Source organism: Microcebus murinus, chromosome 8 (genome assembly GCF_040939455.1).
Source record: "Microcebus murinus isolate Inina chromosome 8, M.murinus_Inina_mat1.0, whole genome shotgun sequence".
NCBI lineage: Eukaryota > Metazoa > Chordata > Mammalia > Primates > Cheirogaleidae > Microcebus > Microcebus murinus.
In genome coordinates, this window is record NC_134111.1 from 89,555,692 (window position 1) to 89,663,761 (window position 108,070).

At 50.2% G+C, this 108,070-nt stretch overlaps 9 protein-coding genes across 24 annotated transcripts; 4 read left to right on the forward strand and 5 right to left on the reverse strand.

Annotated features, from left to right (window-relative positions):
* The first annotated feature begins 1,508 nt into the window (after positions 1-1,508).
* On the forward strand, positions 1,509-4,460 carry ZFAND2B (zinc finger AN1-type containing 2B). 2 transcript variants are annotated; one of them, XM_012740209.2, is made up of 10 exons: positions 1,509-1,595; positions 1,720-1,792; positions 2,044-2,138; positions 2,384-2,515; positions 2,651-2,802; positions 3,045-3,137; positions 3,216-3,276; positions 3,363-3,430; positions 3,780-3,852; positions 4,087-4,460. In XM_012740209.2, the coding sequence occupies exons 2-10, from the start codon at positions 1,738-1,740 to the stop codon at positions 4,129-4,131; spliced, it is 774 nt and encodes a 257-aa protein (XP_012595663.1). In that variant the 5' UTR covers positions 1,509-1,595; positions 1,720-1,737; the 3' UTR covers positions 4,132-4,460. The 2 variants fall into 2 exon arrangements, with proteins under 2 accessions (XP_012595663.1, XP_012595661.1); XM_012740207.3 differs by having other exon boundaries at positions 4,190-4,460.
* A 129-nt stretch (positions 4,461-4,589) lies between these two features.
* Positions 4,590-12,213, reverse strand: ABCB6 (ATP binding cassette subfamily B member 6 (LAN blood group)). The gene is made up of 19 exons (XM_012740192.2): positions 11,358-12,213; positions 10,844-10,981; positions 10,409-10,589; positions 9,929-10,030; positions 9,560-9,743; positions 8,679-8,800; positions 8,060-8,169; positions 7,793-7,858; positions 7,499-7,624; positions 7,264-7,340; positions 7,112-7,175; positions 6,916-7,001; positions 6,665-6,722; positions 6,344-6,448; positions 5,750-5,924; positions 5,488-5,600; positions 5,161-5,255; positions 5,012-5,080; positions 4,590-4,868 (listed from the first exon to the last, which is right to left on the reverse strand). The coding sequence occupies exons 1-19, from the start codon at positions 11,898-11,900 to the stop codon at positions 4,757-4,759; spliced, it is 2,526 nt and encodes an 841-aa protein (XP_012595646.1). The 5' UTR covers positions 11,901-12,213; the 3' UTR covers positions 4,590-4,756.
* A 353-nt stretch (positions 12,214-12,566) lies between these two features.
* Positions 12,567-21,994, reverse strand: ATG9A (autophagy related 9A). Of its 8 annotated transcripts, none has more exons than XM_012740184.2 (16): positions 21,877-21,994; positions 20,798-20,854; positions 20,262-20,393; positions 20,097-20,140; positions 19,497-19,561; positions 18,332-18,493; positions 17,990-18,131; positions 17,011-17,759; positions 16,774-16,927; positions 16,489-16,668; positions 15,875-16,123; positions 15,516-15,694; positions 15,291-15,408; positions 14,345-14,567; positions 14,016-14,161; positions 12,567-13,624 (listed from the first exon to the last, which is right to left on the reverse strand). In XM_012740184.2, the coding sequence occupies exons 3-16, from the start codon at positions 20,362-20,364 to the stop codon at positions 13,619-13,621; spliced, it is 2,520 nt and encodes an 839-aa protein (XP_012595638.2). In that variant the 5' UTR covers positions 20,365-20,393; positions 20,798-20,854; positions 21,877-21,994; the 3' UTR covers positions 12,567-13,618. The 8 variants fall into 8 exon arrangements, with proteins under 8 accessions (XP_012595638.2, XP_012595641.2, XP_012595639.2 ...); XM_012740187.3 differs by having other exon boundaries at positions 20,798-20,851; positions 21,877-21,988; XM_012740185.3 differs by having other exon boundaries at positions 20,798-20,851; positions 21,788-21,982.
* A 106-nt stretch (positions 21,995-22,100) lies between these two features.
* On the forward strand, positions 22,101-29,437 carry ANKZF1 (ankyrin repeat and zinc finger peptidyl tRNA hydrolase 1). 2 transcript variants are annotated; one of them, XM_012740193.3, is made up of 14 exons: positions 22,101-22,209; positions 22,572-22,737; positions 23,927-24,039; positions 24,268-24,370; positions 24,459-24,652; positions 25,056-25,168; positions 25,262-25,409; positions 26,402-26,630; positions 26,822-26,974; positions 27,606-28,092; positions 28,254-28,365; positions 28,496-28,663; positions 28,799-28,896; positions 29,106-29,437. In XM_012740193.3, exons 2-14 carry the CDS (start codon positions 22,602-22,604, stop codon positions 29,227-29,229), a joined length of 2,178 nt encoding a protein of 725 aa, XP_012595647.2. In that variant the 5' UTR covers positions 22,101-22,209; positions 22,572-22,601; the 3' UTR covers positions 29,230-29,437. The 2 variants fall into 2 exon arrangements, with proteins under 2 accessions (XP_012595647.2, XP_075862078.1); XM_076005963.1 differs by having other exon boundaries at positions 22,104-22,737.
* GLB1L (galactosidase beta 1 like) lies at positions 29,386-41,110 on the reverse strand. 2 transcript variants are annotated; one of them, XM_012740196.3, is made up of 17 exons: positions 40,909-41,110; positions 39,189-39,314; positions 38,860-39,026; positions 38,459-38,609; positions 38,228-38,288; positions 32,625-32,719; positions 32,353-32,527; positions 32,209-32,267; positions 31,984-32,105; positions 31,839-31,879; positions 31,536-31,654; positions 31,155-31,229; positions 30,945-31,034; positions 30,697-30,810; positions 30,263-30,394; positions 29,949-30,164; positions 29,386-29,823 (listed from the first exon to the last, which is right to left on the reverse strand). In XM_012740196.3, exons 2-17 carry the CDS (start codon positions 39,255-39,257, stop codon positions 29,554-29,556), a joined length of 1,956 nt encoding a protein of 651 aa, XP_012595650.1. In that variant the 5' UTR covers positions 39,258-39,314; positions 40,909-41,110; the 3' UTR covers positions 29,386-29,553. The 2 variants fall into 2 exon arrangements, with proteins under 2 accessions (XP_012595650.1, XP_075862079.1); XM_076005964.1 differs by lacking the exon at positions 40,909-41,110 and having other exon boundaries at positions 39,189-39,422.
* A 31-nt stretch (positions 41,111-41,141) lies between these two features.
* Positions 41,142-44,553, forward strand: STK16 (serine/threonine kinase 16). Of its 4 annotated transcripts, none has more exons than XM_012740204.3 (8): positions 41,142-41,202; positions 41,573-41,762; positions 42,324-42,543; positions 42,780-42,913; positions 43,086-43,206; positions 43,331-43,426; positions 43,850-43,971; positions 44,084-44,553. In XM_012740204.3, exons 2-8 carry the CDS (start codon positions 41,677-41,679, stop codon positions 44,220-44,222), a joined length of 918 nt encoding a protein of 305 aa, XP_012595658.1. In that variant the 5' UTR covers positions 41,142-41,202; positions 41,573-41,676; the 3' UTR covers positions 44,223-44,553. The 4 variants fall into 4 exon arrangements, with proteins under 4 accessions (XP_012595658.1, XP_012595660.1, XP_020143780.1 ...); XM_076005965.1 differs by lacking the exon at positions 41,142-41,202 and adding an exon at positions 41,340-41,356; XM_012740206.3 differs by lacking the exon at positions 43,331-43,426.
* A 1,415-nt stretch (positions 44,554-45,968) lies between these two features.
* LOC105857673 (tubulin alpha-4A chain) lies at positions 45,969-49,831 on the reverse strand. The gene is made up of 4 exons (XM_012740203.3): positions 49,684-49,831; positions 47,693-47,915; positions 47,232-47,380; positions 45,969-47,013 (listed from the first exon to the last, which is right to left on the reverse strand). Exons 1-4 carry the CDS (start codon positions 49,684-49,686, stop codon positions 46,042-46,044), a joined length of 1,347 nt encoding a protein of 448 aa, XP_012595657.1. The 5' UTR covers positions 49,687-49,831; the 3' UTR covers positions 45,969-46,041.
* A 17,409-nt stretch (positions 49,832-67,240) lies between these two features.
* DNAJB2 (DnaJ heat shock protein family (Hsp40) member B2) lies at positions 67,241-74,763 on the forward strand. 3 transcript variants are annotated; one of them, XM_012740174.2, is made up of 10 exons: positions 67,241-67,392; positions 67,657-67,755; positions 68,433-68,542; positions 69,563-69,616; positions 69,751-69,873; positions 70,672-70,764; positions 70,984-71,086; positions 71,272-71,342; positions 72,493-72,696; positions 73,842-74,763. In XM_012740174.2, exons 2-10 carry the CDS (start codon positions 67,691-67,693, stop codon positions 73,850-73,852), a joined length of 834 nt encoding a protein of 277 aa, XP_012595628.1. In that variant the 5' UTR covers positions 67,241-67,392; positions 67,657-67,690; the 3' UTR covers positions 73,853-74,763. The 3 variants fall into 3 exon arrangements, with proteins under 3 accessions (XP_012595628.1, XP_075862082.1, XP_012595626.1); XM_076005967.1 differs by having other exon boundaries at positions 74,598-74,763; XM_012740172.2 differs by having other exon boundaries at positions 72,493-74,763.
* A 1,580-nt stretch (positions 74,764-76,343) lies between these two features.
* On the reverse strand, positions 76,344-95,501 carry PTPRN (protein tyrosine phosphatase receptor type N). Its single transcript, XM_012740167.2, has 23 exons — positions 95,319-95,501; positions 93,875-93,925; positions 93,531-93,644; positions 90,606-90,702; positions 89,468-89,729; positions 89,027-89,381; positions 88,490-88,621; positions 87,846-87,880; positions 86,894-87,168; positions 86,617-86,703; positions 86,059-86,138; positions 85,795-85,859; positions 84,905-85,123; positions 84,263-84,463; positions 84,016-84,163; positions 83,782-83,855; positions 83,488-83,565; positions 83,264-83,383; positions 81,092-81,258; positions 78,170-78,223; positions 77,471-77,535; positions 77,179-77,252; positions 76,344-76,970 (listed from the first exon to the last, which is right to left on the reverse strand). The coding sequence occupies exons 1-23, from the start codon at positions 95,431-95,433 to the stop codon at positions 76,899-76,901; spliced, it is 2,940 nt and encodes a 979-aa protein (XP_012595621.2). The 5' UTR covers positions 95,434-95,501; the 3' UTR covers positions 76,344-76,898.
* Positions 95,502-108,070: the final 12,569 nt, after the last annotated feature.

Below are 108,070 nucleotides of genomic sequence, written 5' to 3' on the forward strand. Positions count from 1 at the left end.
GTATCATGAGCACTGATTCTCTTGGCCTCAATTCCAAATTCCCAGGAAACAATCTGATTGGCCAAATGTAGTAGATGCTCCTGATGCTCTGTGGCCATATCTGCTGGGCCCATCTTTGACTTTGGCTACTGCTGTAGTGGACAGCTCCTGTGAGCCCTGATGGCATCTATCTCAAAGCCAAGCCTTGGAATTTCTGTCTTAGGGCTTTTCCTAAAGCCACTGTAGTTCAATCAACTCACACACAAGTGTGACAGGCACATGGGAGGACATAGTGCAGGGCTTGACAGATGACTCAAGTCAAGGCAATTTGATACAGTCAGAGTTGAGATTAGAGCTCTGCTTGAGGAACCAGGAAAGACAATTTTAATTTCCTCTGGCCTTAGTATTGTGAGGATGGAATGGCAGACACCGGGAAACAAAGCCAAAAGTTGGAGATAAAGGAGAAAATTGAGAGAGAGGGAAAGACCGACTCTTCATTTCCAATTGCAGCCTGGCTTCTCTCTCCATTTGAGGATAAAGGAAATAAGGAGGAAATAAGCTCAACTCTGAGCTTATTTCATCAACTCTGAGTTTATTTCTCCTGTTTACTTGTTCCATGCCCAGAATTACAGGACGATGAGAGTGCAACCAACTCCACTCATGAGGGGCCAAAGGCATGTGAAAAGCAAAACGTGATGAAGCTGGAAGGTCTCAACCTGGAGCTCCTTAAAGTAAAAAGGAAGACATCAATCTAATGCCTTCCATGCTTCATTCAAGAAATACTTCATAAGCACTGGGAATATTTTAGATTAATGCTTTTCAAAGTATGCAACATGGGCATTCTGTGTCAGAAATTCTTCAGTTGCTTCCTACTGAATTAGAAGCTCCAGGGCCCAGGAATCTGCATTTTAAACTAGCTCTGCAGGTGATTCCGATTCACATTCAAATCTGAGAAACACTGCTCTAGGCACTCTTAGGTGCTGGGCTCTAACACAGAACAAAGTAGACGTGGTCCCTAACGTCCCAGCATATTCCCAGCTTATTACAATGAGGTGATACAGTGCTAAAACAATCAGGGAGCTCACATAGCAGCAGGTGCGCCTAGCTCACTCCGAGGAGGGCATCAAAGCTGAAATCTGGAGGAAGCATCTGCAGCAGTGGAGAGAAATCTATATGGCGGAGAAATATAGGAGTTGCCAGCTCGCGGAGAGTAAGTGCAGCGGTGGCCATGAAAGAAACGGCCAGGGGAAGGGTGTAGAGTGAGAAGGACGGAACTGTGACAGACCCCAAACCACTCCAGCCCTCCATCCCCAAGATATCCGTCCTCGCTTTCACTGACCCTCTTGCTCATCCCCGAGGCCTCAGAGAGACCCTTGGTAGAGCTATGTCCGCGCCCAGAATCGCGGAGCCGCGCAAGGCCACCCACTCGCCTCGGGACAGCCATTCAGCTCCCCGCCGCCCCGAGCGGGGAAGGGCGGGGCTCGGCTCCGCCGGGACGGCCCCTCCAGCTGCCCGGCGACTGCGCGGGACGCGCCCGCCCTGCGTGATGACGTCAGCGCGCCCGCGCGCGCCGAGGGAGGAGTGGGAGCCGTGGCCCGGCTGGCGCTGCGGCTCCGGTAACCCGGGCTGGGCGGGGGAGAGGAAGGGGCGGGGCGGGGAGCCCCTCAGAGTGCCGGGTCGCGGTCCGGACCCAGAGCGGGAGCCCTGGAGACGCTCAGCACTCGCTTCTTCTCCCCGCAGGCCCCGCCCGGTCTGGCGATGGAGTTTCCGGACCTCGGGGCTCACTGTTCGGAGCCGAGCTGTCAGCGCTTGGGTGAGGGGCGGAGCACGCGGGGGGCGGGGCCGAGCGGAAAGGGACTTGGAACCGCAGGTGGGGCGAGGAGGGGGCTCCGGGGCTGGAAATGCCACAGAAGGGCGGGGCTCGAAGTTGGGGGCGGTGGCTGAGGGGCGTGGCTAAGGAGATACTGGACTAGGGCAGGGACACAGTGTGTTGCAGACAGGGCTGTTTTCCTTCCCCTGAGTGAAAGGTCCCGGTGGACCTGCAATTTGACCAACTCCCTGCAGATTTTCTGCCGCTCAAGTGCGATGCCTGCTCTGGCATCTTCTGCGCAGACCATGTGGCCTACGCCCAGCATCACTGTGGATCTGCTTACCAAAAGGTGAGTGGGCGGTCCTGAGAGTAAAAGCGGGTCCTGAGAGTAGAAGCAGGCGGAAGGAGGATGCATGCAGAATCCCCAAAATCTGGCTGCCTCACATTTCCTGTCCGTTATTGTCTTTCTGAGGCTCAGTCAGTACCGGGGAACATTGTTTTCTTGGATGTTTGTGGGGTATCCAAGTTCTTTCAGGACCAGAGATTTGTTGGACTGGGAGTGAGCTACAGACTAACCTCACCTCTTGACTGTAGGATATCCAGGTACCTGTATGCCCCCTCTGTAATGTGCCTGTGCCTGTGGCCAGAGGGGAGCCCCCTGACCGCGCTGTGGGGGAGCACATTGACAGAGACTGCCGCTCGGATCCAGCTCAGCAAAAACGTAAGGTAAGCATTGTAGGGGTCAGCCGTGAACCAGCTGGGGCTACGGATGCCAGGAAATCTAAACAGCTAATTCCTATGATGGGGCTGGAAAAGGCAGTCAGAGTCTTGGTAGAAACAAATCTTCCCACTTCATCTCAGATCTTCACCAATAAGTGTGAGCGCTCTGGCTGCCGACAGCGGGAAATGATGAAACTGACCTGTGAACGCTGTGGCCGAAACTTCTGCATCAAGCACCGTCACCCACTGGACCATGATTGCTCCGGGGAGGGACACCCAACCAGCCGGGCAGGGTAACTGCACCGAGTCCTCTACTTGCCTTTGGGATCATCCTATCCTTTGGGAACTGACTCAGCCCCTATAATTACAAGTTGGGAAGCTTCAACTCTATCCCTGCTGGCTAGGAGAGTCTTTTGGCATCCTTTTCAAGTGCATGTTTTTCCAGACTGTTTGGAGGAACTCTGTCCCCTCCCTCACCCCGACTTCCAGGGTAGTTTGTTGTTGGAGGCATGCCAAGAGTGTCTCTCCCCTACAGACTTGCTGCCATCTCCAGAGCACAAGGTCTGGTTTCTACAAGCACCATGCCCAGCCCAAGTCGGACCTCGCCTTCCTGCACCTCTCCCAGCAGGTAGGCCTGCCTGTTTGTCCTCTCCTCCCTTTTGTCCCTTCAGCTCTCTGACCTCAACCTCTTAAATGTCTGCCATAGAGCCACAACCCAATCTCCACCCCGGACAGCCCCTCCAGTGATTGCTTTGCAGAATGGCCTGGTGAGTTGGGCAGAGGTTGAATGGACAGAAGCAAACACAAGAGAGAGTAAAGTCCAAGGAAACTGTTCTTCTTTTTCCCTTTGCAGAGTGAGGATGAGGCTCTGCAACGAGCTCTGGAAATGTCCCTGGCAGAGACCAAACCCCAGGTTCCAAGGTACCTACTCTCTGGTGAAAGAGAGAGGGTAGGCTGTGGGCAAGGGCTCAGTTTGGAGGGAGGTGGGACTACTCTGACCCAATGCAAAATAATCATTGGCAACTTGGGCTCAAAAATTAAGATGAACTATATGACACTTGACAAGTTCTTTAACCCATAGGGCCTTCATTTCCTCTGTAAAATGGGGACAATAGTAATACCCATCTTGCAGGGTTGGTATGAAGATTGAGATAATGCCCAGCATCGTGATGCCTAATACACACTGACCAGATGGTCACATTTTAGATATTACTCTCATCCGACTTAAGCTGTTCCCCTCTTCCTCCCATCCAATCCCCCCCACCCCCAGTTCTCAGGAGGAAGAGGACCTAGCTTTAGCACAAGCTCTGTCAGCCAGTGAGGCAGAATACCAACGGCAGCAGGTATGAGGATGGCGTAAAGATGGGGTTCTGTGCTGAGAGGCAGTAAGAAGTTGGGGGTGGGGATTCTGGGGCTGGAGTTTCTTATAAGTGGTGGAGAGCTTTGGAATGGTGGGTATCCTTTTGTTTTCAGTGTGACTCCAGCCCATGCTGAGCTGAGCTCTGAAATGAGGGCCAATCCCTCATTTCCTTGACGTTGTACCCTGTCTTCCCCTCCTTCCCCTCTCCTTGCTCCAGGCCCAGAGCCGCAGCTTGAAGCCGTCCAACTGCAGCCTGTGCTAGGGCCCTGGGCTGGGGAGGGAGGCTCAGCTGAGGAGGACTGTGGCCCTCACACCTCTAGGGTACACAGGGAGAGAAGGCCCGGAGCAGCAGAGACAAGCAGGAGTAATATACGGAGGTGGCCTCCAGGGAGCTGTGGAAGGTCCTGCTAGCGTTCCAGCTGCATGGGAAAGAGCGGCTAGCACCCGTCCCTGGTAGGGCCCTCGGTGGATATGGCCAGGCCCCACCCTCAAACCCCTTCATCATGTCATCCCCCTAATGCTGGGGCTGCCCCCGCATGTAGGGGGCAGGGAGGGGCCTAGAAAAAAATAAAGGATCTTAGCAGTCAATAAGACATGTAAGTGGTGTGTTTCTTTCTCTTCTCCAACCCAAAACAGAAAAGCCTTGTCAAGAATGCTCACCTGACTTAAGGATACAGGCCCACTGCGATACCCTACGCCACAAAGCCACAGTGATCCTCATCCAGGCCATGCTTTTATTTCCTCAAAATGGGCTTTTCTGAAAGGTCCCTTTCCCTCACTATACCTAACACCAAACCCCAAGACCAAGGTGAAATAAGCCAGGGAAAAGGGATATATCTTATTTCCCTCTGAATTAGCCTTTGAGAAGGATGTGGCCACAACTTTTGTCACCGTGCCATTTTCTGGGGCTTAGTGTCTTCAGAGACTCCTTCCTGTCCCCGTTGCTGCAGCTGCCACATGTCAGCATACACCCCTCCTCGGGACAACAGAGCCTCGTGCCTGGGGCAAGGAGGAAAGTATAAGCTCCAACCATCACTTTTACTCCAAGGGTCCTTGCCTCCAGCCCACAGAGAGCATAGAGGGGAGGGGAAGGAGAGATCTCTCCAGAAGCCCTGGCCCCACTCATCCCGCCTGTCTCTTACTGTCCTCTCTCCACAATGCAGCCGTCCTTGATGACGAGGATCTGGTCAGCGTGGACCACAGTTGAGAGCCTGAAAGGTGAGATCGGTTATGTACTACCCCACCAAAGTGAGCCCATGCTGCCAGCTGCCCCGGGCCTGTAGTCCTGTACCTGTGTGCAACTATGATGGTGGTGCGGTTGGCGCAGACTTTGGCCAGAGAAGCCTGGATGGCCCTCTCATTAGATGTATCCAGCGCTGATGTTGCCTACAGAGAGGGTCTGGGTAAAACTGCTTCTGCCACTCAAAACCCCCAACCGAAGGAGGATGCAGGCTACTAGCTGAGGCCTCAGGAATACACAAGAATTGGGCTTAAGAACTGTCAAGCTGTTCTGCGAAACATGGATTTGTGGTATCTGTCCTGGGGGGAAATAGTGCCCAGCAGGAATGGCTTGGGCACGCACAGGAGGAAGGAGGGGAGAACATTGCCCTGGACTCACTTCATCCAGCAGAATAATGTCCGGAGCCTTGAGAATGGTGCGGGCGATGGCGACACGCTGTTTCTCCCCGCCACTCAGCTTCAGTCCCCGCTCGCCCACCTGCGTCTCGTACCCTGTGGGTATTGCCCACCGCCCTCAAGTCACACACCAGAGACATGGTTTCTGTGACCAGATAGATGGACAAGGAAGGGATGGAACAGGGGTCAGAGGGATTAACAGGACGATACTGGACAGGGGAGGGGACTCTGCAGAGGAACCTCACCTTCAGGGAAAGCCATAATGGTGTCATGGATGCCTGCAGCTTGAGCAGCAGCCTCGACCTCATGGTTCCCAGCTGTGACACGGCCGTAGCGAATATTGTTGGCGATGGTGTCATTGAAGAGGACGGTGTCCTGGGGCACGACTCCGATATGAGACCGGAGAGAGATCTGGGTCACCTGGGGTGGAAAGACCACACACCTTGCCCTGTAAAATATGCCCCCCAGGCCTGGGAGGATGGGCTGGCAGGAAGCCCATGGGATAAGAGACCCTGGGTAAGAATCCCACCATCACCACCCCAAATCCTAATGTGTGGGCAAACGACTCAACCTCTCTGTTTCTCCATCTATAGAAAAGATATATGTGCTTTCTCTACCTGCTTCACCAGATTGCTGCAGAAGATCTTTGTACTTTGTACAGCACCATACAAATCATTCACACGACTGCTTTATTTGTGTGACTATAGGTTATATGGTACTAGAAAGGCCCCAGCTTTTTGCAGGGTTGACATGTTCTTCTACTCTCTCTGGACACCCAGCCCTTACCGTTCTTCTACATACAGACCCCTAAATAACAATCTTCTCCCAAGCAACCTTACCTGTGAAATGTCCTGCCCATCTATTCGGATACAGCCCGAGTTGATGTCATAGAAGCGAAATAGCAGGCGTAAAATTGTGCTCTTCCCTGCCCCAGATGGGCCCACCTGTTGCATGAAACAGAAAGGGATGTTCTCAGGCCCACTGGCTTTTAAGGCTCCCTTTCCAAGAGGCCACCAATGTCCACGGAAACTGCAACATTCAGTCCTGTTGCCCATGATGACAAGGCTCTCTGACTCCACAGCCCTGGATCAAGAGCCACCATGGGCACTGAATGAGGGAAGCTTGAGGAACCTGAGCCAAGTGGCTAGGTCTCTTCTCACCAGGGCCAGCGTCTGACCAGGCATCACAGTGAAGGACACATCCTGCAGGGTCTCCCGTCTGCAAGGAAGCATGGCATAGTCAGCAGGCCCCTTACATCACCAGAGCTGCTATGGGGCCCTGCCCCTCCCCTGCCCAAGCTCTTGTCCTAGGCTTGGTGGGCTAAGGAGCAGGGACTCAGCAGATGAGGGGCAGAAGGGCAGTATGCAAACAGATCACAGGAGAGGAAAGAAGGCAAAGGGGGAAGGCTCACCCATCGGTGTAACTGAAGTGCACATTTTCAAACTCAATCTGGCCCTTCTGAAAGTGAAGGGGCCCTGCTCCAGGAAGGTCCTTCACCTAGAAGAGTGCCACCCATGTGTGTTGCCATTATTGGCCTAGCATTCTCCAGGCACAAGAAATACCCACAGCTCCCTGCCCCTAGACCCCACTCCTCTCTCTTCACTCACTTCTGTCTCCTCTTTCAGCAGGTCAAACATGTTCTCCATGTCAATGAAGTTGGTCTGGATCATCCTGTAAGAAGGGTGCTGGTTGGGGCTCCTCTGAGTAGCCATGAAATAGCAATGCACCCCCAACAGGTGAGAGCCAGGGGTCAGGTTACCTGTAGTAGGTGCCAAACCAGTTGAGGGGCATGTACAGCTGGATGATGTAGGTGCCAAAGAGCACAAAGTCTCCGACCTGTGGAAATCCAGGGAAGATGACCACATCATAGGGAGCCTGTAGGCTACTCTTCCTGTCACCCTGCCCACTTCCCACCCAAGAGCCTGATGGCTCAAACATAGGCCACAGGCCCCTCTTCCCTGTCCCCCACTCTCTTGTTCATGATCCTGCCTCACCTGTAGCTTCTGCTCAGTGACAAAGTATGCACAAAGCAGGGAGCCAGAGAGGAGCCCGAGTCCAATCACTAAGTTCTGAGTCTGATTTAGTACAACCAGTGAAGCGCTTGACTTCCACTCCAAACCCTGAGGGCAGTAACACAGGAGAGAGGAATGTCCCATACATACTGACCACCACCACACCCACACCTTGGCAGGCACCTTCAACCTCACCACCCGAATTCTGCTCCTGGCCCTGGCAACTCCCCCCAGCCAGCTCAGTGCTCTCAGGAGCCCTCAAACTAGCATCCTCACCTGATATTTGATGATAGCCTCTCGATAGCGTTCCACTTCATAACCCTCAGCATTGTAATACTTCACCTGATGAATTCAAAACCACTGTTGGGTATGGGCACCACACGTGGCACTCAGATCACTCCCTCCAGATCCCCAATCCCTCCTTCCTGATTTCAAACACCACACACATATATCACATGCCCCAGCTTCTCCTTAGCCCCAGGGGTCCCAGCCACACTCCTCTACATCTCCATGCCTCATACCACCACCACCAGGGCCTGTTACCGTCTCGAAGTTTAGCAGAGAGTCCACGGCTCGTGCCCGGGTAGCGTTCTCCTGTGTGTTCATAGCCCGGCGAAACTTGGCTCTCCACTCAGTGACCACAATGGTCAGGACTGGAGAGTGACAGGAGGAGGGTAAGGGAGAAGAGGACATCATCCCAACAGCAGAAACCAAATGTGAAATGTCCACTACCTGCCAGGCATACAGTGAACCTACACTAGAGCCCAGGGACCCAGATTCCAAGGGAGAGAGCCTTGAGCTTGCTAAGGGAAGGAGCTGCATCCATGACATCTTTGCAGCCTGCACAAAGCCTCATGGGCAGAAAATGCTTTTGGTGAACACATGAGGACAAGCTACATCTTGTCACATAAATGAGGTTCCTCCTTGACCTGCATCCACAGTGGGGACCTAATGTGACAAAGATGCCCTTCCCCAGCCCTCCACCTAGGTTAAAATTCAACTTGACAGAGGAAGAGACCCACCATCACATCAGGAGCAGTAGGAGCCCATTCAAGTGCACCGACCTATAGCTTTCCAAAAGTGGGTCACCTGATTAGGAGCAGAGTTCTTGCCCAAGGGATGACAGTTCAGGGAGCTGGCATCACCCAGTGATGTTACTCACAGAGGTAAAGACTCATGCACAGGAACACAATGAGGCCAAACCAGGCATTGAAGAACATGCTGAAGTAGATGATGCCAATGATGATGTCGGCCAAAGTGGGGATGATGTTGAACACCAGGTAGCTACGGAGTTAAGCGACAGAAAGGTTCAGGGGCTCAGACCCAGCAACCTTGGCTCTAGGACAGGGGTCCTCAACTTTTTAAACGGGGGGCCAGTTCACTGTCCCTCAGAACGTTGGAGGGCCATTGGAGAGTGTGGTATACATTCCACACATGTGCACTATGGGCCCAGGACAAGTCAGCTGCTAAATGTCCTTGGTGGGCCACATGTGGCCCATGGGCCATAGTTTGAGGACGCCTGCTCTACAAGTTTCAGTGTAGTGTTTTGTTTTCAACAACAGACTAGAACCAATCTAAACTAATTCTACCCTTAAGAGGGGGATAACTAAATCAACCGTAGCATGCCCAACTACAGAGTTCTCTGTATTGATTATAAGGAATGAGGAGATCTTCATGCATGGGTGAAAATATATCTCCATATTGTTTTGTTAATAAAGCAATACTGAGAATGATGCCCATGTCATTATACCATCTGTTTTAGGAAAAACCTCAATACCACACATATAGTATACATGCAAACATACAAAAAAGTAGAACTCAACATACTAAACAGAGTGGGAAGGTCTGGAGAAGTGAGTGAAGTTCAAAAGAGATTTGCTCTCTGTGTTATTTGGTTCATTGTGAGGGCATGTGTACGATAATCCCATAATTAGAAAAACACCAGTGTTGGAGGGGCAGCTCCTCAGGATCGGTCTATTCTCCTCCTGCCATCCCTGACTCTCCAGCCCCACCCTCCCAAGGGCCTTTCCCATGGGGTGGCACCTTAGCAGCCCTGTGACACTGGATGTGCCCCGGTCCACGATCCGAAGCACCTCCCCTGTGCGGCGCCCCAGGTGCCAGCGCAGTGAGAGCTCGTGCAGGTGGGAGAAGAGGCGCAGCTCCACCCGCCGCGACGTGAACTGCTGCACCCGGATCCACAGGAATGTTCGCAGGTTGCTCACGAAGCCTGGGGGAAGCCAGGGGAGGCCTCAGTAGGGCTTGAGGGCTGAGGGACATCAGCCCAGCACCAAGCTGTGAACTACCTGAGAGCACAAAGGGGCCTGGGAGAGGAATGCTCCAAGAGGCCTGATGGTAGGGGATGCCTGTGGGAGGGGCCGACACCAAGCAGGGTCAGTGCAGAGTCTCTCATACCTGTGCTGCCAGTGCCACCTCCCTGGAGGAACTTGAGAAAGACATAGATGGTAACAGTCCAGGCCAGGGAGCTCCAAGGTGCCTTCTGGGTCAGTAAGTTCACTGTAGAGAAAATGAGTCAGAGCCGACTTACAGCACCCAGGACTGTCTTCAGGCAAAACTGCCCCAGACTCTTTCTGATCACCCAGTTCCCAACTCTGTCCCACCTCCTCAGGTAAGGACCACCCCAGACACCATGCCAGCGGTCCCCAATGGACTGATTTCATGAAAGACAATTATTCCACAGCTGGGGGGGGGAGGGGATAGGGAGCAGCTATAAATGCAGATGAAGCTTGCTCACCCACCGCTCACCTCCTGCTGTGCGGCCCAGTTCCTAACAAGCCAGACTGTTACCAATCTGCAGCCCAAGGGTTGGGGACCACAGCACCAGCCCATTGAAGGACCTGCATATACTGAGCTGGCACTCCTTCTTCCCCTCACCAATGTCCCTGTAGAAGATGGGCACCAACACGTTGAGTGCCCGTTCCGACCCCATGAGCCCCAGGCAGATCAGCACAACCAGCTGCAGAGCTGGATTTCCCCGAGGCCACAGGTAGCCACTCAGTAGGCGGAGCTTCCTGCCAAGGTCTCGCCAGGTAGACCCTTGGTCTGTTGAGTGAACCTAGGATGGTGAAACACACAGGGGAGGGGAGCTCAGAAATCAAAAAGCACACTAGCCAGAAACCCTCTAGGGAAAAGTATTGGGTTACAGTTCCAAGGTATCTTAGACCCATACAAAAGTGATCCCTGATGGTGTCAGAAAAGTTAATATGTCACAAACTAAGATTTGGAAAAGTAGTAATTCATCATAGGGGGAAGGAATGATGACAGGGAATGAAACTAAGATAGACCCAGGATTCAGAAAGTGAGGTATACCGGGCTCCTTTCTGCATCTCGGTCCTCTTCATAAACCTGCAAGGTGTAGGACTGGGGACGAAGCCCAGGGGCCCACAGACCCAGGACAAATAGCCCTCCAGAGACGACATATCGCAGCACCCACAGGCTAAACTGAACCTAGAATGAAACATATATAGGGATACAATAAGCAGCAATGGGGGACCAAGAGAGTATCACCAAGGGCCAAAATCCATTGTATTACTACTAATAACAGGGCTGGGGACTGGTGTAGGGAACACACCCAGCTCCTCAGGAGGAGGAGCCTTTGAGCACTTAAAGCCTTAAAAAAAACACCACACACACAAAAAAAAACCCACAGTGACTCAGCACAGACACACCCCACCAGCTGGCTATCAGCTCCCAGCCTGCATTGACTTCTCCCTTTCTTTTTCTTAGAGGTATCCCAAAGCATGGAGCCAGTATAACCAGACGTGCAGTACTTCTTCCCATCCCTGCCATCAAATGCTTCCCCTCTCCCCACAAGGTCCCTCACCTGCTGGCCCAAGTCTGCCCTTGCCCACCACCACTGCGGGCTGTTCCAAGACACCAGAGCCAAGTTCTCGGCTGCAAACGCCACAGTCCAGAGGAGCAGGAGACCCGGGCTGTGCCTCAACTTGATCCAGATGCCCATTGCCAGTCTCTGCCGTGCCTGGCTCCGTTCCACCACGAGCAGCCACAGACCACAGGCGCTGGCCAGACTCTCCAGTATGGAGGCCAGCAGTAGGTAGCTTGGCAGCCGGGCCCCCTGGGCAGTGCCCATCCGGCCAGCCAGCCCGGCTAGGGGCAGCAACACCTGAAGTGCGGCCAAAAGCAGCTGCAGCACGTAGGGAGCCACACGAGGGCCGGCCCCCAAAGGCAGCGGATCGGCGAGCTGCTCCCGACGCTTGCAGAGAAGAGCCAGCACCAAGGCCAGAGCCCCTACGGCCATCAGCGCAGAGGGCACCAGCGTGAAGAAGAAGCAGGGACTCAGGCCATGCTGCGTCCAGGCCGGACCCACCGGCCCTTCGGCCTCGCAGTAGTTGCCCACAGTCACCATGGCAATGCGTGGACGCCGGCCGAGGCTGCGGGCACTGTGGGACCGGAGAATCGGACGGGCAGCTCGGGGAGGGGTGCGGGTGCCGGGCTGTCTAGGGTCATGGAGCCGCTGGGCGCTAACCCGCGGGGGTCGCGGGTGGGACGCACGTGGACCCGGCCTCACCGCCCACTCGCCTCGCGCACGCGCACCGCCACGCACTCACGCAGAGCACGTACGCCGTCTCCGCCCGTCCCTCCCGGATAGCAGCTGGGGACCCTCTTGCCAACTCCAGGCCCACAGGAATGCACGGCGCGGATCAGCGCCTCTCTCTCCGGCTGCAGCCCCGCCCACTAGACCGCCCCCACCCCCTAACCAGGGTGTCCATTGGTCAGATGTCTCCGAAGGGGCGGGGCAATGGTGCACGCGAAGAGGGCAAATTAGAGGGGCAGAGCCGGCTTGGTCACGTGGCCAGGGCGGGAAATCTGACAGCGCGTTGGGCTGGAGACCTTGACCTCCACCGAACGGTGTGTCGGAAATGGCCCTTCCGTCAGCCAGCTAACACGTTATAGCCGAGCGACAAAAATAGACCTATTTTCTTCCAGATCCCTACCCAGTCGTCCCCAGGCACCTGGGGAATCACTCCTCTTGTTCCCAGGATCCTAGCCGCGCGAGTCAAGAAGCCGCGACCTGGTCAAAGTCCCTTCTTTATTGAGGGTTATCAAGCTGTACACAGTCCCCACCCAGCTCCGCTGTGAGTTGGGGCAGCGTAGTTCACTCTCCCAAAGCGGACTGGAGTCGGGTGACGGGTGGGGCAGAGTAGGAGCCGAGTCCCAGCATGCATTGCGGCAGCACAAAGCCTAGGGCACGCCCATGGCCCTTCCATAGCCCTCCAGGGAACAGCGAGATGCTAGGTACGGGCTACAGCGCTCTTGCTGGGATGCAGACAGCAGAGGTCACTCCAGCCCTGTCCGTCCCATGTGCAGGTGTTGAGGGGTACAGTAAGCAGCAATGGGGGCCCAGGAAAGCCTGTCTTCCTGGGGCCCATCCTAAAAGTTGAAGAGGGCAGCAAAGACTTTCCATTCTGCTCTTGCAGGATGACCTTCTTTCTTAGTGTCAAAAGAGGGAGCTGGGAGCGAAGGCCTCCACCCCAACGTAAAGCAAAAGCCAAACGGAAGGGGGGAGCAAGGAAACAGAATGGGAGCAAGCAGCACACACATGCCAGTGATGTGCAGGAAGAGGTGAGCTGGCTGCAGAACTGGGCGAGAACTGGGGGTGAGGTAAGGGCCACAGCCTGAGCTGCTCGTTGTCTATTTAGGGTGGGGGGTAGACTGCAGGAGTTGAGGGTCTAGGCCCAATCTCCCCATTCCACAGTTGGCACAGGTTCTCCCTGCTTGGCAGCTTCTGCAGTGGGCAGCCCTCTGGAGACTTGCAGGGATGGGTGCAAAGGTGGCAGTACTGGGGCTGGGCTGGGGACCAGTTTCTAGCACCACACTCTGAGCCAAGGGGGTCCTGGGGATGAGGCTAAAATCCTGTGTGCCCCTGGTTCCTAGGCCCCAAATTCCTCTCCTGGGGCTGTGGCAAGCCCACTGTTGGCACCTCCGTTGGCCAGGCACGGACACACAAACGCCACACACGTGGAGCCAGGCAACACTCAGAGGAGCCCTCCTATGGCAGGCATATGGGATGGCAGGGCAGCAGTGGCCTCCATCCTGGGGCATAGGGACCCTCCTCAGCCTTGTCTATACCTGTGGAGGAAAAATGGTTGGTAATGGAGATAGTCTTCAGCTATCTGCTTGCCCACAGAAGCCTGGAAATAAAGGGAAAGGAAATCTTGATTCTTGGGGAGAGGTAAGTGAAGGAAAAATCAAGCCGTGGACTTCAGAGCAGTTGAGGGAAGAAAGGCAGTTGAAGGGAAGAAAGTCAGTTGAAGAAAGAAAGAAAATTTTGGCTTTTTTTTCCATCATAAACTGTCTCTGCAGGTGGAGTGTATTTTGGAGGGGAGGGTGCAGTATCTCTGTGCTACGGGCAGTGTCGGGGAGAGGGCATACCTTCCTTCACATGAAAAGCTGTTACCTCAGTCTGGAAGTTTCTATTTCCAGCAGTTATTCTTATCCAGAAGAGCCCCGGAGCCCTTACCTTGTGCACCTGAGGGGGAAGCTCGTCCTCTGAGCCCTCCTCGGGCACGGGCTCAGGGTGCCTTGATGCTGACTGCCCATCTTCAGCCCACCCTCCAAGAGGCAGCCGAGAGAAGTGAGAGGGAGCCCGGGGCACTGTGCCAGGATCTAGAGAGACAAGTAAGAATACTCTTAGAAGGAACACAAATAGCCATGAGGAAAAGAGTTGGGGGATGCTCAGGTGTTAGTCTTTGGGCCCGGTTCCTCTGACCTCTTTCCTCCCCTACAGAGGCCCCAGAAGAACCGCCCTTCCCTGCAGGCTCTATTTCCTCCTGTGCCCCCACTGGATACCTGTAATACCCCCATAGCGCCTCTGGAAGCCCCCGTGCAGGGCGGTGGTCTCAGGAGCTCCAGGTCGGGGTGCTGCACAGGGATAGCTGGCAGAGCGGGGTATAGGTTGGGGGGCCCGGGCACCCTCTGCCCCCTCTTCAGGGGCACTCTCCCCACTCTCATCACTCTCCCGGCGGTGCCACACATGCCGCTCAGGCTCAGCCTGGGCCTGCTGCTTGTGGAGCTGGAGAAGTAGGAGGAGTTGTTAGTGAGGGACAGAAAGATATCTGTCTGAAACAGCTGCCCTCCACCATGATATCAGCCAGTTCCCACTTATACCCCCTCACCTAGAATCCTTGACCCAGAGCACCTGTCGTGTTAAAATGTGCGTAACATATATCTCATGCTTTATAGGTTACATTCTCAGCCGATCCCTGGAAATAGCCTGTGCTTCATAGGTTGTAATGGCTCTCATTTTACCTATTCATTTGATTTAAGAACAAACTGATTGAGCGTGTAAGTGCCAGGCACTCTTTTAGGTGCTGGGGATACAGCAGTAAACAAAACAGACAAAAATGCCAGCTCTTGTGGGGCTTATATGCTGGTAGGGGTGTTTATTAAACAAATACATTTTTAAAAAGAACAATGTCAGATGGTGCTAAATGCTATGGGGAAAAATGGAACACAAAGAATCGGGAGGAGGGGCAATGGAAGCTTTTACTGAGAGTGGTCAGAGAAAGTCTCAGGGAAAAGGTAATTACAGAGACCCAAAAAAGGAAGGAGCCATCTGCATATCTCAGGGAAGTGGATTCTAGGCAGAGGAAACTACACATGTGTGAAAGCCTGGGATACGCTTGGCTAAAAAGGATATTAAGAAGACATATATGAAAATGGAGATGGCAGAGAAGTGACTGGAACCCTGGACTTGGTTCTCTGCATCTGACCTATTTGTTAGCTGCCTACTCACCTGATGCATATAGAGAGCGTGCAGGCTCATCTCGGTGGATGCGTATTCCGACAGCACCAGGCTCTGCAGCTGTCCTTCCCACACACTGCTCCCGGAGCTGGCTGTCCTGGCATCCACCCTGTCCCTCCCAGCACAGACAGACAGTAGGTGTCAACATTTCTGAGACCCATACAAGTTGCTGGAGGCTACTGTCATGCCCTCCCATCTTGGCCCACCTTTACTCACCCAGAGCCTGTCATGGTGCTGGGAGCCCGGCCTGGGGGTGCCTGCCCAGGCTGCAGAGGGGAGAAGGAGCGCAGGGCAGAGGCAACTTCAGCCCTGTGCCTGGAGCCCTGCAGGTCTCTGGGCAGTGGGGGGCCCCGGCAGGATGAGCCCGCTACCACATTTGCAATAAGGCTCAGTGGCTATGAAAGAAAGGGGTGGGTAAAATTATCAGGGCAGGAGACTGGCCTCCAGGTCCCTTAGTATTCTCAATCTTAGGACCCAATGGCACATACTGAAAAGACAGAAGGAAAACCTTCCACCCCATGCCCATCCTCAACTCCCAGCTCCTGCCCATCATGTCCCAGTCCCCGGGAACACACCTCAGACTCAGACTGTAAGGACTGGATGGATGTAAAGAGGGCATTTTCAGGGAGCAAACCCCCTTGGGCAACGCCAGCAGCTGCTCCATCCCGCTGAACCTGTTCCTTGAGGAAGCCTAGGAAGGCTGTGCTCTCACGAGGTGGCTGCCAGCCAGGGTTGGTGATGGCAAAGTGCATGAGTGACAACTCTGTCTTCCCATCCTCAGCTTGCTGGTACACTGAGGCCTCTGTCTGCCCACCGGATAGCCACTGCAAAAGGGAGACCACAGTAAACAGGACTGTCCTCTTACAGGAACCTTTCCTATACCTTTCATGTTATAGGGGAGGCCTTGCCCCTAGAGGACAGAGACTTGTTGTATCTTGTCCAGGGGCCCCAGTGCCTACTCCAGGAGTGGCCACATGCTGGCCAGTTGCCTTTCTCAAGGAAGCTTAGCCAAGTGTACAAATTAAAGCTGAAATCCAGCTCAGGCTCCCAAGCAGTGTATCTCTGGTACAAGACTGTGACTTGTTTTGTGACTTGTTGGCTAAGAAGGGATGCCTTTTTGCAGTTTACCCAAAGACACTGTATGTGCCAGCATTATCCCTGGCCACTTGCCCTGCCCCTCTGCCAGTACCTGGGGATGACCATGCTGGCGAACATCCATTTGAGCAAAGGAGCAGGTATCTCCAACTCCAACAACCTCCACAGTAAAATTGCGGAAGAAGTCTATAATCTCCAGGGCCCGTGGGCGCAGGCAGAAGATGAGGATAAGTGGTGTGACAATGGGGCTCAGCAACTCCTCCAAGATGAATACCTAAAAGGGAGGGGACCAAGGTCACAAAAGAGCAGGAGGGAGACCAGCCCTCACCACCGAGCTACCAGCCAGTCTCTAGCAGGCCCTAACTCCAACTCCACTCACTGCCTTGTACTGGAAGAGCTGGGCAAACTCGTCCCGGGTCTGCGAGCGGTGGGCATTACCCTGCCAGTGGTCAGGCATGTAGTGGATATGAGCGAGGATCACGCGGAGCAGCTGCTCAGGGCAGAACACCATATGCTGGTCTGGGATAAAGGACCTAGTGGGATCAGGATCATGGTGAGATGGAAGCTTTTCCCAGGAATGCTAGTCTGCTTGCTCCCATCTGCTGCCTTGGCCTACCTGCACACGGTCACAGTGACCCCCAGGAGTGTGACGGTGGTGAGGACATGTTCCACAGCCAACACATCTTCGTCGTAGATGGTGAGGGCAATAAGCACAGCCAGGATGGAGCCAGCGAAGAAGGCTCCATTCTTGGCCAGCAGTGTCAACAGAGGTGATAAGAAACAATTCATGTACTTGGAGGCAGGCTTGTAGCCACGGTTGAGACGAGACTGCAGCTCATGCTCTAGCTCATTGAAGTGGCGGAGGTAGCAGCGGCCATAGAGTGACCAGCAGCGTGCTCCCAGGGCTCCTGGCTCCCGTTTCAGCACCTCGGCATAGCTGAAGAAGGCGTAGAGGATTTGCCAGATGAGGATGAGGGGGCATAACAGGAAGTTAGCGATGCCAATCCACAGGATGCGGTTGCTGAGGCGCTGGGCCAGCTCTAGCCGTTGCCCTCCACGTTTGTACTCAGCCTTGAGGCTCCATTCATTGAGAAACAGAGAGCCAGGTCCCCAGAAGAGGATCAGCTCGAAGTTGTACTTGAGGCCACGGGTGAAGAAGACGGCCTCCCCAAGGCCAGGCAGGCGGAAGCGCAGAGGCAGAAGGGATTTGTTAACCAGGGCTACCATGTAGTTCTGGAAACGGAGGATGCGGTGGTAGATGTCCAGCTCTGTCAGCTCACGTTTGTGGATGCAGATCTGGTGCTCTTTCTGGGTCTGCACAATCCGGGCCTGCACTTCCTGCCATGTACAATATGGAAGAGCAGACTGCAGGGTGGGGAAGGAAGAGACAAGGTATGGAAAGTGGGGTTATTGCCTTGACACCTTGCCCTGCATGAGATGTGAGGCTCAGGGGTTGTGTGCTTAGCTGAGTGGAACCTTTAAGCAGATGCTCCTTGACTTGCCAAGGACGTAAGGACACCTGATGTCCAAGAATACACCTGTCCCTCCTATAGTATCTTAGACTGTGGGCTAACCACCCAACTTCCCGGTCTTACCATGGGGATGCGCAGAGCATGCAGGTAGAAGGAGTGGATCTCCCAGTAGCAGCAAATATTATAGATGAACTTGATAAGCCGGTGGATCCAAAAGACACCAGCAATGACTAGGATGGTGATAAGGGAACCATTTTCCTGAATCCTGGTGGGGGAAAAAGAAGGGGAGGAGGTGGTAACCCTTGATGAAGGAGTCTTGGCAGACATTCTACTGTCCAGAAGGATTCCACTAGGCTGAGCCTGAGTCTGTGTTCTTGGGTATGAGTTGCTGCCTCATACACTATTCCATTCCACACCCGCTAGCAGAACTACATGCTCTGGTGTCCTCTGACCTGCAGCCCTTACCTGGCACTACAGACTGGGGCAGGCAGAAAGGCGTCTGGCAGAGTGACCTTGACAGGTTCAGTGGGGTGAAGACTGTGGTTCACCATCTTGTTGGCAAATAGGATGTCGTAGTCCACACAGCTGACCAGGAAGGTAGTGAAGGCAACCACAAAGAGGAACTGCCTGGGGAGTTGGGAAGAGGGGTACAGTCTGAGAATCAGAGAGGTGCCAGTGAAATAAAATAGGAAAAGAAAAGAGTCTGGAAGTAGCAGAACAAGACTGGGAAAATGGAAGGGGCTGGAGAACTCCCAATGTGCTCTCCCTACTGCCAGCCCCACAGAACCTTCTCAGGCCCAAATCAGCTCCTATTTTTTTCTTAGCCTTAGTGCCACCAAATTAGCCTGCTTTCCTCACCCCATGGTAATCTCTGCCACCACTGGACTCTTTCAAAGGTTTTATGATTGTGGTCTCTGGTCTTCAGTCCCTGATTTCCTTTTGAGATGGTAGTTAGAAGCCCTTTGGGGACTTAAATTCTTTTTTTTTTTTTTTTTTTTTGAGACAGTCTCATTCTGTCACCCTGGCTAGAGTGTAGTGGCATCATCATAGCTCCCTGCAATCTCAAAACTCCTGGTCTCAAGTGATCCTCCTTCCTCGGCCTCTTGAGTAGCTAGGACTGCAGATGCGTACTGCTGCACCTAGCTAATTTTTCTATTTTTAGTAGACACAGGGTCTTACTCTTGCTCAGGCTGGTCTCGAACTCCTGAGCTCAAGTGATTCCTCTGCCTCAGCCTCCCAGAGTGCTAGGATTATAGGTGTGAGCCACCATGCCCAGCACTGAACTCTTTTCTTACTGAAGGAGGACTTCCCAACACTTTCCCACTTGGCAATGCCATTATGGCTCCTCTCTAGAAGCTCTAGAGCTAGAGGCTCTCTGTCCAGCAGCAGGTCTAACGTGCAACCAAGGCAGAACAGAGGATTTTCTCAAGAAAGTGGCCGGCATCTGAGACCTCCTGACTGAACCATGCATATTCCATTAGAGCTCTGATGAAATGATCAAGGCCTGAGTTGTCTTCATGGAAGAGATAGGACTTGAAAAGCTTTTCTTGTAGGGCCAGGGAAGAGTGTGAGGAAAGGAAATACTGAAATGTGTTCCTTCACTACATCATCAGTCCCTTCTTATACTTACATGAGCTCAAAGATCTCCCCAATGAGCATACATGTGAAGCCATTCTTCTGGTGTAGATTATAAACGTGTTATTGTTAAGAAAAAGTGGTCAGTAAAGACAGAAGTTAAGAGCACAGACTTTGGTGTCATATACCTGAGCTTAAGACCTGACACTGACTTTCTAGCTGTGTGACTTTTGCCAAGTTACTTAACATCTCTAAACCTTGTCCACAGTGGTAAGTTAAGAATAATATCACCTGTCTCATAAGATTATTAAGTCTGAGACAATCCATGTAAAGTATTTAATACACAGCTGACAAAGAATGAGTCAAAACATATTAATTATTATGATTATTAACATCCCATCAAAAAGGAGGATCACCCTTAGAAAGATTCCTCATAAATTAACACCACAAAGTACACATAGGTACACAACTCTCGGTAAATGTGAGGTATCATTATTTTTAACAATCATTATTTCACCAGCCTCTCTCACCCTCAGGATGAGCTCCATTCCCCTTTCTGGGGATTAGAGTCAAACCTACCCCAACTTCCATCGGGGACCTTGCTTAGAGAGGGGCTAAAGGTCCCAGAGCTCCAACACAGAGACACAAAGGATATTCGAGAGAAGAAGAGGTCAAGGTTTTCAATGTGGTGCCAAGGTGCTGTGGGCACAGGAACAGAGATGTCAGAGCGCTAAAGGGACATAAGCCCCTTGTTCCCTCAGTGTTCCTCCACCAGCTCTCCCTCATGCCCCAGCTCTGGCTGTCACATCCAAAAACTCACACTTGCTCCCCTCAGCGACGTGCACCAACAGGTCCTCCTCCCCGGGGGGTGAATCACTGTAGGAGGCCTCTAGGCGCTGATATTCAGTGTCAAACTGCGCCATCACCACCGCCCCCTGTCCACTTTGTCCACCTGCCAGTGATGAGGAAGAAGAAGCCCTGGTTCAGACCCAGCTGCTGCCTACCTGCTGCCCTGCCTCCTAGGCCAGAAGGAGTGAGAAAGAATCCTTGGGCTTCATCTCCACTACCAGTCCCCTCAGCTTGAAGGCAGAGGAGAAGTAACTTACAGAGTGCAGTAAGCTCAGGGTTTGGGAGGCCTTAACTCTGGTCAGTCATTCCCAGAGCCTTTACTGGGTCTCTGCTGATGACTTCCTAGCCTGAAGCCAGAATCTGCCCCTAAGTGGGGGCTGTTTCATCTTCTATTCAATGGAGAGGAGGGTCCCTCCCCCACCCCTCCTGGGAACTGTGATCTCTCAAGATACTAGCAGTTTAGAAGCACTTTGTAAACAAAGGTTTGAGATAAGTACATGGCCCTACCAGCTCCATGGACAGTGTCTGCTCCACTCCAGCCCTCGATGCCCTGGTCTGCAGCTGCTGGAGGAGAAGGTGTCAGATCCCAGAGAGTGCGGAGTGGGGACAGAAAGGAACCCACCCTCCCACGCCCCACTATGAGGCCAAGTGTGGGGCAGTGAGAAGAGGCACCCTCCCAGCCTAGGACTATGAGCACTTTCTCTGGCTGTGCTATCCAGGGCCACTCATCCACCTCTAGCATCCCAAGAAGTAACTTACTGGCCCAGTGGAGACTAAGTCAGTACTGACTTGAGGCTAGGCAGGTCCTCTAGACTTTTTCTATTGCCCCACCTCAGCCTCAGAAAGTAGGCATGTTTCTCCAGGTCCACAAAACCTCCAAAGAGAGTCTTTTCCGAATAGAACCTTTTTGGTAACCCCCTTCCCCTGCTTTCCTAGCACCAAAAGACCCAGCAGGCAAGCATAGCTCTTGGATAGCAAATCTTAACTGGAACAGTGTAGATCCCAGATCCTGGGTGAATTTGTGGGTCACTGTAGGTCCCAGGAGCCAGGCATGGTCGAGGTGGTACTCACCCTGTCAGTGTAGACCTTGGGGGCCGTGGATTTCGGCCCAGCCTGGCCCCAGTGGGATTCCCTTGGTTAGTGAGAGCCCTGCCTCTCAGGGGAGTCACCACTCACTGGATCAGTGTGGACCCTGGGCCCATGGAGCCCTGGCCGGCCGGGCCTGGGCTCAGGGGCTCCTGCGGATGTTGGAGGGCTCCAGCCAGTCCTACAGCTGACACCCTGGGTGGGCTGGGTTGCCTCCTCACACCCAGCCGCCGCGACCCGAGCCCAGCGCGCCCCAGGGTCGCCCGGCCCCAGGCCAAGGGCTGGGCTCCCAACAGCGGACAACCGCGCGCGCCCCCGTCGCCCGCGCGCGCCCCTGCCCGCGCGTGCCCGATATAAAAACATTCTGGCTGCGCGCCCCCGCCCTACCCGCGGTGCCCCTTCCCCCGTTACCCGCCGCGATCTCGCTTAGAGCTCCGCAGGCACCCCTGACCAAGCCCGACCCGGGCCTGGGGATTCCAATGGCCAGTCTCCTGTTTCACCTCAGGAACGGCGACCCGGGCGATTCCAGGGGCTCGGTCGGCTCGCCTTGGCTTGGCTCGGCCGGGCCCGGAGCGCTAGGCCCGTCGTCTGCCATTCACTGTCACCCGCAGCCAGCCTGGCCAATGAACGTGGGGGGTGGAGACACAACGGCCAATTCTCGGCCTTGGGGGCGGGACTAAAGGCTAGAGGCGGGTCTTGGAGGTCAGAGGACCAATAGTGTGCTCTATGTGGGGCGGGGCTCAGGTGCAGGCGCCGCCGGTTGTCCTCTTCGCTGCTCCGTAGTGACGGGGATTGTTGTGGTGTTGCAGAAATCCGGCCTTGGAACTGTGAACGTGCGTGCCGCTCGGCTCCCGGGACATTTGGTGCAGCTTCTGAGGGCGGGGGCGAGTTGACGCGGTTCAGTCTTTGCTTGTCGCTCGGGTAACGAAGAGCGGTCTGTTAGGCAACCTCAGTGATTTAAATTTTGTTGGCCTACATTTGGGAGTTGGATGTGCCCCATTCATTCTTTTATAGGCCGAGACTGGGGGTTTCAGAAAGCGGACTGGGGTCATGTATTTACTCCACAGCTGACTCCTGACCTCAGGTTGAGGGCCGAGGTGCCTTGCGGCATGGGGGAGACCAAATTAGGCGGGCGAGAGACGCGGTAGTAGGATCTCTCTTTGGGGTGCTGTTTGTTACCTCCTTTCTGCTCCAGGAGCTGCTTCTAAGTAATTTCTGATCAGCCATGTCGCCAGCTCCGGCTCCTGCGTCGGTCTCCCTGTTTGACCTCAGTGCAGATGCTCCAGTCCTTCAGGGCCTTAGCCTGGTGAGCCACGCGCCCCGGGAGGCTGTGGCCTCAGCTCTGCGTACTTCCCATCCAGGTATCCGGGAAGGTTTGGGTTGGACCATGAGGAACGTGACAAGACTCTTAGGAGCTAATTGCTCCACCACAGAACACATTCTTAATGGTATTCCCCAGATTAGGAGCCCACGTTGACTAATCTTTCTGCTGGATAAAATTTGTCTTAAATTCACTTAATCTCTGGGTAGTTTCCAGCAAAGCCCCTCAATCGTCTCCAAACAGGTCTTTTGCTTCCTCACATTAACACCATTGCCTTCAAAAACACTTCAGTAACAAATTTGTGATAGCATAAAAAAAAATAAAGAAAAAAGGATAGAAAATTATTTATTTAAAAAATTTTTAAAAAACACTTCAGAATTCCTAGATATAGTCTAAATTTAACTGGATTCCAATCAAATTGTTCCTCTTTGTTGAATATAAAACAATTTATTATTGGTTTTGTATAACTTCAGTTTGTGGCTACATGTTTTCTTGCACCTCTCTTTAGAAAAAAATGTGCACTGTAATGGGAAATGTAAACTTAAAAAAAAAAACGCATCTGGGAAGTTTTTCTAGAGTTAAATACACACACACACACACACACACATAAATATTTTGAGACAAAGTCTCACTCTGTTGCCCAGGCTAGAGTGTGATGGCCTCCGCCTACCTCATAGCAACCTCAAACTCCTGGGCTCAAGCGATCCTCCTGCCTCAGCCTCCTGAGTAGCTGTGACTATAGGCATGTGCCACCATGCCCAGCTAATTTTTTCTATATTTTAGTCGGCCAATTAATTTCTATTTTTTTTTAGTAGAGACGGGTTCTGGCTCTTGCTCCAGCTGGTTTTGAACTCCTGACCTTAAGTGATCTGCCCGAGTTGGCCTCCTAGAGTGCTAAGATTACAGGCATGACCCATCCTAGAGTTAAATATTTTAAACCTATCAGAAATTACTTTCCAAAGGATTCCTTTAAACAATCTCTTTGGCTAATTTAAATATAATATTCATATTCCTTTTACACACATCTTTTCAGAAGCATATTTATTGCAAAACGTGATTGCAGTACTATTTATTTCATGATTATTAGATTGTAAATTTCTCAAAGGCAAGGTCATGCCATCTCTTTCCTTTGTATTTTCCTCTGCTTTATATATCCGACCCTGAATATAATTCCAAGCACTGTGGATTTGGGCTCCCTTTCTGTCTCCAATTACTCTTCCATTATTTAGGTTCAGAGGAGAGGGAGAGCCCAGAAAGAAAACTACTCCAGGGTCCTATGGATATTTCAGAGAAGTTAAGCTGTTCAACCTGTGACCAGACCTTCCAAAACCGCCAGGAACAGGTAAAAAGCCAGAGTGCAGAGCTAGACATTAGTAGCAAAAGTGTAATGATGGGTAGGGAGAGGTAGACATTTCATTTGTCTCAAATTAATAAAGGTCTATGCTTTGACTGAGGCAGTTAGTGTTACCCGGTCATACTTCCTGGAATTCTATTACTTGTCTTGGTTAGTATACAAGGCCAGGGTGGGGCATATTTCTACTTTCTGCCTCCCTCTTTGTCTTTATACCAGAGGGAACATTATAAGCTTGACTGGCATCGGTTTAACCTAAAGCAACGTCTCAAGGACAAGCCTCTCTTGTCTGCCTTGGACTTTGAAAAGCAGAGCTCCACAGGTGAGAGGACATGAGGGTAGAAGGCCTTAGTTTAGTAGTTTAAGATCAAGGATGGAGTACTAGCTTGTGTATCTCATGTTGTCTTCAGGAGATCTTTCCAGCATCTCAGGATCAGAAGACTCAGACTCAGCCAGTGAGGAGGACTTAAAGACACTGGATGAGGAGAGGCCAGAATTTGAGAAGCTTTACCCACCGCAAGGCTCCTACCCTCATCGGGTTCTTTTCCAAAATGCCCACGGCCAGTTTCTTTATGCCTACCGCTGTGTCCTAGGCCCTCACCAGGCAAGTGACAGTACAGATTGTGTGGTCAACCCCAGCCTTTTGTACATTCAGCAAAGATTTCCCCTTAGCCCAGTCCATTTCTCACTATTTTCATTCCTTCCTGTTGAGTGTGGGTGTCACTCTTGACAACACCGTCTTGGATTGAAACTGACCTGAATCTTGGGAAGGTCAAGTGTAAAAGCATTAAGTTTAGAAATAGACCACTCTCTGTTTGAATTGTGGTTCTATGACTTCATCTTGACTACCTCTCCAAGCCTCAAATTTCTTTGCCAAATGGAAACAAGCCTCAGGGTGGTTGTATTAAATGTGTTAATATATATGCAGTACTTAGCACTGGCACTTGGTTTCTTGTTCTCAATGAATGCAACAGATAGAATGTTTTTGCTGCTTCTCTGTCATGCAGGTTCCACCAGTAGAGGCAGAACTGCTGCTACAGAACCTGCAAAGTGGAGGTCCCAGATACTGTGTAGTGCTCATGGCTGCAGCTGGGCACTTTGCTGGTGCAGTATTTCAAGGGTAAGAGGGTGCTGTATGGGGTAAGGATGGAGTGGATCCTATTAGCCTGGGAGCACCAGCTGGTCTCCAGTACTGAGTCTATGCTGTCTATAGAAGAGAAGTGGTGACACACAAAACCTTTCACCGCTACACCGTGCGTGCCAAGCGGGGCACAGCCCAAGGACTTCGGGATGCCCGAGGTAGGGCACCACGCTCTGCTGGAGCCAACCTGAGACGCTATAATGAAGTCACATTATATAAGGTGAGGTAGGCCTCCCAGATCTGGTAGTCCTCTAATCTGCACTTTTTTGCCTCTCAATTCAACTCATTAAATTTTGCAGTAGGGGCTGGGCGTGGTAGCTCACACTCTGGGAGGCCAAGGTGGGCGGATTGCTTAAGGTCAGGAGTTCAAAACCAGCCTGAGCAATACCCCATCTCTACTATAAAAAAATAGAAAGAAATTAATTGGCCAACTAATATATATATAGAAAAAATTAGCCGGGCATGGTGGCACATGCCTGTAGTCCCAGCTACTTGGGAGGCTGAGGCAGGAGAATTGCTTGAGCCCAGGAGTTTGAGGTTGCTGTGAGCTAGGCTGATGCCACGGCACTCACTCTCTAGCCTGGGCAACAAAGCGAGACTCTGTCTCAAAAAAAAAAATTTTTTTTTTGCAGTAGGGAGATTTTTTTTTTTTTTTTTTTTTTTTTTTTTTTTTTTTTGAGACAGAGTCTCGCTTTTGTTGCCTAGGCTAGAGTGAGTGCCGTGGCGTCAGCCTAGCTCACAGCAACCTCAAACTCCTGGGCTCAAGCGATCCTCCTGCCTCAGCCTCCCGAGTAGCTGGGACTACAGGCATTCGCCACCATGCTCGGCTGATTTATATATATATATATATTAGTTGGCCAATTAATTTCTTTCTATTTTTATGGTAGAGACGGGGTCTCACTCAGGCTGGTTTTGAACTCCTGACCTTGAGCAATCCGTCCGCCTAGGCCTCCCAGAGTGCTAGGATTACAGGCGTGAGCCACCGCGCCCGGCCAGTAGGGAGATTTTTGACTCCTGTATCCTTCCAATTTTCATTATTTCTGGGTAGACACAGGTAGAATAGGGATCCCAGGAGCCTTAGTCCTCTTTCTTTCTCCCTTTGTTTTATCTTCTACCTCCCACTTCCTACACATGATCTGTGGGCCACTTTTTGGTTGGAGATTTAAAAATAGTAAGTGAAGATATGCAGGGCTGAGTTGATCTCTTCTGTAGGATGTTCGTGATCTGCTGGCAGGGCCAGGCTGGGCTAAGGCGCTGGAGGAGACTGGGACAATACTGCTACGTGCTCCCCACTCTAGCCGGTCCTTGTTCTTTGGAGGCCATGGGGCACCCCTGCAAAGGGGGGATCCCCGACTTTGGGATATCCCCCTCGCCACCCGAAGACCCACCTTCCAAGAGCTACAGCGTGTGTTTCAAAAGTTGACAACCTTGTATATACATGGTGAGCCTTGGATCCAGATCCCCAGATTCCCTGGACCTTCCTATGCTCTCCAGCTTAAGCCTCAGTTCTCAGTTGTATACCCAGAGGGTTTTTTAGCCCTTGGACTGCTGCCCAATTACATCTTCATTGACAGAAATCTGAGCTGGCTTCTCCTCAGCTAAGTTTGAGAAAGGTCTTTTGTTTTATGGCAGGAGAAGACCCTCGGGAAGCAGTCAGATTACACTCACCTCAGACCCACTGGAAGACAGTGAGAGAGGAGAGGAAGACTACTGAGGAAGAAAGAAGAAAGGTCTCCAGTGATAAAAATGAGGCACTTGGGCAGAATGAGGAATCTCACAAACAGGGTTGAGTACTATCTAGCAATTGTCAAATCTATCTGGGTTTCTGTCCTAGAAATGCAGTGGCAAATTCCCTACTCTCATAACTGACCCATTTCCCTATTTATAGATGGGTCCCTATACAACACACACACCCAGTGTCTGTTTATAAAATGGGCTATGTTATAGCAATTACTGAGACATGTTTAATGATCTTTCCAGATCTCCTATTATCTCTTTAGTTCATGGATGTTCTCTCAGTACTTAGAAAAGTCCTAGCACAGAGTAGATCCATGTGTTGCATAGATCTCACATAGTTTATCTGTCTTTTATTGGATGCTGTGGTTTTGGGCTAAGGGCCACTTCCATGCTTTCCTCTATTGTGCATCATCCTAAGGCTGCTCACAGGGCGAGTCCTGGGACTTTTGTCTCTGCATATCTCCTTCAGGGCCTATCCTTGTCTATGCTGAGAGCCTGGAGTGGACTTAGCTCTTGATATGCTATTTTATCTGGATTACAAAATAAAAACGCTTAATTTCATTTCAGGATGATCTGGATTATCTCTTTATAGACAATTCTTATGTATCTGAGACAGCCCACATGCTTCCACCCTCTGCTAATTCCTTCGATGGATTTAACATGTCAGATACTCTCCTAGGTTCAGGGTCGGATGGAGAGGATGGCTTACAAGTAGAGTTGGAGCTAGTGGAGTTGACACTGGGGACCCTGGATCTTCGTGAGTTTGAGGTATTGCCCAAGCGAAAGAGGAAAAGAAGGAATAAGAAGGAGAGAAGCCGAGACCAAGAGGCTGGGGCACATATGACTCTTCTCCAGCAATCTCAAGAAGATGAGCCTTTCTCACAGTCAGCCCAGGCAGTTGCAGCCCCCTTGGGCCCTTCGCTGGATGAGTCTGAGGCCCCTGGTCAGCTAGAGCCCTGGGATGTGCTTCTAGCTGCTTGCCGAGCTGGAGATGTTGGAATGCTGAAGCTCCAGCTAGCTGCCAGCCCTGTAGACTCTGGAGTTATGTCTCTGCTCAGTGCCCCCTTGGGCTCTGGTGGCTTTACTCTCCTGCATGCAGCAGCCGCAGCTGGAAGAGGCTCAGTGGTTCGTCTGCTGCTGGAGGCAGGTGCTGACCCCACTGTGCAGTAAGTGAGGGTCCCCATCCTAAGACATTTTGGGTATAGACAGGATAATCTGGAGGCTCAAGTTGGCATTGGCTACTTAACAGTATTCCCTTGATCTGGTTGAGTGACGTTGGGAAAGGCAGGAGGCAAGTTGAACCCATTTTTTGGGTCTTTACACCTAGGGACTCCCGAGCCCGGCCACCTTATACTGTTGCAGCTGACAAATCAACACGTAACGAGTTCCGAAGATTCATGGAGAAGAATCCAGATGCCTATGATTATAACAAGGCTCAGGTCAGCTGGAAAAGGAAGAAGCAGAGTGGGAAGGCATTGTAGATCCTGGCTAGATCCTTCCTACCTCCTTGCAGTTTTACCAAGGATAGTTTGTGTGGGTCTTACTTAACACCTTCCTGAAATCCTCTAGGTGCCAGGGCCACTGACACCAGAAATGGAGGCCCGGCAGGCTATACGGAAAAGGGAGCAGAAGGCGGCTCGGCGGCGACGGGTGGAACAGCAGCGGGAGCAGCAGGAGCAGGAAAAACGGGAGCAAGAAGAACAACAGCGATTTGCCGCCCTCAGCGACAGAGAGAAGGTGAGGCTGGAGGTTCTCTTCCACAGCGAGGCTTCCTTAGAGGTCTGATCCCTTCCCCAGTATGCAGCTGTCACTTCCTGGGTATCCTGTTCACCACTGGGGCTTTGTCCTTAATGCAACTTCCTTTTCCCTCAGAGAGCTCTGGCTGCAGAGCGCCGACTCGCTGCCCAGTTGGGAGCCCCTTCCCCTCCAATCCCTGATGCTGCAGTCCTCAATGCTCAGTGTGGGCCAGGGTGAGTGACTGGGTGATCTATAATGTTGTAGGGAACATTTTGGGCAAATAGAATGAAGGCCTACACAGTATTCAGAAAGGTTGTTGAGATCTGAGATGTTCTGGGAACCTTTGGAGCAAAAACAGAAATGGCAGGAGGAGGCATGGGAAGGGCTTGGGTTGGAAAGTTTCTGGGGTACCTGTCCAGCCATTTTTCTTCCTCTTGTTCAGACGCTGCTGGAGTTGTGGGGCATCCCTCCAAGGCCTCATTCCCTTTCACTACCTCGACTTCCCGTTCTGCTCCACACGTTGCCTCCAGGATCATCGCCGTCAGGCAGGGAGGCCCTCTTCCTGATCTCTTACAGCTTCAGCTGGGGCCAACTCTAGGCCCTAAGAGGGCACATTCACACCAGCCCTAGTATTCTTCTTCCCCAAGAAACCAGAGAGTATTTGGAAGATTAGGGTGAATGACACTCAGGAACCAGGGCAAAGACAGGGCCACAGAGGTGTGTGGAGCTGGTACTGTCTTTGGAGCTTTAATCACAATAAAGCTTGGCAAGGAATCTGCACTTGTACTTACATTCAGAGGCATTCTGGCCTTTGGTTCCTTATGGTCACCGTGGCCAGCACCAAGGGATCCTGCCCACTCCATGTCCCAGATCTAAGGGCTGCCTTTCTTTCAGTGCCCACTTAACCGCATTGGTTCAGGGACACTTACTGTATCAGTTAAGAGGGAATAGATATATGTCTTATGCAAGGTGCTATTGAGGATAGGCTTATCTAAAAATTGGATTTGGAGCTGAGGAGGCACATTTTCTAGCTCCAGCACTGTGATTTTGTTGAGTGTTCCCCTAGGAAACAGCAGGGGTCTTGGCACGTAGAGGGTCTGCTGTGGCCCCCGTTTTGTCCAGTACCGGCCCAAGTTAAACCCATTGATCCAGACTTGGCCCTGAGGGGTGAGGGAGGGAGAGTGGGAAAAGAAAGAATCAGCTCTTTAGGGGGTAAAATCATCCCCTTTTGGGTTTCTAATTAGAGGATACTTTCTGCTTCCCCTTCCCACTGCCATTAGCATACCTTGGTCCATCCAGGTAGATAGAGAAATGTGTCCCCAATTGACCCTAAAATTGGAAACGTTGTAGAGTAGAAGGTGGGGCCAGAAGGAGCTTGAGGTTGTGTACTTTTTGGCAACTGGAGAGGAAACCACCACTTTACAAGGTTATCAATTTTCAGAGGGAACATCATCCACTTGATAAGCATTGTTTGCCCCAGAATGGGTGGCTCTAACAGGCCCTATAGGGAAGGCAAATGAAAAGTCACCATTCACTAAGCTCTAAGGCCAGACTATCCCTAATTAAGTCCTGGGATATAACTAAGCAAAGCTAGCTCACCTTGAAGTCACTGCTGTTAGACCCAAAACTGAGCCTCCCCATGTTCTCCACCAAAATATCCAGTCTGGCCCCCAGATTTCCCATCAAAAATACTTTATGTCTTATATTTCGTTCCAAAACACCCTGGAACACCTGTGGATAAGAGATAGGATATATGAAAGGAAGGGCACAGCATCTAGCTCTGAGTGGCCAAAGCATAGGTTAAAACCACATTAGGACACTTATTTGGAGAGCAAAGAGAATGTAGCCATCTGTCAGTTACCCATCCCTTCTGGAACTCTGTCCTTAAACTCTTCCTCATCCCAGCTATCCCTAGAACCTCTGCAAATGTGAGCAGGAAGATGGGAAAGGGGTATTAATATGGGGAACTTAAGGCTAAAGGGTGGTAGGGAAGGGAGGAAATTGGGGCCCACAGCCTGGAATTAGGTTCTCACCCCATCTACCATCACATAGGCACGGTCATGGAGTCCATTATTTGGCACCCAGAGTGGTGTTGGCTCAAAAACGGTATGGGTCAGATGGGTCCGATACAACATAAAGCCACGGTCCTGGGTGTGGAAGAATCAGTACTTGAGATAAACTGAGAGATATGCAAGGATACTGTCGGGAAGCTGGAGGGAACTTTTGGCTCCAGCTGTTGAGGGAGGTTGCCATTCCCACCAGACGTAGGTTTATGCCTTACCTGCTTGACAGCCTCAAAGGTCAGTGGCAAGACTGAGTGGATGGGCCCTCGGGGGCACAGCAGGTCTAGGAAAGCCAGCAAGTCCCCATCCTATTAGAATAAGGGGGAAGAATCAGAATAAGAGGAAGGTTTCTGGATAGAGGACAAGAGAGGATAGGCTATTTAGAAAATAAAAGGTTAATATCTGAGAAAAGATGGCGAGGAACTTACCAGACGCAGAGTCAAAGGTCCAAGCCTCATCTTGCGGCTAGGGGGAGGTAACGGTCCCAAGGGGACTTCCTGGAACTGAGCCCAAATTCTCTCAGGAGCCATAGGAGAACCACAGAAACAACACCTCTTCCAAGACCCTAGAGCAGGTTCTTAACCTGGGCCCCAGGGAAGGCTTCAGGGGTCATGAAGACCCTGTAATTTTGCACACACATGTAAATCCCACATAGTCCCCTGAGTGAGTGGGAAATGCTTCCATGGGATGCTCAGAGGGCTCTGTGGCCCAGACAACCACCACCAATTTATGGGATACCTTTATAACTTGGGGTCCCCCTTCCCCCAAATTAATAAAAGCCTTTGGAGCTTAACAAAGTGATAGAGCACCTTGCTGATGATATTTCGAAGCGCAAAAAGCTTAGGTGTGGGGTCCCCTGCTTCAGATATAGGTGCATCGTAGTCATAGCTGGTAGTAATTGGAAGGAAGCGTCCCTTCTCATCAGCACCTGAGGTTGAGCCAGTTTAATTAATTCAACATATCTTTTGGATGATAGGCACTAAGCAAAGAGCTTCATGCAGAGGGGGCAGTGGTAGCCACATTCACCTTCTAGACATTTTAATTCATCCAGCCCTTAGATTCTAATTCTTTGTATCCTCCCTGCTTCTGCCCCAGGGACCATCTAGACTCACCATTCCAGTATCCAAAGTTGGTACCACCATGAAACATGTACCTGAAGTGGGAGAGGGTGGGGGGGAAGGTAAAAGCTAACTCATTGAATCTTAACGTTCATCCCCAACTCCCAGTTACAGATTTGGCCCCAGTGTCTTCAGTTACATGTTCACACTGGCTCCCAACTTGAGCATGTTCTCTAGTCCTTTGGTTACAGCTGGAACGGACCGGGTAGAATGATTCTGGCCCCAATAATCCAGCCAGCCTGTATAGTACTCAGAGTTCACCTAGAGTGTGAGGTGAAAGGAGCCGTGAATGAGATGGGGACTGAGCTGGACCCATTCCCATCCCTGACTCTTGCTTTGATTCCCCTCCCCTCTGGCCCCTCACCAATGGTCCACGGGGTTGATAATGCCGAAGCAGGGTAAAGATTTTGGTCATGTTGTCAGCTGCAGAAAGGATGCAAAGGAAAAAGATAAATATAGAAGAGATGTGCCTTCCCCAGACTCCACTCCTAACCCTTGCTTTGGAGACCTGGGCCAAAATCTACAGTGGTATAGAGTCCCTGGAGAGAGCCACATCTGAGTCCTTCAGGCCCATCTGTGGTGAAGAGCAAGATCTTATCTCCTAGTAGTGCACGGAAGAGCCCAGCCAGGTGCTTCATGTAGGTGAAGTCACAGGACCTGTAGCTACCATATTCATTCTCCACCTGCCAGGGGGAAGGAAAAGCGGAGCCCAATTATGAGGTAGAGGTCAAGGACCCCTTGTACCTCCTTCCCCTTGCCCATTCAACTTCCCCCTTGTACCTGAATGCTAATGATATTGCCCCCATTGTGGTAGAGCCATGGATATATCTTGGGCAGCAAGACCTTGAACCAGGCGTCCACTGCAGTAAGGAAGTCTAAAGGAAATAGCAGTGCTCTGCACATTAGGGGTTGCCACCACCAGCACAGCCCCCACCCCTAGCATCCTTGCTAGTGACTTAAGTGCTGCCCATACTCTAGGCTGCAGTTACTCACAACTAAATCTGGGAAATAGTGACTCTTGTCAGAAGAAACTCTCAACCCTAAGCACTTATATATATGCATGTCAATGAAATTTGAACACAGGAAACTTTAGTGTTTTCTTAAAAATAAATGTGGGAAAAACGTTAAACACACAGCGGAGAGCTATTATTATATAATCAACTCATATCTGAGATTGCTATAGCAGGGGAATTCACAGAAATGTAGACTGTCTGACCTGTACCCTGATGTAACTGACAGTGCAGGTAATTTAAGTCATCAACCAAAAGATCATCACAAAGTTTGCACATCCCTATCTGAAATCTGAAATGCTCCAAAATCTGAAACTTTTTTTTTTTTTTTTTTTTGAGACAGAGTCTCGCTTGTTGACCAGGCTAGAGTGAGTACCATGGCGTCAGCCTAGCTCACAGCAACCTCAAACTCCTGGCCTCAAGCAATCCTTCTGCCTCAGCCTCCCGAGTAGCTGGGACTACAGGCATGCGCCACCATGCCCGGCTAATTTTATATATATATTAGTTGGCCAATTAATTTCTTTCTATTTATAGTAGAGACGGGGTCTTGCTCTTACTCAGGCTGGTTTCGAAACTCCTGACCTCGAGCAATCTGCCTGCCTCAGCCTCCCAGAGTGCTAGGATTACAGGCGTGAGCCACCGCGCCCGGCTCAAAATCTGAAACTTTTGAGTATTGATATGATGCCACAAGTGCACAATTCCACATTTGACTATTTGCTTTCTGATAGCTTAATGTACATACTTTGTTTTATGCATGAGGTTATTAAAATATTATATAAAATTACCTTCAGGCTGTGTGTATAAGGTGTATATGAAACATAAATGTATTTTGTGTTTAGACTTGGGTCCCATCCCCAAGATATCTCATTAGGTATATGCAAATATTCCAAAACCTGAAATTGGGTACATTTCTGGTCCCAAGCATTTTCAGATAAGGGATACCCAACCTGTATTATATATCATGACTTAAATTCTCAGCTCCTTGTGATTTTTGTGATTCACCCTCGGGGTTATCATGCATGTTACTACCTCTGCCTGACACTTTCTCTCCCTCTCCTTTACCCAGCCGACTCCAATTCATGCTTCAATTCTTTTGTCTTACTTCTTCATGAAAACTTCTGATAGCCCAGATTAGGATAGATTCCCCCCATTAGACAGTTTTACATTGTCTCATACTTCTCTTTTAAATACTTAACAAATTATAATTGAGCATTTATTTCTGTAATTTTTTCAAGTTGATTTCCCCCACTAGTGAGCAGGAGTCTTGTCTGTCAGGTTAATTTGTTGCATCGCTATAGTTAAGGGCACAGCCTAGCAGACAAAAGACTTTTAAAGGTGGATTCAATGAAAGATATTTGGGGGGGGGGGGTTAATTCTTAAAATATTTGATTCCTTTACATTTTATGTTCTGTATAAAGAAGGGCCTTTGCTTTACTGCCTGTTCTAATCCAAGCATACACTAAATCACATTCATTCATTCAACAAATATTTATGGGTGCTGACCATTCACCAAATACTGTTCTAGGTCGTAGGGATGTTAGAAGTGAATAAAGCAGACCAAAAAGTCTGCCCTTGTGTAATTTCCTTTCTAGTGAGGGAGGCAGATAATAAATTAAGTAAATCAGGTGAAATACATAGTGTATTAGTGCCAAGGAGAAAAAACAAAGCAGAAAAGGAAGACAGACATACAATGGTGGGGAAGGGAAGCTTAAAATTTAGAGAGAGTGGCCAAGTCCTCACTGAGGTGATTTCTTCAGGAAGACTGAGGAAGCACCACATGCAAAGGCCTCAAAGCCCAAGGCCTGGTGGGTTTGAAAAACAGCAATGAGGCCAGTGTGGCTGGAGTTGAGTAAACAAGGGGGAGAAAAGTGGATGCCAGGGAAGTGACTGGGATCAATTATGTAGGACCTAGTGGACCATTTTAAGGAATTCATGGTTCACATTCTGAATGAAATGAGCACCTATTAGGTTTAAGCAGGGAAATGACATGATCTGAGATGTATATTTAAACTTAAGCTTTAAGAAGATCACAAGTGAGAATAGACTATATGGAGGAGAGGGCAAACAAGGGAAACCAGTTAGGAAGCTGTTAAAATAAGCCAGCTGAGAGAGATCATTTGGACCAGGGTAGTAGAAGTGAGCGTGATACAAAGTAGTTAAATTCAATGTTTGTGAGGGTAAAGCTGACAGGATTTTCTGATGGATCGAATGTGGGGTGTGAGAGAGTCAGGCGTGAAGGTTATACCATAGTACTTAGCCTGCCCAGTTGGAAAACAGAGTTGTCATTAAGTGAGATGGGAAGACTGAAGGAACAGCTGATTTGGGAGGCAATGCCAGGAGCCTAGTTGTATCATTATACCTTTTATTTGTCCAAATGGAGAAGTAAGCAGCTGGATATATGTGTTTGGAAGTCAAGGGAAATATCCTGGCTAGAGATACATATTTCAGGGTCATTGGCTATTAGATGGAATTTAAATTCCACCATGTGAATGGATGAGACCACCTAGGGAATGAAAATACACAGAAGTGTCCAAGGACTGAGCCCTGATACACTCTAGCATTTAGTGGAAAGGAAAATAGAGAACCAGAAAGAGACTGAGAAAGAGTGGTCAGAAAGATTGAGAGCAGGGGCAGGGACCAGATAAGTAAGGTATCATGGAAGCCAAAAGGAGAGTATATTTCAAAGGGCAGTGTGACTAGCTGTGTCAAATGCTGCTGATTGGCCAACAGGATGAGGCCTGGGAGATCACCATGGATTTAGCAGTGTAGAGGTCATTGGTGGTCTTAAGCAAGTGAGACTCTGTCTCAAAAAAAAAAAACAAAAAAAAAAACCCAGAGACTGCATGTTGGTGTTCCATAAATACTTCATCATTTTATTATTATTATTATTATTATTATTATTTTGAGACAGAGTCTCACTCTCTTGCCCGGGCTATAGTGCCGTGGTGTCAGCCTAGCTCACAGCAACCTCAAACTCCTGGGCTCATGCAATCCTCCTGCCTCAGCCTCCCGACTAGCTGGGACTACAGGTATGCACCACCATGCCCAGCTAATTTTTTCTATATATTTTTAGTTGGCCAATTAATTTAGTTTTATTTTTAGTAGAGACGGGGTCTCGCTTTTGCTCAGGCTGGTTTTGAATTCCTGACCTTGAGCAGTACTCCTGCTTCGGCTTCCCAGAGTGCTAGGATTACAGGTGTGAGCCACCGCACCAGGCCCATTTTATTATTTTTAATTAAAAAAATTTTTTTAGAGATAGGGTCTCGCTCTGTCACCCAGGCTGCAGTAGAGTAGAGCAATCTTAACTCAGTGCAGCCTTGAACTCCCAGGGTCAAATGATCCTCCTCTCTCAGCCTCTTGGTGGCTGGGACTACAGGTATGTGCCATCATACCCAGCTAAATTTTTCTTATTTTTTTGTAGAGATGGGGTCTCGATATTTTGCTTAGGCTGGTCTCAAACTCCTGGCCTCAAGCAATCCTCCCACCTCAGCCTCCCAAAGTGCTGGGATTACAGGCATGAGCCATTATGCCCAGCTCATGTTATCATTTTTAATGTATTTCATAGTCACATGAGTCTGGGAAATACTAATGGGCATAAAGCTCTCCAGCACCTGGAGAATCCCTAGATATAAGGCATTTTGTCAGAATGATCTTTAAAAAGGTATAAATCAGATAAAATTATTCCCTTGCTCTAATGACTTCCTATTTGCACCTGAAATGAAACCCCAACTCATTGAAATATTAGGCATCCTCAGAGCTTAATCTTAAATCCTCTTTTCTTTCTCTACACTCTTTCCCCAGATGATGTCTCAGTATTCATGGATTTAAATGCCATCTTTAGACTTGATGACTTCCAAATTTATATCTCTAGCTCAGACTGCTCCACACTCACACATCCTGTTGCTTACTTAATATCCTCACTTGAGTGTGACATGATAGAAATGTAACAAGGAGAACAAAATTGCTTTTTCCCCCAAAAGTGTTCATATGCCACCCCTGGTCTTAACTGGCCAGAAACTTGATTCCTTTCTTTCCTGACTGTACCCACACCACCCCAATGCCTCCACTTCTAATCAAAATCTATTAACAAGTCCTGGTGATTTTTTTTTTTTTTTTTTTTTTGAGATAGGGTCTCCTTCTCTTGCCCAGGCTAGAATGCAGTGGCACAATCATAGTTCACTGTGACCTCAAACTCCTGGGTTTAAGCGATCCTCCTGCCTCAGCCTCCCAAGGGGCTAGGGTTATAGATATGTGCCACCTGCCTGGTTAATTTTTAAATTTTTTGTAGAGACAGCATCTCAAGTTGTTGCCCAGGCTGGTCTCAAACTCCTAGACTCAAGCGATCCTCCCACCTTAGCCTCTCAAGGTGCTGGGATTACAGGCATGAGCCACTGCGCCAAGCCAAGTCCTGGTGATTATTATCTCCAGACCATATCTGAATTCTGCCCTCTTCTTTCTGTTTCCACCAGCATCACCTTAGTCCAGGCATCATCATCTCTGTCCTCAGCTATAGTAATAGTCTCCCAATTAGTTTCTCTACTTCCACCCTTTTTCCCCTCAATCCATTCTCCACATCCAGGCTAATGTAATATTAAAACAGATCAGATTATATCATATCTCTGATAAAATTTTTTCAGTGCCTTTCTACTGAGAATAAAATGCAAATGAAATGCAAATAAAATGCAAGTCTCTTCCAATAGCCTACCACACCAACTGTCTCTACCTCATCTCCAATTTCATGTCACATTACTTTCTCCCTTACCCACTATGCTCCAGCCATGCTGTTCCACTTTCAGTTCCTCAGTTATGCTATGTTCTTTCCCATCTCTGAGAGCCTTAGAATATACTGTTCCTTCCACCAGGAACCTTCTTGCCTCACTCTTTACATGACCAGCGCTTTCCCTTCCCAAGAAGTCAACTCAAATGTCACCTTCTTAGAAAAGCCTTTTTTTTTTTTTTAACTCTCCTAAATTCAACCTTGAAGAAAAGCCTTTCTGACCACTCTACCCCAAAGAGGCCCTTTCTGTTATTCACTATCTCAACTCCTTGTTTATTTTCTTTAACAGTATAATATTTTTACAGCTTGCAATAATCTTATTTATAGGGTTTTTTGTTTTTTAAAAAACTGGTCTCTCCAGAGGATTCAAGCAACAACAACAAAAAAAACTGGTCTCTTCCACTCTAAGTTTCATTGCAGGTTTGTCTAGTGCCCCAGTTTCAGTTTCTAGCATCCTGCTGTGCACAAAGTAAACACTCATAAAATATTTGAATAATGATCTCCAATTTGGGAATGGTCTCTTCTGTTTTTGGCACCCAAATGGCCCATTTTGTTGTTTGCTTTTTTTCTGGGTTAAATCTTTTATCTCAACTCACCTGGATCTGAGGTTCTTAGACGAATTTTAGGTTTTCGAAGCAACCAGGATGGGAGACCCCCCTGAGACAAACATAAAGACAACAAAGAAGTATGTAGGTTTTGTTGCTTTGGTGTTAGCCACTTAAGAAGGGAGGCAGTTGAGTATAGTGCTGGAAATGGCCCTAGAATATGGGCAGATGTGAGTAGTCTAGGAACTGTACACAGCTTTTGTTCTGTCCTAGCTAACTCACCATCTCCCACTCTGCACAGATGTAAGGTCCGGGTCTCAGTATGACCAACAGTTTCACTCTAGCTGCCTCTTGCAGAAAAGCAGTGAGGTCCCGGCTGCCATTAAAGTTATAGACCCCAGGCTGTTGTTCATGGTAGTTCCAGGGCACATAACTGAGAAAGGAAGAGGTTAACAGTGCCCAAGGTAGGGAGATGCCAGGAAGGCCTAAGGGTCAGGCCTTGCATGGAATCTCCAGGACACATTTGGGAGGTCATGACCAACCCTTTCCCACCTTGGCCTAGGAACCCTGGAGCTCAAAGCCCTCTTCAAACCGAGCCAATCTTCCTGTCCCGACTCCCTTCCTAAGGGGGAAGTAGGAAGAATAAATTCCACCCTTCCATGGCTCTCGTGAGCACTTCTTACAACTGAACGGCGTTGAGGCCGCTCAATCGCATCTTCAAAAGCCGGTCTGCCCAGAGCACCCGCGGTACCCGGAAGTAGTGCAGGCTGCCAGACACGTAGCGGAAAGGAACGCCGTCCAGGAGGAACCTGTCATTATCCGGATCCACTACGAACGACCGAGTGTCTGCCTGCAAAGGGAAAGCAGCAAAATCTGCAGTGAGGCTCAGCGTCTGCCCAAAGCAGAGGAGATGGAACTAGCCTTCCCGGTTGTTTTGTTGTTGACTGTTGTAGGGTGGGATCTGATCCCACCCTACCTCTCTCAGGCTGCCGGTTCCACCCTTTTATCTTACCTGGGGCAGCAGCAGTGTCAGGAGCGACAGCAGCAAGGAGGGAAAGCAGGGCAGCTTCTCCGGAGCCATGGCGCTTACTGGGCTCCTCTAGTCTGAGACGCCGTCTGACCATCACGTGTTGGATTCCTGGGAGGGAACCTCAGCGAGCAAGGGGGCGGAGACCACCTCAAGTTGCCAGGCGGTTAGCCTGGACTTTGTCTCCAGCCTGCAGCCACCCGCTACTTCATTAGTTTGTAAAATCCTCTACATCTTGCTACTCAAAGTGCAATTCAGGAACCAGCTTCATCAGTGTTACCTGGGAGCTTGTTAGAAATGCAGAATCTCAGATCCTACCTCAGACGTATAGAATCAGAATTTGTATTTTAACAAGATACCCAGGCTATCCTAAGCACATACAAGATTGAGAAGCACTGCTATACTAGACTGAGCTCCCTGAGGGCACGGAGTACCTTGTCCATCTTGAGCACAGGGCCTGGCACATAGCAAATTAAATCTAGGTGAATGAATGTCAGAACCAAGGGGCAAAAACAGGTTCAGAACTAAGGGAAACCATGGGAAAATCTTGATGGTGATTGGGGGTGTGGAAAGGAGAACCAGGTTACAAGACAGAACTTTTTCCTAGAGAGCCCTGTTTCAGCAAAAGAGCCCATCCTGACGATTCTATCTTTTTTGGAAGCGCACCCTTCTACTTATCCCTGCCTGCCGAGACAAGAGATGTCAAGGACAACTGCTTGGTGCCAAGGCTACGGAATTTGTGAACTTTCATTTCTCCTGCCTTCACAGTCTGAAGCTTGCGATATAAAGATTAGGGTAATAATAATTATTACTGTTTATTGACACTTACTGAAGGCTATGTGTCAGATATTGTGCTAAGCACTTTATATCTCATTTAATCTTCAAACAACTCCATGAAGTAGACAATTATCATTCCCATTTTACAGATAAGTAAACTGAAGGAGAGAAACATTAAGTAGCCTGTCCAAGGTAACAGAACTACTTTAGTAGAGCTGGGATTTGAACTAGTCAGTCTGGCCTCATGGTTAATGCATTTAACCTCAGATGCTATGATACCTATTTTACAGCTATGAAAAGTGACGGACAGCCAGGTGAGGTGGCTCACGCCTATAATCCTAGCACTGGGAGGCCGAGGCAGGCGGATCGCTCAAAGTCAGGAGTTCGAAACCAGCCTGAGCTAGACCCCATCTCTACCAAAAATAGAAAGAAATTAATTGACCAACTTAAAAAAAAAAAAAAAAATATATATATATATATATGCCGGGCATGGTGGTGCGTGCCTGTAGTCCCAGCTACTCGGGAGGCTGAGACAGGAGGATCGATTTAGCCCAGGAGATTGAGGTTGCTGTGAGCTAGACTGATGCCACAGCACTCATTCTAGCCTGGGCAACAAAGTGAGACTCTGTGTCAAAAAAAGAAAAAAAAAAAAGTGAGGATGAGAGAGGTTAAGTAACTTGCCCAAGTCACACAGCTGCTAGGCTCTTAAGACCAAATTTAGAAACTAGCAGTCTGGTTCAAGAGCCTGAGCTCTTAATCACTGAGACTAGGGGTAGGGGGATACAGGCCAGAGCCCAGAAGATTGTTAGGGATCAGAGCTCCAGGAGTCCAGGCCTCCAGCACCCGCCCCTCCCTGGAACCCCCTCGGGGATGAACTGTAGTCGGCTGCTTTCTGGTCCCAGCGCGCCGGAGGTACGAGGCCTCCTACCTCCGACTTTGGGAGATGGAGGTCCTGGGGGCCTCGGGCCGGCGCCGGCTTTGCTCCCCTTTGGCACAGGTGCCTGCGTCTTGACCCCTACTGAAGGCCAACTAGGGAACCCTCACCCGGGTCCTGGGACCCGTCCTCCCCCAGGCCTAGCCCGCCCCCGGCCTCTCAGCTCCGCGCCCCTGCATCGTCAGGGTGCGCAGCGGTTGCTAGGATACCACGGGCCGTTACGACGGCGCGGACTGATGACGCCAGCACTGCTTCCGGTCTCTGGCGCTTCTCTCCCGCCTGAGCCAGGTCAGTGGGCGGAGGGGGGTGGTCCAGGCTGGGCGACCCGGGGCTCTGCGCGCCGAGGCCAAGGGTAGCCTCTGCAAGGGGTGGGCGGCACCTCCTCTGAAACCATGCCCTGCCTTTGTGGCCCGATGGGCGTGGGCGCGGGGGCTGCCCAAAGGTGAGCTGGAGTTGGAGGAAGTGGCCTGGTAGTCACTGCGTGTCCAGAGGCTTTCTGGCACCTGACCCAGCCTTGTTGGAATTGGCATCGCCAGGGCCAGTTTTCTCTAGACGGGAATATAGGTTTCAAGACCTGGGCCTGAGCTGTCCGCCTTGGTACTTCAGGGATCATGTGCATCGTGCCAGACTTGCGACCCCGCCATTGTTTTCCTTCCAGCATGCTCTGCTGGGCCTCCAGCGTATCACCTGGAAGAGCCCACTCACCCTGGACAAACCCATTGGCAGCCTCAGACCACCTTTGAGGAGGATGACTGAGACATTATGGGCCACGCGCTGTGTGTCTGCTCTCGGGGAACTGTCATCATTGACAATAAGCGCTACCTCTTTATCCAGAAACTGGGGGAGGGGTGAGTGTTGAGAAATCGCTTAGCCAGTCCCCAGGGTTATGGTCACTAAGGGACAGAGCTGTCTGCACGTGTTTCAGGTAGAAAGATTTTATCCCTGTTCTCTAACTCACCTGACAGACAGCTGCATGGTAGTCAAGAAGGTGGATTCCAGGCCTCCTAGATCCACCTTATGGGACCTTGATAAGCTACTGTTTTTTCATCTGCCTAATGGAGATGATTGTCATCCCCCAGTAATGGAGTTGTGAGAATTAAATGAGATAATGTATATAAAATGTCTCACCCAGTGCCTGGTTTATAAGCACTTAATAAATGTTGGCTATTATTCATTTAATCATCTGTCATATGCAGAGCACTGTTTTATGACCATAGGACCTCAAGAATTTGTATGTCCCTACTCTTGAGGAGCTCAAAGTGTAATAATCTTCAGACTTCTATTAGAGCCACATCTCAGGAGGGTTTCTACTAAATGGGAGTGACAGCACCTCCCTCCTAGGGAATTCCTCTGGGTCCAAGCTGTGTGGGTGATGACCATGGTCCTTCACTGACCCCTTTGGCCCACAGTGGGTTCAGCTATGTGGACCTAGTGGAGGGGTTACATGATGGACACTTCTACGCCCTGAAGCGAATCCTGTGTCATGAGCAGCAGGACCGTGAGGAGGCCCAGCGAGAAGCAGACATGCATCGCCTCTTCCATCACCCCAACATCCTTCGCCTTGTGGCTTACTGTCTGAGGGAGCGGGGTGCTAAACATGAGGCCTGGCTGCTGCTACCTTTCTTCAAGGTCAGAAAGACCCCTGGTTATGGAGGGGGTTGCAACAGAGCCACCTACCAAGGGCTGTGTGAGCAATCAAGCATGTTAGGAAGCAGAGGCCATGTCCTGGGTTTGGCCACATCAGATTTGGGGTTCGAGGTGTGTGTGGTGAAAGGGTTGATAGGCTTCCACAAGGGAAGGGTTCAGGCTCAGGGAGCAGAGGCTCCAAAAACATGGCTACAACTGTGGGGAAACTTTTGTTGCAGAGAGGTACGCTATGGAACGAGATAGAAAGGCTGAAGGACAAAGGCAACTTCTTGACCGAGGACCAAATCCTTCAGCTGCTGTTGGGTATCTGCAGAGGCCTTGAGGCCATTCATGCCAAGGGTTATGCCCACAGGTCAGTGGGATAGGCCTGTGTATTTGCTAGGGTGGAGAGGAAGAGCCTAACCAAGAAAAATGGGAGATCTCTGCTCTCCTCCCAGGAAACAGCCCTGCATGATTCTTTTGCTTCCTGGGATTTCAGCCTTCCTGTCCTGGGTTGCTCATGGGTCATTTCCACTTCTCTACAGGGACCTGAAGCCCACCAATATCTTGCTTGGAGATGAGGGGCAGCCAGTTTTAATGGACTTGGGTTCTATGAATCAAGCCTGCATCCATGTGGAGGGCTCCCGCCAGGCCCTGACCCTACAGGTAAGAGAATCTCTGGGTTCCTTTGCCCACCTGTTCACCCCAAATCCCTTCTGGTGCATGCCCCAATTTGGTCACATGACTGTGGCTTGTGCTCCACTTTTGAGCTCTGGGGCCACTGTTCCAGGACTGGGCGGCCCAGCGGTGCACCATCTCCTACCGAGCCCCAGAGCTCTTCTCTGTGCAGAGTCACTGTGTCATCGATGAGCGGACTGATGTCTGGGTGAGGAGCATGTGGGTGGGAATCTGGGTGGAGAGGGTGTGTGGCTCTTTACCTACTGTGGAGTAGAGAAATAGGTCTTTGGTTTCTGTTTCATGGGGCCCCAGGAACCATGATATGTCCCCAACTTCCTTGACTTCCTTCCTGGGAACTGTCACTGATACCATACTCAGTTGTACAGGAAGTGGTATAATCCCTTCCCCCGAACAGGGTGGGTACAGCTCAGTGTCAGTGCTGAAGGCAGTGGTTAAGCAAGGGCTACAGAGGCCTCCAGCTTACTGGCAGTTTCTCTGGGTCCTGATGGTGCCGTGTGACTGAGGTTGGCATATTCTTTTTAGCTTATGTAGTCTCCTTTCACCACAGCAATAAGGGGAACAATGTCACCTCCATTGGTCCCCTTCCAGGGATTAACCAAGTTATGCTCAGTCCCTAGGCTGCGTGCTATATGCCATGATGTTTGGGGAAGGCCCTTATGACATGGTGTTCCAGAAGGGTGACAGTGTGGCTCTTGCTGTACAGAACCAACTCAGCATCCCGCAAAGCCCCAGGTAAGCAGTACAAGGGACACTGAGCATTTCAGACCCCCCCTGGATTAGCTGAGTTGGTACCTTGGCAGGGGGCATAGTGTCCTCCAGTCACCCTGCCCTCCTCCCTCTGCAGGCATTCTTCAGCAGTACGGCAGCTGCTGGCATCGATGATGACTGTGGACCCCCAGCAGCGCCCTCACATTCCTGCCCTCCTCAGCCAATTGGAGGCACTGCAGCCTCCAGTTCCTGGCCAGCACACTACCCAAATCTGAACAAACCAGTGGCCGCATTGAGAAGGTGGCCTCTTGTGCCTTGGAAAGAGGTACCCAGCCCTCGTTGGAAGGTCCATCCATTCTATCCAGGACTGCTGTCTAACAGATGGGGGCACTAGGTGGGGACCTCTTTGCCTTCTGACCCCCAAGAGCAACACGTGGGTAAGGGGCCTGACTGAGTAGGGGAGGGGTGGGGGTTGGGAAAAGGGAAACTGACAGAATATGGTCCATGGCTCTGAGCAGGACTGCTGAGCTCATATCATGTTCTGCCTCCAAATCCAGGAGCAGGAGAATGTGTAAACAAGAATAAAGTGAAAGCAGGTTGGTGTGATCTTAGTCTCAATGTTTCTGGAATGAGAGAAAAGGTGCAAAGGTCCCAAAGTCCGGCTACCATTTCCAAGGGGACACCTGGTATAGAGATGGCAGTGGTGTGACTTCGTCATTCCATGTAAGGAGGCTGGTTCCTTACCTTAGATCTGGCTGGGTGGCAGTGGGCAAGTGTTCTAGCTTGACTTAGTCAAAAACTTAAAGCTGCTCTGGCTTGAGCTGGCTTCTCTGTGCCAAGGACTGGAACCAGGGCCCCCTAAAAGCACACTCAAATAGTTCTTTCCTTCCTTCACTCCCAGGGGTGGGTAGCTTAGTCAAAGCAACCCAGCCGGTTTGCTAGGCTAGGGCTTCTGGGTGGAGACACCTGAAGAGGCTTTGGAATAGCTACATTAACAGGTCTCCCATCCTTAGCCTGGGGGCAAGGGGAGTGGAGGTGGCGGCCATTTTGGCCCCAGTCTCCCTGATGGTTCTAGCTCATACATGGTTAATGATTAATGAGGCAGTGTGGTGTGCTGACTCCAGCTGCCACTTCCTGCCTGCTCTGCTGAATAAACGGGTCCTGCTGTGGCTGGGCTTGAAACCTGTTCCCCAAGGAAGGGCACTGTGTCCCTGAATCACCAGGGAGGGTAGGCAAGGGCAGGGTTGGCGTCTCCTACTCTTGAGATTGAAGCTTCCTCCCCCCAACCATTCCCACCTCACAAGCTGACATCAGCATGGGTCCTGGGGTGCCTATTAGCAAAGCTGAAATTTTCCCCAGGGCCCTGGCAGGAGGCTCCCACCAGCTAGCACAGAGGCAGAGGCCAGAAAGAAAGCACAAACAGAAGGAGATGACCTGACTTTTAATGGCACAGCCCCAGCCCCAGCAAAGCAGCAAGACAGACAGGAAGCTATGCAAAGCTGCTGGGAGGTGCAGTGGCACAAACAACATAGGAGATTGCCCTTGTTCCCTCCCATCCCCCAAGCTTATGACGTGGCTTTATGCCCAGGAACTCTGGGCCAGCCCAGCCTCATTTCCAAATCCTCATAACGCACAAAGGAGCCTGGGCCAAGCCTTGCTTCCAGAGTTGGTGAATGCAGAGGCAATAGGAGGAATAGGGTAGTAGTCCAGCTTTCAAATACAGAAGCTACTGGACTTAAACTCCTGCTTGGAAAAGACGTGAAGACTCATATCCTTCAATAGTTGCTGGCTGGACAGATAGGTCCAGGATTTGGTCTTCATTTCCTCCCTATCCCGGGTGCCCCTGTGACCTTACATCAAGGTCCTGGGGTCATGCTTCCTGGGCCTGGCAAGGGCCCCTTGGCAAGTCTCCTCTTTAGCCAGGGAAGGGAAAAAAGTCATGAGCAGCAAACAGTGAGGGCAGCAGCAGCAGCACAAAGGGGAAGGCAGCAGAAGCTCAAGCACTCACAGAAGTGACAAGAAACCGTGCAAGGAGACTGTTTATTTCGAAAGGCTTTTGCAATAAACATAGTAGAGAGTCTCCAGGCAGCTGTTTTATTCTTCTCCCTCATCCTCATCCTCATAGGAGTCGATGCCCACTTCCTCGTAATCCTTCTCCAGGGCAGCCATATCCTCCCGGGCCTCGGAGAACTCCCCCTCCTCCATGCCCTCACCCACGTACCAGTGCACAAACGCCCTCTTGGCATACATCAGGTCGAACTTGTGGTCCAGGCGGGCCCAGGCCTCAGCGATGGCAGTGGTGTTGCTCAGCATGCACACGGCACGCTGCACCTTGGCCAGGTCACCCCCAGGCACCACAGTAGGCGGCTGGTAGTTGATACCAACCTTGAAGCCTGTGGGGCACCAGTCCACAAACTGAATGCTGCGCTTGGTCTTGATGGCGGCGATGGCGGCGTTGACATCCTTGGGCACCACATCTCCACGGTACAGCAGGCAGCAGGCCATGTACTTGCCATGCCGAGGGTCACACTTCACCATCTGGTTGGCAGGCTCAAAGCAGGCATTGGTGATCTCTGCCACCGACAGCTGCTCATGGTACGCCTTCTCTGCAGAGATGACGGGCGCATAGGTGGCCAGGGGGAAGTGGATGCGAGGGTAGGGCACCAGGTTGGTCTGGAACTCTGTCAGGTCCACGTTGAGGGCCCCATCGAAGCGCAGGGATGCTGTGATGGAGGACACGATCTGGCTGATGAGGCGGTTGAGGTTGGTGTAGGTTGGACGCTCGATGTCCAGGTTGCGGCGGCAGATGTCATAGATGGCCTCGTTGTCCACCATGAAGGCACAGTCTGAGTGCTCCAGAGTGGTGTGGGTGGTCAGGATGGAGTTGTAGGGCTCAACCACGGCTGTGGAGACCTGGGGGGCTGGGTAGATGGAGAACTCCAGCTTGGATTTCTTGCCATAGTCAACAGAGAGCCGCTCCATGAGGAGTGAGGTGAAGCCAGAGCCAGTGCCCCCTCCAAAGCTGTGGAACACCAGGAAGCCCTGAAGTCCTGTGCACTGGTCAGACTGAAAGGCAAGAAAGAAAAAGAGCAATTTAGACAGGGGAGGGAGCCAAGGGACTCTTATCACCTGGCTCCAAATAAAGCCTAAAATATCTCAGAAGTCAGGGCAAAGACTCTGGAGCATGTACAGTTAGGGATGACCCCTTGAAATGGATCTGAAAAAATTGTCCTGACCATTAGCATAGTCTCAAGAGCTCCCTCCCTTCCAAGACAAATTCTTACCAACTTGCGGATCCGGTCCAGTACTGGGTCAATGATCTCCTTGCCAATGGTATAGTGACCGCGGGCATAGTTGTTAGCAGCATCCTCTTTCCCAGTGATGAGCTGCTCTGGGTGGAAGAGCTGTCGGTATGGGCCATTTCGGATCTCATCTGGAAGGGCATAAACCACACTGTTAGGGCAAAAACCACAAGGCTGTGCTTAGCAGGGACCTTCCTCCCCCAGGGTGGTAGCTGTGGCCAGATGCATGGAAGAGCTCATCCTTCTGCCAGCCTGAGATAGCAGAGTGTGTGAGAAACCCGGACCTGCTGCCCAGGCCAGCCTGAGATCAGCTTGCCTTCTTCAGCTTCACATAGGGCTAGGAGTTTTCAGGGCCAAGAAAGCCTGTTCTAAATACCTTCTTTCCAGAGAGAAACTTTGAGTCACTCTCTAGCCCCCTTAACTTTGCCCCCTCTTCCTCTCACCAATCACAGTAGGCTCCAGATCCACAAAAACTGCTCGGGGCACATGTTTTCCAGCACCAGTTTCACAGAAGAAGGTGGTAAAGGAGTCATCCCCTCCACCAATGGTCTTGTCACTGGGCATCTGCCCATCAGGCTGAATCCCATGTTCCAGACAGTAGAGCTCCCAGCAGGCATTGCCCATCTGGACACCTGCCTGCCCCACGTGCACTGAGATGCATTCACGCTGTGGGATAAAGAGGAGACATGGGGTAAGCCTCACGTGCACAAGTCCTTCTCACCTCACCAGCCTCTTTTCCACCCTCTCACCTACCAGCTGGGATGACTCAGTTAGCAAGAGTGGAGCTTGGGGCTGGGCAGTGATGAGAAGAGGCTAGCACCCTGCCCAGGCTCCCCTGCACAGGACGCCCCAGCTGGAGGCACCCAGTAGGGCAAGCCAACCCCTTAACCTACTTCTCAGGTAATTTGTCAAGTGAGTGCTGTGGCTCCACATGACCCTGCCACACTCAAGGAGGACAGAGAGGGCGAGTGTATAAGAGACAGGCAGAACTGCAGTAACTGACAAGGATAAGAGACTTTTCAGCTATTCCTGATCCCTACTGCCCATAAACCCAGCTTCTCAAGAGCCAGGGTAGAGGCAGAAGGTTTTCCAGAGCTGCGAGTCTACAACTAGAGTTCAGAGCTGCCCCCCCCCCACACACACACTTGATTAATTCTTAGCTTTTAAGATGAACAGCTAGAATTTCACACAACCCTTTCCCCTCGTTTTTTCCTGCGGGCTGCAGAGGTGTCTTGGCCTTCCAATCTGGCATCAACTGACCACACTGGCCATGAGGATGCCCTCTTCCCTCACCTTTAAATCCTATCTGGCTCTGGAGATCAGTCCCATCTGGCTCCTCTCCCCACCTCCACCCCCGCACCCTGGGAGTCTTCACCACCTTCACCCACCGCACGGAAATAGCAGCGGTAACGCTGGTAAGCGCAGACGGCAGGGGCGGGCAATAAGGGTTGTGGGTACTGGGGCACTCGCGGCCTTAGGCTCCGTCCCTGCCAGTCCGAAATTAACCCCTGAAGCACCGGAGTCCGCTGGGCCCGTGCCGGCCTCCCTCCCCACACCTACAGGGCGGGGTGACGGTTTCCAAATACCCAGAAAAGGAAGCGGAACCTGCGGTGAGGCCCCAGTGGTAACCCGCCTTGCCCGGGGCAGGGTGAGCGCCATCCTGCACCCCAGCCCTCCATCCGCTCTCCCGCTGAAGTCTTTCCAGTTACATCCCAGCCGACAGAGGGGATTGGGTTTCGGCCTCCGCTCCTGGGCTATAAATACCACCCCCCTACACACACCTCTGTCCCCTCCCCCCAACCTGGCCTGGGCCCGCGCTGCCGCCCGGCGCCAGCTGTCTCTGCCCGTCCGCGCACTCGCCCTCTGGCTGGAGAGGGGCCAGCTCGTCTTACGAGGCCGAACCCCATTCCCGCCACCCCTGTAGGCTCAGAAGCGGGGTGCTGAGTCACTGGCGCGGGCGGCAGATGAGGGTAAAAGGGATGCATACTGAGAGAAGAAGGGGATACAAGTAACCTGACCCCTTTCCCCCTTCTTGTGCCAAGCACGTGCTCAGTCAGTTCCGGGGACTTGGGAGTAGGGCTGGGGGGCAGCCAAGCAGGTCTCCCTTCGCCCGCTCAAAGGACTGGGCGCGGGACCGCGTGACTCCTCAGGAGGGTCGGGGCGCAAATGCTTGGTGAGGCAGGAGGGGACCGCCAAGAAGCTCCTCTCTGCTGGTGAAAAATCCCACCCCACCCCATCCCCAGCCTCCGAAGGTGGACAACACGCCCCGGACAAAGTCACCAGGAGGGAATGGGAAGGGGAGATGCAAAACCCTTGCACCTCCTCGAGACCCCGAACAGCCCAGTGGAGGTCCCCCAGCATCCTGGGAGGGAGAGTCCCCCGAAGGAGAGAGGCAATTAGGGGACGGGCGCGATCTCGGCGGGGTCGCACTTACCATGGTGAGTCCGGGCGGTGGGTCTCACGTAGAGTCGGGGTGACGGGTCTCAGTGAGAACTGCGCTAGCTGCAGTGGCGCACGGCTCTTATAGGCGGGGGCGGGCCTCGCATGCCTGCTTGCTCACTGGGGGCCGGGCGGCCCGGAGGCCACGCCCCCGAAGGTAGGCAACCCCGAGGGTGGGGCCAGGCCGGGTCCCCTCCTCCTGCTGCGTCCACGTCCCTCACCTGTCAGGCTTGGGTTAGGAGCAGCAATCCGGGCTTTAACCCTTCGTTCCCCATTTTGAGACGATACTCTGGGCTCCTGAGGTCTGCAACGGAGACGCAGGGTGCGGTGACAGGGCGCGTTCCGCCTGTATCTGCGTGGGGCGCCGGTCATCCAGGTATCCTGACTTAGGACGGGTGCGGTCGAGGCCGTTCTTCCGAGGGGGCTGCAGCTGGCCTTCGCCAGTGCTCTCCCCGCTCCACCTCCCGGGAGGCTTCGGCAGGCTGCGAGGCTCCGGCGCTTCCCGGAGAACCCCCTCCGCTGCACGCCTCCTGCTGGTCCGGGCCGGGGCGGCCGAGGACCTAGAGCTGCGCGGCCTGAGCCTCAGGATGCCGATCCCTTAGACTCTACTGCAGATCCGAGCCCCGTGGCTCGTCTGCGAGGGCAGACCCCAGACCCGGAGAATCTGCCTGGGCTCGCTGGCCTCCAGCGGGCCAGTGGCCTGGTCATCAGCGCAGTCACTATTAGTGAACCCTCGCTGTGGCCACCTTCCCGCTCTCCTGCTGCCAGAACTGTGGGAGCGCTGGACCTGGAGTCCTCAGGACTGGCATTCGCATCCAGACTATTCTGTGTGACCTTGGGCAAGTGACTTAACTTCACTGGGTTTTTGACATTTTCATCAATGAAAAGGAGCATTGTTGCCAGGAGTCAAAATGTTTGTTGACTCTGAAGAGGAAAAAAAGAAAATCAAGATTCTAGTGTCATGGCTGATTTTGACTTTCCCATCCTCTTCTGTCTCTAAGCCACGGTCAGGATCTGCCACCTGCATCCTAATGGCCTCAGTGCTCAGCCCCAGACCTCAGCAGAAACCATTCCTTCTTTCTACAGTTCGTTCCTGTTTCCTGCAAGAACAGGCTTTTTGAGCTACTTCTGCTTTTCTCTACTTGCCTTACATTTTCTAGTTCCTCCCTTCACTGGAGAAATTTGTTGGGCAGTGCCCCATGTGCTGGTTGGCACATCCTTAGGAAGCCCGTCTCCCAGGCTAGTCATTACCTGGAAAGATTCACCTGCCTCTCCTCCCATTGTGTTTCCCGATTGCGGGAGCTGTCTGACAAAGCAACATAATGCCATAAAATAACTAATGATGGCAACTTTCTATCAACAAAATAGCTAATTGGCACTTGACTTAGGCAAGGCACAGGAAGGGATACAGTGAAATATGACAAGGTCTCTCTTCCCAGGAGACTTGCCATCTGGTTAGAAGACCAAAACTCATTGATAAAAAAGAAAACTGACAAGGGTGTATAGTGAGGCTGCTTTAGGGAATGGGGTTGTGGTCTCTATAGAGGAAGGAGTATTGGTGATTGCAGGACACATGGCCTCTTGCAGACCATCTCTGACCCTCTTTTTTCCCCTGTGCACCCCCACCTTAGCAGAGTGAATATGGTAAGAGACCTGAGCTATCTTAGGCAAAACCTTAAACCTCTTTGACTGTTAGGTGCAGATTCTTCATCTGTAAAACTGGGATAGCAACTTCAAGTCATGAGTATCAGATGAATTTAGGAATGTGTACATTCACAGCAAATCGCTGTGTAAGTAGCTGTCTGGGTTCTTAGAGCACTTTGTTCACATTTATTTTAGTGCATATAGCACATCGTGCTGTAGTTATTTGGGTCCATCTTACTAGATAGCAAACTGTTGAAGGTAAGGACTGTGTCTTTCTGTCTCTAGTTCCTAACATGGTACTCAGGACACATGGTATACATTTGCTACGTGCATGTCAGATGAATTGTTTCACTTCAGAGATGGGACTAAAATTAGGGTAGAACTCTAAGAAGCCAGAAGTTGCAAATTGGCAATTAGGCCAAATCCCCTCTCAGAAATGATTTTTTGGTCTAAACAGTGTGTTAACCTCCATAACATTTAGAATACGAAAAAAGTCAGGACTTGTCATGGTGTTGGGGCATCCCCCAATCCACCCCTCTGTTAGGAGATTCTCTAGGAGGACTCACAGGACCCAGCATATAGCTGCTCTTACAGCTAAGGTTTATTGCAAGGTCGCAAGGTTATACAGCTGGATCACAAGGGGGATGATGCAGGAGTGGTCTTGGAGGATCTGTGTCCTCTCTCTCCCATAAGGGCTCACACAGAGTGCAACTCTTCCTCCAAAATAAAAATGCAGCAACATTTCCCTGCATTATTTCTGCCCAAGGAAGCTCAATGAAGACTTAACACCCAAAATTTTATTGGGAGCTTGTCACCTTTTCTTGGCATATACCAAAATTCCAGGCTTCCAGAAGAAAAGCAGGCATTTGGCATAAACCATATTGTTTACACAAGCAGTCAAAGCACAGTGAACCATCTTTATCCACTAGCTGTTGACTGGGAACACTCTGAGAACCAATTTCTCAGATGCCAGCCAAAGGCCAACTTTGCAGGCTGGGCACGGTGGCTTACGCCTGTAATCCTAGCTCTCTGGGAGGCCGAGGTGGGCGGATTGCTCAAGGTCAGGAGTTCGAAACCAGCTCTGAGCAAGAGGAAGACCCCGTCTCTACTATAAATAGAAAGAAATTAATTGGCTCACTAATATATATATATATATAGAAAAAATTAGCCAGGCATGGTGGCACATGCCTGTAGTCCTAGCTACTCGGGAGGCTGAGGCAGAAGGATTGCTAGAGTTCAGGAGTTTGAGGTTGCTGTGAGCTAGGTTGATGCCATGGCACTCACTCTAGCCTGGGCAACAAAGCGAGACTCTGTCTCAAAAAAAAAAAAAAAAAAAAAGACCAACCTTGCAAGTAGATCTTTCTAAGGACAGCAACCTCAGGTCTGCTATAGTAACTCTTCTTCACAGTCATATGAAAATTCATGTTTCTAGTTTATCTTGAAAAGAACTGGAATATCTGGCCATACTAGGTCTGCATTCCCATTTAGCAAGCCTGGTAGGCAGAATGCCACCATCCCCTCAAGATGTCCACATCCTAATCCTTGGAACCTGTGATTATATTACCTTATATGGCAAAAGACTTTGCAGATGTGATTAAGGTAAGGATCTTGAGATGGGAAGATTATCCTGGATTATCCAGATGGACCCAATGTAATCACTAGGGTCTTTATTTTTTTATTTTTATTTTTATTTTTTTTTTTGAGACAGAGTCTCGCTTTGTTGCCCAGGCTAGAGTGAGTGCCGTGGCGTCAGCCTAGCTCACAGCAACCTCAAACTCCTGGGCTCAAGCAATCCTCCTGCCTCAGCCTCCCGAGTAGCTGGGACTACAGGCATGCGCCACCATGCCCGGCTAATTTTTTATATATATATCAGTTGGCCAATTAATTTCTTTCTATTTATAGTAGAGACGGGGTCTCGCTCTTGCTCAGGCTGGTTTTGAACTCCTGACCTTGAGCAATCCGCCCGCCTCAGCCTCCCAAGAGCTAGGATTACAGGCGTGAGCCACAGCGCCTGGCCATCACTAGGGTCTTTATAAGTGAAAGAGGGAGGCAGGAAGGTCAGAGTCAAACAAGAGGTCAGAAGCAGAGGTCAATGTGCTGTGATTGTTGGCTTTGAAGATGAATTGAAGCCATGAGTCCGGGAATGTGGGCAGCCTCTAGAAGATGGACAGGGCAAGGAACAGATTCTCCCCTTGAATTTCCAGAAGGAAGATAACCTGCCAACACCTTGGTTTTAGCTCTTGGGGCACTTGGGGAGCTCTGCCACAGCCAGCACTAGCATGTCCTCTGCTTTACTGCCAACCCAGATACTTCTCACCACTATCCCCCCATTCCTGGAGGCCTGCAGTAGCCTCCTACCCAGCTTCCTCCTTCTACACTTGAATTCCTAGAATGCATTCTCCACAGCAGCTGCAGTGATCTCTTTAAAACACAAACTAGGCATCAATGCTTGCTTAAAAACCTCCATTGCACTTATAATAAAGCCATCTGCCTCTGTGATCTCCTCTTGTACCTCTCTCTCTCTCTCTCTCTCTCTCTCTCTCTCTCTCTCTCTCTCTCTCTCTCTCTCTCTCTCTCTCCACTCTGTTTCTTTGGACACACTGGGCTTGCTTCTACTTGTGAAATTTTGCACTGGAATTTTCTCTGCCTGGAGCACTAATTTCCAGATATTGCCTGGCTTAGTCCTCATTATTCAGGTCTCAGTTCAAATATTATCTCCTTAGAAAGCTGCTCCTTCTCTGTTCAGTCTAAAATAGTAGCTATCCCCCTACCAACTTTCTGGCCTATTATCTAGGGTTTTTTGGTTTTGTTTTTTAGAGTAGAGGTATCTGTCACCCAGACTGGAGTGCAGTGGCAAGATCATAACTCACTGCAGCCTCAGACTCTTCGGGTCAAGTGATCTTCCTGCCTCAGCCTCCCAAGTAGCTGGGACTACAGACATGCGCCACCATGCCCAGCTCCAGCTAGTCTTTAAAATGTTTTGCAGAGATAAGGTCTCACTATGTTGCTTAGGCTGGTCTCGTACTATTGGCCTCAAGTGATCCTCCTGCCTCAGCCTCCCAAAGTGCTGGGATTACAGATGCCGGCCACTGTGCCTGTCCTGTTTTGTTTTCTTCATATGCTTATTGCTATCTGAAATTTTCCTGTTTGTTTGTTTATTATCTGTCTTCCTCACAAAAGTGTAAGCTTCTCAAGAGCACAGAATTTTCTGCCCACCACTGTATCCCTGGCACCCGGAATAATGCTTGGCATATAGCGGGCACTCAAAAAATAACTGTTGGAGGAATTAAGAGTATTGACTACCTGTTATTTTATAATTTAAATACATGAATGTGCTTTTAAAATCTCAGCCTCTTTACTCTGCTTTACATAAGACATCTGCCTGCCATTAAGACAGTTTTCAGAGTTGGGGATGCCTAGGCTGACTGAGATGTCCAACTCCAAAGGCCAACTGGGGGACATGTAAGTGCTACAGAAGACAGTTTGGAGGCCAGGCGCAGTGGCTCACGCTTATAATCCTAGCACTCTGGGAGGCTGAGACAGGCGGATTGCTCTAGGCCAGGAATTCAAAACCAGCCTGAGCAAGAACGAGACCCAGTCTCTACTATAAATAGAAAGAAATTAACTGGCCAACTAATATATAGAAAAAATTAGCCGGGCACAGTGGCACATGCCTGTAGTCCCAGCTACTCAGGAGGCTGAGGCAGCAGGATTGCTTGAGCCCAGGAGTTTGAGGTTGCTGTGAGCTAGGCTGATGCCACGGCACTCACTCTAGCCTGGGCAACAAAGTAAGACTCTGTCTCAAAAAAAAAAAAAAAAAAAAAGGAAGAAGACAGTTTGGGGCCCAGTGGTCCATCTAGGCCCCAAGTCCCTCCATTTGGGCAATAATTCCTGAGGTATATGACTTCATGGACCAATCCACTGGGAGGCTGAACTTCCTTATCTTAGATGTGTTGGTTGGCTGTGTCCTCTCTCTGGGCTTCTTTGTTCCAGGTGAGAGAGAGAAGAGTTCTAACTTTGGAGACTTTAGTCCATGGACAAAGCCACAGTTAGCCATCTTGAAATTCTGGATCATTCCTGGCACACTGTGATGAGAGGGGCTCAGAAAAACCCCTCTCTCAAGCTAACTCCCCTACTGTGCACCACATTAGCAACTACCTCCTGGATAGAGTTGCTAGATAAAATACTTTATTTGTTCAATCTGGCACCCTTATTCTCTGGGAGAATGGCTGATGAAATGTATAGTAGTCCCACCTTATCCATAGATTCCATGACCCCCAGTGGATGCCTGAAATCTTGGATAGCACTAAACCCTATATACACTATTTTCTTCCTATACATGCATACCTATGATAAAGTTTAATTTATCAGTTAGGCATAGTAAGAGATTAACAACAGTAACTAATAATAAAATAGATAATTTTAACAATATTCCAGCATTGCTACTCTTGTATTTGGGGGCCATTATTAAGTAAAAATAAGGGTTCCTTGAACACAAGCACTGTGATATTGCCACAGTTGATCCGATAACTGACATTGCTACTATTAATAAGTGGCCAGAAGGTGGGGAGTGTCTACAGCATGGATGTGCTGGACAAAGGGATGTCCCAGCTGGAATGGAGCAGAATGGCATGAGATTGCATCACGCTACTCAGAACAGCGTGCTATTTAAAACCTATGAATTGTGAATTTCTGGGATTTTCCTTTGAATGTTATATTTTTGGACCATGGTTGACCAAGGGTAACTGAAACCATGGAACAAGAAACTGTGGGTAAGAAGGGACTACTGTAGTGTAGTTTCCAGCCACATTAGGCTTCATTTGAGGTTAGTGGTCATGCATTTGAAAGATCATTCAGCACAGTTCTGGGTTTTTCTATAGCCACTGTTTAGCTGGATGAGTGCAGGCACAGAGCTGATGAAGAAATGGATTTAACCAAGGTTGTGGTTTGGTCCAACAAGGATGCTGAAGCTGGGAAGGCAGGAGAGCTGAGGGGTATGCCAGGCAGTGACCCTGAAATTGAAGATTGGGAGGAGATAAGATACAGGAGGGGCTATAGGGCAGTGAACACTGTGTGGAAAGATGAGCCCCAGATGAATCTTAATTCCACCACCAATTAACCCCCATGTGACAGTGGGCATACACCAGAGACTTCAATTTCCTTTTCTCCATCATGAGAAAGGAAGGCCTCGCCTTGCCTACCTCACAGTCATGGAGGGACTCACAGGAAATAAGGAGCTGAGGTGCCTTAAGAACCATAATGCAGGATACAGATGCTACAGACTAACATTTTCATTGCAGAATTTTTCCTAAGGCCATAGGGAGACTTCTGTGGGGATGCAGGGCTGGGCTGGAGCAGTAATGACTTGCAGTCAGCTAGGGGAGAATTGCAATGGGCTAGGGGAGACATTTAAGAATAGCCTTGAGACCCTGCTCATCCTCTTGCTTTGCCTGTAGAGAGCAACAGCAATTCTGATTAAGCACTTAAGAAAATCTACTTTGTTTGATCCTTACAATACTGTCTCTCCCCATCGTACAGATGAGAGAACTGAGGCAAAAAGAAGTGACGTGCTAGTAGGTATTAGAGATGGGGCTAAATCCTACATTCCAGGATGATCAGAGTTTCCAGCCAGAATGCCCTCAGGCCCCATCTCTGGCCCCAGACTCATTATTTCTGGATCACTGCAGACATCTTAGTCCCACCCACACTCCACTTCCAGCCCCAAGCCCAGGTGGTGGCAGCAGTGCTGGAACAGAGGCTTGATTTCTAAATCCTCTTCCACCTGGGAAGTCTAGGCTGCGCCACCAGGAAATAGGACGTGTGACTGCCAATAAACCCCATGTGCCCAGGTGCCTGGGTACTTGTGCAGGTTACTAGCCCTGGCCACTCCTCTGCCCGCCCCACCTGGCTTCCACTTCCTACTGCTCTGAAACTGAGTCAACAAGTCTACCCTCCAGGGCCCTGAGCTGACCAGAGAGTATAAGGAGGCTGGCCAGGCGGCCTCGGGAGCAGCAGATAGACAGACAGAGGACCCCAGCTTGCTGCCATCCAGACAGCATGGTAAGCAGAGGTGAGGGGAAGAGCAGGCAAGGAGGGTCCCAGGGAGCCCAAGATGTCTAGTGGGGGGGGGTTCGGGAGTCCAGATGCTCATTGGGGCTATAGTGTGTGGTGAGGTGGGAAGAGGGAAACGGACTTCCAGATGTGAGCGTGGCCCCCGAGTGTGCTGGCACGGGGGGCACACACCCACCGAGGAGGGGATGGAAGGTGGGTGGTAACCAGGGTGTGAGGCTGGACTCTGAGTTTAGGGTTGCAGAGTGTGGGGTAAGCAGGACTTGCACAGGGTGTGTAGGCACTTTACGGGCTAAATCTCCAAACGTTGGGTCCTGCCGCAGGTTCACGGTTGGGCTCTGGGGACACATCCCCTCCATGGAGGCTGGGGGGGGAGGTTTTTCCCTCTGCCCATCTGCTGCACCCCTTGTTCCAGTTATAGATCAGCGGAGAGACTGGGGGCAGGAGGGAGAGGGAGGTGCTCCCATCCACGGAGAGCTGGCTGTGTGCGGGCTCATTTGATACCTTTCCCTGTCTCCCCACCAGGCCTGACAGGAGAGCGGTTAAGAGCATAGTTGGTGCTGGGCTGTCCCTGCTCTGAATATTCCTGGTTTTGTTCTCGACCTTAGGCAAGCTGCTTAACCTCTCTGAGGGTCAGTTTCCTCATCTCTGAAATGGGGGGAGAAAAAGCACCTACCTAAGGGGATTGTTGTAAAGATTAAATCAGATAACGTAAGTGAAGCACCCTAGCACAGTGTCTGACATCTAATTAGTGCTTAATAAAGGGGAACTACACAATGCAACAACAAAGTCTGCCAGGTATGAGATTATTCTATCTTTACCATCAAGACAAAGGCACTAGGGAAGCTGAGGCACAGTAACTTGTTCCTGGTCACAGAGGGACAGGGATTTGAGGCCAGGTCTGTGTGACTCCAGAGGCTGAGCTCTTTGCTCCAAACCTGCTGCCCCACAGTATGGGGCATCGTCCCTAAGAGGGATCCCTTGCATAAACCAGCAGTTCCAGAGCCCAGGACGAAGTCTGGCTCTGTGGACGGAGCCTGGGCAGCTCAGAGGTGCAGCAGCCGGCGCTGGCCTTGCTGGGTAACTGGAAGTCAAGTCAGCCTTCCCTCCTGGACCTGGGATTTCTTAGGTCCTTGAACCTCTCCCAGTTCAACTCATTACCATCTCTTACTATGACCCCAGGGATTGGGGGTGGGAAGTTGGTAGACAGACCCAACAAGTGTGGTCTAGAGAGACCCTCAAGTGTGTCAAGCAGTGGCCAGACACTTGCGTGCATTCTTTCATTTGCTCTTCATAGCCGTTCTAGGAGGGGCTCTCACTGCATTATTGCCCACATATCACAGGGGAGAACATCGACAAAGAGGTTAAGACTCCTGATCAAGACAAGTAGAGAAGTAATGGGGCTGGAATACAGATTGTTTAATGCATCAATCCTAGTCATCTAAAAATCTTAAGAAGGCTGGTCTGAGTGCCGTGGTGTCTACAACTAATTGATCACAACCAATTACAATTCCTTTGTTCCTTCTCCACTCCCACTGCTTCACTTGAATAGTCTTAAAAATAAATACATGAATAAAACATATAAATAAAAATAAAAATCATAAGAAGTCAAGGCACTTGTGTCAAAAAAAAGTCAGTGAAGTGTAACATTTATGGAGAAAGTAGCCTCATTAAAGCATTATGAAATATTTCAGACATGAAAAAAGTATAAAGAACAATGTAACAAACAGCAACTACCAAAGCTTGAGAAGTAGAATCCCTCTCCAGCTGCCCCCACGTCTCTCTCCTACTGGAGAGAGCCATCATTCCAATTCCAGTGGTAATGTTTCCCATGCTTTCTTTACCTTTTTTGTTTGTTAGTTTGTGGTTTTGTTTTAGAGACACAGGTCTTGCTCTGTTGCCCAGGCTGGAGTACAGTAACGTCATCATAGCTCACTGCAACCTCCAATTCCTGCCCTCAAGCCATCCTCTCACCTCAGCCTTCTGAGTAGCTGGGATTACTGGTATATGCCACCACACCCAGCTGATTTTTCTATTTTTTGTAGAGAAGAGGGTCTTGTAATGTTGCTCAGGTTGGTCTCAAACTCCTAGCTTCAAGTGATCCTCCCACTTCAGCCACCCAAAGTGCTAGGATTACAGATGTGAGTCACCATATCCAGCCATTTCTTTGTAATATTTTCCTTTGCTTCCCTCACCAATGACTCCGAATTTCTTTCTGAACACAGCTGGGTTGATTATTGTGCTCTGCTAGATTCATCTGATCCCCTCAATGCCCCTCATTGATACACTTAGTCACTGAGCAAGACTGTATAATCTTAGAACTGCCTACATTTTTTGCTGCCCCAGAGGGTTTTGGTCCAGCCCTTAAAGCCAATGCCTGTTGGTCCTCAATGCCACCAGTAAATGTTTAGACACAGAGGTGGGACAAGGAGAGCCGAGTCCAGGAACCTTGGACCTCAGCCAGAGAACCACTAGAGGAAGGCAGACAGGAACTGTGTCCAGGCATGATATGCTTCTCTCTGCTAAGGCTGTTCTCTGCCCTTTGCCGGCTCAGCATGAGTGCATCTCAGCCCACGTGGGGCAGGCTGGAGTGCAGGCTGGCTGGCGATGCCTGCTTGGAACATGGGATCCAACCAGATGCCCAGAGTCAAGACCATCGGGGGAGGGGACAACTCCTTCAACACCTTCTTTAGTGAAACCAGGAGTAGAAAACATGTGCTCCATGGGATGTTTGGAGCCCACAGTGATTGGTGAGTAATGATCAGTGTCTGCAATGGCTGTGTCCCCAGATACCACAGCAGGTCCTACTCCGGAACTGGAGAGCACTGGAACCTGTGGTTATGGCCTCCTAGTTGCTGCAGCCAATTATACAGAGTGCATTCCAGGGAGGAGAATGGGGCCCAGGGGAGTAAGCAGGGAAGGAGGGAAAGTTTCCCCTAGAGGATGCAGCTGAAAACATGCCATCTTAGAGCCATCCCTGGGTGAGTGGACAGGCCAGGGGGTGAGGGCTCTGGCTCCATTCTTCCCTTGGCTAAACCTTCACCCCATGAAGTAGCAACTCTGTCACTGGGCACAGTGGCTTGCGCCCATAATCCCAGCTACTCAGGATACTGATGCGGGAGGATGGCTTGAGCGTAGGAGGTGGAGACCAGCCTGGGCGATATATAGAGACCCCCATCTCAAATGTCTCAGACAACAACAGCAACAAGAAGAACAAGAAGCATCAACTCCCCTGCACTTCTGGGTGCCCACACTTGGGCTGTAATCAGGAAACCCTGGGGAGGAGGGAGGAAGAGGGAGGAGGAGGAAAGAGGGAGGAGGGAGGAGGAGGGAGAAGGAGGGAGGAGGAGGCAGCCTGCTGAGTTGTGCATGTGTGAAGTCAGGGGAGCCCCCACAGAGCTGCAGCAGGAGCCTGGTGAAGCTGAGAGGATCTAAATGAAGTGTCAGAGTAATCTGAGGCTCCTTAGCCCACTCTACAATCTGGAGGCTTGTCTCCTCCAGGCAGGAGGCCGGGGTACAGATAGTCCTGAAGCTGGCATTGAGGCAGAACAGTGGTACAGTGGCAGCAACAAAGGGGGACTGGCTGGGGACTGGGAGTTTACATCCCAGTGATCTCAATCAACACTCACCACTTTTTGATAAAGATAATTGACCTTTTTAAATCTCATGGTGTTATGTAAGCACAGCTTCAAGATGCCACTTCCAAATGATGGTGACCCTTAAATCCTTTCCTGTGGCCTTTCTATAACCCCTGCCGGGCTGGGGGGCTGGTTTAACCATTGGAGGTGTTGGAATCCAGGGCAATCCCCATCCCACCCCATCCCACCCCAGAAGAGATTCAGTTGTCAGTGTCACCCTCAGCTCTGTCCCTCTTGCACTCTCCTTTCCCTAGACTTGGTGTCACTTCTCAAGATTGGATGCTGGGAAGGCAACCCCAAAGTTAGCAACAGTCGGAAGCTGCTGTCACCCCCAGGGCTGGAGGAGCCAAAGGATGAGATGTGATGCCAGAGCCTTGGAGCTGGGACCATCAGGTGGGAGCTGGAACCACAGCAGGGCTACCCAGAAGGAGCTGGAGGGACCAAGGAAGAAGGGACATTTGGCAGGATTCAGAGCCATGGAGGAGACATAACCAGAGCCTGAGAAGCTACCTGATTTAGAGATACCCTGGCTTTCCCTTCCTCCTACCCTCAAAATCTAGCCAGTGGTTCCAATTGGCTGACCCTAGACAGCATCAAGATAGCAGGTGACACAGGGCAAAGGGCGAGCAGCCCTGCGGGACACAGAGCCGGAAGGTGGGGAAAAGATCTCGGAGAACAGGCAGGTCACTGCACATACCTGCGCTGGCCCTCGTGCTGGGGGCCACTCAGGGCCTGTGGGTGGTAAAGATGGAAATGGAGTGACCCTTTCCTTGTCTGACCCCATTGCCTGTCCCTGTCACTCATCTCAGCAATCACTTTGTAGTAAGTAGAGAGAGGATAGAGTGGAAGTAACAGGATGCTGGGGAGTTTAGAGAAGACAGGATGGGCGTGCCCAGCTTGGCAGTTTCCTCTGCTCTCCCAGAATTATTTTCCTCAACTCGTCTTTGAGGATTTAAGCTTATAGGGGAGGCTCTGTCCTAGGGAAGGAGAGGCTTGCAGGTGTGTGTGTGTGTGTGTGTGTGTGTGTGTGTGTGCGCGCGCGCATGTGCGCACGTGAGCGCAGTAGGGATGAGGGTAATGTAATTCAGAGGGTGTATTTACAATCCCATTTTGATTGAATAGCTCAGCTATATTCTCCAATTCTTTTTTTTTTCCACTTAAAGGGCTCACTTTTAAACCTCAATCTGACTTCTGTCTCTCAACTGGTTTCAAATTTGGGAAGGGAAGAGGGGTTACTCTGGAAGCCTTTCAAACCCCCAGAAGTAGTTATCATTTACTGAGCACCTATTATGTGCTGGGCCCTGGATCCAATGACCTTATTTAATCCTGAGGGAAGTACAATTACTATTTTGTACTGTTCTGCATGATTCTGAAACAGAAGCTCATGGGAACAAGGCCTTGGTCTGTTTTCACTGTTCTACTCTCAGTGACCCAGATGTTGCCTGACATATCAGACGCTCAATACATATTTGTTGAATGAACTTGTTAAATGAATGCCTATTTTATAGAGGTGGAGACTGAGGCTCAAAGAGGTGATGTGACTTGTCCAAGCTTACCCAGCTAGTAAATGGAGGAGTCGGGGTTGAAATGCAGGCCAGAGCTTACGCCGCTGCCCGCCCTTTTCCTCAGGGGCCTTCACTTCTTGCCCACAGTGGTTCCAGACACCACTCCGACGCCACCTCTTCTGGGCCTGCCAGGTCTCCAGTGCCCAGTGACTCAGGTGTCTCGAGGGCAGGGAGGGGGTGACGCTTGACAGTGCCCTGCCCAGGCTCTGGGTGGAGGGCATCAAGGTGGGGTCCCAGCTGCTGGGTCTGAATGGGGGCAGAGGCTTCTTTGGGGCCAGATTTTGGGGCTGTCAGTGCCCCTGGGAAAGCATCCTTCAGCAACTCATAGGAGGTGGGGTGAAGGCCTGCCAGAGGGCAGGCGGGAGGTGGGGCCTTCACAGGCCAGGGTGGCTGGGTAACCAGAGAGGCAGCCCATGTCCCCTCCTGTCTGTTGTGCCAGCCAGCCCACCCTGGGCAGCTGTATGGCCATCTCTTCTGGGACCTTGTGAGGCCTTCCAGCTAGCAACCCTGCTGGCAGGCCCTGGCAGGCCTAGGTTGGACTGGGTGTGGGTGTGGGGAGGTGGCAACCCAGATCTCGTGCGGCAGCTGGGAGCACCACCCAGCCTGGCTCCTGGGGACTCCTTGGTGCAGGGGAATACTTTTATCCCTGACGCTCTTAAAGCCAGGGTGCATTTATCTCAAGCAGACACAAGACATAGGTTCCCAGCCTTAAGTTCTACCCAATAAATGTATTCCCTGGCCTCTGATGTGTCAGGAACATGCCTGCCTCCAAAGGTATCTTCTCACCATTCCCTCCTCCTGGAACACCACCCCCTGCTTGTCTGCCTGTTGACATTCCTTCCAGCTTAGGTCACAGCCATCCAGAACCTATTCAGCCCCAGGAGCTCTCCCTCCTCTGGAGTCCTTCAGCTCTTACTGTCTGTCTCTATTACTCACTTGGCACTCTGCACGGACTGCCTTGGTACAATAGCACTTGGCTTCTTATTGATGTCCTATTTCCTCAACTAGGTTTTTAAAAAGTATGTATTTGAACAGTTATTATGTGCACATGCTTCAGAATTCAAAAGGTATCCAAGAGATTTATGAACAAGGAAAATATCTCTTTCATCTTGTTCCTCTCTTGACAGCCACCACTGTTAATGTTTTTGTTAATGTTTCCTTCCAGAGACATCTACATGTATAACAGACGTCTATATATATATACACATCTACATATATCCCTTATCCGAAATGCTTAGGACCAGAAGTGTTTCGGACTTCGGAATATTTTGGATTTTGGGATATTCACATATACATAATGAGATCTCTCAGGGATGGGACCCCCCCAAGTCTAAACATGACATTCCTTTATGTTTCATATATATTTTATACACAGAGTCTGAAGGTAATTTTATATAATATTTCAAGTGACTTTTTGCTTGAAACACAGTTTGGGTATATGAGGTCAGGTGTGGAATTTTCCACTTGTGGTGTCATGTCAGTGCTCAAAAAATTTCAGATTTTGGAGCATTTCAGATTGTGGATTTTTGGATTAAGGATGTTCTACCTGTACGACTGTGTGTATAACACATTTAGCATACACTTTGTCCTACATCTTGTTTTTGCACTTAACAATAGCTATGCCTCATTCTTTTTGGTGACAATATAATATTCCATTATATTGTGTACCATTATTTATTTGACCAGTCTTCTCTTAATAGGTATTTAGGCTGTTTCCAATCTTTTTTCTTTTTTTTTTTTTTGAGACAGAGTCTCACTCTCTTGCCCTGGCTAAAGTGTGGTGGCATCAGCCTAGCTCAAAGCAATCTCAAAGTCCTGTGCTCAAGCAATCCTTCTATCTCAGCCTCCCTAGTACCTGGGACTACAGGCATGTGCCACCATGCTCGGCTAATTTTTTCTATATGTTTTTAGTTGGCCAATTAATTTCTTTCTATTTTTAGTAGAGACGGGGTCTCACTCTTGCTCAGGCTGGTCTCAAACTCCTGAGCTCAAACGATCCGCCTGCCTCGGCCTCCCGGAGTGCTAGGATTACAGGCATGAGCCACTGTGCCCAGCCTAGGCTGTTTCCAATCTTTTGCTATTAAAAAGAATGCTGTAACCCTTGAATATACTTCTTGACACATATATATAACCATAACTTCTTAGAATTGGAATTGCTGGGTCAAAGGTTATGCATCTTTCATTTTTGATGTACCCCATCTTGCTCTGTTTAGATGTTATACCAAATTAACTATTTTACCACTACCAATTTATGAGAATGCCTGTGCCCACAGTCTTGCCCATAAAATGTATTAAACTTTTTGATCTTTGTCAATCATCCAATAAGTGAAACAAAGTATTTTGTTGCAGCTCTTATTCATAATTCTCTTGTTATGAAGGTGATTGAGATTTTCATGTGTTTAAAATCCAGTGCTTCCTCTTCTGTGAGCTGTTTGTGCCCTTTACCCATTTAAAAATTGCTTTTTCTTTCATTAATTTGTTGCATTTTTTGGTGAACAAAGGAAATTAACCCTTTGTCTGCTAGATGTATTCCATATAATTTCCCTCAGTTGTCATTTGTCTGTGTCCCAACTAGATTTTCATCTCCTTGAACACAGGGACTGGAATTTAAACCTCTTTGTATTTCTATTCTTAACATAATATAACACCACATACATGGTAGGTGCTAGACAAATGTCTGTTAAAAGAAGCAAGAAGAAAAGGGCAGAGATTTGGAAGATTTTGGAGTCACCTAATCTAACCTACTCTTTCCTCTTATATCAAGCCTAAGCCTTGTCTTTGCCCTAGTCTTTGGGTCAGTCAGGACTCTAGTAAACAGCAGAAGCTAACTCTGGCAAATTTTAAAACGCTGCTCCACCTACCTCCCAATTAGCGAGATACTGGGTAGCACACAGGATCAACGCAAAGGCCAGCAAACAGGGCTCAGCAAACATGCAGGCACCAAGGGAAGTGGGCATCCAGCACCACAGTCAAGGTTAGGGCACAGGACAGCCTGTGCAAGAGACGCCTATCCCCTCCATCCCCTGCAGTGACTCCCCAACTCAGGCACTGGGGTCAACATTTCCTCCTCCAGACAGCAGAGGTCGCTCTGTTGGCTCCATCGCCAGCAGCAGGGCTGCAGAAATGAATTCTCAACCGCCCCTGCTTCTCTGTGACTTGCTCTAGATTCGAAGTCCCAGTTGGAACACCCGATTGGCAGATATCATGTCTTCTGCCTGCCCCCTTAGAGCTGAAAAGTCTGGGAGAGCAAGCCTGTGGCTTTGTGGAAGGTGGCAGCTTGCCTCCCATTAGGGCCCATGCAACAGGAATTACACAGAAGTAGGCAGGGGCTTCAGATGGTGGGGGGCCAAGAAAACTGACAAGTGCACATCACCTTCTCTCATGTCCAGCTCCAGCCCTTCTCTTTGGTGAAGTAAGTGTTCCTGGGTCACCTAGCCTAAATTTACCTTTCTGGACTCACATAATCATTATTGCTTGGGCCAATCATGATGTCAGAGAGGATTGTACTAATAACGCTTACTATGTATTAATACTATGTCTCCTCTGACTTTCAGACAACCCTAGGCACTACCTATATTTAGTGAGAAAAAAAACCGGAGTCCTAAGAGGTCGTCCCAAGCCTCACAGCAGTGCCAAGTTGTAAATCCAGGTCTGTCTGTTTTCAAAGCTGTGGGGTTTCCCAGCAGCTATACTGATGGGCTGGTATCTTATCAAGTTCCAGCTCTGTGAAGGCAGGGAGTGGGCCACATTCTTTATACATTCTAGAAGCATCTAGTTGGTAGAATGTACACATCCTTTATACATTCTGGAAGAATCTAGTTTGTAGAAAGTGCTCAACTAATGCTTGTGGATTGGCCTGGATAGTATCAAGCAGGAGTCAATTCTGGAAGGTTCCCTAACTCTCCCACGAGGCCTGAACCAGGGAACCATTTCAGGGTGGAACAGGACTACTCAGGATCAGTTTGGGAAGACTGGAATCTAGGGAATTCCCTTTCACTGTCCCTTTTAACCTCCCCTCTCCCAAATGTGTCAAAACTGTCAATGAAAAGTTTGCATCTGTTCCTTATTTTATCATCCAATGGACATTTTAAAACCTGACTGCTGCCCTAAAACCCCGTGAGAAAAAGCACACAATCCTGGCCCTGTGAAATTTACATTCTAGGGGGGAGGTGAATGGTAATCAAGTAATCAAACTAATAAATGGTAATATGTGGCTCTGACAAGCGCGATGAAGGAAATGCCATGAGATGCTATAAAAGGCAAGTCTGACCTACTCAGGGAAGTCAGGGCAGCCTCTTTTGAGGACCTGGGGCTGAAGCAGGGAGCCGAAGGGGAGGAGTTAGGCCCTGGGGGGAGTGTGTGAGTCCTCGAGATAGGTGAGTAACCACGGATCATCAGCATAATTATAAGAAAGTGACAGAGGGACCTGGGGCTAGTTTGTGGGCTGCCCCTGCCTCTGGGTTTGTGCAAGTGCGTCACGCCTGGATGCAGGGGGCCTCTGTTTCCCAAGTCCCATCTGGGAATGACGTAGTCCTGCTGCAAGCCCAAAATAGCCGGCTCCGCCCCCATCTCCCGGCAGCCCCTGTACGCCGCCCCCGCCCCCTGGACTGGCAGAGCCGGCCTCCCCTCCGTGTCTAGTAGCTTCCGCGCCGCTGACGCATGCTTGCGCGCACAGCTGGGCCGGGCGTCCTACGCAGCAGCCGCGAGCCGGGCTGCCGGTGCCAGACGGTTCCCGGCGGGGGGCAGGGGCGGGGCGCCGCAGGAGGTCGAGGACTCCCGGCAGAGGAGGTGCGGCCGGGACCTTTGGTCAAGCTGGGGGCCCTGGGCCCGGCTGCTGGAGTTAGGGAGCCCCGATAGGGCTCCCCGGGCCTGGGCACCGAGATAGCCCTTGGCCCCAGCCTGCGAGGGCAGATAAGGCTGCCGGAGGGAGCCTAGTCACTGGCCGCAAGCGGAACCCGGCGGGCTCCGCTGCCACCTCGGAGCCCCTCCCGCCAAACCGGGGGTCTCCAGCTGCCTCTTGGTTCTTTCTGCCTGACACCTTCTCTCCTGCAGCCCCAAGGAGGCCGCCTGACGACTGACAGTTGCCATGGCATCCTACTATGAGATCCTAGACGTGCCGCGAAGTGCATCCGCTGATGACATCAAGAAGGCGTAAGTGCCTCCATGTGCATCAGAAAACCTCTCACCCTCGGCCGCCCACCACATGGGGCACTTCAGAGTGACACCTGTAGGTGTCTAAGGGAACCAGGTCGTTAGAAAGCATTGCGGGGGGGGGGGGGTGTTCCCTCGGAGTGACACCTGTAGGGGGGAGGGAGACCCCTAGAAGAGCATAAGGAGAAGGGCCAGAGAGTAAAGACGCTCTCCTGGGAGCTGCTCTGTGGGTCCTTTTCCAGCGGACCCTCCCCTCGGTTCTCCTCCCCTCCCTGCTACTCCTCCCGCAACCCTGGCCCGTGGGCTTTCTCAGGATGCAGTGCCAGGATGCCTAGGCTCTGTGAGGAGGAGGGGCCAGTGTCCCTGCACTCTGAGTGGCCACCTGTTTCCCCAACCTTTGCAGCCTGGTCCAGTGGCCCCAGGGAGGGGTCAGGGCCGGGCTTTCTCACGCTTTTATTACCATGTGCTCATACACGAAGTCCCAGCACGGGCAGCAGAGGAGGGAGAGAGGAGCTCCCTTAACACATGCAGCAGAGGCAGACCTGGCAGCTGGGGCGGCTGGGATCCAGTGCCGGAAGGACAACGCTGGGCTAGTGGGAAAGTGGGTCGCTTAATTCCCTGGTGGGAAGTGCCTGCCTTTGTCCCCTGACTCTCCCCTCTGAACCCACTTCCTGCAGGTATCGGCGGAAGGCTCTCCAGTGGCACCCAGACAAGAACCCAGATAATAAAGAGTTTGCTGAGAGGAAATTTAAGGAAGTGGCGGAGGCATATGAAGTGCTGTCCGACAGTAAGGGCTGGGGGCTAGACAGGGCCCAGCACACTTCACACCCCATCTCACGCACACCCCCCACTTCACACCCCATCTCACCCTTCCCAAAGCCATGCCTCTGCAACCGCAGTCTTTTTCCAACCTGACATTTAAGTACCTCCCCTTCCCCAGGGACAGCTCAGTGTCTACTCCCCAGAGTCTGGTAGGTGTGGCCTGGGTCCTGGCAGGGGAAGGATGCGGGGCAGGTAACTGATGTGCACTGAACTCCTCTGTGCCAGGTGTAATCTCCGTGAGCCCTCACAGCCACCCTACCAGGCAGGTTTTATCACTCCCATTTTACAGGTAGGGAAACTGAGGCTGAGAGGTGAAATAACTTGCTCAAGGCCACATAGAGCTGGAATATGAATCCAGGTCTGTCTTTTATTCATTCATTCAAAAAGAATTCACTGAGTGCTCTCAGTACCAGGCACTTGCTGGGTACCAGGGAAACAGTGGAGGACAAGTAGGCACTTTCCCTGTCCTGAGGGTTATATTCTGGTTGGGGAGGCCGACACTAACCAGGCATACACATCAACGTGGTTCTAGATGGTGAAGAGTATTCCAAGGAGAGAAGTGAGTAGGGAGTGATAGATGTGATAGGGAGTAATGGGCATTTATTTTGTTATGGTGGCCACAGAAGGTCTCTCTGAGGAGGTGACGCTTAGGCTAAGCCCTGATAAATAATAACATAGTAATAATTAGCTAAGATTTATTGAACACTTCCTATGTGTCAGGTACTATGCCTAGCAGTTTACGTGGATTATCTCATTTGTTATGTGCAGTAACCTATGAGGTAGGTGCTGTGATTACATTCATTTTATAGATGAGAAGGAGCCAGCTGTGTGAGGGCTGAGCTGCTGTTAAAACCTATGGCCTGTGTCCCTTGGGCACCCTGCTGCCCCCCCAGTGTCAGTCTCGGCAATCCTCTGAGGGTCCTAGTTTGGGAGGGGAGGCCATCATCCCAGAGGAAGGGAGCAATGACCTGGTCTCTCTTTGCAGAGCATAAGCGGGAAATCTATGACCGCTATGGCCGGGAAGGACTGACAGGGGCAGGTAGGTGGAGGGGTGGGGCCCAGGGATGGAAGTGGGGCAGGGAGGGGAGTGGGGGCAGATTCTTGTAGTGGATGCCTCTGTCTGAGGGTCCTGGTGGTGCCCTAAGCCCCCTCCTTGTCCTGCTTCTCTTCTAGGAACTGGCCCGCCTCGGGCAGAAGCTGGCAGTGGTGGGCCTGGCTTCACCTTCACCTTCCGCAGTCCTGAGGAGGTCTTCCAGGAGTTCTTTGGGAGTGGGGACCCTTTTGCAGAGCTCTTTGGTAAGTGGACTCAGGAGGCCTCTGAATGGCTCAACTTCCCCATCTGGGCCTGTCCTCCCTTTGGCTGGGAGCCCCTTAGGTGGGAGGCTGAGAGGGAAGGAGAATTGCACACACAGAAGATTTTGGGGGGCTGAGTCCAGTGAGAACTAGGACAGAACCTCACAAATGCCAGAACCCACGTGACCCAATAGTGACACTTCACAGACTCGCCTTATCAAATGACAGCAACAATAGTACATTGTTAGACCTCCACAATAACAGCCATGAAAGCAAGACTCAAAGCATCATGTGACAATAATAACATTACAGATAGCAACAGATACCACTTTTTGAATGATTAATGTTTGCCAAGTATTTTACATCCCCTGATCGTCTGTCAAACCTAGAGAGATAGGTAGTTTTATCCCCACTTGCAGATAAGAAAATTAAGGCACAAATAACATGCTTAGAGTCACACAGCAAATGGCAGAGCTGGGACTCCCAGCTGTGTCTGCCTGTCATCACATCCTGATTGCCTGTCTATACTGAAAGAACACTCTGCCCTCCCTGCCCTCCCTCTTTCCCTTCCCTCTTCTTTCCTTTATTCTTTATTGTGGACAGAGCTAACCAGTGAATGTTTCCACATACAATGTTAAAAATGAATTTAATTTGTAAATAAGCCCAACCAAAAATGGAAAAAAAATCAGAAATATACCCATTGCTTAGAAGTTTATATTACTAGACTTAGAAATAGGGTTCACACACCTTTGGGGGGAAGTCTCTTCACCAGATGACTATTAATCTGCTTACTTGTTACAGATGAGCTGGGCCCCTTCTCGGAGCTTCAGAACCGGGGTTCCGGGCCCTCGGGTTCCTTCTTTACCTTCTCTTCCTCCTTCCCTGGGCACTCCGGTAAGCGCTGTCCCTCCCACTTTTGCAAGCTCTGAGTCCTGGAACCCCTGGTGTCAGCTTGTCATTTCTCCAAGCCTGTCTCCTATATCTGGAGCCCTGCCTCTCGAAGCTATGTGGGAGGTTCCACTGGGGTTCCTGGCCCTTGGTGACTGCAGCAGGCAGTGTTACAGCCTTTGTCTAACTACCTCTCCTCCTCCTCCTCCTTTGTCTCGATGCCAGATTTCTCCTCCTCATCTTTCTCCTTCAGTCCTGGTGCTGGTGCTTTTCGCTCTGTTTCTACATCTACCACCTTTGTCCAAGGACGTCGCATCACAACACGCAGGTGAGAGTTCCTTCTGGGGCCATACAGTGGGGCACGGTCTGGGGTGGAGCCGTGAGCTGTGCACAGTAGGTCAGCTCTTTGAGGGCAGGGCCCAGTCTGCACTGTCCAATGTGGTGGCCAGAGTGGGACCAGTACCTGCAGGATTCAGCCTTTGCTTGTTGTCTGAACTGTGCTGTCTCCTACAGAATCATGGAGAACGGGCAGGAGCGGGTGGAAGTGGAGGAGGATGGGCAGCTGAAGTCAATCACAATCAATGGTGAGGAGTGGCTCTGCCACCCAGGCCCTGGTGGGAAGCCCTAGGCCCCCCCCATCCCTAAAGCCTCTTTCCCAAACTGCTGCTCTCTGAACTCCCTTGGGGCTGGGAGGGAGAGGCAGCCACCAGCCAGACTGGCAAGGTTGGAGATGCCGATCCTAGGGGAGTCTGAGAGGGCTGGCTAATCACCATGACCATGAGGGAGGTACCTTACATTTGCAAAGCACTTGCACACATACGCCATCCCCTGTATTCCTAAAGCAGCCAGGGAAACAAGCAGGGCAGATGGCGTCCCCCCAGTTTTTTTTTTTTTTTTTTTTTTTTTTTTGAGACAGAGTCTCACTTTGTTGTCCAGGCTAGAGTGAGTGCCGTGGCGTCAGCCTACCTCACAGCAACCTCAAACTCCTGGGCTCAAGCAATCCTCCTGCCTCAGCCTCCCGAGTAGCTGGGACTACAGGCATGCGCCACCATGCCCGGCTAATTTTTTTTTTATATATATATCAGTTGGCCAATTAATTTCTTTCTATTTTATAGTAGAGACGGGGTCTCGCTCTTGCTCAGGCTGGTTTTGAACTCCTGACCTTGAGCAATCCGCCCGCCTCGGCCTCCCAAGAGCTAGGATTACAGGCGTGAGCCACAGCGCCCGGCCAGTCCCCCCAGTTTTTATTGGAGGAGTCTACACTGCAGCATGCTTAAATGACCCTAACTTCCAAATAGCCCAGGCCCAACACTCTTTCCTACCAAACAAGGGATAAGCCAGGAGTCAAACTCAGGATGCATGATTCTTGGAGTGGAACTCTTTGCACAACACCATGCTGTGTAGGGTTGTCACCGTGGCTAAACTTTCATGTTTAAAGTTTCACAGCTAAACTTTCTGCCAACCAAGCACTTCACATGGGTTGTCTTATTTAATCATTGGACCAATTTCAGTAGGTGGGCACTTTCCTCATCCCACTGTATAAATGAGGAAAGAGAGGTGCAGGGAGGTTGAGTAACTTGTCCAAGGAGACGAGCTCCTACATGGTGCAGCTGAGCACCTCCCCGTGCTCATAGTCACCACCTCAGGTGCACATACACCAATTCTAAAGGGTCGGCTGTAAGGGGTCAAACCCTGACACAGGTTGGGGCTTCATGGTAGCTGTGACTCTTGCAGGTGTCCCAGATGACTTGGCACTGGGCTTGGAGCTGAGCCGTCGTGAGCAGCAGCAGTCAGTCACCTCCAGGTCTGGGAGCGCTCAGGTCCGGCAGACAGCTGTTACACGCCCCTCTGACAGTGACCTCTCTGAGGATGAGGACCTGCAGCTTGCCATGGCCTACAGCCTGTCAGAGATGGAGGCAGCTGGGAAGAAACCGGCAGGTGGGCGGGAGGCACAGCAACGACAGCAGGGGCGGCCCAAGGCCCAGCACCAAGATCCGGGAGTGGGGGGGACCCATGAAGGTGTAAGGGGTGGGGTGGCCAAACCCAGCCCATCCCCAGAGGAGAAGGCCTCCCGCTGCCTCATCCTCTGAACACCAGGCCCAGCCCAGCCTGATTCGGGTCATGACGGGGTCTGGCTCACTGCTGGGAGAGTGGACAGGAGCATGGCTGAGTTGCAGGAGCCCGTCTCCAACTCCGTGCTCCCTCTGCAAGTTTCCCTCCCAGGCCCACCTGTACTCCGGTGTGGACTTGAGATTTTCTGTGCTCAGCCCAGGCCTGATAGGTCCCTGGGTGAAGCCTGGGGGGGGGGGGTGTCAGGGCAGTGGAAGGGCCTGAGGAGCCAGGATGCACCTATTGGAAGGGGAATTCCTGAGGGGTAATCAGTGGTTTGGGCTGGGCCTTTTGTGCCCAGGTCCTCTGCCACCCGTGTTGCTGATGGTGTCAAGGAAGGAGGACTTGGCCTGGGTTCTCTGAGCCCGAGTTGGCAGCTCCACTGGGGAGCAGTGTGGGCTCTCCTTGTCCAGCTGCAGACACCCCCATCCTGGTTTCTGTGCAGTGTTGAGCTCTGACCATCTCTGTTGCTTCCCTTCTGGTGCTGCTTTTCCTCCCACTCTTCTCTCTGCAACTCCCTGCCGGCCGCATCGCTTGCTTTCACGGCCGCTCATCTGGCTAGGACTCCCTTCTCCTTCCTTCCCCGAGAAGGCCTCAATGTGGCGAGGAAGATGCTGGGGCCCGTAGGGCCATGAGGTCTTCTGGGGAGGCTAGCTGGGTGGGGCGGGAGCCTCTCAGCTGTCCAGATTCAGAGCCGGAGTCCACTCCTCCTCCCTTCCTCTTGCTGCCTCAGCCTGCCCCCAGCCTTGGGACTAGGCAGAGGTGAGGCTGGCTAACCCTGGAGAGGTGGGATAGGGCCAGGGTGACCCAGGAGGGAGGCCTAGGAGGGGACTGTACCCTGTGTTACTTCGCCACCATGCATCAGGGCTCAGGGAGAGGCCACATGGCTAGCCCAGGTCTGCATGCTCGGCTCCATCCTCCAAGGCTTGCTGCTGACCCTCTCTCCTGTCACCCCGCCCCCGCTCTCTTCCCAGATGTGTTCTGAGCTGGATGTCCAGGATCCAGAGTTGCAGCACAGTTACAACAGGACAGCGCCCTCCCCTATGTGCTGGGAGGGGCCTCTCCATTCCTCTCCCTCACCCATACTGAGTGTAGAACTGGGGCCTGGGTGGTGGGTGGGGGCCGGGTGGGGGGCGTCATAGTTGTAGCCTGTGCACGCTCTTCCCTGGGTGTTTGGTGCTGTCTCTTGGGGACTACAAATCCCAGAATGCAATGCACCCGGCCTCATTTCTGATAGGTCACGCTTGGGGGGAAGTGGTGTGGGTTTCCGGAGCTGTGCATCTTGGGACATGTTCCAGCCCAGGTCGGCCTGTCACTTGCTGCCAGGCAGGGAGATTGTGTCTTTTGATTTGTCCCTGGAAGGGTGGTAAGAATGTGGATGACGGGGGAATGAGCAAAGAGCCTCGGTTCCCCTGACACGTCTTGCTAGCCTCAAGGTTAGAGTGGACAAATCAAAGCCCTGCAGCATCTGGGTGGGGTTCTTTTCCTGTGGGCAGCCTGGGGTCCAAGGAACAAGCCAGAGCAGTAGCATGTCTGACTAAGCAGGGTGGGGCCCCAGAAGGCTGAAATGGCGTGGGCAGGCAGAGAGCCTGGAAGGGAAGGCCGCCTCGTCGGGGGTGTGTGTGTGTGGCTGGGATTGGCATGTGATGGGAGCTGCGGGCATGCCGCTGCTTGTATGGCTTTCTTTGGCCTCTGACCCTGCTGCCCATTCTTTCTCTCCACCATCACAGACGAGCCGCCTCTCCTCCTCCCTGCCTGGGGAGCCCAGTGGCCAGGGAGGGGAGTGGTGGAGTCAGCCCTGTAACATTGAGCCTCAGAGACCTATCAAAGCCAGCAGGGCTGAGCTTAGACCAAGGGAAACACTGGAAGTCAATAAAGCCGAGTTTTGAGAGCTCACTGGTGTGCTGTATTCTTGTGCTCCTACTTTCCAGGGGGGGCACAGGAGGGGGGCCCTATGGGACCAGTGGGTGACACTTCAGGCCTCACACCTCCCTTTATGCCCCAAGGGAGGTGCAGGCCTTGCCAGTTGATAGAAGGAGTTCTCTTTGACCAGGTCACTGTCCCCAAGTATGTTATGGAACCCCAAGAACTGCTTATATTCTTTGTCCTCATCACTTGGGGGCCCACACCAGATCTCCCTGGCACCCACCACCTAGTACTCCACAGCATAGCTAGGATCAGACTAAGTTAACACTTGATGGAAGTGGGAAGTGGGTACTGGGACCACAGGAAGCTGATATCACATGGCAAAACCTTTAAACTCTATATACCCCCAAACCCATAGACTGAGCCCCTCAGCAGGTTTCCTTAGTTCACACCCAGAGCCGTGGGCCAGGGGGCGCATGGAATGGTGCAGGTCTGACCCCCAGGGTCAGGCCCCAGATTCATCAGGGGCCAGGGAGGAAACAGCCAGGTACCCGTCCCCTGCTGTCTCCAGCCACGGGACATGCCTCTTCTGTTGTCAGGCAGGGCCGCAGGGCTCCCCACGGCCTCTCTTCCACTCGAGGTGGGCGCTCTGGCTTCTCCCTCAATAGCCGAAGGGCCCATGATGTGTTTTCCTCAAAGCCATGAGGCAGCCTGCCCTGAAAGAGGAATTTCCAGGCTCCATCCTGAGAGGGCGCCTGTGGAAGCTTGCAGCGTGGCCAGACCGGCGGACGACCTGCGGTCTGCTCCCTGCGCAGGGCAGATGGCTTCGGCCCTATTTCTTGTTTGAGAGGACTGTGCCTCAGCACAGCTGAGTGGCCCTAACTCCCAAATAGCTCCAGGCCCAAGGCACTTTTCACCTTGTTTCTATGTCCACCTTTGTCCAAGGTCACCTCCTGACAGGCAGGTAAAAGCACCTTCAGGACCGCACAGGGTGGAGGGTTCTGGGAGCTGCGGCATGACAGAAAGGGAGAAAATGCCCTTCGCCCCCGGTGAACGCCTGTCTGGCTTCGTACAGCCCTGGCTTAGAGTCACTATCAGAGTTTTGCTGCCGTTTTTGCCTAAGGTGTGGCAGGCACTTTGCCAGTATCTCCCCGCCCAGCCCTAACTGCAGTCCTGCACGAGGTCCGTTACTCCTGAGGCTGAAGCACACGAAGCAGCTGCCCAAGGACTGAGAGGAGAGGCTGCAGAGAGGTTAAGCTGCCTGCGTTCTAATTCTAACTCCACCACTTACAGGTCGTGTTACCTTGGGCAAGTTCTGAGCCTCAGTCTCTTCATCTGTGAAATGGGGCTAATCATTGTTAGTGTCATAGAGATTAGAAAAGCTAATGTACGTAAAGCGTCTTGGAGACTGCCAGCCACACGGGAGACACAGAGTAAAGGAACAGCCCTCTCACTGCTGTGAGCTCCTTTTCAGACCAGGGAGAGCCCGACTTGCGGCTGGTGCTTTCCCGTCCCACTCTGCACCTCCTGAGAGAGGCAGCAGGGCCAGGACTGAGGCTGGGGCGGGAGTCTGGAAGCGGAGCAGACAGAACTGTGTGGGAGTCCGGGTTGCAGCTGCACAGACAACACACTAACTTTATTCACATTGATACAAAAGTAGATTTTTCTAGAAATGGTCTCTAGTGCCAGAGGGAGCGAGGTTGAGCGTGGCGTGGGGGCAGGGAGGACAGCGTGCCCGGGTCAAGGAGGCAGGCTGGGGCGGGAAGGCAGGAGGAGCTGGGGCTGGCGACCCTCCACCCTGGTCCGTCCACACTGGAGCGTGGGGGAGTCCACACAGACATGTTGGGGCATCCCGAACCACGGGAGCAGGGCCAGGGAATTTAGGCAGGAGGAGGCCCTGGGTGGAACTGCTGCTCTGCTGCCCCCATCCTCTCCTCTCCCGCTGGCTGCCCGCTGCCCCGTGGGATGCCCAGACTGTGCATGCGAGAGGCTGTGGGCCCTGCCTCTTCCCACTTCCGCTTCCTCTACACTCCTCTTGGAAGGGCTGGGCCCGCCCAGGAGAGCCAGGGTCGCAGCGGGGGAGGAGGAGTGGGCACACAGATAGATGCTCATACAGGCAAAGCGGGACCGGAGGCTGGGCTGCCCACCAAGGGGCGCTGAGGCTCTCACTGGGGCAGGGCCTTGAGGATGGCATTCACCTCCTCCGCCACAGCCGTCAGGGCAAATTCAAACTGGTCCTAGGGAAGGACAGTGGCAGGAGGGTCATGGAGAGGTGTGGCCTCTGCTCCTGCCCTAAGGGGACCTTGGGGGCGCTGAACAGGTCCCTTGGGAGGAGGGGGGCAGGCAGGCGGGAGAGGCAGGCTGCTGCTGGTTTCCCCCGGGTGGTCAAGAAATGGGTGCTAGGGGAGGGTGGCAGCCAGGGTCAGGGCAGGGAGGCATGGTCACCTTAGAGCGGACAAGGCCAGGCCGCTGGTCACGGACATGCTCCAGGGTGGCAGCAATGTCGATCTCCTTCACTCCTGGAGATAGGGGTGGGGCACAGGAGGGTTGCTCAGAGGGTGGCCAGAAGAGGATAGGACCCAAGAAGCCTGGGGCACCCTGGGGTGGGAGACTTGGAGGATTGGCCAAAGCCTGAAGGTGTGACACTCTGCTCTTCTGTGAGCTCCTGGGACCCTGAGTGCTGGGGAGACTCTAAAAACAGCCTGAAGGGTGCAGGCACCGTGGGCACACTCCTTACCTTTTGCCATGCGGTTGAGTACCATGTCGATTAGGATATAGGTGCCAGTTCTCCCTGCACCATCACTGAAATAATAGTTGGTGACAGGTTCAGCTCAAGACCCAACAGGAAGCGGGAGGGAGAGAGGAGAGACATGGAGGCTTGGGTGGGGAGGACACTGGTTGATCCACTAGGGTTGGCTTGGGGACGGTCGAGTGGGCTGAGGATCAGGGAAAGCTCATTCCACCTGGGCCCCAGGACTTGGGCCTTGAGTAGGAAGCCTGTGACCTGTGGGATGTCACTTGGCAATGGGACAAGCAAGAAGGAGAGCATAGCTCAGCCCTGAGGTGGAGGCAGCAGGAGGGAGTGGGAACGTGTCTTGCCAGCTGGTGACTGGGCTATTGTTCAGACAAGCTTTTGTATAAAGGGCCAGAGAGTAAATAGTGTCGACGCTGTGGGCTACATATGGTTTGTCACATGTTCTTCTTTCTTCTTCAACCATTTAAAAATGTGAACACCATTCTTAGCTCCGGGGCCATTAGTAAAACAGGCAGTGTGCCAGATTTGGCCCATGGGCTGTAGTTTGCTGGCATCAAGGGGACAGGCAGGCAATGTGCATGGCAGATGAACATGGGGACCAGAGAGAGGGGAAGGAACCAGGAGGCCCCACCCCAGGGCCCTCTGGCCTGAGTCACATTGTCCCTTTCTGTCCCTACCCACCTGCAGTGCACGATGATGGGGCAGGAGCGGCCCCGGTAGCACTTGTTCACCTTCCTGCAACAAGAAATGGGTGTGAGTGCCGGCGGGCACCAGCGGGCGGGGAAAGGGGAGCTGAAACACACATCATGGGCCTCTCTTTCTTCTTTTCTCCCCAGCTGTCCAGGGCGGAGGGGGAAGAGGGCCGGAGGAAGGAGTCAGAGCTGCAGGCAAAGAATCAGAGCTGGTGTGGGTGGCACTGGGCTTGCCTTGTCACTTAAAAGCTATGTGCCCAAGCTATGCACCTGGAACAACTGATTTAAACTCTTTGAGTCTCAGTTTTCTTACCTGTAAAAGGGGCGTAATAATAATGGTGACTTTCTCCTTAGGGTTCCTTACAACAGTTACATGAAATAATCTGTGTAAAGAGCTAAGTGAAAGGTCTGGCACAAAGTAGGTGTGCAATAAAAAGCCACTATGAATGACAACATGTAAGAATGTTAACAGCTGCCTCTATCAGAAGTCCAAGGGGGTAGGCTTTCTGGTGACTTTTAGGGTGTCAGTCTTGCCACATCCCTACTCGGCCCCTCTGCCATCCCCTACAACCACCCAGGCTATTCTCTTCTCAGGCTCCTAGTGGCCCTCACCAGCTGTGATGTATGTTCACCCTGGGGACAGAGTTCCTCTGGCCAGGGGAGGACAACCCCTCAACTCAGAATATTGTGCTGCTGCCCGTGGAGCAGCTTCACCTCAGGATGAGCATTCTGTGGCTGGGTTATATTCCGACTTGGGGTCCACTTGGACCTCAGACTCTTGTCTGCTGCCCCCCTGAGCACAGCTCAGCAAGGAGCAGAGGGCTTCTGCCCTTTCTCAGTGGCCCTGTCTAACCTGCCCTTTTTCTTATGACCCTCTGTTTTGAGAATCACCTGTAAATCCCTGCTATCCCCTCTGGGCCAGGACTAGGGAAGACCTTCTTAGGGGTTATAAGATTGTTCCAGGGGAAGCTTGGAACTTAGGGGTCCTCCAGCTAAGGGGCCAGGTGACTTAGAACAGTTTTACAGGCGATCACATGGTTTTTCTAGCACATTGTCTGGTATGTCAGAGGGCTGGGGTTGAACAGTAGTCACAACAGTGGTTTCCATGCATTTAATAATAATGATAATAGGTAGTCTCTAGAATAGTTAAGTCTATTCTAGAGCCCTTATGGGGCCAGGCACCTAACTAGATTTCACGTACTGCAGTCTGTTAAAGCTCATAACAACCCTCTAAAGTATGTGTCATCATCCTCTTCTCACAGGTAAGGGAACAGCAGGAGGTCAAAGAACCTTCTCAGGGTGACTTTCTAGGACTTCTTTTGTTAATTTGCCTTCCCTCTGGTGGACCGTCACCAAACTGCATTTATTAAGCAATAATTAATTTGTTCTGTATGTCTAATGCCAACCAAGTTTACATTATTCAGGCCTAAAGCAAAGAAACCTTTTAGCTTACCTGTTCAGCCTTAAAACATACTCATGTACTAGTTCTATCAAGATTTTTTAAATAGAAAAAAGGAGATAGCTCCGCTACCCTGGCATTGCTTTCAAGATGCGTCTGCCGCAGGCCCGAGGACCCAGTTAGAAAGCACTGTCTTGAGGTTCCAAAACTATACCCAGATCCCCACCCCCAGCTCTGCTCCTCTGCCCAGCACCTACAGACCTCAGGCCAGCTTGGCAAGGGACAGAGAAGCAGGAGGGTGCAGTGTGGGCGGGGCCCCTCCCTGTGGTGGCAGGCTTCCCAGCCACCTGCCTGGGGCAGGGAAAGGCGGGAGATGCTGGAGGCCTGGCCTGGTGTGGGAATCAGTGTCAGAACAGGGTAGGCTTCCTGTCCCAGCCCCCACCTGCTCCACTGAGTCCTCAAGACTTCTGGAGATCCTCTGCACTCCCTTTGACAGTCTTTGCCTCTTCCCTGTGTCCCCAGCCCCCAGCTTGGGGTGGTCCCCAGCCCCATTGTCCTGTCTGTCCATGCAGCAGCCACACCTGCCAATGATCACTTTTGTGACTATGCAACTGGAGTGAGAATACTAGCTGCAGATCACAAAAATGACACTGGCAGCCGTGAGGGAGAGAGAGAGAAAGAGGGAAGAAGGGAGAGGGAAGGGAAGGGACAGGGAGAGACAGGGACAAACAGAGGCAGAGATAAATAAGGATAGGGGAGAGAGGTGGAGAAAAACAGAGGAGGGGGGAGAGAGAGAAGAAGAGACAGAACAAAGTTGAGGTGCCAAGAGGGAGGAATAGAGACAGAGGGAAAAGAGTGAGACAGGGATAGCGACAGAGAGAGAAAGAGAGATGGGGGAGAGAGAAGAGGAAAAGGAAGAAAGAGGAAACGGGGAAGAATGAAAGACACATAGGGAAATATGAATAGAGGTAAAAAGACAGGGAGAGGGATAAAGAAGAGGAGATGGTAGAAGGGGGAGATGGAGGGAGTAGCAGGGACTGAGCATAGTGCTGGGGCCTGGGGAGAGCCAGACAGGTGGAAACAGAAAGAGACAGGAAGCAGAGGCCAAGGAGAGGGAGCCAACAAGGGAGGGAGGGGGGCTGGAAATAAGGCAGGCTCTTCTCGAGGGAAGCAGGTGGGGAAGGGGCCAGGCACAGAGAGGCAGGGAGGAGAAGGCGTGAGCGGGAGCGAGCAGAGCAGCAGAGTGAGACCAGACACGCAGCTGGCCCACGCGGGTGGGGAGGCGTGTGGCATGGGCCAGACGGACCACCCTTCCTGGTTGTGGGGGCGGGAGGGTGGGGTCTCGAGGGCTCACACCTGGGGGCCCAGGAGGAGCCAGTGGGCTGGGGGATCGTGGGGCAGCCCGGGTCCCGGTCCCCGGCTCGGGTGCCGCTCTCCGCCCAGGCTCCTGGGCGCCTGTCCCGGGCGGTCCCACGCCGGCGCCCCCCAGCCCGGCTGCGCGCCCGCGCTCACCTGCGGAAGTCCAGCAGGGGCCGGGTGGAGGCCGGGGTGCCCTCTGCCGGCCAGCTGAGGAAGTGGAACTGCGTGAGCGTGCGCGTCTCCTGGGTCTGCACGTTCTTCAGGTAGAAGCTGCGCACCAGGAAGTCCTCGCACCAGATGTGCTCCGACACCAGGTTCACCTGCAGAGGGGGGCCCAGGCCTGAGCACGGAGGGGCGCCCCCAGCTCCACGTCTGCGTGCACGCTCCTCGCGACCTTCTCTGGCGGGATCAAATTCCAAGTCCCCAGGAAGCGTACCCACCCACCGCCCCAACCGTCCCAGCTGTCCCCAGGAAAAAACCTTGGCTGGCTGTCACCTATCTATTGCTCAGGACTGCTGGTAGCCTTCCCACCTAGACACAACTACTGCTGGGAGCTGCTTGAGGTCCGAGTTTCTCTTTCCTCTTCCTCGCACGGTCTACCAAAGTGTCGTGCTTAGCATACCTGAAATGTTGATGAAATTCTATAATATTTTTATTTGATTTCTTTCATTAAAACCACTTCGGCACGAGCGTCGACTGTAGTCGACAGCACAGATGAACGCGCACAGCCCAGCGTCGACGTTAGTGTTAATAACAAAACTTGACTTTTCTAATTTTTCATTTATCAAAATAAAATTGTGGACATTTAAAAATAAGGTAATAAAACATACATGTATATGTTACCTATTCTGATTCACATTACAAGTAAAGCTGCCTGTAAAGTAAAACAAGCTTTCAGTGCTTTAAAGCTGTCCTCGTCACACAAGAGCAAAACGGATTGGTCGTCGATGCCCAGCACACACCATCCTGCGGACTATGAGAGCCCGCTGTGGGCAAGGTTTCGCAGCCGGTGAGCGCCGGACCGAAGCGGTTAACCACGAGCAGGACCAATAAAAGGCTTTTTAGAAAGATTGTTGAGTGCTCACTCGGTGATGAAAAACTATTATCCAGGCTCATCTGGTAATAGGAAGCTTCAGCTGTGTTCTTAAGTTGTTATCTCACAGGGGAGTCACCTGCCCGCATGTGTCTAGAAGCTCTTCCTCCTTCCCACACTTTGCTTCTGCCCAGTTCCTCCCTACTTACCTTCTCTCCAAATGAAAAAGTTTGTTTCTATTTTCTTTTATTTATTTATTTATACATTTGCAATGGGGTCTCACTCTGTCACCCAGGCCGGAGTGCAGTGGCCCAATCATATCTCTCTGCAGCCTGGGACTCCTGACCCCTGATGATCCTCCAGCCTCAGCTTCCCGAGCAGCTAGGACTGCAGGTGTGCACCACCACACATGGTTAATTTATTATTATCATTATTACTATTTATAGAGATGGGGTCTCACTATGTTGCCCAGGCTGGTCTCAAACTCCTGGGCTCAAGCAATCCTTATGCTTTGGCCTCCCAAAGTGCTGGGATTACAGGTGTGAGCCACCATACCAGGACCGTTTCTATTTTATATAAGCAACATATGTGACTGGTGGTATTTCTTTCTTTGGTTTAGTCACCAGGCAAATCACAGCTAAGGGCCGGGCGCAGTGGCTCACGCCTGTAATCCTAGCTCTTGGGAGGCCGAGGTGAGTGGATTGCTCAAGGTCAGGAGTTCAAAAACAGCCTGAGCAAGAGCAAGACCCCGTCTCTACTATAAATAGAAAGAAATTAATTGGCCAACTGATATATATATAAAAAATTAGCCGGGCATGGTGGCGCATGCCTGTAGTCCCAGCTACTCGGGAGGCTGAGGCAGAAGGATCGCTCGAGCCCAGGAGTTTGAGGTTGCTGTGAGCTAGGCTGACGCCATGGCACTCACTCTAGCCTGGACAACAAAGCGAGACTCTGTCTCAAAAAAAAAAATAAAAAATCACAGCTAAGTTAGGCTCAATTAAAATAAGTCCTAAATTTTGGTCTTTAAGTTTACTTATTTTCCTTGTCTCATATACACTTTGCTCTTAGCTTCTTACCTCAGTTTTGGTGATTTCATAGTTTTATTTCTGTACCTTTATAAGTTCCTACAAATGCTTTTTGACCCTGGACAGGACACACATATATGTATATGCATGTGAATATATATGGAATGCATATATACATTTATATACATATATGTTCATGTATGTATTAATAGGCCATCATCCCCTTTCCCCTTGCCCATTGTCCCCTTGCTGTGGGGTCCTGCTGACCTCATATACGTGGTAGAGGGAGGAGCCCTCATCTGGCCAGTAGCGGTCACACTGCTTGACGCCATCCTCCACCAGCGGGGTCAGCATGACAATGACAGTGCAGCCACTCTCCCACACCATCTGGGGACAGAGACCCAGGTGAGCTCCACTCTAACCTTCCTGGGATCTGGCTGGCCCTGGCTAGCCATCAGTGCCCTAGAGAAGTCCTCTCTCCAAGAACCCACCTGCCAGAAGTCTGCGATGGTATGGGACAGTGGGCCCTGAGTGGCTATGTAGGCTGGCATCCGAGGGTCGTGCTCAATCTGGGGGCAGGGAAGATACATCGTGAGCCAGAATAGGAAATGCTACTAGGGAGAGGCTTGGTCAAAGGGAGGAGGCTAGGGTCTGGGAAGGCTGACAATCCCCATTTCCACGCTAGGATATCAGGCCCCTCAACTGCAGTGACCACGGGGGAATGGAATGTATAGGGGCAGGATAAAGACAGGGCAGGAGTGGGGGCCGGAGTCAGGGACACTCACGATGGGGCTGGCGTTGATGTAATCGCTCCGAGAAGGGCTGCTTTCCACTTTCAGTTTGATGCGGGCATGGTCATCTGCACAGACCCGCACCCCACCCCGGATGGCCCTCCGGTCACTGGAGTCCTGGCACCTCTGCCACTCAGCCTGAACCAGGCGCCCACCCTCTCCCCCAAGCCCTCCAGAGCTCCCAGCAGAGGCAGAGCTGGGCCAGGTCAGCCGGCAGGGCTCACTCACAGGGCAGGAAGTCGGGATGGCGGTTCTTTTTGACGTTGCCTTCCCCCTGCGCAGTGGCACAGGTGTTTGGCTCTGCTTGGTAGGCACACAGGGCCTGCCACTCCTTGGCCAGGCGGTCCCGGTTCCGCAGGTGGTCCTCCATGTATGCCTGCAGGGGCAGTACAGCCTGGCTGTGGCCCACGCTGCCAGTCCTGCCTCTCCTGCCATGCTGTCCCCTCACCCCTCCAGGCCCAGGCCCTGTCCTGACCAGAATCATGTGTCCCGTGGAGATGTCCATGTTGGCCTGGGCAGGCTCCTCGCACCAGGAGGGCGTGCTGCTGTGGGAGCTGGGGCTGGCCTGGGCCGCGTCGCTGAACTGCGAGGACACACTGCTCACCCGGGAAGGCTCCGGCGGACCCTCCGCCCGGTTGAACAGGGACTTTGTGGCCATGTGCTGGCGGCACAGGTCCTGCAGAGGAAGGATCAAGTGAGGTCCAAGAGTTCCCTGAAGCCTTTCAACAGGGCCCTGGGTTCAAGTATGAGCCCTGGGCTCATCCCTGATTGCTTTTCCATGAAATCCAACCTCTCTGGGGTACGATATTCTGCCCTGGCCTCATCTTTTCAGGGTAGTTCTGCTTGGGTGATGCTTATGACAACCTCAGGTATGACAGAGTGGAATCCCAGAACCCCAGAATCACAGCACTGGGAAGAAGCTTAAGAACCATCTGCTCCCAATTCTCATCCATTAGGAAAGGCCTCCACTGTCCCCACACTGGGGCTCTGTGGCCTCCGCCTGGACATTCCCAGGGATGGGGGCTCACTCCCGTTCAGCTCCCACCCTCGCTCCACACAAGACCCAGACTCCCAGGCCCCCTGCGTTTCCTCTCAACAAGCTTCTGGGGATGCACACCTGGTACTCAAAGGTAGTGTCACCATGGGCCCCCTCAGGCCCCAGGGCTGCCAGGCGCTCCTTGTCCCGCTGCCGCGCATGCTGCCGCACACACAGAGCCACGGCCAGAGCCACCAGTAGCCCAGCCACGCCTGCCAGCGCCACCAGAGTGAGCAGCACCGAGCGCATGGGAGAGGTGCTGTGTGCCGTTCGGGGAAGAACCGCAGCTGCCTCCTCTCTCTGTGGGGACAAGACTAGAATGAAGGGGGGCAGTGGCAGGGGGATTTAGGAGCTGCTCCTCGCTCCTGTCTCATGCCACACTCCCTGCTAGGATATCTGGGGCAAAGCTAGGAGGGTAGGAGTATGAAGGTGCAGGCAGAAGGGCTCAGATCCTCCTTCTCAACCCTCATCGGGCCAACTCAATCACACTACAGTGCCAGAGACTCAGCGGATGACACCCACCAGGAGTATGTGCATTTAAATGTGGACATAGAGAAGAGGAGAGGGAACCCAAGAAATTGAATAGTAGAATGTGAGGCATCAGTGTCGGATGCAGAATAGAAACATTATTTTGAGTATAATGTCCTTTCTGTGAAAGGATTTCCCTTGGAATTTGGAAACTTCACTCCTTGCACAGGGAGAATAAAAAATAGAAAAGAAAAGAAAAAGAACAGTTGCCCTAGAAGGCTCAGCTGGTTCTTGTCAACCACAGGAGGGCTTGGTCCTGAGGGAGGAGCCACCTGGGCCATCTGCTGGTCAGAAGGAGAACTACAGGGGGTGGGGATGCTTGGGCAAAGGCACCTCCCATCAAGTACAAGAGGTTTCGGCTTCAGTTCTCCCATCAGCTTTGCCTCCACGTCTTGTGGGCAACATCGGGTGGGGCTTTGATTGATTCTCCAGTTAGCACATACCTGTCCCACTCCTGTCTGCAAGATCTGGAGCCCTGTCTGTGCTTCCAGTTCAGACTTCACGAGCCCTGCGGGGAAGATGCAGGTCAGGCTCCCTCCAGCCTCATGTGGTCTCTACCCCAGGTCGTACTATGCCAGGTGGCAGGCAGGGCCCATGTTGGCTGGGAACATTTCAAGGGAGCATCGGCCACAAGGCTGGATATATTCTAGTAGGGAGGGGGCTGAGGCTGGGGACAAGCTTGGGATTGAGGTTGGGAAGGTATTTACCTGCTTGCTGGGTCACATCAGCCAAAGACAGGTTCTGCTCATTGTGCCGGATGCGGAAGGTAAGAGCTGGTCCTACCACACTGCCAAATAGGAGCTATGTTACTACCTTACCCACGCTAGACCCTAGACTCCAAAAAAATGGCTAGCTTGGGCCCTCTCCCCATTACAGCTGTGGTCCCCAACCTCTGGTCGGCAAACTGGTAGTAGTCCATGGCCTGTTAGGGACTCAGCTGCAGGGTTCCACCTCACTCCCCTCCCCACATCCGTGGAAAAATGGTCTTCCATGAAACTGGTCCCTGGTGCCAGAAAGATTGGAGACTGCTGCACTAGAGGATGGGGCTGGAGCAGTTCAGGGATGCCCTACAGGGGCACTTGAGGTCAGGGAGATTCTAGATGGTGCCAGCAGCGGGGCCAGGTGTGGCTGTACCTTCAGTATAGCCGGGAATATCTCCGACCCCAGAGCTTGTCTATCCTTTCTCCCCTGAGTCCCTCCAGCAACCTCCTTGCTGAAGCTGCCTTCCAGATGTCTGCCACCACCCCAGCATGACACCAGTCTACCTGATGTTGATAAAGCTGCCCGAGGACATGTGCACATGCTCAGCCAGGATCTCCAGCAACTTCACTCCTGCAGCCAGGCTGAGGGGCCTGGAGATGGGACGCAGGCAGAGGAGGGAAAGTGAGGAATCCTCTGTCACTTTCTTAATATAGGTCACCTCCAGGGGTGCAGAGCAGCCTGCATCTTCTTTGCATATGGATTTCTGCTCTCTGCTTCCTGCCAGGCAGGCCAGCCCCACCCCCAGCGGATTGGAAGTCTTCCCCAGGCTGAAGCTCTTACTTCTGGTCAGTGACGATGTAGCCATACTCCTCTGCAGATGGCCGAGCTGAAGGCTGTCCTGCTGCCGTGGGCTGGCTCTGGCCCAGTGGACTCTTCTTCTCCAGCAGGACAGGTGTGGCAGGGGGGGTGGCAGCTTTGGGAGGCTCAGAAGAGCCAGGGCCCAGCACCTGCTGGACTTCACTGGAGGTGGGGCCGGCAGTGGGGTGTCCAGGCAGGGAGGGCGTGGGGGGTGGAGGCTCCGCTGTGTCTCTGCCCTGCGCTTGTCCCTCCACTGCCTGTTTAGAAGACAGAATGGAGATGTGGCCTCTGGATAGTGGGGAGCCTGGGGGAAAGGGGTCTATACCTTGGACTCTGTGCTCTCCACAGTAGAGCTTGGGACTTGCTCAGTTTTCTACCCCAGGGCCCAGGGCAGTGCTGGGTACAGAGAGGGCACCCAGAACATGTGAGCCAAGTGGACTAATGAATGAAGAAAGGGTTGAACAAGTGGAGAATGGTCATTAATGATCTACAGGCTGGGGCTGGAGTGGGAATGACATTCAGAGTGAGAGAAGCTGGGGTCAGGGTAGAAGATGATCAGGGAAGCAACGGCATTTAAACTTTTGTTTAGCTACAAAATCTTAAAAGACCAACACACGAAATAAACAGAAGCAGAGCTCCTCCAACTATAGGGGGTCAGGAGCCTGCCTGCTAGCAACTTCCCCCTTCCCCTGGGGATTCTCAGAGCACCGTAGTGAAAAGAGCAGTGAATCAAGAATTCTGGCTGTTAGTCCCAGCCCTGTCATCAAATTGATGTGAGACCGTAGGCAATGACTTGCAGTCTCTGGGCCTTAGTTTCCCCAAACTCAGGGGCTGTAGGATACAGATTCTGGGTCTTGATCCTGAGACTTAGGTTTTGGCAAGGGGGTGTGCTGCCATGGGGCATTTATGTGTCAAGGAGTTGCTGGGAACTCACTTTCTTGATATCAGCTCCAACATTTACAGCCCCTCCTGCAGAGACAGGAAAAATAAGAGTCTGGGAAAATGGCCAAGGCCAAGGACCACAAAGCACAGATGGGAGAAAGGGTCAGAAACCCTGAGCCAGTTACATCTGCTGTGGTCTCTTTCCTCTCAGTCAGAGAGACTGTTCTTGAGCTTATCCTAAGCACGGCCTCATTCCTCTTTGCTTCCTCCTTATAATTCATTGTTGTATTAGCTCCTCCCTCTGTCACTTGCTGCACCCCTCAATGGTGTTCTTTGTTCAGTCCTTCCTCTACCTATCAATTATTGGCTTCTCCTTAGCACTGGCCATGTTCCTCCTTAGAACATTATTGTCACCAACCCACCCCTCCTGATGCTTCCTTATCCTTCCTTGCTTATACCTTCTGTTGGCTTCTGTTTCCACTACTTCCACCCTCCAGTCTTTCCTGGCCTAACTCCTCAGCTCACCACCCTACCTGCCTGCTCCCTGCCCTGTGCTGGCAATGACCCTGTGTCTCAGAAGAACTCTTCCTGTGAGCCTGACTCTTCCCCTCCAGGCTGCTCCACGTGGTCTTGAGAGGTGGGGAAAGAGGCCTCCGTGGAATTGGGAGATGCTGGGCTCTCTGCCCAGACACTCACCCAGATTTCTTCCTGTGCCCTTGGGCAGCAGCTGCAGCAGGGTCAGGAGGGTGGAGAGCTGCTCGGGGGTCAGCTGGCGCAGCTCCACTCCGTAGCCTGCCAGCACAGCCGCCAGTCTCTGCAGAGTCGTGTCTGCCAAGAGCCAGACGCAGAGCTCAGAGCTGAGGGCGCGGTGAACTTGTGCGATGCAGTCAGGGAGGGAGGGAGGGACTAGCACATTTAAGAGATTCTGCTCAAACACCAGGACACCGATGCCCTCCTCTTCCCAGCCCCTGTCCACACTTTTGGGGAAAGGTTGTCTTGGGGCGAAGACCAAACTTCAGCCCTGCCATGGACTCTCAACGCTCCATGTGGAGAAGAGCCATGTCATCTCCACTCCCCACTGTACGCCCATGGCCTCCCTAGTGCCTGGCATGGATCAGCTTTTCCGTAGACGTTAGTTAAATGTATGAATGCCTCTAATGACAAGTTAACAAACGTATGGATAGGTAGGAAGGAGCCCCCATGGTTCCCCAAAAGCAGTCCCCACACTGTTACCTGGCTGCACTGCTGGGGAAGCCGGTTTCTCCCTGCGACCCCCTGGTCGTTCCTCCTCATAGCCCTCTGAGGGGTCCTCTGCCCGGCTACTGCCCCCTTGCTCTGGCAGCCTTGGCACCCTGGCCCTGCTCGGCACTGGCACCTCCTGGGCCAGGTAGAGCAGCCCCGAGTCCTGGAAAAGCTGAGCAGGTGAGGGCCCTGGAAGGTCCCTATAGGAGTGGTCAGGGTGGTCCCCAAACATGCCCTTGGAGGCAGTTCTGCTGAAGAGGGCAGGGGCTTCAGCCTTGGGCAGGGGGTCGACACTGACCATCCCTGGGGAGCTCTCTGAGCCCCGGGAGCCGTCACGGGAGCCAAACTGTGGGAAACCAGAGACCTGGGTAAGAGCAGAAGTCAGAGCTGGCGGACTGGGGGACAGGGGTGAGGTCAGAGTGGAGGGCTCACCTGGTGGAACAGGTAGGGCTGCAGCAAGGCAGGTTCATAACTCAGGGCAGGGTGGGGAGGTGGCGGGGGCAGCAGCAGATGCTCCAAGAGAGGGGGCAGCAGCTCAGCCTGCAGAGGGGACAGGGGGGAGCCCGCCCCAGCTCCGTCCCCACCCACTGGTGGTCGTGGAAGCCGGTGCTGGGCAGCAGGGGCAGAGCCAGTTGGGATGCCTTGGAAAAGCAGCTGCCCAGTGGCACCAGGTCTCCTGGGTACCAAGCCAGATCTGGGGAGGAAAGCAAAATGTGTGTCTGTGTGTCTGTGTGCCTGTGTGTGTTTATTGTGTGGAGCAAGGGTGTAGAGAGCCTACAAGGCAGAGATGGTGGCAGCCACACAGGCTCAGCAGTTTAGAGTAGATCTGGCATCTTAAAAAATGAGGTGGCCTCAGGGGAGAAGTGGGCCACATGGGCATAAGGAGGGCCAGTGGTCTCTGCCTCCCTGGTAAGCACACCTGGGTCACTGAAACACAGCTTCAGAGGCTGGGGCTGGAGGAGGGGAGAACAGGAGCAGGAAGACAGCTGAGACTTCTCTGGATGGATTGTGGCTGCAGCTGGCCCTGCTGCCCCATGTGCCATGTCCCTACACCTGCCTCTCCAAGTGTATGCTCAAACATTCAGGACTGCTCCTCCACCCCTTGCCACTATGCCTATTTCATCCTGACATCATCATCTGGGCTCCATGGACCTCATTTATTTCCTTCTGCTTCGCCTTTCTTTAATTTAGAGGCCCCGACCACAAAAAGATGATGGTACCTTCTGCCTTATAGAAGTCCACATAGTAATGAAACTGAACATTAAAACAATTTATGCCAACAAACTTCTAATTTGTCTCTGATGACTACTTTGATATTTCTTTTGATGTCAAGGTTTTTAATAAACATTTTTTAAAATGCTCCTGTTTTTCTGGATCCCCAGGGATGAGCTCAGCCCCTGTTGGGTATGTGAGCATATCAGAGAGTGGTCATCCCTGAACCTCTTCTACGTGTGTCCCAGCATACTGGCCTTGGCTCCACTTCCTTCTCCCTTCCTTCCAAGACCACAGACCCACCAACCTCACCATGCTAGTGCTGTCAAGAGCTAGCACTGTCAAGAACGCTGCCTACCTGTCCCTTGGTTGGGGCTCCGGGGGGCGGAGCCTGGGGATGCGCTCCATCTCCTGGGAGATCACATACTGGGTGAGGTCATCATGCCAGGACAATCCTGTCAGGGAAAAGGACAGGGTGGGGTGGCCTGGGAGTCTGAGGGGCCACTGGGATCAGAACTGCACTCCCTACCCTGCAGTGCATTGGGTTTGTCAGGGCAGAGGGGCAGTGCAGGGGGTCTAGAGACCCAGCGGGTGATCTGAGCTGTCCTCGTCCCACCCTTGGGCACAGCTATTAGAGTCAGACTGCCCGGGTTTGAATCCTGCCTCTGCCACTGATGAATTGTGTGACCTTGGGCAAGGTGCTGAACCTCTTCAAGCCTCAACTCCCTCATTTGTAAAATGGGGATTTATACCTCCTAAGATTGTTATGACAATTAAAATAACACATGTACACACCAAATAGTTAGAATAGTGCCTGTCAGAGTGAACTTTCAACAAATGCTATTATCATCATTATTATTACCATTATTATTGTTTTCTTTGTCGATCCTGAACCTCACTTTTCTTTATTCATAAAGTGGATATAATACATATTTCAGGGAGCTGTTATGAAGATCAAGTGTGATCAGGGAACTTAAAGCACTTAGAAAACTCTAAAGCACTAAACACGTTTTAAACCCTCATATCATTGTCATTGTTGTCATCATCATCGTTGTCATCCCCATCGTCTTATGTGAGACATATCTCCTATTTGACCATTTCCCCCAAACTCTGCTCTCAGGAAAAGTCAGTCACCTATTCTAAAGGAATATTCTCTCACTCTTCGCCCTCAGTTTTTCTTCTCTGTGCTGCTCTTCACTCATTCTGTGGTCTGTCAACACCCATACCCGCCTTCTTGCCTATTAACATTAGGCGAACTCTCAGTGTTCCTATTTAAAACCAATTCCTCCAGTTGCACACTAGATTTCATCCCTTGTCACCTACTCAAGAACATCCTCCCTGCATTCTCTGCTCTTTTCTACATTATCATTTTCTTTGTTCTCTATGAATTATTCTCATTAGCATATAAACGTGAAGCAATTTCTTGAACCTTGAAAAAATACTGCTTGATCCCACATTCCCCTCCAGCTATCATACCATTTCTTTGCTTTTTCTTTGCAGCAAGACTCCTTGTAAGAGTTATCTATATTGGCTGTATCCAATTATATTCTTTCCATTCCCTCTTAATCCACTCTATTCCCAACTATTGTACCAAAGCTGCTCTCACTCACACCATCAGTGACTTCTGCATGTCTAAACCTGGTGGTCAATTCTCATATATCATTTTACTTAACCCATCATCATCATTTGGCACTGTTGACCACTCCCATCTCCTTGATATCCTTTCACTTGGCTTCCAGGACATGGAACACTCTTGTTTTTTCTCCTACTTCACTGGCTTCTGCTTCTCAGTCTCCTTTGATGGTTCTCCTTTTCCTGGTCCTCTTAATATTAGAGTTCTCTAGGGCTTGGTCCTTGGTCCTCTTCTTCATGTACACCCAATCCTTTGGTTACCTCATCCACCTCATTGGTTTGGTTACCCTCTATACGTCAAAGAATTCCAAATTTTTATCTCCTCTTTGGACCTCTTTCAAAATTCAATCTCATATACTCAACTCCCCACTCTACTTGAATCGACATCTTAAAGTCAATATATTTAAAACAGAACACCCCCAAGTTGATCCTTCTGCAATTTTCCCCATCATAATTAATGACATTTCTACTGATCCAGTTGTTAAGGCAGAAAAATAATTGACTCCTCTCTTTATAGCCATATCCAATATTTCATGAAATCACACTGACTACCCTAAAAATATATGCAGAATTCTGTCATTCTTCACTACTTCCCTGCAACCATTCTGGTCCAATCCACACCTCTTATCTGAGTTATTATGGTAGCTTCTAATGGTCTCCCTGCATCAACTTTTGACTCCATACATTTTATTTTCAATACAGCAGCAAGAGTGATGATCTATAAATTAGATCATGCACCCCTATGCTCAGTACCTTATAATGATTTCTTCTTTTACTTAAAAGCCAATGTCCACATGTTTTCCTATGAGGTCCCACAATGCTCTGCATCCCTTCCCTCATCACCTACCTGACTACACCTTCTACTCTTCCTCTCCATCACTCCACTGTAGTCCCCTGGCCGCCATGGTGTTCCTCTAACTTGTGCTCTTGCCTTATAGCTCTTTGGTCTTCCTGAAACACTCTCCTCCCCATAATCTCCTGGCAAACTCCCTCATCTCTTTCGAATCTCTTCAGATTTCATAGTTTCAATAAAGTCTATTTTGATCACCCAATTTAATACTGCAGCTTCCTAACTCACCATTTCTAATTCCTTTATCCTGCTGTAATATTCCATGATTTATCATCTTCTAACATACTATATATTTTTTAACTTATATAGTGTGTTCCCTCCACTTATTCCCTAAACATAAACCCTAATATGCAGAGATCTTTGTTTTACTCCCTGATTCATACCAAACACCTAAAGCTATGCCTGCCACAGAGTAAGTATTCCATAAATACTTGTTGAATGAGTGAATGAAATGAGTGGGGTGTTATTCTCACTGAGGACCCCAAGATTCATGGATCTGGAGCACTCAAACTATACTATGGGCTGGTCCTAAAAAGATGGATGCTGGCCTCTTCCAGTGACTTCTTCTAGAAGCCTGCTTTAGGTTCCTCCAGAGAGTCCAAATGTGAACAGCTCATCTCTAGGGTTCTACCTCCCACTCCTATCTTGCCTTCTTTTCTAGAAAGATCTGGGAAAATGATGCTCTGGAAGTGGGTATGATAGGAATGTTCCATGAAGAGAATTCTTCAGGTCAGGTGGCCCCTCACCTCCCCACTCAGATAACCAACTTCCAATCTTCCCTCCAGTGCACTTTCACCTTACCTTGGGACATGAGTTGTCGGAGCACACCTTGTAAGCGCTGGAGAACTGGGGAGGTGACTTGCAAAATGGGCCGGGCCTGCCCCACGCCCACCTGGCACTGTCCAAACAAGCCATCTAAGAGCACAAAAATGATGTCAGCAGGTGGCTTGAACAAGAGGCTTTCCAAAGTTCAAGTTGTGAATGGATAGCACTCTTCCACCTCCTCTCCTGGCCTCAGAGCTCTGCTCCTCCAGGCCAATCCCCCTTCTCCCCAAGCCCAGTAGCCCTCCTCCTTTTCAGCCCCCCCCAGCCATTTCTTATTGTATCATCCCACACTGTGAGTTCTATGCCTGAGCCTCACTCACCCTGAATACAGACTTCGAGGTGAGAGCAGAGTCTGCGATCAAACAGACAGCCTGTAGAGAGACAGGTGAGCAGAGGCTCAGACACCCACAATCATAGTATGGTTAGAGGACGGACAGGCTGGGAAAGGGGGAAGCAGACGCTGTCCCTGCCTTCATTCTAAAGAAGGCTTTAAGCTGGGAGTAGAGTAGGGAAGAGGCCCAGAATTCTTAAAAGAAGGATGCATGGGATCTGGCTTTGGATACTAAGGATCTGCGAGTCTGGATCCTTAAAAGCCTCAGTTTGCTTAACTGAATGATGAGAAGAAACCTTCCAGGTGTGTGTGGGGAGTAGTGATGGTGGAGGTTCTTACAGAACTACTATGCAGGAGGTTTGGGCCAAATTCTGGAGAAAAGGGGACTTTCCTCCCCAAATCTCCAAAACCGTTCTAACTATGATGGCCTGGAACCCAGAAGAGGTGGAAACCCTAGTACACCTCCCCCCAGTGGGGTGAAGGAGTAAGGGTGAGTTGTGTCTAAGGCAGCGCTTCCCACTCTGTCCCAGGCCCGAGACGCTGGCGCTGTCCCCGGTGCTGAAGCTTTGAGTCTGGCGCGGCCAAGGGCTCGCCTGAAGGCAATTACCAGAGGAAGGGGTGACAGGGCGAGGAGTCTCCACAAGACTTGACCCCTCCCTGTTCTATCCTGTCAACCCATAACGTCACAGGAAGTACCCTGCAGTGGCCTCCAAGCCCGGGTGGGGAAACAGGGCACCAGGTGGCGAGGCTGGGCCCTTTCCCCCACGCGCCACCCTCCCACCCCCACCCCCCCGGCCCGTGAGTCAGCGCTGACTGTCTCTGTCCTCACAGATGTGAGTCAGCACCAGGCCTGGTGGGGAGGGGGACAGGAGAGGACCCTCCCCTTTACATCCTCTTCTGCCCCCTCCCCCAGCTTTCTCCCTCTTATAGGAGATCAGATCGCAGAGATCCGTCTCTCTAGGCTTAAAGAGAAACCCTAGCCCCTCTCTACGCGGAGCTGGGACCCCTTGCGGCGGTCCCGACTCTTCCTGCCCTGAGGTCGTTCCTTCTCCCTCCCGCTACTTCCCTGCCCCCTTCGCCCTCCCATTTCTCAGCACTGATCGCCACCTCCCTGGCGCCTCAGCGCGACTTGCTTCTCCTATGGTCTTGCAGCTGGTTTCTAAGTCCCTCTGCCCACATGCACCTCAACCTTGCTCCTGAACCCACAGTCTTCCCCCAGCCCAATTCTCTTAGGTCCCGCCCCGTATTCCCAGCCCCACCTCCAGGCCTACGCCCCTTTCCTCTCAGACTCCCTCTCACCTTCCTCCTGTCACAGTGCCTTCCCCCACGCCCGACATTTTCTGCCTGAGCTTCCTACCTTCACACTTCACCCTAAGACCCACCGAGTTTTGCTCCCGGCCCCATACTGTCCCCCGCCCAAGTTTCCTCCTGACCGTGGGCGCTAATGGCGCTGCAGCCCCCCGGGCGGCTGCTGAGCAGCAGGAGGCAGAGGAGCAGCCGGAGACCTCCGGATGCCCCGAGAGCCCCGGGCCGCCGCGGGTGCCGCATCCTTCCCGGCTCTGCGCGCTCGCTCCCCGCCAGAGCCGCAGCGACGCTGGCGGGCGCCTGGCAGAGGGGCCAAGGCGGGGCCTGCCACTCCCCACCCACCTACGAGGCGGGGTCTACATGCCCCTCTCGCGGCAACTCGGCAAACCGCGGGCGGGTGGTGACGACTTCTCCACCCCCGGCCCTTACGCTTATTGGCGTCACGCGTGGCGTAAAAGCCTCGTCTTAGCGGGGGACCTACCCAATCCATCCCTCCTCCACCAAATAGTGAGTGCTTCACTGGAACTTCCACTTGGCCCCACCCCTTTTTGACCTATACTCTTCTTCAAGGACCGTCACTTTTATCTCCCAGTCCCAGGGTTGGCGAAGAAAAGGGTTACAGTCGGGTGGGGTCCAGGAAAGATGGGTGGGTCAGGGAGTATAAACCCTAAGAAGTGGAGCGTAAAAGTGAATTGGCATCTTTATTAATGGTCCTGGTGTCTTCCTTCAGAGCAGGAATGGTTAGACGTGTGTGTCTGAATTCCAGTTCTAACAGTGCCACCTACTAAGGGTATGACCTTGGGCAAGTTGCTTAACCTGTCTGTACCTGCTTCCTGATCTGTAAAGTGGAGGTGCTAATGGTACCTACCTCACAAAGTGGTTGTGAGGATTAGGTGAGTTAAACTCACGTGGATCGCTCAGAACAAAGGAAGTACTGGCACACACTAAACACTCGGTACACATGAGCTTTGACTCTCCTTTCTCTCGCCCTCTCCCACCACGAGCCTATCAACGATCTAATGGTTTCTGCCTGCAAAATATATCTCACATCAGTCAACTTCTCTCCATCCTCCCTACCTCATCTAAACTACTGTGCTCTTGCATCACTAGCTATTGCAGTAATTACTTAACTGGTCTTTTGCTTCCACTCTTGTCACCCAATAAGCGGGGAGTGAGGCTTCTAAAGTTTAAATTTGATCACGTTACTCTCTTGCTTTACTGTAAAATACAAAAAAAAAAAAAAAAGGTATGGAGCGCACAGTGAATACTCATATACTCATCATCTAGATTTAACAGTTGATATTTAACCATATTTGCTTCTTTTTAGTATTCAAACATAAATGATAGACATCATATTTTCCTTAGAAACATTTCAATATGCATCTCCAAGAAACAAGGACATTTCCCCACATAACCAAAATGCCATATGACGCCTACAAAATTTTCAACAATTCCCTAGTGTCATTTAATGCTCAGTTCATATTCGAATTTTTCAAATTGTTTCCAAAAATGCCCTTTTCCAGCTGTTTTGTTCAAAATAGGTGTCAGAGACCACCATTGCATTTAGTTATGTTTCTTAATTCTCTTTAAATTAGCATGGACATTATCTCTTGCCCCCCCATTTTTGAGATTGTCTTTTTGAGAGACCAGATCGATTTTTCTTTAGAACTCCACACCTTCTAGATTTGTCTGGTCGTTTCTTTGTGGTATATTTCCAGACATTTCTCCAGTGTATAACCTGTTTATCTTTTGTATTTCCTATAAACTAGAAGTTGTATATGAAGTAGTGATTGGATTACATTAAAGAATTTTAAAAGCAAAATGCCTCTGATTACATTACTTCAGAAAATGCATGATGTCTGGCTTTTCCACTATTAGTGATGCCAAAATTGACAACTGGTTTGAGCCAGGTCTTTGTATGTAAAATTATGCTTTCCTAATGTGACCAGCATGTTATCCATGGGATGATATTTTGGCACCAGGAGAATATCTAGTTCCCCATCAATTTTTCACCAAATGGTTTTACTGTTCATTGATGATCCTTGACTAAATTTTTTCATTAGAGGTTTTAAAACTGTGATTTTTCTATTCTGTCATTCCTTTTACATTTATTCAATGATTTTATTTCATAGAAAAGGATTTTCTCTCATCAACTGGGCTGAGTTACCCTGAAATACAACTCCAACTGGAAAGGTAGCATACATTCTTAGTTTTTTCTCTTTACCCATTTGCACAGTAATGAGTTGATATAGTGTAATAGTAGCCTCTAACAATGACAAATACATTAAAAACATTTTTATGATTGTTCTTTTTTGAGTATTACCATAGCAGCATGGATTTTTATATGTTCAGTGTATGCCAATAAATTATAGTAATTATTCTTTTTGATATTCAAATGGTCCCAGATTAAACCAGTGAAAGCTTTTTAGAGCTGTCTCTGGTGTCCTTTTGAAACATCCCATTAATCATTAAAAGCTCCCTTGCTTTCTGTCACTCCAAGATGTACCAGGTTCATCTCTTTTATTCCCTGCTGCAGACATGGAAGCAGCCATTTCTCTAAAGAAACTTGGTATCTTTTATTAAAAACCAAATTTAGAGCCCAATCTGGGTTTTAGGAGTAATAATGGCTATTCAAGTAAATATATGTTAGACTTTCTTGTGTTATCCTCTATCTAGCTTATCTTTTGTATTCTCCATTTTATCTTTCCATACCTCATTCTAGATATTTTCTTTTGAACTAAATTCTAGTTTACTAATATTTCTCTTCAGCTATGTGCAATCTTCTGTTAAACCCAAGTATCAGTCTTGCACTTGGCCAGCAACAGATAATACACTCAATCAGAGTAAATAAGAAGCATTTAATGGAGGAACTATTTATAAAGGTATGGACAGGCAAAGGAATATAACCTATGTCAATTCACAGCTGGTCATATAGGGAGCCAGGGGAATATGTACCTTGGCGTCTCTCTCTTTTTGGCCTCTGAATATGCCAATACCTAGTATCAGCCAAATCTAACCAGAAGCCAGTGAGCAAGAGCTTGTGGTTGATGCAATCTATAGACATCAACCTGGGGGCATAGAGCAGGGTGAAGAAGGATGGAGCATGACTATGGGTGGGAAAATGGTGACTATCTAGCCTAGCTTCTACTCTTGTCCTTTGTTTGGATGAAAACTTCTACCCTTATTATAAATGACATACACATCTCTTAATTCAGACACACTTTCATATGAGACCTAAAACATTGTCCAACACAAGTTCTCCTAATATAAAGTAGCTGGGAAGAGAAATGGTATTGTAAAAAAAAAAAAAACTTTAATGCCAACTTTTATATATATATATATATATATAACAGAGTCTCTCACTGTCACCCTGGCTAGAGTACAGTGGCATCATCACAGTTCACTGCAACCTCAAACTTCTGAGCTCAAGTGATCCTCCTGCCTCAGCCTCCCAAGTAGCTGAAACTACAGGTGCACACTGCCATGCCAAACTAATTTTTTCTATTTTTGGTAGAGACAGGATTTCACTCTTGTTTAGGCTGGTATCAAACTCCTGACCTCAAGCGATCCTCCTGCTTTAGCTACACAGAGTGCTAGGATTATAGGCATGAGGCACCAAGCCTGGCCCATGCCAACTTACTTCAAACACAACATCTATAATCTCTGCTTCTGTAGCTGGTCCAGAGGCCTAAATTGATAAAAACAACTTCCTTATTCCTCTACCCATTTTATGACCCTCTTACCTTGGTCAGCATCTGACTGGATGAGATTTTTGAACTGGCAGTCTGAGGCAAATCCTATTTCCGCAAGATCCGAATCTTTGACGTCTCTGGCTTTATTTGGCATCTACAGTTTTCTATTGACCCAAGATTCCTGGGAAAGATAATAGAAAGAGCCCATATGAATCCTTTGGGTTCCAGTAATCTTCTTTGCCTTCATTTTATAGCAGCAACTCAACTTCCCCCTGGTAATTGAAGTCAATCACTGTGGTTAATATAGTGACACCCACATCTGTCTATTGGTTCAATGGCATGAGGAACCCCAAGTGACCCCAAGTCTCAGTGTCAGTTTCCAATTCAACATTACCATCTCTGTGGTGAAAGCATTCCTCCCTTAGATAGTAGGACCTGAAAACTCGTCAGTCAAGAGATGGGAAACAAACATTTCTTCAGAGATTATGAAGTGCAATACTGAGAGGGGCCCAAGGTATATATTCCCCTGGCTCCCTATATGACCCTTTATTCCTTGGTTTCAGAACCCTGATCGATAAAGCATTCTGCATATTCACTAATGGTGAGCGAATGCTGACAGAGGCATTATGGGCAGGAAAGGCAAATCCATATCCAGAATATAAATCACTTCTTCATTTCACAGTGAAAGGAATTTAGAATAAAAATCTGTCATCAGGTTGCTGGTGGGCCATATGGGGGGGGGCTCAACATTGTCCTCTACTGTTGGCAAATTGGTATCCAGATGTGGCTGTAACCAGATCATTCTTGGTGGGGAGGTCTATGTTGTTAAGCCCATGCACAACCTCAATCCCTGCCATAATATCCATTAGTACGTGGACTCATCAAGAAAGCCCTAGGGTGGCTGGGGACAGAGGATGACTGATATCCACAGAACAGGTCATTTCATTTGGTTATTGACAGGCTTCTGCGCAGGCTATGTTTTCCGATGGTCATTCACTCAGAAACCATCACTCTCTGCACACCCCATGTTCATTCCAAGGGGTCCATTTCAAACCTCCTTGTCATAGATCTTTAAATCTTGTTTTATTCAAGTCCCTGGCCATCCAGCCAACCTCTTAGCTATAACAATGGAATTCTGTGACAAACAAAAGGCTACCATCTTTTCTTTATTGTGGTAAGTGTCCAAGGTAAAGTAATTTATCTCACAATAAAGAGGGCATCTCAATATGCCAGACAACTAGGCACGTCATTAATGAGATAGCACTCTGAACCTACGCCGTCTCTCTCTCTCTCTGTCTCTCTCTCTCTCTCTGTCTCCCTTAGAGATGGGGTCTCACTATGTTGCCCAGGTTGGTCTCAAACTCCTGGGCTTAAGCAATCCTCCTGCCTTGGCCTCTCAAAAGTGTGGAGATTATAGGCATGAGCACCCAGGCCTAGCCAGAACTTTCTGGAGATTCTTCTTCTATGTGTGTGCCTTATGGCCTCTAGGGTAATTGCGATTTCCTGCTTACCCTACCTAATTAGCCCAATATTATCATAGTAACAGAATTCAGTGATTTTCTGTGGGATATTTTCTTAGTTTAGGCTGCTATAAAAAATTACCATAGACTGGTTGGCTTATAAACAACAGAAACTGATTTCTTACAGTTCTGGAGACAGGATGTCTGAGATCAGGGCCCCACATGGTTGGGTTCTGATGAGGGCTCTCTCTCAGGTTGCTGATTTCTTACTGTATTCTAACATGGAGGAGAGAGGGCAAGAGAGCTCTCTAGGGTCCCTTTTACAGGGGCACTAATCTCACTCATGAGGGCTCCAGCCATGACCTACTTACCTCTCAAAGGCCCTACCTCCTCATATATTGGAGGTTGAATTTCAACATATGAATCTTGGGGGAACACAAACATTCAGCCCGTTGTAGATATCAAAGTAAAAAAAAGGTCTTTCCAGACCATATTTTTACAGAGAACAGGAAAGCTGACATAGCCCTGGAGTGAGAGTCCAAGGGTATACTATTGTCTCTGCCATGTAAATGTGAAGCTCCTTCTGTCTTTCCTGATAAGAATGGAAAAGAAAGAATTTTCTAAATCAGTGTTGTCCAGTAGAAATATAATTTGTAATTATGTATGTAATTAGAAATTTTCTAGTAGTGACATTTAGGAAGTAAAAAACAGGTGACATCAATTTTAATGTTTTATTTAACCCAATATATCAAAAAATTAGTTTGATATGTAATCCATATAAAAGGTTATTGAGATATTTTGTACTTCTTTTTCCATACTAAGTCTTCAAAGTCAGAATCAGGGCATGTTTTACTTACAGCATATCTCAGTTTGGGCTAGCCATGTTTCAAGTGCTCAATAGCCACATATCACTAGTGGCTACCATATTGGACAGTGCAGTTCTAGATCAATGGCTGAAGATTAGGGAATAGAGCTGCAATTAGCATCATCAACCTGCCAAGGTTATTATAATATATGTTTTTTCTTCATACTTCACCTTTCAATTTCACAGGACAAATGGGCAAATTAAATATGAATATGACAGGAATAGCTACATCTATATCTCTCAAGTCCCCGATGGAGGTATTAATCTCTGAAATTCACCTAGGGATGCAGAATTGTTTTGGGTACATACTTTTGAAAGGGGGAGGTAATTCCAGGTGCTTCCACTGGGCCATTTCTACCAAAATAACCTTCACTTTACAGATGAAAGAACCAAAACAGAGATTTTACCAATAACAAAGTTTATCTATTTGCACCATATCCTGGGACAGAGATTACCACAAAATGCGTCTACAATCCACTAGACTACTGTAAAGCAGACAGTGGCCACAACTCCATTTATTACCTGACATCCATAAGTTCTCACTCATAAGTGATCACAGTAGTGTTTCGGGTCTTTGTGGACTATCCTCTATTGAGAACAAGTTTCTAGTAACCCAGAATGTTTGTATGCATCCTTTCCCCCAGTGCTATTACTGATCTTGTAAATAGCTCCAGATCCTTCTGGGGGAAGATTTGGAGGAAGATTCACTGTGTCTGCTTAAGGCACATTGCCATTCAGTCGAAGCGCTCCATATCTGTGAATTGCCTTAGCTCCGGGAATTGGAGAAAAGGCTGTGAGTTCTTACTAGGACAAGGGAACTGTCACACACCATCCAATTGCCTCTTTTTTTCACAGAGCTTCAGTGTCAATCTCTAAGACTCTGGGGCTCAGATGGTTGCTGGAAGGCATTTCCTCATTGCTGCTAATTCAAGTTTAGTCTTTACTCTTTTAATTTGGATTGATTCAATCTACCTGATATCAACTTACATGTGTTTGTGGCCTTATTTGTATCGTATTTTCATAAGTAAACTGACTTGCCCAAATTGATGGAACAACTGTGCCTTGCCAAAGACTAATTCACTCATCTACCAGTGCCAGCTGGGACCATGCCAGGCCTCCGGGTGTTGCCATGTTTATTCCCTCTGGGCACTTCTTGAGTAGAAACAATTTGGTAGGGCCCAGAAGAGATTTTCCTTTAGTCCCAAATCTCCTCAATATGATCCACAAGAAGTAGTTGGCCTATTTTTAACTTTATAGAAATGGATCGCATTAGTTTATTCGGTATGAAGTGTCCGATTTACTTAAGTACTAAGTTTGACAGTTGATATCTCTGACATTTCATTTTGACACTTCCTTTCTTTTATTGTGAAGGTACATCTTCATTTTCAAATACATAGTTTGGCTTGTAATTATCTTTCAAAAAGAATTTAGAGCAAGTTTTGTGAAACCATGGATAAGTCAAAAATTAGTGTTATTTTCGAATATGAGTTCTATTGTGGAACCAATGCAGCGCAGACAGCTTGAAATATCAACAAAGTGTTTGGGAAGGATATGGCTAATTAATGCACAGTACATTGATGGTTTAAGTTTCATTCTGGTGACTTTAATCTTGAAAATGAGCCCACATGGGTGGCCTGAGATGAAGGTGGATGAGATGAAAGCTGTAGTTGAAGTGAATCCATCTCAACCTATGCATGAATTAGCAGCAAAGTTTGATGTTACTATTCCAACAATATTGAACCATTTGAAACAAATTGGCAAGGTAAAGAAGCTGGATAGATGGGTACTGCATGAATTAAATGAATGTCAGAAGAGAAATTGTATCAAACAAAGCTTGCCTTTCTTTGCTGTCACGATACAAAGGTGAACCATTTCTACACTGTATTGTGACACATGATGAAAAATGGGAACTTTTTGACAATCACAAGCATTTGGCACAATGGTTGGATAAAAATGAAGTGCCGAAACACAATCTAAAACCAAACATTTATCAGAAAAAGCTAATGGTGTCTGTTTGGTGGTGTAGTGCTGTTTGTTATCCACTACAGCTTCATGAAGCCTAGTCAATTGATTACAGCGGATGTCTACTGCAACCAACTGGATGAAATGATGAGGATGCTTGTGCTTAAGCTGCCAGGATTGGTCAATAAAGACAGGCCAGTCCTCTTGCGAGACAATGCTTGACCACATGTTGCACAAACAACACTGCCCAAAGTGCAGAGGTAGGACTTGGAAACTCTCTGTCATCCATTGTATTCACCAGGCTTTGCACCAACCGACTACCACTTCTTCCAGGCTTTGGACTACTTCTTTTTTTTTTTTAATTTTAATTTTAATTTTTTTTGAGACAGAGTCTCGCTTTGTTGCCCAGGCTAGAGTGAGTGCCATGGCATCAGCCTAGCTCACAGCAACCTCAAACTCCTGGGCTCAGGCAATCCTCCTGCCTCAGCCTCCCGAGTAGCTGGGACTACAGGCATACGCCACTATGCCCGGCTAATTTTTTCTATATATATTAGTTGGCCAATTAATTTCTTTCTATTTATATAGTAGAGACGGGATCTCGCTCTTGCTCAGGCTGGTTTCGAACTCCTGACCTCGAGCAATCTGCCTGCCTCGGCCTCTCAGAGTGCTAGGATTACAGGCGTGAGCCACCGTGCCCGGCCTGGACTACTTCTTGCAAGGAAAAATATTCAATTCTTAACAAGCTGTGGAAAATGCCTTTTGCAATTTCATTGCCACTTGCTCTCTAAGCTTCTTTGCTGCTGGCATAAACAAACTACTGTTAAGATTGCAACACTGTGCTAACAGTGCTAAGTAGGCACATACTTTGATTAATTGTACTGCTTCTTGTTTGAGATATAATAAGCTAAACTTTCGATTTGAAATCGGACATTTCATATTTAATGATCTAATATAATAGGTATTCTGTTTTTGTTTGGCTTTGTGAAGCTGTAGTTTATTTCTCTTTTTTTATTTTACTTTTTTCTTCTATTTTTTCATCTTGTCTTTATCGGGCATCTTTGTCTTTATTGCTGTAGTATTTTATTGTACAAATATGCTATAATTTATCTACACATTTCACTGCTGATAGACATTTATTAATGTTGGGACATTTTCACTGTTGTTTCCAGTTTGGGATTATTATGTATACTGCTATTATGAACATTCTTCTATATGTCTCCTATGTACATATGTATGCGTTTCTCTAAGCCAGTGGTTCACAAAGTGTGGTCCCTGGACCAGCAGCATCAATATCATCTGAGAATTTCTTAGAAATACAATTCTCAGGTTCCAGAACTACTGAAGCAGCAGTTCTGAAACTGGTTTTCAGTAATCTGCTTTTATCAATGCCTCCAGATGTTTCTAATGCATGTTAACATTTAAGAATGGCTATACACTTGGGAGTGGAATTGATGAGCCATAGTAGGTATATGTAGGTTCAACTTTAATTGCTGATATCAACCTGTTTTCTAAATCAATTGCACCAATTTATGCTCAGACCAGCATTATATGAAAGCTTCAGGTGGTCCGTATTGTTGCCAGTAGATTGTAAAATTTTTTTAAGTGTAGCAATTCTGTTGGGGTGTAATGGTATTTTGTTTTAATTTGCATTTCCTTAATGACTCATGATGTTGAATACCTTTTAATAAGTTTATAGACCAACTGGAGATCATTTTTGAAGTGTCTCTTCAAGTCTCTTGCCCATTTTTTAAATTGGGTTTTTAAAAATCTTTTTCTTAGGTGAGTGCAGTGACTCACGACTGTAATCCCAGTGCTTTGGGAGGCTGAGGTGGGTGGATTCTTTGAGGCTAGGAGTATGAAAACAGCCTGGACAACATAGTGGGTCCCTCCAGCCTCTAAAAAAAAAATTAGCCAGGCATGGTGGTGCACTCTAGCATGCCTGGGAGGATCACTTGAGCCTGGAAGTTGGAGGCTGCGGTGAGCTATGATGGCCCAGCAACAGAGCCAAATCCTGTCTCAAAAAAATTTATTTTTTGTATTTTTAAATTTTAGAAAATCCATTTGATTCCTTTTCTTTTATAAGAGCCAGCTTTAGAGTTTCATGGGGTTTTCTTTATTATTTTCCTGTCTTCAATTTTATTAGTTTATGACCTAATTTTTATTATTCATTTTCTTCTACTTGCTTTAGGTTTAAATTGCTCTTCTTTCATTAGTTTCCTAAAGTGTAAACTTAGTTTCCTGATTTTAGATCATTCTTATTTTCTAATAAATATACTCATCACTATAAATTCCCCCTAAAGCACTGCTTTCACTGCATCCCACAAATTGTGATAAGTTATATTTTCATTTTTGTTTAAAGTGATTTATTTTAAAATTTCTCTTGAAACTTCTTTGACCCATTATGGGTTTTTTAATACGGTGTTATTTTAAAGACATTAAGAGATTTTCCAGCTATCTTTCCACTATCGACTTTTAGTTTAATTCTATTGTGATCTGAGAATATTCTTTATATAATTTCTATTCTTTTAAATTTGTAAAGATGTGTTTTATGGTGATCTATTTTGGCAAAAGTTCCATGTGAGTTTGAGAAGAATGTGTATTTTGCTGTTGTTGGATGGTATATTTTATTTATCTATTTTGTAGAGAAAGAGTCTCCCTCTGTCACCCAGGCTAAAGTGCAGTGGCCATACCTCACTGTAATCTCAAACTCCTGGACTCCAGTGATCCTCCTGCTTTAGCCTCCAAAGTAGCTATGACTATACACACGTGCCACCTGTGGTTCTATTGTTTTGTAGAGATGGAGATCTTGCTATGTTGCCTGGATTGGTCTTGAACTCCTGGCCTCAAGCAATCTTCTTGCCTCTGCCTCCCAAAGTGCTGGGATTACAAATTGACTGATAGTTCTGTTCAGGTCATCTATAGACTTACTGGTCTTCTGCCTGCTTCATTTTTTTTTTTTTTTTTTGAGACAGAGTCTCGCTTTCTTGCCTAGGCTAGAGTGAGTGCCGTGGTGTCAGCCTAGCTCACAGCAACCTCAAACTCCTGGGCTCAAGTGATCCTCCTGCCCCAGCCTCCCGAGTAGCTGGGACTACAGGCACGAGCCACCATGCCCGGCTGATTTTTATATTATATATATTAGTTGGGCAATTAATTTCTATTTTTATGGTAGAGACGGGGTCTCGCTCAGCCTGGTTTTGAACTCCTGACCTTGAGCAATCTGCCCGCCTCGGCCTCCCAGAGTGCTAGGATTACAGGCATGAGCCACCGCGCCCGACCTGCTTCATTTATTAATTACTGAAAGAGAGACATTGAAATATTCAACCATAAAGTGAATTTTTCTATTTTTCCTTTAAGTTGCCTCATGTATTTTGACATATTTGGTTCTTTAAAAAATCTTCTCCATTACTTTCTGTGGTTTCTAGTTTCCTGTCAAAAATTATAGCTTGCATTTTATATGCTTGAATGTAGTAAGCACAGTTGTTTTGTACTGGAACCATTGGAATCACTGTGGGTCTGATTCTGTTACCTATTGTGTAGGGCATAGTACTTGAAAAATGATTTGTAGAAATAATTTAAGGTCTTAGAGCATTCTCATTTACATCTGTGGGTGACTAAAAGCACCTGCAAGCAGATATAACCTTAATCCAATTTCAAGGCCATGCTGCAGTCTGAGCAAGGGTTGATTTACTTCCATTTTATCCTTATTCCTGGAGTTTGCTTCTTGGCCCCAGGCCAGAACAAGGTGTGTTGAGAATGGGGCACTTGCATGGAAAGGGAATTGCCTAGACCGAGGCTCAGGAGCACAAGGCAGCTGGACATGTTTGGGGAAATGCAAACAGAGACAACTGCTACAGCAAATAAGGTGGCAGAATGGGGGGAGCACCACAGCTCTGAAAAAGTAGCTGAGACAAGAACTTGAATGCTCTGTGGGCCAGATAAATTGCTTGGATATTCCCCCATAAACAGGTGGTTAGTAGATGACTTATAACCAAATCCATGGCAGCGGACACTTTGTCTTGCTCACAACTATATTGCCAGGGCCTAGAAGAGTGTCTAGCACATAGTAGGCTTAGTCTGGGTTGGCCCAGGGGCAGACTTAGGCAAGAACTTGGGGGCAGGTAGTTTGCATGGGAGATGATCCCAGAAATCACAAATGAGGGACAGGGAAAGTGGCTAAAGAAGGAAGAAAAGTCAATAACATTAAGTGTTTGGTTGAATAGGTCACCACTGTGGGCAACTGTGAATCGCACTGGGGAATCCATATTGAACACTCCTCAGAATTCCTCTGAAGAATCACATTGAACATTCTTTAGAATTGTCCGCTAAGGGCTAGAGGAATCTGGGATATTTTAGCGCTAAACTCATTTCTTAAGTGGTTGAGAGTTGTCTCTGGTGGTGTTAAATCCCAGGCACTTCAGGGCTGTTTGGAGCATAGGTAGGCAAGACCCTGGCATTCCAGAAACTCTGCAGGATGAGAAGCAGAGAATCCCAGGGCTTGAGGTGGGAAGGTGTCGATGGGTGCAGGAACTGTCCAACTGCAGCTGGGAGCAAAAGGAGATACAGGCCAGGAGATATGGGGGGTGGGGCAGCCGCTGCACTCGCTCCCTGTGAACATCTGGATGAAGCTATGGGATGTATGGCTTACGTCCCTGACTACTCTCGAGGGAAGGAACCAAATATATTCATGGATGCCAGGCATGGAAAAGCACAGGATTACACAAACGTTTGAGAATGAATAAGCAAGAAAGGTGTAAGAGGGCAATGTGGGTGAGCGGCAGGGGCTAATCCATTTGATGAGTACTAGATACAAATGAACACGACTGGTCTGGTGTTGGTTTTAGCTATGTCCTCGAACACAAGTAAAGGAGAGAAGGCAAGCACAGCAGCATGTCTGAGAATCT

What these genes read in the sequence shown, in the direction of transcription:
- STK16 (XM_012740204.3), top strand. Translation starts at nt 41,677, where the DNA reads ATGGGCCACGCGCTGTGTGTCTGCTCTCGGGGAACTGTCATCATTGAC. An exon ending in TGCTGCTACCTTTCTTCAAG is followed by an intron (nt 42,544 to 42,779) that starts GTCAGAAAGACC and finishes CTTTTGTTGCAG; the next exon opens with AGAGGTACGCTATGGAACGA. An exon ending in GCCAAGGGTTATGCCCACAG is followed by an intron (nt 42,914 to 43,085) that starts GTCAGTGGGATA and finishes ACTTCTCTACAG; the next exon opens with GGACCTGAAGCCCACCAATA.
- ANKZF1 (XM_012740193.3), top strand. Translation starts at nt 22,602, where the DNA reads ATGTCGCCAGCTCCGGCTCCTGCGTCGGTCTCCCTGTTTGACCTCAGT. An exon ending in TGAAAAGCAGAGCTCCACAG is followed by an intron (nt 24,371 to 24,458) that starts GTGAGAGGACAT and finishes TGTTGTCTTCAG; the next exon opens with GAGATCTTTCCAGCATCTCA. An exon ending in TGAGGAATCTCACAAACAGG is followed by an intron (nt 26,975 to 27,605) that starts GTTGAGTACTAT and finishes ATACTCTCCTAG; the next exon opens with GTTCAGGGTCGGATGGAGAG.
- ATG9A (XM_012740184.2), bottom strand. Translation starts at nt 20,364, where the DNA reads ATGGCGCAGTTTGACACTGAATATCAGCGCCTAGAGGCCTCCTACAGT. An exon ending in GTCACTGTGACCGTGTGCAG is followed by an intron (nt 16,928 to 17,010) that starts GTAGGCCAAGGC and finishes TGATCCCACTAG; the next exon opens with GTCCTTTATCCCAGACCAGC. An exon ending in GCGCTATGGGGGTATTACAG is followed by an intron (nt 14,162 to 14,344) that starts GTATCCAGTGGG and finishes TTGTCTCTCTAG; the next exon opens with ATCCTGGCACAGTGCCCCGG.
- PTPRN (XM_012740167.2), bottom strand. Translation starts at nt 95,433, where the DNA reads ATGCGGCACCCGCGGCGGCCCGGGGCTCTCGGGGCATCCGGAGGTCTC. An exon ending in CCACGGGACACATGATTCTG is followed by an intron (nt 84,164 to 84,262) that starts GTCAGGACAGGG and finishes CTGCCCCTGCAG; the next exon opens with GCATACATGGAGGACCACCT. An exon ending in ACTCAACCGCATGGCAAAAG is followed by an intron (nt 77,253 to 77,470) that starts GTAAGGAGTGTG and finishes CCCTATCTCCAG; the next exon opens with GAGTGAAGGAGATCGACATT.
- GLB1L (XM_012740196.3), bottom strand. Translation starts at nt 39,257, where the DNA reads ATGGCTCCGGAGAAGCTGCCCTGCTTTCCCTCCTTGCTGCTGTCGCTC. An exon ending in CAACTTTGGATACTGGAATG is followed by an intron (nt 31,655 to 31,838) that starts GTGAGTCTAGAT and finishes GCTCAACCTCAG; the next exon opens with GTGCTGATGAGAAGGGACGC. An exon ending in TTCGAAATATCATCAGCAAG is followed by an intron (nt 31,230 to 31,535) that starts GTGCTCTATCAC and finishes ATTTGGGCTCAG; the next exon opens with TTCCAGGAAGTCCCCTTGGG.
- DNAJB2 (XM_012740172.2), top strand. Translation starts at nt 67,691, where the DNA reads ATGGCATCCTACTATGAGATCCTAGACGTGCCGCGAAGTGCATCCGCT. An exon ending in GGAAGGACTGACAGGGGCAG is followed by an intron (nt 69,617 to 69,750) that starts GTAGGTGGAGGG and finishes CTTCTCTTCTAG; the next exon opens with GAACTGGCCCGCCTCGGGCA. An exon ending in CGTCGCATCACAACACGCAG is followed by an intron (nt 71,087 to 71,271) that starts GTGAGAGTTCCT and finishes TGTCTCCTACAG; the next exon opens with AATCATGGAGAACGGGCAGG.
- ABCB6 (XM_012740192.2), bottom strand. Translation starts at nt 11,900, where the DNA reads ATGGTGACTGTGGGCAACTACTGCGAGGCCGAAGGGCCGGTGGGTCCG. An exon ending in GGGCAGACTTGGGCCAGCAG is followed by an intron (nt 10,982 to 11,357) that starts GTGAGGGACCTT and finishes GTTTCATTCTAG; the next exon opens with GTTCAGTTTAGCCTGTGGGT. An exon ending in CACTTCAGTTACACCGATGG is followed by an intron (nt 6,723 to 6,915) that starts GTGAGCCTTCCC and finishes GCTTCCTTGCAG; the next exon opens with ACGGGAGACCCTGCAGGATG.
- LOC105857673 (XM_012740203.3), bottom strand. An exon ending in TCTGGAGCCTACTGTGATTG is followed by an intron (nt 47,381 to 47,692) that starts GTGAGAGGAAGA and finishes ATGCCCTTCCAG; the next exon opens with ATGAGATCCGAAATGGCCCA. An exon ending in TGGACCGGATCCGCAAGTTG is followed by an intron (nt 47,014 to 47,231) that starts GTAAGAATTTGT and finishes CTTGCCTTTCAG; the next exon opens with TCTGACCAGTGCACAGGACT.
- ZFAND2B (XM_012740207.3), top strand. Translation starts at nt 1,738, where the DNA reads ATGGAGTTTCCGGACCTCGGGGCTCACTGTTCGGAGCCGAGCTGTCAG. An exon ending in CACCCAACCAGCCGGGCAGG is followed by an intron (nt 2,803 to 3,044) that starts GTAACTGCACCG and finishes TCTCCCCTACAG; the next exon opens with ACTTGCTGCCATCTCCAGAG. An exon ending in ACCAAACCCCAGGTTCCAAG is followed by an intron (nt 3,431 to 3,779) that starts GTACCTACTCTC and finishes CCCCACCCCCAG; the next exon opens with TTCTCAGGAGGAAGAGGACC.